Source organism: Diabrotica undecimpunctata, chromosome 4, assembly GCF_040954645.1.
Source record: "Diabrotica undecimpunctata isolate CICGRU chromosome 4, icDiaUnde3, whole genome shotgun sequence".
In the NCBI taxonomy this organism is placed as follows: Eukaryota; Metazoa; Arthropoda; class Insecta; order Coleoptera; family Chrysomelidae; genus Diabrotica; species Diabrotica undecimpunctata.
Window position 1 is genome coordinate 130,467,906 of NC_092806.1, and position 144,179 is coordinate 130,612,084.

At 33.7% G+C, this 144,179-nt stretch overlaps 4 protein-coding genes and 1 long non-coding RNA gene across 10 annotated transcripts in view; 3 read left to right on the top strand and 2 right to left on the bottom strand.

Annotated features, from left to right (window-relative positions):
- Positions 1-9,363: 9,363 nt before the first annotated feature.
- LOC140440013 (beta-galactosidase-1-like protein 3) lies at positions 9,364-31,112 on the top strand. The gene is made up of 6 exons (XM_072530244.1): positions 9,364-9,560; positions 16,670-17,075; positions 19,538-19,846; positions 19,976-20,157; positions 27,816-28,430; positions 30,685-31,112. Exons 1-6 carry the CDS (start codon positions 9,437-9,439, stop codon positions 31,056-31,058), a joined length of 2,010 nt encoding a protein of 669 aa, XP_072386345.1. The 5' UTR covers positions 9,364-9,436; the 3' UTR covers positions 31,059-31,112.
- Positions 31,113-31,248: 136 nt separating this feature from the next.
- Positions 31,249-51,397, bottom strand: LOC140440014 (leucine-rich melanocyte differentiation-associated protein-like). 5 transcript variants are annotated; one of them, XM_072530246.1, is made up of 6 exons: positions 51,270-51,397; positions 50,768-50,889; positions 44,909-45,083; positions 44,299-44,425; positions 34,743-34,876; positions 31,249-31,556 (listed from the first exon to the last, which is right to left on the bottom strand). In XM_072530246.1, the coding sequence occupies exons 2-6, from the start codon at positions 50,796-50,798 to the stop codon at positions 31,313-31,315; spliced, it is 711 nt and encodes a 236-aa protein (XP_072386347.1). In that variant the 5' UTR covers positions 50,799-50,889; positions 51,270-51,397; the 3' UTR covers positions 31,249-31,312. The 5 variants fall into 5 exon arrangements, with proteins under 5 accessions (XP_072386347.1, XP_072386350.1, XP_072386348.1 ...); XM_072530249.1 differs by having other exon boundaries at positions 51,291-51,390; XM_072530247.1 differs by having other exon boundaries at positions 51,170-51,308.
- Positions 51,398-56,399: 5,002 nt separating this feature from the next.
- Positions 56,400-80,242, bottom strand: Egm (acyl-CoA dehydrogenase family member enigma). Its single transcript, XM_072530251.1, has 9 exons — positions 79,641-80,242; positions 79,202-79,422; positions 73,684-73,903; positions 66,560-66,756; positions 64,952-65,056; positions 62,344-62,529; positions 62,009-62,178; positions 58,406-58,542; positions 56,400-56,673 (listed from the first exon to the last, which is right to left on the bottom strand). Exons 1-9 carry the CDS (start codon positions 80,110-80,112, stop codon positions 56,450-56,452), a joined length of 1,932 nt encoding a protein of 643 aa, XP_072386352.1. The 5' UTR covers positions 80,113-80,242; the 3' UTR covers positions 56,400-56,449.
- A 4,786-nt stretch (positions 80,243-85,028) lies between these two features.
- LOC140438400 (uncharacterized) lies at positions 85,029-86,364 on the top strand. Of its 2 annotated transcripts, XR_011950521.1 has the most exons (4): positions 85,029-85,166; positions 85,276-85,505; positions 85,617-85,683; positions 86,125-86,364. It is a non-coding gene; the product is annotated as an uncharacterized lncRNA (long non-coding RNA). The 2 variants fall into 2 exon arrangements; XR_011950520.1 differs by having other exon boundaries at positions 85,047-85,505.
- Positions 86,365-89,140: 2,776 nt separating this feature from the next.
- The window catches only part of tej (tejas), a 65,456-nt gene continuing 10,417 nt past the window's right edge, over positions 89,141-144,179 (top strand). Inside the window, exons 1-9 of the mRNA XM_072530252.1 lie at positions 89,141-89,389; positions 91,980-92,156; positions 98,007-98,122; positions 101,206-101,892; positions 116,713-116,953; positions 121,348-121,538; positions 124,396-124,534; positions 124,624-124,845; positions 128,406-128,507. Of these exons, the coding sequence (XP_072386353.1) occupies positions 91,983-92,156; positions 98,007-98,122; positions 101,206-101,892; positions 116,713-116,953; positions 121,348-121,538; positions 124,396-124,534; positions 124,624-124,845; positions 128,406-128,507 (1,872 nt within the window). The 5' untranslated portion in view covers positions 89,141-89,389; positions 91,980-91,982. The remainder of the gene's footprint in view (positions 89,390-91,979; positions 92,157-98,006; positions 98,123-101,205; positions 101,893-116,712; positions 116,954-121,347; positions 121,539-124,395; positions 124,535-124,623; positions 124,846-128,405; positions 128,508-144,179) is intronic.

The following is a 144,179-nucleotide window of genomic DNA, read 5'->3' on the forward strand; positions in this document are numbered from 1 at the left end:
ACATCAATGCTCAAACCCACATTTTCACTATGATATGTTCATGATACATTCGTCATTTGTCCCCACGGCAGGGATGCTTTGGTATCTTTTCAAACCTATCTAAATGGTATACATTCTAGTGTCCAGTTCAGGAGATGAAACCTACCGTTTCTCGAAGTTTTCAAATGGAAAAACCAACCATAAGGTTTTTATCACTATGTTTACCGAAAACCGACCCCCTAGCAAGTAGGTCGGCCTGATTTTTCGTTTCCTTCAATACCAGTATGTCCAGATACACGGAGTAAATTTACTTTGTTATTTTCCTATCCAAATCAGATTCTGAACAGTTTCATATTAACTTGGAGTCAAACCGATTCGATTCAAGTGCCTTAAATGCCGCCTGACTATCAGATATAATTTTTATGGATCTGGACCTGCAGTTCCTGTTTATTAGTCATCCCAGGCACATCTTTATAGCAGAATTTCCACTTGGAATATAGTAATATATAGTATAGAAAAAAAAGACAAAGAAGGTGGCTACTTCATCTACTTATTGAAGACGTTTCGCTTTCTAATCAGAAAGCATCATCAGTTCATCTAAAAAGAACAATATAAAAAACCAAACATCCATAGAAAACTTATTATAAGTGTGTTACCTCTAAAAGATATGTAGCAGTCAATGATATTAAATAATATGCAAAGAAGCTAACGACAATGGACACTATAAGTTTACGTTGTATAAACAATTAATTGGATATAAATACAGTTTACAAATTAACTCAAACTTAGCACAGCAAAAGACCATGTGGTAATTGTACATTTATATAAAAAATATGTAAAAAACTTAAGTAAAAAACATTAATTTGCAGAGAACTAAAAAGATCATAAGATGCTCTTCCAACAGTATATTATTAGTTAAATTTAATTTTAACTTTAAGTAACATTATTAAATTGATTAACCCTCCTTTCCACGGGTGACTTTCTTGTGACACAAATCCACGGGTGGGGTCTATCAGGACCAAATTTTAAACATTCTATTTCTCATTAAAAAAAATGTTTTTTTCAATATTTTTAAGGAAACTTACTGATATAACGTTGTACTATCTAAATGTACATATAATATGTGTATCAATATGTATTGGTATAGTTTACTGCGAAATAACTAACACCATTATTTTTTTACAAGAGTTTATTAGAAAAATTATGAACGGCAAAATACAAATGAAAAGTTAAAAAAAAGACAACATTATTACTATATATACTTACAGTAATACAAGTAAAAACTAAATATCCAAAATTAAAATTTGAAACAGAAAATAGAGGGGGTTAAATAATGTTAATTTTGTTTCTACACAATCAGCACAACACGCTTTTATATGTTCCATACATTACCAGTTTTTACACAATTGGAAAAAATATCTAGTTTTTCTTTTTTTACAATACTTACACATCCCCGTTTTCCTGGGGCTGGGTCATCCCCCGTCGTTTGCTCAATTCCAGAATATTTTGTAGCAAGTAACCGTGATGTTCTCGGTATACGCATGTTTGGTGCTCGTATTTTCATTTTTTTCTGGACTACCGCAATTCCTAAAGACTTCAGAAACAATCGACGAGAAGACCGAAATTCTGCATTCGCATTATTGGATCTTAGTATATAATAAATGCATTTATAAGCTGCAATGTTAGCCAAGCCATGGCACAAAAACAAGAAACGCCCACTCACGGGTGGGGTCTGTCAGGACACTTTTACAGGTAGCGATTGAAGGAATTCATACAATTTTACCAAATTATGCTAAAGTGTACTATTCATTGCCATTAAAGGTACACCGAGTGTAGGAAAAATATACAAAAAACAATTGAAAAAATTAAGCAATTTCATTAATAGTTGTCCTGGTGGACCCCACCCGTGGGAAGGAGGGTTAAGATTGAATTATAGTGATATTTAAAAAAAATATATAATGAGGATACCACTCTTAAGCTTCTTAGTTACTGCCGGTTAAATGAGAGCAACAAATAGAAACCACGCCAACCAACGAGAAAAGACAGTGGCCTTGAGGTCAAAATATGACAGAACAGCAAGGCGTATTTAAATAGTCTACGTTGTGGCTGAAAAGCCAGCCAACAGGTGAAGATTGATTCAACTTCCAACAGTCCAAGGTTCACAACATTTGTAACTGAGACTAATGAAGATTCTATGAATCAATTTTAATTACAAAATTTTATTAAACTATTTGATCAGAAACAATTATTTCACATGATATGTAAATATAACATTGACAAAATAATCAATAAAATGTAAGTTGAATGAATCTAAGTTAAATAAAGTAAGAAAATATTTTATTTTATTTTTATTTGAAATTATTTAATATGAAAATATGATAGAACATACACCTTAGGGGACAATTTTAAAGTAAACAACATATTAAGCCTAATTCTGCAATATTAATGCATGGTAAATTTGGCTCAAGTTACTAATGCCCGTTATCTTATTAAGAGCGTTATGGTGTTTAAGTATTGAACACATTTCCAAAAACTGCCTTTTAACGAGATTGCATTCATTGCCAAGAATCTTAACTTCATTAAAGTCCACTTTGTGTTTAGTGTTAATAGCATGCTGGGCAAGAGCACAAGTATGCTTAGATAACATACTTAGTATATATACTTATACTTAGTATCTTATCTAACTCAGATATGGGTTGTATAGGGCGATTAAAAAAATTCAAGAGAATATCGTTGGAGAAAGACCTAAGAGATAGAAGGTCGGAATTGTCAGCATGTGACAAAATATTTTCAACATCTGCTAAGATTCTATATATATATATATATATATATATATATATATATATATATATATATATATATATATATAAATATATATATATATATATATATATATATATATATATTATATATATATATATATATGTACATATAATATATATATATACATATATATATATAAATATATATATATAATATATATATATATATATATATACATGTATATATAATGGAGGGAGGTCAAATATGACCTCCATGGAGGCGGTTGGGGAGTCGACATCGCTGCTATTATGATTAATGATGCTTGTCGTTAAAGCTTATTTAGCTTCTCTCTGGTGGTCTTTTGTTGGCGGTTAGACCTTCATACTAGTGCGCCATACGTAATCCTAGGTCTGACTATAGTAATATATAACCAATACATCTATTTAGGTTTTATACCCCATGTTTTCCAACGTATCCCTCGACATATCCAAATAAAAAGCTTTGCTTTGTTGGTTATTTTTTTCATATGGCCGTTTCATGTGAGTCGCTTGTCTAGTATTACTCCTAGATATTTGATTTCATGATTTTTGTTAGGACGGGCAATAACATGGCCAATCCTTTTTGTAGTAGAGTAGAAAACATTCCATCCTCCCTGGAGATTTAAATAGAGCAAAGTGGACCACTTTACATTCTCCGGTTTGATGTTTCTGAGGTTATAAATGATATATATATATATATATATATATATATATATATATATATATATATATATATATATATATATATATATATAATTTATTTGTATCCTGTTCGGCCTGTTTAATTTTTCTTTCGATTGCTGATATTAATCTAATAATCTGTAAGTGTAAACAATCAAGTAACAATATTTGAAAGTGTTCAATGAGCAAAAAGTCCCTTTACGATATAAGTCATCACCTTATCTTTAAAAAGTTAAAAACAAAATTGTTAGGAAATGACAAAACAATATGATTAAGCAAATTTATCATTACGATTTGTATATTTAATATACACTTCACTAAACAGATTTATCGGTTCAGCTGACTGTTTTTAAAATTAACAGTTCAACTTTTTTCTTTTTATTTATTATTAAATTTCGGCAAAAATAAAGAAACAAAAAAAAAGAAAAAAAAAAGAAAAGAAAAAGACTGGCAAACAGTGTATTTTGTTCTTTACTTGTTATTTATTTTTAATTAGACATTTTATTTTATATTGTTTGCTGTACACTGGACAATAAGGAAGCAAGGTCTGAATATTGTGGATTAAATAGAGTTATCATTGAGGAATCACTTGTCACGAATTAACAAAGCTTGACTTAAAGGCACAAGAGATGCTTTGTTCGTCTTGAATGTGCTGCCCAGATATGCATGGATATAAATCAGGACATGTTCTTATGTTTTGGAGATTTTGAAAAGGCATTTGATAAGGTTCAACATAAAAAACTTGTAGATGTTTTAAAAATAAAAATTATTGGAATCAAACTGCCAAGGTAAGAGTTGACAATCAGAACATCCGAGATATCAAAATACAGAGAGGAGTCTACCAGGGTTGCGTGCTATTACCACTACTCTTCATTATCTACGGTGAAGCGATATTTAAAGAAGCGCTCTCAAATTCAATAGAAGGTATATCGATCAATGAAGTTTTGAATAACTTGCGTTTTGCAGACGATACAGTAATAATGACGGATAACAACAATGATTTACAGAACGTAATGCAACGACTTAATGAATGCTGTCATGAATGAGGACTAAGGATTAATTTGAAAAAAACTAAATGCATGACCATGACTAAATCAGTATATGCAAGCATCCAATTGATTTTTGATGATACTGTAATTGAGAGAGACCAAACCAAAGAAATTAAGACACAAGTATTAAAATATCACGTGCATAATTGGTTAAACTTAAAAAGTTTCTTTGTTGTCGGAATATAAGGTTAGCACTACGTCTAAGAATGCTTCGGTGTTACGTATTTACTCCTCTTCTTTATGTCTTGTAAACACGGACTTTAAAACAAGTGCATCTAAATAAGTTGGCCGCCTTTGAATTTTGGTGTTACAGAAGAATCCTATGAATATCAAACGCAGAAGTTACTAGAAGAATAGAAAATGAAGCTGAAATAATATTAACTATTAAAAGAAGAAAAATTGAGTACGTAGGCCATGTTATAAAAGGGCAAAGGTACTCATTGTTGTAGTTTATTATGCAAGGCAAAATTCGAAGAAAGCGAAATGTGGGACGACGAAGAATATCGTGACTTAAGAACTTTGGGGAATGGTGTAAATGCAGTAGTGCAGAACTATTTAGAGCGGCAGTCAACAGGGTCCAGATAGCCATGATGATTTCCAACCTTCGATAGAAGATGGAACTTAAAGAAGAAGAACTGAAAGTTCTGAAGGCTGAATTAAATAAAAGATCCACAAGGAAACTAAAGTCCTGTAGTTGGCTGTACACCATGTATCACAAAATTTTTTATTTAAAAAATTTTCCTTATAAAAGGTACAATAATAAAAAACCCTATTGGGCTACATCACAGAAAGATTTCGGAATAACTTTTCGATCATCAGTGCTATCCTAAAATAATTATAACATCTTTAATTAAAGCAAACGTGAAAGTTAACATTTTGACCAAGGTTATTACAAAAATATGGTTAATACTTACTGTAGATGTATAAGTTGTACATCCGATGTACAATTTGTACATCCGATGTACAATTTGTACATCCAGAATATGCAACAGGGATACACACTTTTGTAATAACCTTGGTCAGAATTTTAACTTTCACGTTTGCTTTAACTAAAGTGGTTATATTTATTTTAGGATAGCACTGATGATGAAATAGAAAACACCTTTTATAAAGGAATTTTTTTAAATAAAAATTAAATAGACGTTTCTTAGCATTTGCAGCATTCGGAAGATTACAAACAGTATTTAAATCAAACTTACCAAATACTTTAAAGACAAAACCTTTCAATCAATATGTGCTGCCGGCACTGACATATGGAACTGAAACATAGGCTTTTAACAACAACATAGTCCACAAATTCCAAGTGACTTAAAGGGCTATGAAACAGAGAATGCTCAATATTAAGGTCACCGATCGCAAGTCCAATGAAAAAATAAGAAGACGAACAAAAGTTACAGATGGAGTCTAAAACTGATGGATTCTTTATTTTATTGTTTTTCAACTTGTTTGTTAATGTTGATTTGGTCGTTTGAGTTTTCTAAAAGTGATTGTTTAGTAAAAAATTTTCGGTAATTTCCGTTTGCTTCATTACATTGTTTCGTGATGTGGCAAAGGGACAGAGATTTGATGATCAGTTGTCTTACAATACAAACAATTTACACCATCTATCTATTTTGACTCTTAGGAATGTTTTGTTTTAGTTAATAAAAATATTTTTTCTTGGCGGCTATATTGTAATATTACTACTTTGTTTTTCTATTTTTATTTGCTTTGTTTCTACTATATGAAGCAAACTACATTTTTTCATTTGCTTATCCTTCTTTTGTCGTTTTTCGGACACAATGCATTATTACTGCCTAAAAAGAACTATGATAATAGATTCGTACATAAAGAAGCATTCAAGGAAAAAAGTAATTTATTGTTTATAATTTTAAAAAATTGCAGATTTTTTTTAATAACGTATCTTCATAAGTTATTGACAAAATCACAATTATCTAAAAAGGGGGTTATTATAGATGATTTTACATATTTTTGTTTACTAGAACGTTTAAGTGATAATACCAATTTTTATTGTGTAGAAACACTTTTATCTCTTACAACACGGGGATAAATAAATTAAAGATAAGCAAACAAGTAACTTTATTAGAATAAACAAATCTTCAAATATTCTAAAAAAAACATTCTTTTATGTCCTTGATTTCTGTTTGTTACCGTTTCGTATATTTGTCATATCGTAAATATTATAAAATAAATATTTTCCTTATATTCTGATCGAAACAATAATATGCGACTTTGCCAACTCTAATCGTGTTTTGATCTCTGTACTATTACCATCCTTGCCGGTGTATTTTCCAAGAAGGAGGGGTTCTGAATTGAGTAGGGGCTCTTCAGTACTTCTTGGAAAACACACTTGGAGGGGGGTAGTTCTCAACCTCAACACGGCGCATCCCAATGGCTGATAGGGAAAGTCCTACAGATATGTGAGACAGGTGTGAATAAGGCTTTGCCAAATAAACACCCGCGGATTAACTGAGAGCGTGGCATAGGGCAGCAGCTATGTCATTACAGGATCGGAGCGGTAGAGAAAATCTCTTTACCGGTCTGATACTGAATAATCACAGGCGGTAATTATAATTTAACCGGTTGTGACACTGCGAAATTATCGAATGTTTGCAGGTATAAAATACCACTTACTGACCAACGGCTTCGGGCGGTTGAGTTATTAAGTGGGAGGGCACTCTTTTGTCCTGAGATTGAGAAATCGATCTCAAAGGTGGATGAACCAAGATCAACGGCATAAGGTTGCAGAAGGCAAGGAAAAACCAGGTAATTTTTCGATTTTTCAAGTGATTTTTCGGCTTCGTTTCATGCTATAATAAACTATAAACAACTTATAAATTTAATTTAATTTAATTATTTATTTCTTTGAATAAAAAAATCAAAAAAATAGTGTTAATTGTTGATGTAGATAACTGAATTAGTTGATTCATACAGTTGCATAATTGTTGTATTATTGTTTATTTAATATTTAGCTATATCTGCCAGAGAACGTCTTACCAGAGTCTTGCATGAAGAGTCATGCCAAGATATTTTATATATTCTCATTGCTATCTGGATGTTATTTATTCTGACTGGAACATATTATCTCATTCTATTAGTGAAATCAACATGAATCGATTAAATTTCATTAAGTTTAATTTTTCATGCTTTAGTCCAACTGCTTAATCCAATTTAGTCTTATCTTTAGATCTGATCTAAAGATTTATGCAAGTTATGCATCACTTCTTTATGATTATTTCCAACTGATAATTGCCATGTCATCAACAAATGTTGCAATAGTATCTTGATTTAGTTCAGATCTATCTTTGGTGTATAAAATGTAAAGAACTGTTCTAAGGACACTTCATTGTCGTACAACAGCTCTAATATGTCTCAAATCAGAGTATGCTTCCTCCTAATTGATTGTGAAGCATCTGTCTGAAATACGTATGATTCTAAATAGTACTGTTCTGGTAGGTAATAGCAAAATGTATATGTTAATACTTTATGCCCTATCTTGTCAAATACCTTTCCATTCCATTTCTATGATTTGTTTTGAAATTATTGTCAGGTTTGGATAACATAACCACTTTTGTGACTTTCCACAACTTCGGAAGATATTTAACTCTCTATAAGGCATTGGTTAATTGGTTAATTTCATAATACTTTTCTTCGGCAATGATTTATAATCTCACCAATAATGAGATAGAAACTTATTTTTTGCGTTCATAGTATTTTTTGTTTCCGCTTCTAGTTTTTTAGAAGGTTCTTCTTGGGTAAAATCAGAGGAAGACAGAGTGCTAAAGACAGTGTTTTTGGAGAGACCAGACGGTAGATCAGTAGGCCGTCTCAGAATAAGATAGAAGGATGATGTTGAAGCCGATTTATCTAAATAGGATTGAGATACAGCCATGGGAAGTAAAGCCAGTCAAGAAGAAAAAGAAGAAGTTCTTAAGGAGCGATATGGGTGATTCATTGATATTATTTCATCATTGGTTTCAATTTTGTTTTTGAAACTAGTTTTTTTTTTCGTCATGTGGTAGAAATATATTTTCTAGATTATTTACAACTTTTACTGCTTTTTTTCATTACCGTACGCCACTTCATGTCTTTTTGAGCCATTTAGTAACTTTCTAAGAAGAAAAAGAAGAAGTTCTTTAGGAGCGATATGGGTGATTCATTGATATTATTTCATCATTGGTTTAAATTTTGTTTTTGAATCTAGTTTTTTTTTGTCATGTGGTAGAAATATATTTTCTAGATTATTTACAACTCTTACCGCTTTTTTCCTTACCGTACACCACTTTATGTCTTTTTGAACCATTTAGTAACTTTCCTCGGGGACTAATCAGTAGTTTTCTTAAAGGTTAATTCACTGAGAAGAAATTCTCTATGGATTCTTGTTATATATGCATTATTTATCTCTTAAGTTTATGTGTGGCATTTTTGGGGATTTTTAATGAGCCAGAAATATCTGTCCAATCTAGTCCAATCGGTTCCTTATAAACTCACTGGGGATAAGGAGAATAGGGAATGATCCGAATTCATATCTCATTCTTTTTTCAAGTAAATAAAGTTAGACGTTTTTCTTTTTAGATGTCAATTAAGTTAGATATCTTAGTTGGGTTTATTAACCAATAGTTGGCCAAATTCAACGCAGATTCTGCTTCATTTATACTATACCATGAAAAGAATAAATATGATCTTGTTTATTTGTTCAAAATAATAAACTAGTGTGTATGTTATGTAAATTGATTATAAATTACACTATAGATAAATATTCAATTATTTATCACTTATACAGATAACATTACTATCCAAAGTTTGTGATAAAATAAATTCCAATATTCGACTTTTGTACCTTTCTGATAAAAATTTACCAAATAAAATAAAGCAAATGATCACTTACTTTTTTATTGTTACCTATATTAGAAAATAATTAAAACTATGGGTAATAGTAAAATGAAAATATTAAAATTTTTCCCAATTTTATTAACATTTCTGCCTTTTTGTTTGGCTCAAGATTTACCAACAAATTATGAATACTTCACAGAATCCGGAATTAAATCAGGTATGTAAATTTACTTGTAATGTATTTTTAAACATTTTTGTTTTGCTATACTAACGTGATGATAAATCAATAACGCAACCATTTTACACCTTAGTCTTATTAAATAGGATTACCAATAAACGTCAAAAAAATCCTTTTTGTTTCTGATAGGTAATTGTAATAGTTTGAACAAACCGCTCCATTTATTTTTTTATGCTGTTCTAGTCAAAAGTCCGCCCCCCCCCTCGTATCTTTTGAACGGTTATTGTTATAATAGTGAAATGTGGAGGGAGGTAATAAACAGACATGTGCTTCTCAACTGTCATAACAGGTGACGTAATAGTGACAGATGACGTTACAGCGTCACTGTGACAGACAATTTTAAATGGGATCTTACGACTAGTGATGCCTCGTTTGAAAGGTATTATAAATACCTCGCTTATCGATTTAAATACTGCCATAACCCCGAAAAACGCAATTTTACATGAGACGCGAAACAAAGTTTGCTATATTCTTTTAATTGTTAATTTCGCGCTCTCACAACTTACCAATGCTAATTTTTGCCTTCGGTTTTATTCAAGGCTATTATACATTGCTATATTGACAATGGGACAATGGCATTAAGGAATTTGCTAGAAAATATATTTGCGTGGGTTATTATGTCACTATTATCCAATGTATTTTCTCCTAAAAATTAGTATATGATATCAAGTTTATAATGTCAAATAAAAAATATTTTGCTTTTAATAGTGAAATTTATTCTTTTAATAACTACAAGGAACAAAGGACAAGATAAGAACGACTTAAGGAAACGACTATTTTACTTTTTCTTCTAAGTTTCAAACCGTGATTCGAAAACTGGCTCATAGGTCAATAGTATTGCACGTGCCTTAATTAAATCTCTTATATATTTTATCTTATTAGCATCAATAAATATTCTTTTTTTGTAGGCTGGCAGTAAATTGGGAATTTTCGAGGGGAGCTTATTGGCTCTTTGGCGGAAAGTAACTTCTTGCATTCCGTCTTCGTAGCTTGTGTTCAAGTAAAAAGAATTCGGTCGGGACTTCTCAAACCTCATCATTTTAATTTCAGTTATTTTGTGCTTTTGGCCTGATTGATCAATCTCAAAATTTGATCCCAGTTGCTTCTGAAGCCTTTCGAAATCTAGAAAGTCTTTGTAAGACAGTTCATTAATAGTAAACTCTTTTCCTCGTTTTGTTGATGTCCTTAAAATTGTAACATATTGTTGTATTATGAAGATGGGTCCACTTCTCAAGGTCTTCTTAATTTGCTTTTCAATGACAGTATGAGCGGCGTCCCCCTCATTTTGTGTGTGACCAACAATCAAAAAATTATGGTTGATTGCCTTAATCTTGAGAGTTCTTACTGCATAAGCATACATTGATATTATGTACCTGTTCTTTTTTTTTGGCCACAACAATTATCAGAGTACAAAGTAACTTCTAAATTATCATTATCTATCTCTTTTGACAACTTTATGAGATAATTAAAAATACAAGTTGCTATTTCGTTAGCACCTCGCATGCCCTCGTCTTGATGCCAAAAGTAACAAGTTATGTTTGAATTAATGATATTAGTTACAGTGAAATTGTAACAATTAAGTTTTGACTTATACTAAAAAAGAGAAACATTTCCAATGGGACATGGCATAACCTTTTCTAAATCAAAGCAGCAGACATAGTAAAGCGGATTTTCCTTCGCTTTGTTCTTGTTTAACTCTTTGGCAATCCTGCTCAGCACTTTTTCGTATTGATGGTTTTCATAATCTTCTTGAATCTCTTGGTCATTGGGGTCATTTTTGAGAGACACAGACCACATTGGTCTTTTTTTGGGATAAAGAGGGAAATGTTTAACTAATTGCGAAATATACGAGAAAAAGTAACCAAGGAGGCAGCTTCTTCCCCTTCTTTTTTTTTATTCATAGAATATACACGGTAAATGTCAGCTAAGGTTTTGCCACCATCTATAAATTCTCGGGTAGATTTTGCCCTGGTATAGTGACTCTCGATTCTTGGTATCTTCTTTATGAAATCACGTACAGAATCTTTAACTTTCGGGCTAAGAGTTTGATGTTTGCCATGTCTACCGCTTCCTTCTGGCTGCAGAAAACCCATATCGTTTGTGTTTCAACAACTGTTCGTATCGGGCGATCATTGATGCCTAGAGTATTCATGTAGAAGAGCTTACAAACTCTAATCTTTACAGAGCTACTTGAAAGTGAAAGGAATTGTTGGAACGCCTTGATTTTTCCTTGTTGGTTAAGCGAACTTTTGGGACAATTTGGTTCATGGAACTGGAAATATAGTTTCTTTGTGCTTGCAAAGACCCCATATCCCAGTAATTTTGAAAAATATTCTGTCTATAGTTATGGCTAATGCGAGATGGACAATTAAATTTGCAGTTTTCTGGACATGGATTCAGCATTTTTCTTGCTTGTACAACTTTTTTGCTAGTCAGAGAAGAATATGCCCTTCGTTTCTCAACTTCTTAACAACGCCCCTCTTAAGTGGAGTTTTTTGCCTCTTTTTTGAACATTTCACAGGAGAGTTAATTATTAAGTTGAATGAAGGGTCGGTGGTTGATCTTCTTTGACCAATCTATCTATCGAAATCAGACTTTTTAATACGATCGGCTTCAATTTGGGAAGTTGTTAGTACATCCTTTGAAATTACTACACTTCAAATTCCACTACGAAAATTCAATTTCCGAAGTGGAAATTGAAACGTCAATAAACGCACTTTAAGCTTTAATTGGGGCTTATTCCCATTTAAATAGTGTATGTTAACATAGGCCCAATTGCTGCTTTATAGATTCATGTTTTTGAGTCTTGTCTTAGGAGTTTGTTCTTAGTGGTAAAGTGGGCTTAACGAGTCACTCTGTCTAACTCCGATTTGTACTGATATACACTGTGTTCGTTTTCCATTTATCTTTGCCTGTATTCGATTATAGAAGTATATATTTTCGATGGTACGTATAATATTGATTGATATGTTTGTTTTATAGAGTAGATGTAAGACGTCTTCAACTTGGATGCGATCGAAAGCCTTTGTCAGGTCTATAAAACATAGATATGCGGTTTATTGTACTCAATGGCCTTTCTGTGATTTGTCTTAGAACAAATAGGGCGTCTACGCAGGATGTTCCGGATCTGAATCCTTGGTGTTCATCTGATAAACTTGTTAGTTTATTGATTTTGTTGGTTAGGACTTTTGTGGTAAGCTTAAGTGCGGTGTTCAGTAGATTTATACCTCTATAATTGTTGGGGTCTTCTTTATCTTCTTTCTTGAACATTGGTATCATTATGCTGTTTCTCCATGCGTCTGGTATCTTGCAGTGCAATATTAGTTTTTGCACAAGTTTTGTCATATTCTTCTTCTTCCTATGCCGTCCCCATTAACGGAGGTTGGCAACCACATTTTTAAAAGCTTCTCTGTCTTTTGCAACGTGGAATAATTCGTCTACAGTCATGTTTGTCCAGTCTCGAATATTTCGCAGCCATGACTTCCTCTTTCTACCTATTCCCTTTTTGCCGTCGACTCTACCCTGCATGATGACCTGCAGAAGACTATATTTATTATTTCTTAGTATGTGTCCAAGGTATGCAGTCTTGCGTACTTTTATCGTTCTCAACAATTTTTTGTCTCTACCCATCCTTCTCAGCACTTCCTCATTGGTGACCCTGGCAGTCCATGGAATTCTTAACATTCTCCGGTATATCCAAACTTCAAAGGCTTCAATCTTTTTAACTATTTGCGCTTTTAGTGCCCATGTTTCTACCCCGTACAATAGTTGCGACCAGACGTAACATTCAACAAACCTCAGTCTCAGCGCAGTATTCAGATTTTTGTCACAGAACAATTGTTTGATTTTTAAGAACGCTGCCCTTGCCATTTCTATTCGTACCCAGATCTCTTGGTCTGGATCTAATTCTGTGTTGATGTAAGCTCCCAGATATTTATATTTAGTCACTCTGTCTATTTGCTGTCTACCAAGAGTGAGTTGTTAATTATTTATTGGACTCCTTGATACTATCATAAATTTGGTCTTATCTGTGTTGATGTCAAGTCCCATTTGAATGCATTCACTATTTATTGCATCTAGTGAAGTTTGTAGTTCTTCTATACTCTCAGCCATAATTACCGTGTCATCTGCAAATCTCATGGTGTTTATGATTTCTCCACCAATTCTTATTCCCTCTTTTCTTTCCCATAAGGCTTTTCTGAATATGACCTGTGACTACACGTTGAAAAGCGTCGGAGACAAGACGCATCCTTGCCTAACCCCTCTCGCAATCGGTATATTATTTGTTTCTATATCGTTCACCTTTACTACTGCTTTCTGGTTCCAGTATATAGCCTTAATAAACTCAATGTCTTTTTTGTCTAAATTGATGTTTTTTAATTCATCTATTAACTGCATATGCTGCACTCGGTCAAAGGCCTTCCTAAAGTCTATGAAGCATACATATGCACTCTTGTTATATTCCCAACATTTCTGCAAGAGTACCGTCAACGCAAATAATGCTTCTCTTGTACCCATGCCTCCTCTGAAGCCAAACTGAGTTTCATCTATCTGCTCCTCACATTTCTTATAAATTCGGTTTTGAACAATTTTCAAGAGAATCTTTAAAAGGTGGCACATTAGGCTTATCAATCTATAGCCATTACATGATTTGGGATTGTTGTTTTTTGGTAGAGGTAAAAATATCGATTTAAGCCATTCTTCCGGGATGTTGCCCTCTACATATATGTGGTTGAGAATTCGGGTGAGTCTCTTTATATTACCGTCATCTAAGGCTTTTAACAGTTCACTGGAATTTGATCAGGACCCGGTGCTTTTCCTTGTTTTGCATTGTGTAGGGCATTCTTTACTTCTGAGGGTAAAATTTGTAGGTATTGTTTTTCTTCACCTATATCTTGTTCATTTTCTCTCTCGTCATGGAACAGATGGATTATATATTGTTCCCATACTTCCTTTATTTTGCTCTCTTCAGTAAGTATTTCTCCATTATTATCTCTTGTTATGAGTGTTCTTCTTTGCCTGGTGTTGCCTGTAAGTTCTTTCATTTTTTTATGTAAGTTTATTTGTCATATTAAGGGTTATATTTTCTCCTCCGTGTTTTTAAAGCTCGTTGGTTATTCCGTCTGGTCCTGGTGACTTTCTATTTTTGAGTGAATTTATGGCTATCTCTACCTCCTGAAAACTGATTTCTATTTCGTGTCTTAAATCAGGTACGTTATTGTGTTGATTATTAATTTCCTTTCCTTTAAACAGTTCCGTCAGATATCTTTCCCTATTGTTTGCTGGTATGTTATTGTATTCCTTTAATTCTGCCATTTCTTTCCGTTGGTTTCTTATGAATCTCCATATTTGTTTTTGTGTACTATAGAAGTCGCTTTCCATCCACTTTTAAACTGTTTCCAGTGTTCTTCTTACCAACTGCTTTGTTTGATCTCGTATTCTTCTATAGGTCTCTCGGGATTCTGGAGTATTTGATGTTTTGTACTTCGTGTAGGCCTGTAGCCAACAATATGTTAAATGAATATATTAAATTTTTTATTTATTATTAATTGTAACAGTAGTAAGCATACCCTAAACCTGAAAGTTATGTTAGAACATTGTAAAATAGTTGTATCGATGGAATAATTTACGAAAATATTTAAATTATAAGTAGGCAAGCATCAGTACATGAAACCAGGATAATCTGATATATTGATATGGCTCTATATGTTTTAAATCAACATTTGGTAGCTAAAAATTAGATGGTAGATATATGTATGATGCTGATCTACTTATTATTGAAGATGAAGGATTGAACTGTTTGGTATGCGGATTTGTAAATTAAAGAAACCTACCAAAAAAAAAGAAAAAGTTGTTAATGCCAGGTTAAAGTGTAATATATCCTAAAAGGTTATGTTAAAAAATTGTAGAACAATGGGATAGATGGAATCACTTTTAAAAAATATTTAAATTATAAGTAGGCAATTATCCATCCACATACCTAATGAATGAAGGATAATTAAAAGATTAATAAGGCTTTATTTGTTTTAAATTAAAATTTGGTAGGCATCTAAAAATTAGACGGTTGATATATGTAGGATGCTTAGTTGTTTATTATTCAGAACTATGAGTTAAACTATTTTATGTGTGGATTTAAAAAATATAGAAACCTAATAAAAAGTTGTAATTTAACCATCGAGCAAAAAGACAAAAGAGGGAATCTAATCGTTATGAAAAATAGACCAAAAAAGTGGCCTCTGATGGCGTACATATCCGGAAATGCGAATGCGCCAAATTAAATTTCATGACACTTCACAATAATCATACAGAGTGTAGGGGTTCTAATTTATCTATTTATTTGTTATATTAGATAATATTATTATTACATAATATTAATACATAATAAACTTAAAATACTTTTTTTAACACTAGAACACAATAAAGTTTTAATTAAATAATAACAATAATAGTCTAAAATGTGAAACAATTGTTAAAAAACTTACAATAACATCAGCAATAACATAACCCAACTAAATTTGATTTCTTAAACAAGGAAAGAGCCTCTCTTTCCTTGTTTAATGTGGCCTCTCAAGATAGCACTTCCTGTCTAACAATATTTTTGCCCCCACTACCTTTACATTCCCTCTTTTGTCTTTTTGCTCGATGAATTTAATGTAGATGTATGTACCTACTTATTAGTCAATATATGGGTAGGTAAGATGTTACTGTGCCTAATGTGTCTTCTGGATATTAGTTAAATTGTCTGATTAAACTTTAAATAGGTTCTGAAAAATGAGAGTATTAGTAACAAAGATAAATGAGAGATTAGGATATGAATGTAGGTGTCTTTTATAACACTATGTAGTGGGTTGTAGTTGTGAGAACTGGTTAGATAAGATAAGAACTAAGAGATACTCCTTGGGTTTACTTCAGCATGGTCCCTATGTATGTAACATATATGTATCTATCTATCTATCTACCTATCTATACATATATGTATATTACATCAAAAATATTTTATAGCCCTCGGCATCAATGCTGATTAAACAAATCATTTTAATGGACTTTTGGACACGTCATAAAATTGTTTTTAATTATTTGCTTTTTAGGTATAACAACCAATGAAACACACTTCTTTCTGAATGGAAAGCCCTTTTTTATATACAGTGGATCTATCCACTACTTCCGAATTCCAAGAGCTTACTGGAGAACCCGTCTACGTCAACTGAGAGCAGCTGGACTGAATACAGTCGAAACGTATTTGCCTTGGAACCTTCACGAGCCATACAATGGAATATTTAACTTTGGACAATACAGTGGCTCGGATATGCAAGACTTTTTAGACCTTGAATCGTTCCTTACATTGGCCAAAGAAGAAGATTTATTTGTTATTTTAAGACCTGGGCCATTTATAAGCGCAGAATATAATTTCGGCGGTTTCCCAAGCTGGTTGTTAAGGCAAAAACCTATGGGTTTTCGAACAGATGAAGATAATTATAACCGTCATATTTCTAGGTAAAGGTCTAGGTTTACTGATACATTGTAATAAATATTAATTGTTTGTAATTTTACTTTTTTTGCTAATTGGCCTTATTAGGGCCAGGGGTTCCAAAAAAGACCAATAAAAGAAAATACACTTCTTCCAATTATCTTGCTAGTAATAGTCATTCCAACGTCAGCAAGACGAAAGATTCTTGAAAGTTCAGTTTCTTGACCAGATGATAAAATCGTATTTCTACCTAATTTTCTAGTTGATATATTTGTTGTCAAATGATTTCGTAAGGTCCTCCTAGGTATGCGGAATTCGTTTGAAGCCTGATTGACAGACATTTCATTTGCAACAGCATTCAAGGCCTGCTCCATTTGCTCTTTGGTTCATTCAGCTTGCTTTTTCTTAACTGCATTCGGCTCCATCTTGTCTAAAACGTATGAACAAAAATTGTTAGTTCAGTGCAATTCAACATACAACAAACTTTCATTTATAAATAGAGGAATAGTTCTATATAATCACATTTAAAACATTTAAAATTTAATTAAGGGAATAAAATCTGTATTAAGCCATTTCCCTAATAAGGTCAGAGCTGGCCCTAATAAGGCCAGGCACTGTCTTGAACAACCATTCTTTGTCTTGTTTCTAACTAAGATCATTATTGCAAAATATATATTGCAAATGTCTTTATTTATATAATAATAATTTTAGTGACTGATAATCTTCGTTTTATTTATATGTCTGGATTTAGTTTGATCGTTATAACAGTTCCCAAATATATAACTTTGTGTACTTTTTCAACTTACGACTCCATTTAATTGCAGCTCTGTTGCTGGATATGGGTTACGACTAAATACTAAAAATTTGAATACACAATCTGCAATAATTTTACATACTGTACTTTACCGAATGCCTTTTCGAAGTTCACGAAGCATTCAAATACAGATTTTCCTTGATCACGGCATTTTTGTAATAGAATCGTTAGCGCAAAAAGTGCCTTCCTAGTTCCCATAGGATTTCTACGAGGGTGGATTGATATAAAACTAGCCTTTGATAGAAAAAACAAGTTTTTTGAAATTAAATCGATTTATTTCTCAACATAGTCACCTTTTAGCTTGATACGCTTAGTAAGACGATGTTCCAATTTTTTTATCCCATCCGAATAGTACTTTTGCTCGAGCTCTTCTAAATAGGCCGAAGTTTCAGCGACGATTTCATCATTTGTTGCGAAACGGCGTCCTCCGAGCCATTTTTTTAGGTTTGTAAACAGGAAAAAATAGCTAGCGGCAAGATCTGGGGAATACAGTGGGTGTTCAACCAATTTATAGCCCAATTCGTGTAATTTTGCCATGGAGACAGCCGATCGGTGAGCCGGTACATTGTCTTGGTGAAAGAGCACTTTTTTGCGTTCCAAACTGGGGCGTTTTCGACGCAATTCGGTATCGAATCGATCTAGTAATGCTGCGTAGTACTCAACATTGATTGTTTTTCCTTTTTCCAAGTAGTCGATGTGGATGATGCCCTTCGCATCCCAGAAAACAGTCGTTATCACTTTGCCGGCCAAATGTGCACTCTTTGCCGTCTTTGGCGGCCCTTCGCCGCGTTTGCGCCACTGTTTCGACTGTTCTTTGGTTTCCGGTGTATAATAATGCACCCAGGTTTCATCAACGGTGATAAATCGGTGAAAAAAATCCTTCGGATTGCGCCGTATCATCGCCAAAAGCTTCTCCGAAGTGGTCACACGTTTTTGCATTTGATCGATTGTCAGCAAACGTGGCACCCATCGCGGGTATAGCTTTTTCATGTCCAAATGATAGTGAATGATGTTGTGTACGCGTTCGTAGGAAATGTTTAGGACCTCTATTAACTCGCGACTTAATTCGACGATCTGCCATAATCATGTCATGGACTTTGTTGATCATTTCCGACTTTCCAAAATTTTACTGTTGCTAACGAAGGTTAGCAACCTCACCATAAACTTCGCCTAGGTCGGCTTTGATTGCACATTCGTTTTACCCTTTTTGTGGAGGAACTTAATCACCGAAGGATACTCGACTTTTTCCAGTTCTCCAAAAACACAAAATTTGCTTTCTTTTGACGGCTGTAAAAACAAAACTAATTGTTTTTAAAAACTTAAATTTTGACAGAAGTCATGTCATGAATGGCAAATGTCAACACCGAAACCAATTCGGTATCAAGTAGCGCCATCTATCAAAGGCTAGTTTAATATCAATCTATCCTCGTAAAACCAAATTGGGTATCTTCGATATCTTCTTTGCATTTGAATCTAATTCTGTTGTGGAGTATTCTTGGTAAAATCTTAAGACTGTGGCTCATTAGGCTAATTAATTGATATTCTGAGCACTGTGTTTTTTTAAGTATTGTAACAAAGATGAACAAGACAATTGCCATGATATATAATTTACGTACTATTTAAATACTTTAATTATTTTTAAAAACCATTAACGTTTGTTGCTTTAACTTCCAGATACTTCAATTATTTTTTAAAAAAACTGTTTCCTTACAAGTTTTCGAATGGTGGTCCTATAATAGCCTTCCAAGTTGAAAACGAATATGGATACACCAACTACAAAGATTTTAAACCTTCTAAAAGATACCTAGGGCTCCTTCAGCAGTTATATATAGACAATGATATGGCTGACTTTTTGGTAACATCCGATAACCCTATTGCAGAAGGAGATTCGGGAACTTTGCCAGGGATTTTATTTCAAACTACAAATTTTGGTGATTCTCCTGAAAATTATTTAAAGAGATTGTCAGAATTGCAACCTAATAAGTAAGTTTGTTTATTTTATTTATTTTTTTTTAAGAAAAACTGTTAGATTGGCTTATTGTAACAAAGATATTCAATATTCAGTTCTAATATTGTTTTGAAACTTACTTCATGACATAATATATTTTTAAGACCTCTAATGGTAATGGAATTTTGGATAGGCTGGTTTGACCACTGGACAGATAACCATCAAACGAGAGACCCAAAACAAATGAGAGATCTTTATGAACGGATTTTAAAGTATCCAGCTTCGGTAAATATATACATGTTTCATGGAGGAACTAACTTTGCATTTGGAAATGGAGCTCATTTAAGTAAGTATCACATAAGATTATTATATATATATATATATATATATATATATATATATATATATATATATATATATATATATAATATATATATATATATATATATATAAATATATATATATATATATATATATATATATATATATATATATATATCACATAAGATTATTTATATATTCTCTCTCTATATATAAAACTTTCTCTCTTTTTGTTTTTCTATATTATGTTTTATTAAGCTGTACAATTCATTAAAATCATTTACTGAGATATAAAAATTAATAAAAATCGTTCTGCATCTAAGAGTATTTCAGCAAAAGTGGTATTAAATTCTCCTGATCTTCTCGCTTGGAATTAAGTGCACACAGCATTTCCTTTTACTTTTTTCTCGGACGCATTCAGGCTTAACAAAAGTAATGCTTCTTCTTCGTCTAAGAAGAACTATTTGAGAACATGTTTCACGTTTAATATTGTTACGAACATACTTTTGGCATGGCCCAGGTAACGGTTGCATTGCATCTCTAATACTCTCGAAAGTTCGCGGCGTATCGAGTGCGAGAGAGAATAACCGGTCACGTAGGTGAATTAGAGGTGGGACAACGCCAGAATATTCTCGATACAGTAACTGTAGTATATATAGGTAACAATGTTAGAAGTAGAGTTAGTTGTTAAGATACTACCGAACTGTAAAGTTATAAATAAATATGTTTATATAAATTCGAACCGCTCGTTTTATTTAAAAACGCTACAGTTGGTGTTACGGTGTGAGTAAAAAGAAATAAATTCAGCAGTGACTTTTGAAAAAGACTTTTGAACTTTTGAAAAGTATTGTTCGTCGGGAATATCCGCGTAGTTCGGAAGTGTCCTTCGTACGAAAGAACATTTAAAAAGTACGTGTGTGCCTGACCAAAGATGTTGCTAGTACAACTTTCAGTAAAACAGTTGCGTGAGCAACTGGAAGAACGCGATGAAGACTGCAGCGGGTCCAAGAAGATACTCCAAGAACGACTAAAGACTGTTCTTAACAAGAATGGAGATGATCCAGAGACATTCCATTTTCAGTCAGCAGAAGAAGCAGTTTTAATGAAGATAGAAGAAACTTCTAAAAAAACTGATGATAAATTCGAGACTGTTTCCAAAAGATTCGATGAAACGTCTCAAATGATTGAAGAATCTTCTCGAAAGAATGATGAAAGATTCAATGAAACGTCTCAAATGATAGAAGAATCTTCTAAAAAAAATGATGATAAATTCGAGAACGTTTCCAAAAGATTCGATGAAACGTCTCAAATTATTAAAGAAGCAGCTAAACAAAATGAAGAGAAATTCGAAAATGTTGCTAGAAGATTCGACGAGACTTCTCAAATAATTAAAGAAGTATGTAATCAAAACAATGAGAAATTTGAAGAAGTCTCAAGAACATTTGATAAAGTAGAAGAGAAGATCAAACAATTAGAGAGCATGATAACCAATACAAAAGTGCTACCACCAGTTAATGCAGTAGCCTTAGATCCGGTAGTGAAAGAAGAATTACCTAGAGACGAAATGACACATCATATGAGATTCAAATTGCCACCATTTGATGGAAAGTCCTCTTGGTCCATATACCTTAGACAATTTGAAGCTATTGCGACAGCCAATCATTGGACAGAACAAGAAAAAGCTGTTTCCTTGACTGCTGCTTTACGAGGTGATGCTGCTGATATCCTAAGATCGATTCCTAAGGGTCAAGAAAAATGTTACCAGACCTTGTTCACTCGACTAGACAAACGTTACGGAGATGCCCATCTACAACAAGTCTACAAGGCGCAACTAAGAAGTAGAATTCAACGAGCAAGTGAAAATTTACAAGAGTTTGAAGCAGATGTTGCTCGTATAGTGCGGTTGGCTTATCCGGAAGTACCAGACAACATTTTGGAAGAAATTGCTGTAGATACCTTCGTCAATGGGTTAAAAGAAAGTGAATTACAGAAAGCTTTACGACTAGCAAGACCAAAAGTTCTAGATGAAGCGCTCGCTATTGCCTTGGAACATGAAACAGCTAGTCAAACTTCACGGAGCCATCGAGTAAGAACCATCGAAGAAGGCGACGAACCAAACGATGAACGTCTGGAAGAAATGGTACGAAAAGTAGTTCGTAACACGATGCCGAAGAGACGCGAGCCCAGATGTTGGAATTGCGGTGACGTAGGTCATATTCGCCGTAATTGCAAGAAAATGATACATCAGTCGGAAAACTAGAACGGGTCGACAACAAGGGGCAACTGCCGACCTCGAGAAACACAGCCCCCATAGTAACTGTGAACATTACGTCCTCAGGTGGAATTCATAGCTTGTACATAGAGGGTCGTATCAATAATAAATGTAGATCGTTTTTGGTAGATACAGGTGCAACGAGAACTATTGCACGGCCAGAAGTAGTACGAGGCCATCTTAAATTATTGCCTGCAACAGTAAAGCTTAGAACAGCAACTGGTGAGATAATTAATACATATGGCGAGGCTAATCTGTCAGTATCCATTGGCCAGACCACAGTGAGACATACAGTATTAATTGCAGAGATCTCCGATGAGTTCATATTGGGGATGGATTTACTAAGGAAAGTTGGGGCTGTATTGAATGTCAAAGATGGAGTCCTCGAGATCAGTGGTGAAGAGTTGCCGTTTCATGAAGACCAAGAAGATGTTATCAGCTTAATAACTACTTGTGACGTAACAATACCCGGTAATAGTGAGAAAATTTTAATGACCAGACCTGATGGTTACTGCCGAGAGGGAAGTTTAAGGATGGTCGAAGATGTGAATAATGCCGAGTTCCTAACGGCAAAAGCTTTGGTGAGAATTCGAGATTTCGTTCCTGTAAGAGTTATGAATTTAAAGGGAACTGCTATTAAGTTAAGTAAAAGAACTTTGATTGGACAGTGTGTTCCCGTGGCTTCGATTTGTTCCATGAATACTAATGAGAAACCGTCGAAATCTAAGTATCCAAAGGAGCTTGTCGAGACGATGATTAAAACGTGCCAAGATCTTGATGATGAACGAACTAAAAAAGTGAAGTCTATGCTGATAGAATTTCAAGATGTTTTTGCCATGGATAAGAAGGATAATGGCAAAACAAGCATAGTAAAGCATAAAATTAATACCGGAGACGCTCAGCCAATCAGACAACAACCTAGACGACTTCCATTTTCGAAAAGAGATGAAGCCGAAGACATCATCAAAGATATGAACAAACAAGGGGTAATTGAACCATCAAACAGTCCATGGACATCACCAGTAGTCCTAGTAAAGAAGAAAGATGGTTCAACACGTTTTTGTATTGACTACCGACAGCTCAATGCAGTAACTAAAAAAGATAGTTATCCTTTGCCCAGAATAGACGATACTTTGGATACACTTTCTGGTTCTCGTTGGTTCTCCACACTCGATCTGAAAAGTGGATATTGGCAAGTAGACATGGAGCCAGCTGATCGTGAAAAAACCGCATTCTCGATAGGATCAGGGCTTTGGCAGTTCACAGTTATGCCCTTTGGTTTATGTAATGCCCCGGCCACATTTGAAAGATTAATGGATGCAGTTTTAAGAGGTCTAACATGGAAAACATGCCTGGTTTATTTGGATGATGTAATTGTAGTTGGAAGATCCTTCGATGAACATGCCAATAATCTAACAGAAGTCTTTCAACGATTGCGGGCAGCGAATCTGAAGTTGAGTCCGAAGAAATGTCACTTGTTTCGACGAGAAGTGAAGTACTTGGGACATATTGTAGCAAGTAATGGTGTAACAGCTGATCCTGAAAAACTTGCAGCGATTAAGGATTGGCCAGTACCAAGAGATAAACACGAAATTAGAAGTTTTCTTGGCCTATGTACATATTACCGCCGTTTTGTCAAAGGATTTGCCAATATCTCCAAGCCATTAACAAAGTTGACAGAAGAAGGCAAAGAATATACATGGAGCGAAGAGTGTCAAAGAGCTTTTGAACACTTACAAATGGCTCTGATCAGCGCACCGATTTTAAGCTACCCTAGACAGGCAGGAAAATTTGTGTTGGACACCGATGCAAGCAACAGTGCAATAGGAGCTGTTCTTTCCCAAATCCAAGATGGACAGGAGAAAGTCATCTCTTACTTTAGCAAAGTCTTGTCAAAACCAGAAAGAAACTATTGCGTTACCAGAAGAGAATTGCTAGGCGTAGTGAAGGCTTGTGAGCATTTCCATAAATACTTGTATGGCAGAAAGTTTCTTCTTCGCACGGATCACGCTGCTCTAAAATGGCTCCTACAATTTCGTAATCCGGAGGGCCAGATGGCAAGATGGTTAGAACGATTACAAGAATATGATTACGAGATCGAACACAGGGCTGGCAGAGTTCATTCAAATGCTGATGCCCTTTCGAGACGGCCGTGCAGTGCAAATTGTAATCACTGTCTTAAATTAGAAGAACGACTTTGCCCCGTGAGACGAACCACCGTCATTAATGAGCAATGGCAGCCTCAACAGCTACAAGACGCTCAAGCAGATGATCCATGTATAAAAAGAGTATTGGATTGGATGCGTCGAAGTGAGAGACCTTCTTGGCAAGACATTAGTGCATGTAGTCCAGAAGTCAAGTGTTACTGGAGCCAATGGAATTGCCTAGTGCTGAAAGATGATCTTCTGTATAGAACCTTTGAGAACGATGATGGTACAGAAACTAAGCTTCAGTTGATTGTACCTAAAAGTAAAGTGTCAGAAGTATTGCGTCAGTTGCATGACGGTGCATCAGGTGGACACTTTGGTATCACGAAGACTCTGCAAAAGGTTAGAGAACGGTTCTATTGGGTGAACTGTAAAGATGATGTAAGAAGATGGTGCCGGAAATGTGAACTGTGTGCAACCAGTAATAGTCCAGCTGGTAAAAAGAGGGCACCCATGAGACAGTACAATGTTGGTAGTCCTATGGAAAGAGTAGCAATCGACATTGCAGGTCCACTTCCAGAGACAAATGATGGAAATAAATATATCCTGGTAGCCATGGATTATTTTACGAAATGGACTGAGGCCTATGCGATACCAAATCAAGAAGCTGCTACCGTTGCAGAGGTACTTGTTAAAGAATTCTTTAGCCGATTTGGTGTTCCTTTGGAGATCCACTCCGACCAAGGGCGAAATTTCGAGTCAACCCTTTTCCAAAACGTTTGTAAATTGATTGGTGTCAATAAGACCAGAACGACACCCCTGCATCCTCAATCAGATGGAATGGTCGAGAGAATGAACCGAACAATGGGTAAACACCTGTCCAAAGTTGTATCAGAACATCAAAGAGATTGGGACCAGCACATTCATTTATTCCTAATGGCCTACCGCTCGGCCGTGAATGAAACTACAGGCCAGACTCCAACCTGCCTGATGTTAGGTCGTGAAGTTCGTTTACCCTGCGACCTAGAGTTTGGCTGCAGACCTTCCGAAGAACATGTTGCAAGCGAAGATTATGTCGACCGCCTGAAGTTAAGAATGAACAACATTCATGAACTTGCCCGACAACACATCCAGATAGCCAGTGACAGAATGAAAGATCAATATGATTCTCGATGTAAGAGTGAAAACTATGAAGTAGGCGATCTTGTTTGGCTTTATAATCCACAACGTCGTCGAGGCTTGTCTCCCAAACTGCAAAGACAATGGGAAGGTCCATATGAAATTAAAAAGAAAATAAATGACGTAATATACCGAATTAAGAAGTTGCCGAAAGGTAAACCAAAAGTAGTTCACATAAATCGTCTTGCACCATATGCTGGCTCAAATGAAACAGAAGAAGCCCGAACCCTTCAACATGAGATCAAAGATGACCGGCGACCAAGCTTTAATGAATTTATGTCAAATTACGCAGAGAGAAAGAGTGCTAGATTCGGCGTGACCACAGAAGTTCAGCAGGATCTTTTTAGTGTTCCGCATAACGTCTCTCTAGCCCACTGTGTTGCCCAAGATCTTGAGATGACTAAAGGAATCTCATCCGTATTTTATAAGAAATTCGGTCGTTTGGACGAGTTAAAAAACCAGCAGCCTAAAGTTGGAAGAGTACTGAGATTAGAAGATGGTTCCCGATCTTTGCTGTATATGGTGACCAGGAAGTCTTATACAGACAGGGCAAGCTACGAGGATATATGGCGTGCTCTAACTAATTTGAAGAAAATTGTGTGCAATTACGACATCAAGAATTTGGCCTTACCCAAGATAGGCCATGCACTAGATAATCTGGACTGGAAGATTGTCAGAAGCATGCTTGAAGTGATCTTCCGAGACACCGGCGTACGAATTACTGTGTGTTGCATTAACCCGATGGGATCGTATCCTTCAAAGTCAGTAGACTGTTATTTCTTTCTAAAGGGTTCATGCAGAGCTGGAGAGTCCTGTAGATTCCGCCATGCTGTGCCTACCGGAGTTGCTGATCGGGACGATCAGATTTAAGAGGGGAGCAGTGTTACGAACATACTTTTGGCATGGCCCAGGTAACGGTTGCATTGCATCTCTAATACTCTCGAAAGTTCGCGGCGTATCGAGTGCGAGAGAGAATAACCGGTCACGTAGGTGAATTAGAGGTGGGACAACGCCAGAATATTCTCGATACAGTAACTGTAGTATATATAGGTAACAATGTTAGAAGTAGAGTTAGTTGTTAAGATACTACCGAACTGTAAAGTTATAAATAAATATGTTTATATAAATTCGAACCGCTCGTTTTATTTAAAAACGCTACAATATTGATAAAGAAACTGAAACGCTGTCATGTGTGCCCACGGAACTCCAAAATAAAAACAGAATGCCTGACCGGTGGTGGTGTATACGGTAATAATAATGTAAAAAAGCGATGTCTCATAGGAACTAAAGAAATGCTAGTAAAGAATTAAATACCCCATCAGCTGGCTTTAAAGAACAGGTTCAGTGTACCTACTATGTATATGGGACACTTATCAGTGACATTCGGAAAAGCTGTTAAATGATTACAGTTAACACTGTTCCCAAAAATTCCATGACAATTTATGAGAATAAAATATCAGTGATTTAGTCACCATTGACGAAATTCAGTAGCCATGGAAAATTTAGCAATACATCCAAAATGTTAAGATAATAAATTTCAGGAGAATAAAGATTAGGAGATCTTCTGGAGTTGATTTTAAAATTTATCCTACCTGAAAGTGCGTTCCTATGCCTACCTATTATATTTCCTATATTACATTTAATAATTGAACACCCAGTTTTTAATTAGTTGATTTTAAATTTAGTTTCATGAATTAACGGTTTACTTCTCATAGGCATAGATATTAATTTCTTCTTTTCTGAACACCTTTTTGATTTTCTTAGTCTGTACAATTTTCCTCAAAATTTATTTCGATAAAAAATATTCTGTGTTTCTTATTTTATATTTTTTTGGGAACTATAAACATTATTGTTAAAGGGAGTATCTTATTTATCATTAATTTATTGCTAATTATCTAGTATATTAAACACTTTTTTCCAGTGTCTTTTATATTTTTAAATTCTCTATAAAATTTTTGGTACCGAAATTTTCAACGCTTAAATTTTAATTAATATAAAGCTTTCATTAAATTAAGACCCACTCTTACTTTTACCCATGAATATTCTGTTAATAACATAAAGCACATTTACTTTGTACTTTTTTAGATAATGAACTGCTTGACAATTCTGCTTTTCTTCCAATTACTACGAGCTATGATTATGACTCACCACTGGACGAATCTGGCCAATACACTCAAAAGTACTACGATATTAAAGATCTACTTACCAAGTATAATCCAATCCGAACTAAAATTCCGTCCATGCCAGAACTTAAGCCTAAGATTGCGTATCCCTCTATTAAGATTGCACAACAACTTCCTCTGTATAACGTTATTACTGATCAACCACCAGTGGTTCTAAATAGTGAAAATGTTATTGCAATGGAAATGTTGGATATTAATAATGGATCGGGGCAGAGCTATGGATACATCGTTTACCGAAAAGATAATATAGACTTGGAAGCAAACACAGTTCTTAAAATTGAAGGACATGTTTGTGATACCGTCATGGTTCTGGTCAATGGTGTTTTAGTTTCTCCTGAATTTAAAACCAAGGCAGATTTGGATGGATTTGGATTTTGGAGATTGAAAGATTCCACATTGATACTAAACACCGAACCTGTTAAAAATGCTACTATAGATATCGTAGTAGAAGAGTGGGGTAGAATGCATGGTGGTACTATCTATCAGTATAACCAAACGTTTAAAGGATTATGGCAAGGTATGTAGATGTAATTTTTTCTTTTTAAGACGAATACTTTTGAAAATTATCAAAAAAAATTTACTAAGTTACCTAATAAAGCGAAATTATCTTCAAATTTTTCTTTTAAGTGGTGGTAAGTATTGCTACCAGTAGGTATCTAAGCATTTACGATCAGCTACAAATCACTGATAAAGATTTCTATCGCTAAACGCTAAAAGCTTTAATGTGCTTTTACACACTAAAACAAAAGTTGTAAAAAAAACGTTCTTTGCATAATGTTTCATCACATTTTTGGTAAATGAGATTGGTCTTACTTGTTAAACTGTTTGTTCGGGCTGTTAGGCCGTTGTCTTCTGAGATTAGTTCTCTCTGAGGCCTAACCGCCCGAAAAAACAGTTTAATAAGTTAGACGATGGCCGTGAAAGCCTAACGCAGTTTATGAGATTGGTCCTCTTTTGTTTCTTATTTGAACTGCAGTTAGTACTTTTACGGTAAGTTTGTATGTAGATTTTTGTCTTCTTAGTAGGCAGAATAATCTGGATCTAAAACTGAATCGTAAGAATATCTCATCACTGCTACCTGGAAAAATTTTGTTTGATGTTAAAGCAATATTTCAGCTCGAAACAGAAGCAATATTTGTGCTTGAATTAGATCTAGTGCTGCACTTAGCCAAAGACTGTAAAGTGCAATATTGCCTTCTGCATCAGAATCACCTCTATAGTTCGACAGGCAATAAGTATCATCATATGTATCAACCAGGTCTTTATTTAAAATCTCTTCAAGTTGTTCTGCTGTGAACAGCGATTACAATCAAGATTTATCCACAACATTTTTTCGCAAAAACTTACAAAAGATATCTAATCTTTATATGAAAGACTAGAAGGTGTACTAACATTCTTACAACATGGAATTTTTCAATTTGTTTTTGTATCCATGGAAAATAATTATCCAGTTTGTAAAAAAATAGGTCAATGTTGATTAGATTGAAATAACTTTTAGAAATCAATAATATTTACTCTTTATCCGAGCAAAATGTTTTTAACGCTTAATTTTACAATACTTTACTTTTTGCTATCATATATTTCAATAAATAAGCTAATGAAAAACTAGAATAAATTACTATAACAACAACACCGGTAAAGTACGCTACAGAAATGCTCACTGGTAGCTATATTTACCGCTCAACGACCTTCAGATTGTTGCAGGCATACGCGAGTGGTGTTTTGTCTAGTAGTCAACAGTACTGTTTCAGCTTGTGGTCTAGTTCTCATTACTACAGGTTAGAAAAATAACCTATAACAGCAGTGGTAAATATAGCTACCACTAACACTTAAAGGGTTAAATCGCCTTTAAAACGTGTTCGGTATATCTTAACTTAATTACTGATCTTCCGATGTATATCCGTGAACTGAAGATAGACTGCTGAAATTCGTATTGGAACGTAACCTTTACATAAATCATCTTCAAAAATCTAGCCAAACAAAACTAAAGCGATTTGTAAAGACCTTTAAAACTTGCATGAAATAAATAAAAAAATAATACATGGTTTATTATGGTAGGACGCTGTAGAAAGATTTCATAGTACACAAAATAAAGCATATGATAAATTAATCAACACATTCTTAACAGTGCTTATTGAAAAAAAGAGGGAGAGTTGAATGAAAAAACACAGCAAAATATAGACAAATTACTCAGGAAATATAAGAACAAATATGGAAAGATGTACGAAAATACAACACTGCAGTCATATTGGAAGTCATTTAAGAGTAAAAACTAACAAAAAATTTAGTAGAAAGTTGAATGAATGAATTCAATGAATAAGGCAAAATTTGATGAACTTCTTACAATGGGGACACCGTTAATTCAGAAAGAAAATACTCCGTTTTATAATTCCATAGGCACGAATACTTTTTAAAATGTTCCAAGAACAGGGGCATGTTCTCTTCCTTCCATTTGAAAACCATTGCGTAGATATGTAATAGGTATAAACGTATCGTCCAAATACGCCCTTCCTTGATAATGTGGCACGAACGACTGTCAGTAAAAGTGAATCGTTCAACGTTCAATTCTTGTGTTTATAAGGAAAGAATGTATCCTTGCCTTACCCCTCGTTTAATTTTAATGTTTTTTAATTTTGTGTTGTCTAGTTTTATATGTGATCTCTGGTTACTAAATACGTTTATACATACATCATTATGTAAAAATAAAATACATTGCCAACGAGAGCAATAAATATATTGTTATTATATTGAGTATTACTTTACTTTTTTAGGCAATGTATATCTAAATGACCAACAGCTCCTTGACTGGAAGATTGTGCCCTTGGAATTCAAGAAAGCATGGAATAATGTACTAACCTCTTGGCAGACAACAACCTCCAGTTCTGGTCCAGCTTTATATCTCGCTTCATTAATCCTAGACTCGGATATCAGAGACACTTACATAGACATGAGCAACTGGACAAAAGGTTTAGTAATAGTAAACGGTTTTCCAGTTGGAAAATATTTTAAATTAGGACCTCAACAAGCCATATATTTACCAGCGCCATTTTTACATTCTGGAGAAAATAAAATTATCATTTTTGAACATTTCAAAGCTAGTAACGAAATCAGTTTTGTAACTGATCCCATTTACGTTACACATTGATACCATTTGTTACTTTTGTAGTTGGTTTTTAATAAAGAATTATTTTTAAATTTCCTCCAATGACATTTATTAGCCTATAATAGTATCTGGCATATTTTTTTGTTAATTCGTAGAATTATAGTTTGCGTAACAAAACTAACAGTTATAAGATATAATAGACAAGCAAAAATCGAAATATAAAACACCACGATTAAAAATATTTGTACAAAAATGTTCTTTATTAAAATACTGAATAAAAAAATAATAAGTTATAGTTAAACAATAAAATTTTTGGTTTCCGAATTCGAGGTTCCGACGCATGATAACATAACTGACATTTGCTGCGACATCCTTTGTGACACTCTTCGCATATAATCCGGCATAGTTTGCTGTGCTTTGGTTGCAATAATTTCCAGAATATCTTTGTGGTAGAGTTTGTGCGACTTCTTCCGCTCGTCTTCAGTGACAGGTTTATCATCCAGGTGAACTAACTTTTCGAAAAGGGACAAAATAAATAATCTAAAATAAATCATTTAATTATTGTTAATTGTTACAGTTAAATACGTAAAAAATAGAAGGTAGGTCTCTATCTGTACTTATCTTAGAACGGATATAATTGCTAAAACGGTAGAATGTATGACTATCACGCAGAAGATTTCAAAAACATCTAGATATTTTTAAAAAATTTCAATGCCCCAGGTTGACTCAGCCTGTATAAAATACTTTTACCTTGGGTAGAACTGAGTGTAAAAATAAGCGGTTAACGCATAGTATTGGCCATGTTACCTTCCTTTTATATTTTAAAATGCACTGTCGGTATAAAGAAGACGCTATATTATTATTATGTATTTTATGATGGTTTTCCACTAAACGAACAATTGTGTTTATATTTTGTTTGTGTTTTTAGAACTTGAGAAACAAATTCCAAAACCGACACAAAACCAAAACTCTTTTTTCCATCAAACGGACTACATTTTGTTCGGGTTATGTTTTTGTTTTCAGTTCTTTTCCACTGGTTGTCATGAGGAAATTAAAACACAGTTTTTTCCTCAATAACCGTACAACATATTTAAAGAAAAAAATGCATATACTCATTGCAATATAAACAAATTACTTGGGTATAAAATTCTGAGGGATATTTCTTATAATTTTTTTATAGTCTCTTCGTTCATGTTGATAATTAAAAATTGTGTTTTAAATTTTTCTATCAATTTCTATCCCATTGGCATCAAGCAATTGTACAATTTCTTTGAAGGAATCCATATTTTTAATAATATTTATATAGTTGCCATTTTTTGGGTACCACAAATTTATATGTTCCCGAAAGATATCCCGAAAGATACATATTTGGCCAGTAGACCACTGCTTTTTGGCAACTTTGCCACCTTCAGACATATTGTTCTGTATTTTAAGAATGATTTTTGAAGTGGAAATCTAAACGTCAAATACACTTATTTTAAAGTCTAATTGTGGCTTTTTCCCAGTAAAAATAATAAATTTTACCTTCAGACATGATCTATTAAGTTTCAATAAAATGTGTGAGCGATTTGGAGAAATTCTCCAACAACTAATTTGGTATAAAATTCGTATTCACAATATTAACTCAAAAATAATAAACATAACATGACCTTTTCCACCAAACAGACTCAAGTTTTAAAATACGCCGAAACCCTTTGGTATTACCGCTTCCGAACGGGACCCGGCTCGTGGTTGAAAAATCCTCAGCGTGGATGACCTCAGCGGAGCTGTTTCGCAGAGCAGTCAACAAAACCATGATAGCCTTGATGATCGCCAACATCCGGACCGGATAAGGCACTGAAGAAGAAGAAGAACGGGACCCTCTTCTTCTTCTTCTTCTTTTTATATAGACATGACTCTATCTGTTTTTCAATGTGCCTCCAGTAAGTTGTCGTTCCATCGTTTTCGTTGTCTTCCTACTGATCGTCTTTCTATTGGGGAACTGTCTCTTGTCGTCTTTACTACTCTATTTATTGTCATTATCGTATCTTACCATCAATTTTTCTAAGTGTTTTCATCTCTGCTGTTTCTAGCATCCTTTTTGTCCTCTAGGTCTTGTTTCTGTCGCGTATGTCATTATTGGTCTGATGACTGATGACTTTTGTAAATTCTGCCTTTCGTTTGTTTCCCGATATTTTTATTTCACCATATTGTTTCATTTAGGCAGTCTGCGGCTCTGTTAGCTCTATTCACTTGATCTTCCACTTCAGTTTCGAGCTTTCCGTAGCTAGATAATGTGATGCTTAGATTTTTAAACTCCTTCACTTGTTCTATTATCTGACCTTCCAGCTCCAATTTACATCTTAGTAAATTTGCTGTTGTAACCATGCATTTTGTCTTTTTTGGGCAAATTAACATGTTAAATTTTCTGGCGGTTCTATTAAATTGGTGCAGCATACCTTGTAAATCATCTTCACTTTTCTCCCATTTGATATTCTTTTTTAGTTCCTATTTTTTTTTATTATTTCATTCACAATCAGGATGATCAATAGAAGACTCAGGGAGTCTCCCTGTCTTATCCCATTACCAGCTTCAATAGGGTCGGTTAATTCTTCTTCTACTTTTACTTACATTGTGTTGTTTTGGTAGATATTTTCGATCGTTTTGATTTGTCAGTTTTGTCGTGTTTGTTTTGTCAGTTTTGTGGAAAACCGCCATTAGAACGGTTAAACGGTCGGTCTGTCAGATAGCCAAGTGGGGCTATGTCGAAATGCTTTAGCGGAAGTTGGTTCGAATCCTGGTTCGGGACAGAACAGCAAAAAGACTAACGTAGTAGTTTCAAATTCTAAAATGAATCTGCTACTTAGACTAAAATACGCTAGTATCTGATCGGCCTATGGTGGAGCAGTACGGTAAGAGATAAGAGCTTGCTGCGTGGTGGTATTCCTTAATAGATTTATATACTAGTGATAATAAAGTTATCCATCTGGGCGTGATGCCGTAATCGATAATTTTTTTAAACAAGAGTAGATATACGAAATACATTTTACTGCTGTCAGAAAACAAAAAAATGGTTATTTAACAAATAAAAATTACTTTTCGCTTAAATTAAATGTTCAAATTGCCTCCCACCTGCTTCTTAGCAGGAACTGAACCTAGGACGACAATGTTCTTGAACATTGTGAGTCATTTCTGGAGTTATATTAATTAGGCCCTAATTTTGGGTACTATTAAAGCACGAAGTTTATAAATAAATGTTTAGTACTGCTGTTCTTTCCTTCTTCTTCATATTGTGTCGTTTTCTAACGAAGGTTGACGATCACTACTTTAAACACTTTCCTATCTCTTGCAACATGAAATATCTGTTCAACACTGAGGTTACCGCAATCTCTGACAAACATTAGCCAAGATTTCTTTTTTCTTTCAAAGCCTTTTCTCTCCTTTACTCTTCTTTGCATGATGACGTGTAGCATAGTGTACTTATCATTTCGAAGTATAAGTTTTGTCATTAATACATAAATAATGAGAATTAAAAATAACTACAGCAAAAAGTATAGTTTTTAAAGTTTAGTTAGCTTGAGTCGAATTTAACTTAGTTCACTTAAACTAAAATCAGTACAGAGCGCAGCAGTGGTCTGAATGAGTCGAAGTAGATATAAACAGTATATTGAAAAAAAATTATCTAATAGATTGACTTGTAATTATTTCGTATTCTTTAATGAAGGGGAAAATATATTTTTTACTTACCTGTATCTCATTTGCTCAAGATTTGACCCTCCGTTTGTATAAAATGGTATACCTGGGTTGCCCATAAGTGACAAATATTTCAAATTAGGACAAGAACTACTCAATCGATATACCCAACGATATAAATCCAAAATCTAAAACAATATATCAATACATGAATTAATAAAATAAATTTGATGTTTAATTTAACATTTATAATTATTTTATGTACATTGGAATTAGATACAATCGTCAAGAAACATTGAAGACAAACACTTTCCTTTAAGAAATACATTGGTTACTAGAAAAGCACTGTTTCTGCTAAACGGCCTGTTCCAAAAATAGCATGATAAGAGCAAATATAAAGTAACAGGTCAGAACACGTATAGGGAATATCAGATTCAATAGGTCTATCAATAAACACAAAAAAAAACTAAAATCCTAGTCAATCGGACAGAGCTAAGATACGAATCTACAATCCCATAATCTGACCAATAGTGTGTGTGTGTGTGTGTGTGTGTGTGTGTGTGTGTGTGTGTGTGTGTGTGTGTGTGTGTGTGTGTGTGTGTGTGTGTGTGTGTGGGTGCGTGTGTGTGTGTGTGCGTGTGTGTGTGTGCGTGTGTGCGTGTGTGCGTATGTGCGTGTGTGTGCGTGTGTGCGTGCGTGTGTGTGTGTGTGTGAGTGTGTGTGTGTGTGTGTGTGTGTGTGTGTGTGTGTGGGTGTGTGTGTGTGCGTGTGTGCGTGTGTGCGTGTGTGCGTGTGTGCGTGTGTGCGTGTGTGCGTGTGTGCGTGTGTGTGTGTGTGTGCGTGTGTGCGTGTGTGTGTGTGTGTGTGTGGGTGTGGGGTCATTGCGTTTCATCGCGTTTCTTTGGTTTTTTAGTCCGTGATAAGAAAGATATGCTTCCAGTAACGACTATAGTTCCGAAATTAGATGCTTTTAACTACAATTAAAATATCTAATAATTTTTTATGATCCTTCGTTTTTCACCCTGTAACCATGTTGTGTCTTGTTATTTATACCTATAGATTTAATCCAGTACGTATTCTTCCGCAGCCGGTACTTCTTCTTATAAATCCCATTTCTGCTGCATGTATCATCTGTTTCTCTACACCCTTTTATGATTTATCCAACCCAGGTATACTGTACGTTTGCTAATTACTTAAATAAAAATACGATACTTGCACTATTGGTCTATTGTCGATGATTATTTTCGAGCGTAGGGTTCTTGTGAACAGCTAATGAAGATCACAAAGAAAAGTGCTGTAAACATTATTATGGGAGATTTTAATGCCAAAGTAGGTGAAGGGCGGACCGAAAACGTAGTAGGAAACTTTGGTTTGGGCCAAAGAAATGATAAAGGAGAGTTACTGGTCCAATTTTGCCAAGAAGAAAATCTAATGATCGCAAACACCTGGCTTTAAACAACCAAAAAGAAGATTATATACATCGAAAGCACCTGGCGATAATCAAAACCGCATAATAAGAAACCAGATTGATTATATATTAATTGACAAACGTTATAGAAATGGAATCAGAGGAGTTAAAACATATCCCGGGGCGGACATCTGTTTCGACCACAATCCTGTTGTTGGTAAAATTTTAATTAAACTAAAGAAAGTCAAATACAGAGAAAAGATAAAACCTAGCCTCAAAAAACTTAAAGATCCAATAGTACAGGCAGAAATAGAGAAAACACTCAATGATACACTCAAAGAAAAGTTCAATGAAGCACCCGCGGAAGCAGAAGAAACAATAGAAAGTATTTGGCACACCTTCAAAACAAAAATCACAACTATTCAAAGAGAACAACTACAAGACAACATCAGAAAAAAAAGAATACATGGATGACAGAAGAAGTCCTAGAACTGATGGACATAAGGAGATCTTACAAAAATCGCAATGAAGAAAAATATAAAGAAACCCAGAAAATCATCCGAAACAAAATTAGGAAAGCCAAAAAAGAATGGATGAGCAGCAACTGTGAGGAACTTGGAGATTTGCTAAAAAAGCATGACTACTTTAATGTATACAAAAAGATTAAGGAAGTCACAAATATGAAAAAAAAATCACTTCAACAACTTTAGTAGATGATTTCAACCAAATAGTATCTAGTCCAGAAAATGTAGAAGATATCTGGGAAAAATACATCAAAAATCTGTTTGATGGCGAGGGAACAGAAGCACAAATGAATATAGTACAAGAAACAATACTTGATATATTAACATCGGAAGTTAAAAAAATAATCAATCCGGCAAAGCCACGAAAAGTCTCATATCCAGATAAAATATAAGTAGAGATGAAGAAAATCTTCAGGCGTTAACATTATTATTTAACAAAATATATACCACTGGAATCTTCCCAGAAGAGTGGCTTAGGTCGACATTTATACCTATACTCAAGAATAAAGCAAATAGATGCTCACAGTTCAGATTAATTAGCCTGATGAGCCATTTTCTGAAAATTTTACTCAAAATTATACATCAACGAATATACAGAGAATGCGAAAGAATCCTGAGCGACAATCAATTTGGATTTCGTATGGGGCTTGGTACAAGGGAGGCATTATTTGGCCTCCAGATATTACTACAAAAATGCCGAGATCAGCGAAAAGACATGTTTCTCTGTTTTATCGACTACGAAAAAGCGTTTGATTGAGTAAAACACACAGAACTCATAGAAACCCTAACACAACATGGTATTGACCATAAGACTGTAGCACTTATTAAAAAACTATATTCGGATCAAATGGCGTCGATCAAAATAGACAATCGTCTGACAGCAGAATTGCCAATAAAAACAGGAGTTCGTCAGGGCTGTGTACTTTCTCCATTGTTATTCAATATATATTCCGGAAAGATCTTTCAAAATGCAATCGAAAATATTGAAGAAGGAATAAAAATCAATGGAGAATACGTAAACAACTTAAGATACGCAGACGACACCGTCATTATTGCGGACAGTGCTGAGGGTTTACAACGACTTTTGAATGTCATAACCAGAGAGGGAGATAGCTTGGGACTAAATATAAACACAAATAAAACAAAAGTAATGGCTGTTACACGTGTACCAAATGTCGACATTAATATTTGTATCTATAACAAACATATAGAACCAGTACAAAGATTCCAGTATCTTGGTTGCTGGATAACAAACGATCTTGACCACGAGGTCGAAATACGTGCTCGTATAGAATATGCTAGGTCCGCTAGGTGGAAACATGGACTCTCGGAATTACAAGTATGAGGCGTATAGAAGCCTTTGAGATGTGGGTTTTTCGAAGGATGCTGAAGATCTCTTGGACAGAGCACGTGACCAACAACGAGGTGTTAAGAAGAATGTGTACTGAGAGGAGGAAAATAGAACTTTCTACGACTTATAATGAAAGGGATAGTGGAAGGAAGAAGAGGTCCAGGAAGAAGAAAATGCTCCTGGTTGAAGAATGTAAGAGACTGGGCAGGCATGGACACACATTCGATACTAAGAACAGCTCAAGATAGAGAGTAATTTGCTGTAGTTATAGCCAGCCTTCAGTAATGGAGAAGGCACCTTATGAAGAAGAAGGGTTCTTCTTTTTTTCCTAGGTCCTTTTTTCAACTCTATTCACCATTATTTGGCTGGTAGAATAAGCTGTGTTTTCAAAATGTCAAGTGTGACTGTTTCAGTCATTATTTCTCAGATCTTACTCGAGAGACTCAGTCAAAAGTTTTTTTGAATTTTTTCGAAGTTTTAAGGTTAAATCAAAGAACTAATTATAAATTTGTTATCACTGTATGCGCCTTTTTTCAAAATCCTTTAGCTTTTTGCGCAGATTGTATATATGCAATATTGTAATAAACTGATCCATCTGTGATTTTGATAGTTTGTTCCGGTACTTTTTGTTAATTTAGGAATGACTTTCAATATTTTCCATAGAAATGATTTTGAAGTTTTAAGCGACTGAAAGTGCCTGTAGATTTAATCAATTCTGTGTTTATCGCGTGTTCTGCATTTTTTTTATTTTTGTGTTGGTAATTGTTACTATTTTTGAGCTCTTCTTGTCTGTACCGAGTTTTTTCTATTCGTTCAGGTCGGTATATTTAGTTTTCTTCAATTTGTTATTTTAACTGTCTAACATAATTTTTCTTTTGGTGATGTATGTCCTTAAATTCCTGTGTATTTTTCTGTAGGAACTAGATGCGAAGTATATTTCTTTTCTGTAGCTATTCGTAATTCTTTGTTCCACAATCGCACTTTATTTTTGTTGTGTATTTTTCTATTGTTCTTCCGTTCTCTATTATTATGGTTGCTGGTTGAAGTCTTGATAAGTGTTATTTATTTTATTTTGGTGTAAATATCTTAAATTGGTCTTTCAGAGTAGATGCATGTTATACGTTTCTTGGTCTGAGGGTGTTTTCTTTGTATCTTTGTATCTTTGCTTCCATCTAGGTAGTCATGGTATTTATATATTTGTTAGAATAGTACTTAAGCTATACATTTTTTATATCCAATATGATTTTATGTTTAATCTTTTATTGCATTCTAGTGACTAATTATTATTAATGCTCTTACTAAAAAAACAACAGCATGGCAGACACTTACATTAATTTAAATTACGGCGTCATTGTTGAAAAGCTCTAATTACAACCAGAGTAATAATAGACGTAAAAATACTGTGCGCACTAGCAGATTTAAAATTACGGCACAGTGCGCTTGCACTATAGAAGCGATTCGCAACGTTGACAAGTTTTGTGTATTGCTTGTCAAATATGTTGATACTTATAGCTGATTTGAAATTAGGCTCCACCCACGATGCGCATTCGTTCACAACATAATTCGTCCTTATTATTTCTTGGCCCTTCGAAGTGCAAGGTACTTGTACAGTCTGCGACAACGTGTTTTTTTTTATTTTACGTTTGTCTTTTATTAGAGATTTATTGTTTCCAAATGGAGTTTCTAGAATTGCTTCATCTCTTCAAGAAAATCAAAATCACATTGTGCAGAAACGTGAAGTTTGAAAGTGTTACGTATGGAAGGATACAATTTCTTCTTCTTCAGTGCCTTATCCGGTCCGGATGTTGGCGATCATCAAGGCTATCATGGTTTTGTTGACTGCTCTGCGAAACAGCTCCGCTGAGGTCATCCCAAACCATTGTCGGAGATTTTTCAACCACGAGATACGACGGCGTCCCGGTCCTCTTCTGCCAAATACTTTACCCTGCATAACAAGTTGAAGAATTCGATATTTTTCTTCGTTCCGCATCACGTGGCCGAGGTACTCAAGCTTACGTTGTTTAATTAAATTAAGCACTTCTTTTTCTTTTGTCATGCGCTGTAGGACCTCAACGTTGGTGACATGGTCCACATAAGATATTTTTAGTATCCTTCTGTATATCCACATCTCGAAGGCTTCGATTCGTTTTTCAGTGGCTTGCGTCAGTGTCCAGGCTTCAACTCCATATAGTAACAGGATACATAAGGATACAATTTATGAATGTAATTTTTATCCAAACAAAGCAGGCTTTTGTTTAGACTGTTGTAAAATAGCTCATTTAAAAATATTGAAAAAAATGTTATTTTCTAATATTTTGCGTGAATTTTTATTTTGTTTTTTATCTAAGTATAAAACACATTGTGCATTAAACTTTTTTATTAATTTCCGTCTTTAGTCCAATACTATCACTTTTACTCTTACTACATTTACAGACGCTCTACTGCGTCATGCAGCATGTATGAATGTATACTATACTGCAGTGCCCACGACGGGCTAGTGCAGCGGTCGGGGAACCGGGGTAAATTACCCCAAATGGGGTAAAAATAAAATTTTTGGGGGTAAAAATGAAACTTTTGTAAGTAAAAAGTATATATTTTTAATTTTTTGCTATTTGATAAACCTGTTAGTATTTTTTTCAACTTAAACAATTTGGCTACATATGCAGGCCACGTCATCTTACTCCCCACCACTAGAGTGTTCTCGAGTTATATCCTTGCGCAGTAAAGCACAGCACAGCCCCGGGCACCAGCTATCTGCTCAGTCCGTGCCATGCCGTCAAGATACAAAGACATTGTCGAGTCAGAGAACGAGTTTTTACTAGTTAGTTGCTGACAAGACTACCATTTTATCATTAATCATCGATACATCGATCAAGGTAAGGCGCAATTTGAAAATTTAATTCAAATATTTTACAACTATTATTTTCTGTCTTCCTTAAGATGGCAGCAAATAGAAAAAAAAGCATACCAAGACGAATTCCTTAATTATGGTTTTACACAAATAGAAGACAATGGTACAATGAAACCACAATATGTTGTATGCATGAACGTACTGACTTCAGAATCTTTCAAAAAAAGTAAATTGAAGAAACATTTAGATAATTTGCATTCATACCTGTCTTCCAAACAGCGAGAATACTTTGCAAATGCAAATTTAGAAATATCTGTTAAAAGACAAAGATTGAATAGCAACTTGTTTGGTACATTTAATCATCGTTCAGCATCAAGATCTAGCTTTAAAGTAGCCTGGTTGATTGCTCGAAATAAGAAACCATTCACTATTGGTAAAGATTTGGTTAAACCAACTGCTGTAAAAATGGCAGAGATTATGTGTGCTCAAAAAGATGCGAAGAAACTGAATTCATTGCCCTTGTCAGCGAGAACTGTAAAAGAACGAATTTTTATATTAGCAGAAAATGTGAAGGAACAGGTTATTTTCGCAATAAAACAGGCTAAATATTTCGCTATTCAGCTTGATGATACAACTTGTTTTAGTAGCAATTCACAGCTAATGGTATATGTTCGCTACAAAGGTGCAGATAATTTTGAAGAGGAATTGCTGTTTTGTTCTCCTCTCAAATTGAGATCTCGTGGAATTGATGTCTAAAATAAAGTAAATGAATACTTCAATGCGCAAAGTTTAAAATGGGAAAACTGTATTTCTGTATCTTTGGATGGAGCTCCAGATATGCTGGGTCATATTAATGGTTATTCGGCTTTCGTAAAAAAACAAACCAAATATTGAAGTTACTCACTGTATGACCCACGCCAGGAACCAACATTATTATTAGAACCAACACTGGAAGCCGTCATGCATGATGTCATCAAGATTGTAAATTTTATCAAGAAACATGCACTAAACACGCATTATTTCGTGAAATATGTCAGGACGCTGAAGCTGAATATACGGACCTAGTTTATTATATAAAAGTAAGGTGGCTCTTTCGCGGAAATGTACTAAAAGTTTAAAAACTCTTCCTGGGTTGCATATTTCACATATTTAGCGGATATTTTTAAGAGTATAAATATGTTAAAGAAACAATTGCAAGGAAATAATATTAATATCATTTCAGCGAGAGAAATAGTGTCAGCGTTTGGATTAAAGCTGCAATATTGGAGACAGAAAGTGGAACAGAACAAGATAGCTTCTTTTTCAAGGTTAGTTTTGTTTTTGGAAAATTGCGAAAATATTACTTTTGCTGACATCAAGAATACAATTGTAAGACATCTTATCAAACTCAGAAGGTGGTTTTGAGATTACTTTCCAGATCTTGATACAGGTACTGCCAGTTGGATTGTAGATCCTTTTAAATGTGAAATTGATATGATACCAGAAGGACCTTTAGGTTTGCCAGAAACAATTCTTGAACTTCGATCTTATACCGAAGCACATATTCAGTTTGAGAGTAAACCAAATCTGTCTTTTTCTTTTGGACGTCAAATGCTTGCAGGACAGGCTTTTAAAATTGCACATGAAGAGACGGTTAAAAATTGTTGCCATTTGGAACAACATATTTGTACGAACAATTTTAAGCAATTGTATCGAACATGAAACAACGTTTCATTTGTGAATTGATTCAACGTGAATCATTTCTCTAAAACGTGTTTTCAATTATTCTTTTTTTTTTTTCTAATATTATCAATTCTAATCTCTATTTGTACCCTCGTTATTATAATTATCAAAATTTGTTACAGTACCCCAAATTGTAAACCCTCGATGTTAAGCCAATGGTTTTTAATTTGTTATATAGAGTTGAGGAAAAAAAAAAATTCGCCCCCACAGAAAACATAATTTTTCTTGTCTTATAGAGTCTAATATAAGAAAAATATATGAATTACAAAATAACAGGAAATTATCATCTTATATTTTCTGTGGGGGCGAATTTTTTTTCCTTAACTATATATTACATATAATACTATTATTACCGTTATGTATTACTAGGTATTACATTGATAAATTGAATAAATGATGTTTAACTTAAATTTTTAGTTATTGTTTTCTTTTCAAAATTATCATGGGGGCCATAATATGAAAGATGCTAAAAAGAGGTAATTTGTTTTTTTTTTGCTCTTCGCCATGGGGTAATATCAACTTACACAAAAATATTTTGGGGTAATGAGTAAAAAAGTTCCCCGACTGCTGGGCTAGTGCGTCTGATTTTTTCTTAATTTCAACAGGGGAAAATTTTATGTCTCGACATATAATTAACTATTTTTTTATGTAATTCAACTGATTTAATTGGGTTAAAAAACATTTTATATATTAGCATCACGTTACTGCTTGGAAATATTAAAGAGGTGCTGAAAGGTTTTAAAAAGTGTATACTTTAAGATAAACATAAGCACAGCTCTTATATCAGACGATAAAATGGTATTTATAGACATGGTTTATGTATTTTATGGTATTAGTTTTTTTTACAATTAAATGACATGTTTACGTGTTGTATAATGGACTCCCGTTGTCGAGTAAATTCACTATTCCAACGCCGTTTTAAGAGCTTCGCTTCAAAAATCAACTATGTGTGTTTTAATGTCCTCAGCAACTCATAAAACATTTAAAGGTTTCCACAAGGAAACTAAGATCCTGTAGCTGACTGTATACCATGTATCACAAAAAATTTAAGTAAAAATCTTTTATAAAAGGTATATAAATTAAAAACCCAAACGGGCTATGTCATGAAGACAAAACGTTTTCGGAAACCATGTTCCATCATCAGTGTCTAGGTGTACATGTTTTGAACTACTACATATCAGGGTAAAAACCCGTTAAAATTTATATAATACCAAATAATGTAAACCAAATTGTAACAGATAAATTTTAACGGGTTTTTACCCTGATATTCAGTGGCTCAAAACATGTACACCTAGACACTGATGATGGAACATGGTTTCAGAAAACGTTTTGTCTTCATGACATAGCCCGTTTGGGTTTTTAATTTATATACCTTTTATAAAGGATTTTTACTTAAATTTAAAGGTTTAGTGGTGTTTAGTGTAGAATGTTAAGTCCATTCACACCTTGAAAACTACCCTTACTGACGATAATTTTTTTTGACCAAAACGTTGCTGGAGTTACACAGACTCATCTTGAACTAAAATACATAAAAATTACTGTGGAAATCCTGTAATGTATGTAAGACACAAACGAATTCGGATACCTCCTCTGGTTTGGTCGCAGCTCACGTCCATTGCGGTCTTGGACGTATAAGAACTATAGTGCATTTTGGAATAAAGTTATTTGTATTAAATCTATAAAAAGTAACCTTTGTGGACCATATAACGAGCCCATTATTGAAGAGAGAAACTAAAAATTACAAAAATACTTACTTTACAATTATTCATCCATAGTAATTCGAGTTTTGGCAAAAACGGCAAATTTTGATTAGACGTAATATCATTGTGGTCACATATTAAAGTTGTTAGTTCATGAAACTTATCTAAAAAATCCAATTTTCTAAAACAATATATTAGTTACTAACAATATTAATATAATATACTTAAAAATACTAATAACTTTAAATGAGAATTAAGATTTGTAAAGATTTTTGCCAACAAACACAAATAACTTAAAGGTCAAGATTTTTATCTGTTATGGCAAGCGAAAGTTTGGTATAAATGGGTACGAAGAGTGTGACAGAAGTAAATATAATCTAAAAATAAATAAACAATATAAAATTAGAAGTAAGGTGTAACAAACACAGTCTGCAGTGAAAATGACAACTTTGATAATGAAAGATGAAAGAAAGAACTCTGATCACTGTGATAAGTAACTTCAACAAACACACAACAAACAACAATTTATACTAGCAGCTTTAAAAAAGGGTGGTCTGATAAGAATAATGTGGAATAAATAATAAGAATTAAATGTCTTGAAAACAGACATGTATAACTAATATACATCGTTGATTCAAAATAAAATCAAAAATGCAGAACTTACTCAAATTCATTATGGCTAATATCCAAAATTTTCACAGTTGGTGCTACTTCTTCGAGTAAAATTTTAGGCATTGAGTGCATTCGTTCATGAGCCAGGGACAGACGTTGCAAACTTTGATCGTTATCCTCTGCATTATGTTCTTGCGGAAATAACATCATTTGATTTAATGTTTTGTCTGAAAAATTAATCTATATTAAGCGTTAAATATAATAATATATTAAAGATTATTAACCTTCCTAATCCAGAACGGAGTGCAGGTGAACCCCAGACATCAATTTTTGGCCATACTTTCAAAAATATTTCTTTTTATTTAATTTTCTTTCAGTTACAGGGAAGTGTGGTGTTTTTTCGTGTTTATTGCAACAAGTTATAGTAAGCAACGATAGGTATACATTTTGCATATGTAGAAAACTAAGCGGGGTACAAATAAACCCAAATTGTTCAAGCGACGGGGATTCCCCGTATCTCGTCTTCAGCACTCTCTGAGATTACCAATTGATTTCATAGCTGCTACGCAGAAGTGTTTATTTCACTATCATAGTACAGTTTTAGTTCTAGTGTGTTTAGTTACGTTTGTAGTGATTGTCGAGTACGTGCTTTATAAAAATAAGTAAAACACCAAAGTTTCGAAGTCCAGAAAAGGTGATCCAACTGATGAAGAAATATTAGCGATATTAGAAACTGACAATTAAGTGACTAGAAAGTACTAGAAGATAGTTCAAGTGATAGTGACCGAAGTTGATGAGGTAGATGAAGTGTTGAAAGTTAGTTGTGGTGAGATTAGTAATCAATCAGTAAAGTACACTTAAAATCAAACTTATACATCTAAAGATGGTAGTGTGTGGGGAAAAGTTCCACTTGGTGCCTATCCGTTACGGATGTTGGCTACTAGCATGGCAATTCTAACTTTATTGACCGCAGCTCGAAATAGTCCTGAAGTGGTCAAGGAAAACCATTTTCGTAAGTTCTGGAGCCAAGATATTCTTCTTCTTCCTGGTCCCCTCTTTCCGTAGACCTTACTCTGTAATATAAGTTGCAGCAGGTCATATCTATGATCGTTTCGCATTATATGTCCAACATATTCTAGCTTGCGTTGTTTCACTGTGGATATAATTTCACATGTTTTATCCATCCAACGTAGAACCTCAATGGTTGTTATTCGGTCCACCCAGGAAATCCTCAGTATCCGTCTATAACACCACATCTCAAACGCCTCGAGTTTCCCCATGGATGCCTCGGTCCACCATAATATTGCAAGATATTATGAATGTGATTTTATTGGAGACTAATAGAAAATCCGAATTATACTATGCAAAAAATGGGAAATGTTTTTTCTTCTTTTGTGCAAGAAAAGCTGGAAGCATTTATTAGTTTGTTTATTATTTTTAGAGCCTAGTACGCTGCTAAAGCGCCAATATGTACATTATGATGCCAAGATTCATATATACTTTGGATGTTGAACAATCGAGATTAGAAAATTATTCGTTTAGATAGTAGATTGTTTTTAATAGAGTTGGGCGAATAATTAATTAGGAAAAATATAATTTGTAAGTAGCAAAATGACAAGTCATTACATTCCAATGTAAAACAATTCATGTTAACCATTTTGTCAGAATTAAACTTCGTTAATTTTTTCACTTCTTCCGGTCGTTTGCTCTCTCTCTCCAATTCTGCACTACTATACCATTTAAATCACCTTTAACTGCTTCTAACCACTTTTTCCGTGGTCTTCCTCTCTTTATTTTACCCCCGCCTCCACCAAAAAGCAACTTTTTACACGTTTCTTTGGCATTCGAGTGATGTGACCTAACCACCTGACTCTGTGCTTTGACTTTGTGTATTATTAGGGGTTTTCCGGGCAGGAGAGGACCGGGACGCCGTTGTATCTCGTGGTTAAAAAACCTTCGACAATGCTTTGGGATGACCTCCGCGGAACTGTTTCGCAGAGCAGTCAACAAAATCATGATAGCCTTGATGATCTCCAACATCCGGACCGGATACATACACTGCCACTGGCCAAATGATTGTTTCATATATTTAAATTTTTGCTGCCCTACATACATTTTTTATGTACATACAGATTACAATAACAGAAGAGAGACTAGAAAATTTTACAAGGAAACCAAGCAATACACCCAAAGATACATGACAAGATCAACAGTTTGCAAGGACAAAAATGGGGCAATTATCAGCGATAAAGAGGAAATAATGAAAAGGTGGAAGAAGCATTTTTAAGAGCTGTTAAACCCAGAAAAAGAAAAAAACGAAGATGAAGAAATAATTCACCACAGCAGAACAACTAGTTGAGCAACCAACATTGGAAGAAATGATAAACGTCATAAAACATCTAAAAAATAACAAAGCACCTGGCACAGATGGAATAACTGCAGAACTGATAAAGAATGGTGGTGATGGGTTATGGAGGCATATCCATAAACTAATCGACCGCATACGGACACTAGAAGCCATCCCAGAAGATTAGAAAGTAGGAATCATGCTTCCTATGTACAAAGGGGGAGACAAACGACTCTGCAAAAATTATAGGGGTATAACAGTTTTAAATGTCGTCTACAAGATATTATCAGGAATTATATACAGCCGCCTGGAATCGTTTTCGGAGGAGATGATTGGTGAATACCAATGTGGTTTCAGACCAAAGAGGTCAACTATAGACCAAATACATATCTTAAGAGGTATACATGAAAAATGTGTTGAATATAACATACCTATTTACAACTTGTATATCGATTTCAAACAGACGTTTGATGGAATAGATCGACAAAAGATGTTAAAGCAACTATCTATGTTAGGGATACCCAGTAAGTTGGTTAAACTTAAACGAATGACTCTGGAGGGTTCCAAAGCTTTGGTGAGAATAGATGGAGATATGACGCAGGCCTTTGATATTGAAAATGAAGTTAGACAAGGTGATGCCTTATCAACAACACTTTTTAATCTAACTTTAGAAGCTATTGTTAGAAAACTAGATATAAAACGGCTGTATTAATACAAGATCAATGCAAATATGCGCATATGCGGATGATGTTGCCATGATAAGCTGCAACAAAAGGTTAATAAGCGAAAAAGTTATAAAACTGAAACGAGAAGCTGCTACGTTTGGTCTATATATAAATGAAAGCAAAACAAAATATATGAAGTGCACAAAATCGAATCAACATAAAAATCTGAAGGTAGATAACCATACCTCCAAATATGCCTCCACTTTTCTCTACCTGGGCTCAATAATAAATGACAACAACAACATCAGTCAAGAAATACAAGCACGGATTCTTAGCGGTAATAAGTGCTTTTATGCATACAAAGACTTAATGAAAAGTAAGTTACTGAATCGTGAGTCTAAGCTTAGAATCTAAAAAACAGTAATTAGACCAGTGGTCACATATGGATGTGAAACGTGGACACTCTCAACCACTGATCAAAATCAACTGAGAATATTTGAGCGCAAAATACTAAGGAAGATATTTGGACTAACCCAATGCAGCGATGGTTCGTGGAGAACTAAAATGAACCACGAGCTGGATGAACTAATGCAGAGCGCAGATTAGATTTGTAAAATCACAAAGGCTAAACTGGCTTGGTCACCTAGAAAGAATGCCAGATAATCGAGCTGTAAAAGTAGTCCAGAGATGAAAGCCCCAAGGAAACAGAACAAGAGGAAGGCCCCGTAAAAGATGGATAGACACGTAGAGAGGGATCTTAAAACCATGAACATCAGGCAGTGGCGAAGGAAAGTATCCGACAGGGCAGATTGAAAGAACATTGTTAAGCAGGCCAAGACTCACAAAGGGTTGTAGCGCCATTAGAAGAAGAAGAAGGAGACATACATTTTTTGCTTTTAGAATATTGGTTAATGAGCCCATTGCTCTACTTCCTTTTAATAGTCCATTTTCTATTTCTTTTTCTTCTTCCCCTTTATTCGTTTTTGTTGCACCTAAATACTTGAACTGACTGACATTTTCAATTTTGTAATCCTTTCCTCCCGTTTTAAGAGTGACGAATTTATTGTGTTCTGTTATCTCACCACGCATTTCCATATACTTTGTTTTCGCTTCATTTATATACAACCCAAATTTTCTTGCTTTATTTTCAAAGGTCTTAAACATGTGTTCAAGTTGCATGTTTACATTGTTGTTTATCGTGGATAATAGTACCCGTAGTTTGGATCTTACTTTCTCTCATTATTGCCTCCAAGACAAAGTTAAACAGATCAGTAGAAAGTGGATCCCCTTGTCTTAGTCCTCTTGTAACCGAAAACAGATTAGACATACTTCCTTCTATGACCACTCTATTGTTTGTATTTGTTAGCGACATTTTCAATAATTTTATCAATTTTTTTGATATTTCTAAATTTTGTAGAGCTTTATACAACTTTTCCCGATCGACAGAGTCATACTCCTGTTTAAACTCAATGAAGAGAATGTGGAGTCCTGGGTATTGTTCGTAACTGATATTTTGTATCAATTTTAAGGTAAATATTTGATCCAATGTCAATCTTCCTGCTCTAAACCCTCCTTGGTATTCACCTACTTTGCCATTCTCGTATTTTTTCAATCTATTACGTATGATCTTTGCTAATATTTTGTACACAACATCCAGTAGCGCTATCCCTCTGTAATTTTCACAAAGGGTTCTGTCACCTTTCGTATGCTGGGTAAATTACAGTATTACTTCATCTACGTGGCATTTTCTCCTCTCTCCACACTCTCAGTATCAAATTTTTATAATTTTATAATTATTTCATATTATTTTTCAAATGTGTCTAATCGTTTATCAATGTTTACAGTATATAAAAAATATAAATTTTATTATAATCAGAATGTATTCCTTTTTAATATTCCTTAATTGTAATAAAAAAAATAAGCCAAACTGTTGGGGTATATTTGGCTGCCTAGAAAAAAATTGTACGAAAGAATGGAACGGGCAAGAAGATATGGTAAACGGTCAGGTCAGACGGTGGAAGACGCCAAAGTTCACTACGTGTATCACCGAGGATGATGATGATAAAGACAAGGAAACGCTATTTGTGCACATGATAGATATGTCAAATAGATGCATGGCTTTGGCTAGAGAAGATTTTTGAAATGGACTTTTGATCTCTTTGAGCAATTAAAACTGGGCCAAAAATTCAACCGGGCTAAGAAATCTGACAGGATTCTTAGTAAAAATAAGAGTAATAATAACCAGTAAAAACGTAGAAGTAAAGTAAAATAAAGAAATTAAAAGTACTGAAAACTTCACTGGCAGCAAATAAGAATTTATAACATTATGGTGCGCAATATAATAACATATGGAGCACAGAACTGGATAATAAACAGACGGAATAGGAATAGAATTATATCTGCCAATACCGATTTCATGAAAAGGGGCTGTACATTAAGATAATACTATATTAAAAAAAAAATAGAAAAGCGGATATTACTGGAGCTATCTTAAGCTACAAAGAGGAAAAATGTTTAAAGCAAAAATTTCGAAAGACGAAACCTAAGACCAAGAGAATAGCAATAAGTAGAGGCATCAAACTATTTGATTACGAAAATTATCAAGTAAAACAAGATAAGTACAAAATTGGAAAGTTATGAAAAACATAGAAAACTATAAGACTTAAAAGATATCTAGGAATGTATCCGAAAATAGGTACGATGTTGATGACAATATTACTTAAATATGGGACCAATACACTCCTTAAATGTAAGTAGGTAAATTGAATTTATAAAGTTCATGGCCATTTTAGACTCAGTTAAAGTTTTTAAACGTACAGAACCCCAGAAGTTTCAAGAATATGAAGAATAAACTTTATTACAATTATTTGAATATAATAAAAATATATTAATAACTTACCCAACAATATTAACGTTCTAATCGAAGTCATGTCTAAACCAACATCAATTTCATTTTCGTAATATTGGTCTCTTAAATATTTCAGCTCCACAACCTGAACATCTGGATGTTCATCATTATGTCTGTAAACAATTTTGTTACATATTATTGGAATATTAATAAATAAAATATAATTAAAACTCTTATCAGTCACCTACGTATCAAAATATTTCTCGGCCATAATTATATTATTTGAATCAATAAAAACTTAGATTAAAATAATTCGATGTCGGCTTTTAATGTTAAATATCAATGCAACAGGCATGGTGACCTATCAAAAAGTGAAATTAATGTTTTCTTATTATTTATAATGATAAACTTTGGACCTTCGGTTTTTTTGTTTTAATTTGTATACATACTTACTGATAGAAAAAAAAACGCTTTTTTATTTATAAAACATTAAAACTATTTATCATCATTGGATTTTAGTAAAACTAATTATTTAGTAGAAATAAGTAGGTACCTAATATCCTATATTTAGTACCTTGATTCAGTATCGACCCGAGATGGCGGAATTCATATCGTACCTTCTTTCAGATATCCGAATATTTCTAATGATAAACATAATATATTCATATTTGATCTCGCAAGGTCAGTATGATAAGACCAAACGACAGCCAACAGAGGTTTGGTAAGAAAACAAAGCATTTTGTTTACAATATTAACTTGATAAATAATATTTGTCTTTCAAATTCTTGGGTTGAGTTTTTGGTTGCATAAAATTAAGGAAGGTATAAAAATCTCAAAACTCATTTTGTTTATTTCTCTTAATTTTTAAATAACTGTAAGTCAGTACTTTGAAATACTAATTTTTCACATAAGTAAATTCAAAATAAAAGTACCTAACGAAACATCGAAAAAAATCGTTATTGAGATAGACCTTCTTTTGGATGGTTACTTACTCCCACAAAAGATATTTAAAACAAAAATAAATATAATCTGAGTTTTATACATATTTATTTAATTTCTTTAAAACAGATTGAAAGAAAATAAAGTACCTAATCTACAATACGTTTGTTATTTTTGTTACTTTTATTCAGGTTTTGTTAGGTCATTTAAAGTTAAATTTTATTGGTCCTTGTATTATATTAAGCATTTAGTTATATATATATATATATATATATATATATATATATATATATATATATATATATATATATATATATATATATATATTATATATAACTTTTTCACTGTATGAGAATCGTGCAAAATGTGTTCTTCTTCTTCTACTTCCGCTTTATAAACAATTCTGTTTGTGTATCGGCGGACTAACACATTTATGTGATTATTCCATTTTTTCGTTTAGGGTCCACTCGTGTATACTCCGTATGTTAACATTGTCTTGTGATGTCTTCACTCCTCTTTGAGTCTCTCAGAGTCTTTCCTGTAATTCTTCTCAGTATTCTCATTGCCGCCATTTCTAATAGCCATTGTGTTGTGACTGTGTCGGGTCTTGTTTCTCACACATACGTTATTATTGGTATTAAAATGATTATATAAATTCTTGATTTCATCTCAGTATTAATTATATAATTTTGTTAAGAAATCTTGCCAGTCTCTTTGCTTTTCGTTCTTGATCTCTCTCTCTCTCTCTCTCTCTCTCTCTCTCTCTCTCTCTCTCTCTCTCTCTCTCTCGCTCATAACTCGCCCATAACTCGATTCCGCTTTCTCCACTCCTGGAGAAAGCTCAAAGGAAGGCCCTGCTGAGGGTCGTCTGCTCATATACGATGACTTCAAGAGTTGCCATACAAGTAATAGCAGGTGTGCCACCAATACACCTACTAATGAAAGAAAGAGCAATCACGTACGGCATGAGTGAAAACGACAAAGCAGACGAGAGTGGTGTGACCAACGCGAAATGGCAAGAAGAGTGGAAAAACGAATATAGGGCTGAATGGACAAGAACACCTATAGCGGACGTGAGAGACTGGGTAGGACACGGCCATAGGGAGACTAACTACTTCTTCACACAGATCATTAAGGGGTACGGCTCTTTCAGAGCCTACCTGGTAAGGATATAGAAGCAAGAAGACGGCAACTGCGTTGACTGCGGGGTTAAAGACACGGCGGAACACTATGTGTTCGATTGCAAAAGGTTCACGAACAGCTAAGGGCGAATAACATAATGGAAATATCGGAAAGAGGAGAAAATTAACACAAAAAAAACCTGGGGACATTAACTAGAATAATAAAAAGTAAAGAGATCCTAGAAAGGAAGCGACAGCAGACATAAACGCTAAAGGGAAAAAACAGAAAAAAGCAAGCCGCGCATGCGTGTTAGGACGGTCTAAAAAATACTAGCCGCGCGTGTGAAGCTGAGGGTGGTTTTAGTTGGTAAATAGGACATCATGGACGCACCCGAGAGCACGACATTCAAGAGGTGAAATGCACTCGTGCGTATCCTTTTACTCTGAATCCTACTCACGTTTTTGGAAGATTTTTACACCCTCAACAAAAAAAAACTACTTGTTCAATGCTAACGTGATCGATTTCTATACAACTGGCCAATTCTTTACACAGATTTGTTTTGTTGTTTTTGTTCTATTGTTTTGATTTTCGGAGTTAAATTCCTCATTAACTTTTTTTGCTCTTGTGTTGAATTTGTAGACTTGTTTTTGTGGACTATCTTATGTTTAACATAAGAAATTAACTACTTTAGAATCCAGAAGTCTGGTTATGTCATTGTAATTAGTGTTTGTGGTGAAGCAGTAATTATAGACAATTTAGAGGCAATATTTTGGCCTTACTGAGGAGTTTTTTAGGTAATTTTTAACACAAGAAGTTATCGATAGCAATTCCTACTCCTTCCTGTGTTTTTGTGATTTTAACAATTTTGCTTTGTGTTGTCATACTTGATTGTAAGATATTTAGTGAGAATTATAGATATATAAAGAGTAATAAATATTATTTTGTAGCTATGTCGCTAAGTATTTTTATAGATTGCGTTATAACAACCCTTAAAATCACCAGATGTCGGCAGGTCCCAGTATTTTAGATACTGAAATCGTGTTACACTAAAAGCATTTTTTAATGTGATCTTCCTCACATGTAGGGTAGAAAGGGAAGATATAGGATTACATCTAACGAGGCAATGGGGCTTAATATCATTGTACTCGTGATTCCTTGACAATCCAGTATTTACTGTATTCTTAGCTAAATATAGAATACCTTTCCAAAGTAGTCCCATCAGCATCTAGCTCTAGGTGAATAATAGGAATATGAAGAGCAGGTCATACATAGATGGACAAGGATTCGCAATTTTAAAAACTTTTCTGCTTGAATTATCTTCCGTTGGTGATATCGGTCCTCTAACATTTCTGGATAACCATGGAGTCAACATCATCAAACATGGAGGCAAACATGCAGCGAATTCACAGACTAATAGTCAAGGTCTGGGAAGAAGAACAAATTATAGACGAATGGTGCATTGGAATCATATGTCCCTTGCACAAAAAGGGAGATTTGTTGGAATGTAAAAATTATAGGGGTATAACTCTTCTGAACACGATATACAAAATATTCGGCAACACCCTGTACAGCCGATTAAGTACGTAGGTGGAAGAACTCGTTGGTGAACATCAAAGCGGTTTTAGGCCAAGTATGTAACCATTGACCAGATTTTTGTGGTACGTCAAATCTTAAAAAAAAACCAATGAATTTAACATTCATACGTTTCATCTCTTTGTAGACTTTAAGTGAACAACTATGAGTAAAGTGATCTACAGAATGCAAATACAAAGCGATCAGTCACAAGACTTTGAAACGTATGCAGGGTTACGGCAGGGAGATGCGCTGGCGTGTCTTCTCTTTAATATAGCATTAGAAAAGACCAGTAAGAGATGCCAAATTACACAACAGATGAACAATATTTCATAACTAAACGCAGATTATGGCTTACGCTGATGATTTGGATTTGATCACACTCACCACATCAGGGCTTAAAGAGATGGTTTTCAACTACTTGACGGCCGCACAAAATTTGGGCCTTAAAATAAACGAGGAAAAAATCAAAATGTTGTCGATGCCAAATAACAGAGATAGAGCTAGAAACGCTGAATAAAAGTTTAGCATAGACCACTATAATTTTGAAGTAGTATATTTCTTCTTACAAGTATATTCTAAAAGCGTTGTGAATAGATTTGGAGAGACGGTGTCTCCTTGCCGTACTCCTGTATACAGAATTTATTTGTTTCTTATTCAGATAGTCTTACGCTAGCTGTGGCATTTTAGTAGATATATTTGATTATGTTAATGGCATTTTGTCAATGCTTTTAACATTTTCTGATGGCTTATGGTATCGAATGCTTTCTCATAGTCGACAAATATCAGTGTCAATGGTTTGTTGTATTTTGCAGGCTTCTCTACCAGGTTCTTTATCACTAGTAAGTGGTCGTTAGTGCTGTATCCCGATCTAAATCCAGCTTGTTCTCTAAGATAATAGAAGTCTAATTTAGCGTCCAGTCATCTTTGCCGTGCCGTTTGTTTTGATTTCGTATGGAGTTATTTCTGGCATTAATTCTGATCTCTGGTTTATGATTTTGGGCAGGGCTGATTTTGCCTTTCGTCGGTGCTCTCATACATTTCGCGATAAAAGGATTCGATAACCTCAAGGATTTTGGTTCTATCAGTAGTAATGTTTCCATCCTTGTTGTTCGGATTTCGCCTCAAAACCTTTGTTTTCTTGAATTATTTTAGTTATTTCTCTTGTATGGTTTTCTCTTGCGTCTTTTCGGATTGACCGGTGGATATCTTTATTTAATTTCTTTTTTGTTGTGTAGTTGGAGCCGTATTTTTCCACCAGCTGTCTTCTTACCTATTACCCCTTTGGTATTTTGGCTAGTTAGTTTTTCTTTGTGTCAGAACGGTCGGGCATCACTCCCTTTCCGTTTCTTTTAGAGCCTTCGAATAAATGTTATTTTGGAGTAAATAAGCAGCTAACACAGAAATTTAAGCCAAAAACCAAACTAACAATATATAGAAAACTCATCCTACCAGTGCTGACATATGGATCAGACACATGGACCGTCTCCAAAACAGACGCAAATCGTCTGCTCGTCTTCAAAAGGAAGATACTACACAGAATAATGGGCCCAATCTGTGAGAATTGTATGTGGAGAAGACGATAGAATTTTGAATTGTACGAGAAGTGTAAAGAAATAGCTAATGGTAGAGATGCAATATTTTTCATAAAAATAGGTAGGCTTAGATGGACTGGACATGTGTAAAGGGCACATTAAAATTACCCATCCAGACGAACCCTATTAATGACACCAGTAGGAAATAGGAGTAGAGGCATGTCAAGACTGAGATGGAGGGATAGTGTGGACGAGGACGTGAAGAAGATCGGCGCAGCAAACTGGCAACGGTTGGCGATGGACAGAAACGACTGACGAAATAGACTTATGAAGGTCGAGGCTCAACTAGATAGATACTAGCACCACTGATGATTACGAAAATTTCTGTAAATATCTTTTATACGTAAACTAAATATATTAATCAGAACTGTATTTTTATTTTGGTGTTTTTAGGGCTATTCGGAATGTATAATTGTTAGTCGTTAAACTATAAAATTGGCCAAATAAAAAAAACCTTAAACTTTAAAAAACTTTATTAGATACCTATTAACAAATTACATAACAGCTAAAAATTTCTAGTAAGGGGATGTTTGACAAAATATTCCTTAAACTTAAACATCTTTTTGGATATCAACCTGTGATTTTCATCGTTTGTATTATAGGGCCCTGAATATATTTTCAATACGTTTTCCTTTACTCTTTCTGTAGCAGAATTTGTAAACGTCGTAGCGAGCATCATTTCTACGTCTCCATGTTGCAAACCGATACAGTAAGATCTGGAAGCTCTGCCTAAAAACAAAATAAATCAGAAATATTAAATATATGGACAATTATGGATTGTCCATATATTTGTTCAAATGTTCCACAATCCAAGACAAATAATAAAGGTCCATACGTTATTCACAATAATTTAATTCACTATTTGTTTAAGGATAATTTATAATGTCGTGGAACTGGCGTAATCATTTAGTGACGTCGATCTACGGACGAAACAGTAATATCAGGCATTGCTAAAAACATGCAGTTCTCGTCAGTGCGTTATCGTAGCGAGACAGAGACGAACTAGTTTTTTGTGTTAGTGAAATAGCTTTAATATTTTTATTTTTTTGTGAACACTCGTTTTTAATATTTTATAGTGAGGTACTATTTATTTTCAGTGCGTCTCAAGTCGTTTTTAACATTTTACAGTAAGATCCTAAAAATGTAAGTTAAATTATGTTTATTTTAATATTTTTTTGTAAATAACTTGTATGTTTTGTACACTTATGATAAATTAATGAATTAAAAAGAACTTCACTAAAAGTGTGTAAAATCTAATAACTTTATTGTTTATTTTAATATTTTTTGCAAACGATTGATATGTTTTGTAAACGCTTATGATAAATTAATGAATTAAAATGAAAAGCTCTTTAAAAGTGTATAAAGTATTTAGTTACTAAAGTGTATAAAGCCAAAGTGGCTCAGCTAGAAATTAAATGCTTTACACACTTTTAAAGTACTTTTCTTTTCATTTTTTTGTAAATGTTTTTCTTAAACATAACACATAATATTTAACATTTTATCTATTATCTAAAACCTAGCGGTTTTACAGGGAAAGTAACAATGGAAAAGTGGTCCATGGACAAGGGATGCAAATTATTTTTAACATTGATTTATTTATGAAACGAGAAAAAGATTTGGGATATTGCACAACTCCTTTACCCGTAATAGAGCGAGTGGCTCAAGCAACTGGTACCTCAGAAAGTACAGTGAAGAGGATAATTAAGGAAATAGTTTCTGAACAGCTTCTGATACTCTAGTTTGGGCTTATTTGATTTTAAAACGTTGTTTTTAGTTGTTTGAGGCCCTTATCCCAACCTAAAAATGGATTTATACAAAACTGTTTAATAAATTAGGACAACTTTTTGTATGGGCGACCCCTTGAACATTACTCTGCGGTCTTTTGTCTTTTATGAAACATCGTATAAACATATTTTGCTGAATTTAAAACCAAAATCCTATTATTTTTCTATCATACATTAATGTGTTATTTTTTTATTTGTCCTCTAGATTTTTTCAGTTCTTAAAAGGTTCATTTACAAGCCAAATTAGTGCAATGTAAATATTTTACATTTACACAAATACACAGCAATTCTTATCGGCAGTGAAGACCAGAAGTCGTAAATTTTCATTACATCTTTCAATGTGAGATAAAATAAAAATGCGATGACTAACTGGAATGTTTAAAATTAGGGAAACATATATGTCATGTTTATTGAAAATACTCGACATCATTAGCACGTAAAAATCCTACCCTGTCGCCCAATTTCCTATGAAATTAAAATGGTGCATGTTTTTAGGATCCATTTATTTTTTTAGGGAATGCGTATTTACGATGTCCACGAGGTTTTGAAACATTTCTATTCTACTCTACTCACAGCCTGACGTCACATAGCCCGACCCACCTGTGCAAAGTCATATCTTCTTTTAATTGTATCATGGTTATAGATTTGAGTGTACTTTTAATATATGATCTACTTACTTAAACAAGCTGCTATCGCATAAGTATCTATAATTGAATCTGCTAATCTTCTGATGTCCATGTGGAAATTTAATACATCTGGACCGTACCTAGCAAGCAAGATTTCTGCAGCAAATTCTAATCTTTTAATACAATACCTACAAATTAGTTAACATAATTATAAAAACATAATATAATGCCCTACCGCCTGTAGTCCAGGAAACCAAGCTTAAAATGGGCCAAAGTTCAACTTAACTTCAAAATCTATATTGTGCCGACGGGCGCTTTTTATTTTTTAAGAGTGAAAACTACCCCTAATTGCCAAAATCTATAAAAAGCTTAAAAAGAATGAAATTTGGGGCAGATAAATTAAATAATGATTGTATTGTACTCTAACTATAATTGTTAACTATTTCAACACTTTAACAATTCATTTTTAAGAGTGAAAACTACCCCTAATTTCTCAAAATTATAAAAAAAGCTTAAGGACGATAAAATTTGCACCGAATGATTTGGGTAGTAATAGTTTGATATTTTTAATATAATTTCTGAGAATTTCCACCCTTGAAAATTTATTTTTTAATCGTAAAAACTACCGTTTTTCCGAATTCTACAAAAAAGTTTATAAACATTGAAATTTGGTTAAGATGAATTAAGTATTGATTTTTTGGTGCTCTAAGTATGATTATTAAATATTTCAACCCTTTGAAAATTCATTTTTAAGGGTTAAAAGTAGCCTCTCATTGCCAAAATGTATAAAAATCTTAAGATAACAAAGAGTGAGTCAGTTATGTAATGATAATCGAAATATTAAATTAATACAACTCTTTAATATATATATATATATATATATATATATATATAAATTCTGTAAGTGTTTTAAAATGTATTTGTACGCCATTTTTTGTAATGTTCAAATTGTTTTTAGTTTACTCCTGAGGAAGCTTTTAAATAAATAGCGAAATATTGAGTAATTTAGAAAAAAGAAAGATTTTTATTATAGACCACTATACCCAATAATTTGAACTTATTTATATATATAGATATATATATATATATATATATATATATATATATATATATATATATATATATATATATATATATTTACAATAATTACAGTATACTCCCTCTATAACGAACACAGTTATCACGAGATTTCTCTTATAACGAGGTAGGTACATTAGATGTTCCGTGAAATGTCTATTGGACTATAACCCTAGTAAATAAAAATAAAAATATAACCCTCTATAGCGAGGCAAATTTGGTTATACCGAGAGAAAATAAGATTTGTCTCTATATATATAATAAGATAAGGTCCGGCCGTGGCTATTAATAAATACCCTTTTTAACTGCCGCCCGCAATAAACTTCTGTTTAATCTACCGACCGATATTGTGCTGTTGGAATTTACAATTTATGATTCACAAGTGTCAGTGTAGGGGTTTGACCATTTGCACCTTCCAATTGCAGAAGCAATTGTTTATGATATCATTGAAAATATAGTTGGAAAAAATGTAAGTACAGATTTTTTGTTTTATATCATTGACAATAAAAGTAAACAACTCTTTTTTGTTTTAATGTATTTCATTGACAATAAAAGTAAACAAATTTTTTTCAAAAACGCCATTCAAACAATATTTAGCATCTTATATTGCTCCGAATAGCTTCACTATAGGAAGTTAATGTTTTAGAAAACTACATATTCATATGTATACACAGTATTATTGTTGTCTGATATAACGAGATCGGCTTATAACGAGGTAATTAGTCTGTCATTTCAGTTCTCGTTATAGAGGGAGTCTACTGTATAATAATACAATTACACATACAAATATTTGTAAATCATATAATTTTATAAATCAACTCTCACATACTCGTATATTATACATTATTAAATTTCAAACTTCATTTCCGAGATTCATGTCGCTTCTTTCACCTTCTTATCTTCTATTATTGGAGTACTATTACTGCAATTATCACCAGAACAATCAGAGCAAGTTGGGTTACAATATAACCCGTTTTTTTTTTCAGCTACATGAGACACCGCAGCCTTTTGTACTGACATAATATCATCAATTGCATCAGTTTTAATGGATGCAACAATCCATCTTTTGAAAACCACCCCAAGTCAGTTGGCTGAATATTGTAGTTTCCAAGCCACTGCTGAAACTGAAGGTAAGTCCTTTTTGAGTTCTCTCTCATATAAAGCATCTACAGTAGACCAGAGTGACTGGCAACTTGACTCGACGCTAATTTTCGTAGAAGCTTTGATAAATGACACATAGGGCATTCGCTCGAGTAAAACTTTTAATGTATTGAACTCTTTAGCAGTTCCATACAATAAATTTGCACAGTACCTGCCGGCTGTTAAATTTTTTTCAGTTTCTGTTCTCTTAAATCAAAGACCAAAAAAAATTTTGCCTTTATTGTAAAATGCCGAAGAAGTGTCATATCCAGTGAGTGCATGTGAAAAAGCTATTAATTTTGAACTGTTTGGGTAATCTACTTTAAAACTTTCACTAGAATATATTACTGATGGAGCATTTTGTTTCCCAAGTTTAAGGAAATAAATTACCTTGTCCTTTTTGGCTCTGGCAATGATTTTCTGCAAATCTGATTCTTCTTGCATCACTGGTTCAACTACTAGTAGATTTGTCCCACCTAAACTTTACGGATCCACGCATACACAAATATGTATACATACGTATTCGTATGTATTCTATGCTTCCATGAAGTCGAGTATAAGTATGCCAATTGAATTTCTTAATTTTTTTCAAAAAATTTATTGGTTTTTTAACCATGACTTTATTTTTTACCTTAGAAAGTTCTGTAAAAAAACATTTTGTAGGTTTTTACAAGAGCTACAAGGCTATTAATATTAAATCCTTTTATAACCCTTCAAAGTTTCAAAAAGGGGCGACTATGAAAGGGTTGGTAAAGGTAGTTTTTGCATGTTAGTACAAGTTTTAATTGTCAATATCTCACTCATTTTTTGCCTTACAAAAAATTTTCGCAAACCAAATTCTTGGATATTAAAAAAGCTACAATTTTCTATTTAACATTTTTCATATCTCTAATGCTAATCTTTCTATTTTGAAGAGTCATTTTTTCCAAACTACAAAAATTCGTTATTCGCTTTACACTCCATTTTTTTACCTAATCATTCAAAATCGGTCAACCTTCTAGAATTTATTAATAATACATAAATAAAGAAGTCCGAATAAGCCCAACGACTAATTTTAATTAAGGGGGCAATTAGGTGGTAATATTTATTTTTTCGATATAAAACTATGAATCGAAAACTATTTTATAAAAAAAAATTAAAGAACATTTTTTGCTTAGAATTAACTTTTCTACCAATTTTTGCGGTCAAAATATAATAAAAAATTTCCACCATTGAGATAGGGTGGCCACCACGACCAGGGTAAAAGTGCCTTTCGGCATCGTATAGATTTTGATCCTTGGACTATCCAGTACTTATTCTCAAATTTTCGAGTAAATCGATCTTTTCTGAAAAAATTGCCAGATCAAAACCTTCGTTTCCTGGACTATTGGTACTGAACAAAAAAGTAAGAAATGTAGAGCATTTAGTATTCTTAAAAAGATACAATTATTTACTTACTCTAACTGTTTGGAACTATTTTCCAATGATGGATGAAGATAATCACCCAATTCCAAATCCAATTTAGGGTTATCTTCGTTATTTCTTCTGTTTGTCCACGCTCTTCGTAGCCCAAAATGTATATGAAATAGTGGATTTCTAATCTTGGTCACTAAATCATTCAGATCTTTCTAAAAAATAAATATTATCGATGCATTAAAACTATTTTATATTTTTAATACAAATTTAATACTTCAAATATTGGGAGAATTTGTTATTAACTTTCTTAACACGGCTAATCCAAAATAGTGGCAAATTCATGAAATGTACTATAACACATTAAGCACACTACTTACCCCTGCATGTTGGAGACATAACAATGCCAAAATAATTTTTAAACTATCATCAGGTTCATTTAAGGTTTTAAAACGAAGTGCTTCTTGGAGTAAGGGATGGAGCCAATGTGAGTTAGACATACAATTTATGCCTGAGAGCTCCAGCGCAGCAGTTGCTAGTTTCAGAGTGCTGTATGAACTGAACACCTATAAAATAAAAACTTATATTAGGTGTATAAATTTATAGCACAATCTAGAAAAAGCTAAAACACAGTACCTATTCATCATCATAGTCATTAACATATTGGCAGATGTCTTGTGGTTCATCATTGAGCTTCAGCAGCTCGAATAGTCTGATTAATGATATTTCTCCACTGGCTATAAAATATATAAGAAATGGCTAACAAATAAAACATCTAGCAATAGAGTAACATATCAAAGGAAAAACGGACAAGTAGGTAATCAAATAAAAGAAGCAAAAAACAATTTCTGGGAACAAAAATGTGTCCTTGTTGAAAATTTAATTGGTGGTTCTCAGACTACGGAAGCATGGGAAACTATCACTAATCTAAAGAAAAACACCCATAACTCCTTAAGCAACTTAATTCCTATTGAAAAGTGTGGGAACTCCAACAACTAACTGAAAATATTGTCGGGGAATATCAAACCGGTTTCCGACAAGGAAGATCTACAACTGACCAAGTATTCACAGTGAAACAAATTTTAAACAAATCGTGGGAATACCACATTGACGTCCACAACATATTCATAGATTTCAAACAAGCCTACGACTCAATTAATAGGGACAAGTTATATCAAATATTGCAGAGCTTTAATATCCCCCAATATTTAGGCCACATTACCAGAGGTGCGAAATATGAGATATTAAGGCTCATAATGCAAGGTAAAATCAAGGGTAAGAGATCCATAGGAAGACGAAGAATTTCCTGGCTGAGAAACCTAAGAGAGTGGTATAGGTGCAGCTCAGTAGATCTTTTTAGAGCAGCCGCCCATAAGGTACGGATAGCTGTGATGATAGCCAACCTCTGATAGGAGAAGGAACTACAATAAGAAGAAGACTATCCCCCAAAAATACATCCGACTGGTAAAAACAACAATAGATTCGTCAATAGCAACTCTAAAATGAGCTTACTGAAAACTTACAATAGTGCAAGGATTCAAGCAAGGAGATGGGCTGGCACCGACACTATTCAACCTGACCTTTTAATATGTGATAAGACAGCTGAATATAGGAAGAGGTAATCTCCTAACAAATAAATCAATACAGATTGCCGCCTATGCCGATGATATCAGCATCATGTCTCGCAGAACAAAAGAGGCGGCAGAAATATATTCACAATTAAAAACAAAGGCAAAAGAGACCGGACTAGAAATAAATATTCAAAAGACAAAAAAGTTAACACAGACAAGAGCTAGGGGAAACATACGCACAGTTGAATTAGAGGACGATATTGAAACGGTAGAAAGTTTCACATATTTAGGAGTTGCATTAAACACGGATGGAACAGAAGAACCAGAAATCCAAAGAAGAATAGTAAAGGGAAACAAAGCTTATTTTTCACTCGATCATGTGTTCCGCTCCAAAAACACACACTGGAGATCGAAAATCAGGGTCTACAAAACTATTATCAAACCAATAGTATGTTATGCATGCGAGATATGGGTGATGACAGAAGAGACAAAAAGAAAACTGGAAGTCTTCGAAAGAAAAGTCCTAACAAAGATATTTGGACCTATTAACGAAAACGGAATATGGAGATCCAGGTACAACCATGAACTCTACCAACTGTTCAAAGAGACACCGATCTCAGAATTCATTAAACTTCGGAGACTTCGCTGGGCTGGTCATGTAGTAAGAATGGAGACAGAAAGATTGTCGAAAAGAGCCCTAGATAGTAAAATGCAGGGCACAAGACCAAAAAGAACGCCACGGAAAAGATGGGAGGATGAAGTGGAAATTGTCAAGAAGCGTAAAACGTCTTATCTTGGACACATATTTAGACACGACAGGTATAACTTCCTTCAGCTTATTATAGAAGGGAAAATAGAAGGCAGACGCGGCCCGGGTAGACGACAAATGACCTAGCTGCGCAACATCAAAAATTGGACAGGATTAGACTTTCAAAGTTTAATAAGGAAAGCCCAAAATAGGGAAGACTTTGCAGAGGTCATCGCCAACCTTCGCTAAGAAGACGGCACCTAAAGAAGAGAAGAAGTGGCAGCAAACGCGCAAAATTTGCTAGACGTGAGAACCTGGAGAAGATCGGCGCGGTACCGACAAGGTTGGAGGCATAGTTTGGAGGAGGCCAAGGCCCGATTTGGGATGTAGCGCCATTGGAGAGAGAGAGGGTTCACGAATGATTCGAAACTCAACGCAGCAATATACCGGATATAGCGGGAAACATCTAGGGGTTTGGGTTGCCTCCCAAAACCTGTCGAAAATTAAATCACATCAGAACTTAACACGAACGATACGCACGCCTTTAGAAATGGGACAAATTACCAATTTTAGGGATATTGTCCCCAAAATGGTCTTAGTAAGAGTAGAATATTCATGATTATCTATAAATATGTATCTTGAAATCAGTTAGCAATAAATAAAACTTACCTTAACGATCGAAGACTCCACTTCGATATCCTGATCTTTAAAATTATCGGTAAGTCCTGTTGTAAGGTACAACATACTTTCCATGGCATATAGGGACACTACCATCTGAAAAAAACTTAAGTTTTTTTTTGGCCTCTTGTGCCAACTGTAACTGGTGGTATACAAAACCACAAGTTTATTAGGGCTGCAGTCAGAAGGTTGGCCGAGATGTTAGAGAAACACTCTTTTGATTTTTTGTCGAGCTTTTGGAATGGTTTTATTCCTTTTTCAAGACACTGTAATCTCGGCCAACCTTCTGACTGCAGCCCTAATAAACTTGTGTTTTTGTTTATATCGACAGTCATTAATATCCTGTATTTCTTATATATATATATATATATATATATATATATATATATATATATATATATATATAAAGGAAAGTGGAAAATTACGGAATCAAATGAAACTAATCAAATCACCACATCTTAATACAAGAGAAGAGAAACATGGTATGCCAAACAACGAAAAAATGTAAAGAACATCTTAAGGACGCGGAAAAGGAAGTATATCGATGATACAATAAAACGAATTGAGAAAATTACAAGAAAAACGAAATAAAAAATTTCTACATAGATAAAATACAGTTAAAACTGGATACCTGGGAAGAACAATGAATGTAAAAGATAAGCAAGGAAACTTGATAGTGGACGAAGGCCAAATATGTGAAAGATGGAAAAAATATTTCGAAGAGTTGCTAAATGGCGGAGTGACTATCGAAGAAAATTATAATGTTCCTAAACCCCAGCAGAACAGTAGAAACTAAATAGCAGTAGAAGAAATACCAAAGTCCACAAGAGAAGAAATTGAAGCAATAATAAAATATATGAAAAATCAAAAAATCACCGGTAATTAGGTTGTTAGAGGTAATATACAAACTGCTTGCCATACTAATTAAAAACGATTAGAAATATATGTGGAGAAGAATCTAGGAGAATACCAGGGAGGATTTCGCAAGTGAAGATCAACAACCGATCACATTTTTATGTTAAAACAAATCCTGATCAATTGCTATGAATACAACATTTCAGCACAAGTACTTTTCATTGATTACAAAGCCGCCTACGATACAATAGTTAGAAACAAATTAATAGAAACGCTAAAAGAATTCCAAGTGCCAGAAAAAAATAGTAAGATTGGTAAAAATGACAATTAGAAGAACCATTTGTGCTATGTAAAAAAGGTAAAAAAAGGTGTTCTGAAACTGAAATCAACCTAAGACTGACCAAAAGCAACAGATGTGCTGGGACCATAAACAAAATAATTAAGGCTAAAGATATATCTCGTAATACAAAAATAAGAGTATACAAAACTAGGGAAAATTGGAGAGTACCTGAGGGAAAAAAGGGAGAAAGACCAAGAAAGAAATGGAGAAATGTAGTGATGGAAGATGTCAGAGAGGTGGGAATCAGAGATTGAAAGCTGACAGCTAAGAACAGAAAACAGAAATTATCCATTCAGCAATGGGCCTAAAAGGCCTGTTAACGTTCTACATACATACATATTCCGTAATTTATGTCCTGTTACATAATATATGCCATAATTAAAATCCAAATTTTTATACTATACCTGAGCAATGCTGTCTCTTATTGCGTCAGTTTCATGTAACAAATTTCTATCGTCAGATTTGTTTCTTATGTCTGTAACGACATTATTAAGAATTTTTTTCGAGACACTGATAGCCATGGGACCTACACTTAATCTGAGATCTGTTATTATTTTTGATAAAATAAACTGTGCTTTGTTAACTTCTCCAATTACGTTTTCTAAAAAATATATTATTTGGTTTTGGTATTTGGTAAATTTAAACGTCGTTATAATAGGTGAAATTTAACTTATATTTAAACGTGGTCATAATAAGATGTCTTGGAAAATAAGACCTTCATTTATTTAGCTGTGTCTTCCGAAAAAGTTTGCTTTCAGAATCCTAATTTAGAAAACTTGTAGAGCATTCAATTCTGTTTCTTATCACTTTATATTGCAGTGATATCAAGTTAGATTTATATTAAGTATGAATTAGATTTATTTAAGTACCTAGAATAAATATTATTTTAATTAGGTTTACATTTAATCTTTTTCTGTCAAGAACATGGCATTTATTCCCTTTATACATATTTTACATAAATACCTTACGTAAAGTATGTATCGTATAATGCTGCATTGTGCCCCTTTTTAAAGACTTATTTCTCGCTTGCCTTATATTTCTTTTAGCGACGAGAAATTCTACAATAACCTCCAGCCTCGCCGAAAGTGAGATTTTAAGATTTCATCTCGCCAAGATGAGATCATTCTTGATAGTTTTCATGATAGTAGATTCACATTGTGTTTTCTGATAGTCATGTAGTGGTCTGTATTGTATCGGCCCTCAGGAGCTGAAAAATTAAGAATGCTTTCCAAATACCCCCAAACTATCGATTAGCATATGCATCGGCGGGTTAGAGGGACTCTTAGATCAAGTAGAGTAGAAGATCCAGTAAAGAACTTAAAAGACTCGGAATTTTGAATTTTGTTATTTGTAGCTTTAGATTTGTTCCATCTTTGTAAAGAAGTTTTCCTGTTATCTGAGTACAGTTATCATTACATATCAGTCAAGTGGCTTCATCCAGCATCCATTGTATGGCTTCCGGCGCATTCAACATTCAAGACCAGGTCTTTACATCTCACTATTTGGAATCGAGAACCAACAATTATCTACAACGTTAAGTAACACTTTTTCCAATTTTATTTCCATCGATAATAAAAATAGACCTCGAACTAGTACTTTCAGCCTAGGTTGCGAGGTTCCTCTTATCCATTCCACTTACCTAAACTTAATAGACCAATAGTATGCGGCACTCTTATATACGTCGGCGGTTTAAGAAGTAGAAGAAAAAATGTATTTATTTTTCAACATTCTTTCGGCTCTATACACTTTCCGAGTGATGTTCAATTAGATCGATATTCTATTTATAATAAGAACTGTCTTGCTCCTCAAAATTGCCATTAACATTACTTCTTCATGGTTGGAAAATCTTTGACCACTGCGTCATTTTTTCAAGTTTGCCAACAGAAAATAATCCGAGGGGGCTAAATCTGGCGAATCGGGTGCATTAAGTAGCAGTTCAAACTTTAATACATGAATTTTGACCATTTCAATAACGGATCCGGGAGATGGTGCATAGTATTGATGAAACAATAGTTTTGTCTTAACCAAATGCGACGTTTTTACTTGATTTATTCACTCAAACGGTGCAATAAGTTCTCATAATACTCACTGTTGTTATTTTTTCCCTTTTTTTTTTAATATCCAATGAAAATTAAACTAAAAAACCGATGGCATGATCTTGCCTGCCGATGAAACGATCTCGGGTGTAAAGTGATGAACCCATGTTCCATCAGTGGTGATGAAACAGCACAAAAATTCTGCTTTGTTATTGTGAAACTTTGCTAAACACTCAATTGAAACATCTTCACAACATTGTTTTCACTCGAGTGTGAGTAAACAATGCGGCACATATCTTGCACATAGCTTCATGTCCACATTTTCGGTTAATATGTGATATGAACACATTTTTTGAAATGCCTATCAAGTATGCTAGCTCACGTACTTTCAAAATATTTTTCTGTTGTAAATAAAGGAGCAGACTCACCCAGAGTAGAATCCAGTTCAGCTTTTATATTGGTTGAGCTGAGCCCATTCAAATAGAAATATTGTATCACATAACGATGACCAATTTTCTCAAATTTTCCCAAATGCACCGAAAACATTCACTGTTGATGGCTGCCACATACTAAACAACGTGGCGTCTTAAAACTTGAAACATATACCTTATATATTGTGCACTTTCTCATACAGATATATGTATTTTCAAACAACTACCGCCATCTCTAGATAAGGCCGGATACTTCTGGGACCACTCAGATACCATAATCTCATAGGAATATGTTAATGTCATTTCTGCTGATATTACTTTTGTGATCTTCAGAGAGCCTTTGAGACCATAAACCGAAATATTTTACTAACAAAATTGTGGCAATATAGCATTAGGGGTGGAGTGTTTGAATGGCTTAAAAATTATCTATCAAATCGCAAGCAGAATGTTAAATTCAATAATTTAATGTCAGATGAACTTAACATTGATATAGGTGTACCTCAGGGCAGTGCCCTAGGACCATTACTTTTTATACTCTACTTAAATGATATTGATCTATTTGTTGATTGTGGGTTTGTTATTCTTTTTGCTGACGATACATTAATAGCTTGTAGTGATGTCTGCTTAGAAAATGCAGTGGTAAAAATGAATACGATTCTGGAAGCTGTTTATAATTTTTTAACATTATTAAATAAGTTGAAATTAAATGTATCAAAAACTAAAGCTTTAATTATAACCAGTAAATATAAGTATAGCAAAATAACTATGAATAACATTAATTTGCCCCTAAATGGTAAAAAAATTGAAATAACAACTAATAAATATGTACGTAGGATTTGAAACATTTTGTTTAAATACACAAAAAACTAAATACACAAGCAAGAAATTATAGTTTTTTACAAGAGTAGCAAAAAATTTATCATTATTATCATATCAGAAACTAGGCTTGCTATATATAATTCAATAATCCAATCTCATTTTGATTATATTTATATGTTCAACCTAAATAAAATGGGGCAACTTCAGAAATTACAAAATCGTGGTAAACATATAATATTAAGAATGGGCCGATTGACACCAATAAATTTAATGCTGAATAGATTGAAGTGTTTTCGGTATATCACAGATTTCACTATTTTGCATTGATTTTGGCTTATAAAATTAAAAATAATGTGGCGCCGGATTATTTTCAGCAATTTATCAATTTTCCTAATACACGCGGACATGATACGAGAAATAAAAATGGCATATACTTTTTTAAAATCAATTATAGCAACTCAATGAACTCTTATTAATATTTAAAGGCTTCAAAGAATTCAATGAATGGCCTAATGAATTAAAAGACTGTAGGACTGTTAAAAGTTTTAAAGATAAATTAAAGGTTTTCCTTAATTTTTTTTTTATTATGACACAATCTTTAGCAATCAAAACACAAATAAAGTTCTATAAGCTAATTTGCTGGCTGCGGAGCAAGGAGCTCGTATTCTCGTGGTCAGGTCTTCTCCAGTGACAAGACCACTTTAACCGTTTTTCAGGTCAGCTGGCCAGTTCCTTTTGAGTCTCCTATTGGCTTGGTGTTCTAGCAGAGGTTGGAGTAAGGGGTTACTATGTGATTCCAGTGCTTCATGGTGCTTCGTGCTGTATTTAGTGTTACATCCTGTACGAACGGGATTCTTAGTTCTTCATGAAGTGTTAGGTTTGACACATACCAAAGTACATCAGCCATCGTTCGGAGTATTTTTGATTAGCATCTTTGAATTATAGCTGTGTTTGACTTTCTCGCACATCCCCGGAGTTGGATTCCATACGTCCAGATAGGTTTTATGACGGTTTTGTATACAATAATTTTGTTTTCAAGGCTGTTTCGATTTCCTGCCTACTAACCAGTTTAGATCTTTCATTCTTAGGTCAATTTGTTTCCGCTTCTTAAGAATATGTTCTTTCCAGGTGAGTTTTGAGTCAAGATGTATTCCTAGGTATTTATGTGCTAGAATATTGGGGAAGTTGGATATTGTTAAGTTAAACTGGGGGAGACGTGTCTCTTCTCAAGGTATAAGTCACTTGGACTGATTTTGTTTCATTCATTTTAATTCTCCACTTTTAAGACCATGTCTCGATTTCATTCAGTTGTACCTGTAGAATGTTAGATGCTGTAATTGGATTTTCGTCGGCTGCAAGGATGACAGCATCATCTGCAAACGTGCCAGTGATGGTTTCATTAGTGGAGGGTAGATCTGCTGTGTATAGCACATATAATATTGGTCCAAAAACGCTGCCCTGTGGAACACCAGACTTTATAGGAAAATTATTGGAATTACTTTCATTCACTCTTGTTCGGAATTCTCTCCCACTCAGATAGGATTTTAACAGTTTCGGACACAATACGGAGGCTCCTCCGTATTGGGGTCTGAGTTAATTTTTTGTAACAGTAACCTTTCAAGTATTTTGGATACGACTGGTAGTAGGCTTATTGGCCTATATGATGAAACCTCGTTTGGATTTTTTCCTGCTTTTGGGATTAGTATTATTTCAGCGGTTTTAAAGAGCTTTGGCCAGTAGTTTAATCGTACAATAGCATTGAAGATAAGAGTAATCAGTATGATTCCTTTATCTGGTAGTTCCTTCAACATCTTGGGTGTTATTTTGTCCAGCCCAGGAGCATTTCTAATGTTTAAATATTGGATTTCTTGTTGAACTTCATTTTTGGCTAGTGGTCTGATGAGTGGTATGTTCTCTGGAATGTTATTTATGTCCCTTTCAATTTCAATATCTGAAGCGTCGTTGTTGGGAGTAAATACTTGAGCTAGGTGCTCGGCAAATAGCGTTGTTTTTCTTCATCACTTCTGGCCCACTGTAGTGTTGGTGCCTATTCGTTTCTAATTGGAGATACCGGAGTCTTGGGTTTTTTGGAGTTTTTGATCGGTTTCCATATTGAGTTATTGTACCGGTTTAGATTTGTTACGTAGTTTGCAAATGACAGTTCTTGTGTCTCTTTAAGTTTGGATTGTAGTTGATTGCTTAGCAATCATGTTTCAATAGAAACAGACATACTAACATATATAGAACAAAAAAGATTAAAGTGGTATGGACATGTAAGAAGAACTAGCGACAGCAGATGGATAAAGAGAATAACCGAATGGAGCCCCATAGGAAGGAGGAAAAGAGGACGACCCCGAAAATCCTGGAGGAACGAAGTAGACGACGCCATGAGTAAGAGAGGCCTAAACGATGGAGAATGGAACAACAGAGAGAGATGGAAACGGTTGAGCGAGGGAAGGCAGTGAATACTGTAGAATCCCTAAATATATATATATGATTGCTTAGCCTGTTTAATGTAGTCTTGTCTGCTGGGGCATGTTTTTGGTGCCATTTGGTCCTAGCTTTCTTTTTTGAGCTACCAACTTTTTAATTTCAGCTGGGATGTATTGGGCTTTGCTACCTGTATTGTTCGCAGGTGTAGCATTTTGTACGACCTGTATAAGAGTGTTGCTTGAAGCCGTTCATGTTTCGTCTATCTCTCTTGTTGTTTTGAGGCTTACTTGTAGACTTATATCTTTTTCTAATTTACTGCGATATTTTTCCCAGTGTGTAGCCTTCGTGTGGCCGTTTTGTAGACTATAAAGCTGCTGATGGTTGCTATAATTGGGAAGTGGTCAGATGAGAGATCATAGTTCGGCATGACCTCCATGTAACCCTGAGTGATAAATAGATCCAGCAGATCAGGTGTTTTGTTTGGATCCGTTGGCCAGTATGTAGGAGAGCATGTTGGCAAAGGGTGGTAGTTGTTTTCATGTATTAGGCTTACTAGTTCTCTGCCTTTAGTTGTTGTGAGACGAGATCCAAATAATATATGTTTGCTGTTGAAGTCTCCTCCTGTAATCTAGAGTTTCGAAGAAGTTTTTAAAGTCTTCTTTCTTTAAGTTGTATCAGGGTGGACAGTAGACTGCTGCGACTGTTAGTTCGTAAGACCTCATACTGACTTTGATAACTGTAGGTTGCAAGCAATTTTCAGCATACTTTGGCAAACTTTTATGTTTAATAGTATTTTTTATCAGAATAGCTGATCCAGCGTGGGCTGTATTGTCTGGGTGGTTTGAGGAATAGGTTGTGTGGTGGGATATCTTGAAGTAAGTTTGACTTGTGAAATGACTTTCACTTATTAACAGAATCAATTTCGGTGTGTAGTAGAAATAACTCGACCTCATTTTTGTGCTTTGGAAGTCCATTGGCATTCCACTCTGCTATTTTAATGAAGCTATTGAGTTTTAGATATAAGCGTTGTCAGCATGTTTAGGACCACGCTGTTTTGTTGTAATAATTGTTGGAACATGTTTTTGAATTCCTCTAAGAATTTGTTCATCATGCCATTAACGTTTGATTGTTATTCAGTATTTCTTACTGCATTAGCATAGCTGCCTTGCGATTGTTTTGGGTAATGGGTTAGAGGCACTGATGTTGCTGTACGCATTGTAGGTCTAGTTGTTGTATTGTTAGCGTTTTGTTGAATATTCATACGATTGTTGACATTGTTTGGCTTGAGTAAATTATGATAGAATTGGCATCCTTTGTAGTTGACTGGAATTGGCAGAGAATGTGCACAATATTTTTTTTTTATTTTTATCGACTTTTTTTAGTTTTGGAATTTGCTGAATTTATTGCAATTTGTTATTGATTTTGGGAATCAATTAAAGGTTTTCCTTAGGAATATAAAGTGGTATTGGAAATGACAGTGAACATACACAATATTCTTGTATATTTTTATTAACTTTTTTTTATTTCAATTGGTTATTGATTGATTCTCTTTAGTTTATATGTAAAAAAAATATTTAAGTTGGAACTTTTTTTGAATATTAGGAAAAATGTTTGCTTATTGGAATCTGAACATCCATAAATTTGATATCTGCAAGTTCTAAAACACTACTGTTAACTGCGTGACAACTAATTTCTAGAAAATCTTTATCAACTGCAAAAACGGTTAATGTTGTTTCTACTAGAACATGTCATTTTACAACTTTTGTGATTCGCGATATTGTTGATAGTTCTATCGATAAAAATGCTTACCTACTGGAATCTGAACATCAGTAAAAGTTATATCTGCAAGTTCTAAACCACTGTTACTAACTTCACGACAACTAATTCCCGGCACATCTTTATCAATTGCAAAAACGGTTAATGCCGTTTCCACTAGATTATCCCGCTTTACAACTTGTGATACTGCATAAACAAAGAGAATATTCGCAGATATTCCATTTACCACAGCAGATTTCATGCCATTTAAAACCTAGAAAATAAAAAAAAGTCATTAGATTAATAACAATCTTATAAAACCATATAACTAAAATACTTTAACTAATTTTTGTATGTACCTGTTCAGCGAGAACCACTATAGGTATAATACAATATCACAACCATCACAATCTTCATATACAATTCTTCTTCCTGATAAAATGCTATTTATTGCATTTTTATTTTCACATATTTTTCAACACAATCTTTTGTTCCTATCAGGAAAACATGCAGGTTATATAATAATCAGTCTTCCACTCAAAATACAATTGTATGATCTATAATTTTTTAAGGAATTACTGTACACAGTCATAACAGTCAATATTCAGTGAGAAAGAGGGAGAGGGGGAGGCTACCAAAGGGCTTATCTTTTAGGACTAAATATATAATAACAATAAAGCGGAGAACACATCTAAGCGACCACTCCACGATGGCGATCTTGGTTTCTGTAGCAAACCGTTACAGAACAAATAGCACAGTAGTTGGAAATTTAGTTAATAAAATGTACAATTTACAAGAAGAAGAAGCATTGCAAAAATTTAATAAAAGGTATGCGTAGGCGTTTTATTTTTTCCATTTACAAATGCAGATATTTATGCAGCTTATTTTGCAGAAAAAGAAGAGATGTTTGGGTACATGACATTAACCTGAAGCGCAAGCAACAAGGAGAATTTAATAAATTGTACCCAGAACTTCACAGAGATGAGAACCGTTTCTATACATATTTTAGAATGAATTTTGAAAGTTTTGACGAAAGTTTAGATCAGACAAAAAATCATCAAACAACAAACAAATTTTAGGGAACCAGTTGATGCTAGAGAACGATTTTATTTTTAATAGAGTAGAGTAGAGTAGAGTAGAGTAAATTTTTATTTGCATAATTTTTTTTGAAATGTAATACATAATAATATGAATACAGGGACCGGCATTAAACTGGATAAAATCATTTCTCACAGATAGGTCGCAAAATGTATGCCTGGAGAAAAGGGGATGTAAGGTTTACTCTGATCCTATCAATTTAAAATTAGGCATACCACAGGGGAGTGTCCTGGGGCCTTTCCTCTTTTTGGTCTACATAAACGACCTTCCAAATGCGGTGGTTAGTAGTTCCTCAAACCTTGTAAATTTCGCTGATGACTCAAATGTGCTTTTCTGGGAAAAAACTTTAGAAACACTCCTCACAGTGGCAGAGCAAATTCTAAGCAAGGCTGAACAGTGGTTCAGTGGAAATCGGTTGTTGCTTAATACTGATAAGACAGTTTTTGTCTACTTTAGAACCAGCCAATCACGAGAGCAGTTTCCAGATACAATTAATTTCCTATCACAAAACACGGAACCTGCTAGATCAGTTAAATTTCTTGGTATTCATATTGACCAGAATCTGAATTGGGGGGAACAAATACAAAATACGACAAAAAAACTGAATAGAGCCTGCTACTCATTAAGGGTGTTAAAGAGCTATCTAGACCAGGGGATTTTACTATCAGTATATTATGCAAACTTTTATTCTATTATGCGATATGGGGTAATCTTCTGGGGTGCTGCAGTAGATAGCTCAACTGTCTTTATAGTCCAAAAAAAGGCAGTCCGTGTGATCTTAGGATTGAAGGCGGGAGAATCCTGTAGAGGCCGATTCAAATCACTCAATATACTCACTTTCTCAGCCATCTATATATTTGAATGTATTATGTTCCTTTTTAAAAATTTTTCTTTGGATTGTCACCTGCTTCCCAATCATGAATATAATACAAGAAGCCTTAATTTGAATTTGCCACTTCACAGATTGTCTATAACAGAGAGAAGTCCTTTGTATGCGTGTGTTAAATTTTATAATAGTCTACCATCTGACATTCAACAGGAAACGCACTATAGAGCTTTTAAAAGAAAGGTTTTTCAACACCTAGTTGACATTGAGCCCTACACTGTGGCGGAGTACCTGGCCTATCCTTCTCCTTGATCAGCATATTTAATTTGTAATGTTAATATATTTTAAATGTGTAATGTCAATATATATATATATATATATATATATATATATATTTTAATCTGTAATGAATAATGTGACGTTATTTGCTCAATTATGTTTAAAAATTTATGCAAATAAAAATTTACTCTACTCTCTCTATGTAATACATACATTCTTGTAATCTGGGTGGGACAGGTCGAACAATATATCATATTTTTTACAATTTCAATAAGTTTTTCGATTTCCATTTTTATTTACAACGACGCGACTAGTGATAAATTTAAACTGCTGTGTTCTGAACGCTAAACTACTTATATCGCCGCGATTGCCATCAGAACGCTGTATAAATTCCTTTGATTGCCAGCAGATCATGACCAGTATATGCTGATTCACTTGTTTGTTTCAGACGAGTCAAATGCGGTCTACATCGTGACGCCATCGTGTCATGATCGCTTAGGTGTGTTTTCCGCTTAAATAAAAAAATAGTGTTAATTACAATATAGTCATACTATTAAGTTTTAACCATAAAAGGACAGAAACTAAAAGAAAATTGTTTATGGTATTATATATTATATTGCTGATATGTAGATAATTTATTCAAATAGAGTTCTCACTGGATATCTACGGTGGGTGTTTTTGGGTATCTTCGTAATGTGAGACTCAATCATTTGCATCTTTCAGTTAATTTTAAATTTACACCTAATAAGGTGGACAAGTCACCAGGAGACATCTCTCTTATATGGGCAGGTGTGGGCCAGGACTCGCCGAACGCGTACTCTTGTATTAACGATAACTCTGGGCATTCACATAGGACATGCTCTACAGTTTCGTCTTCTCGTTCACACTTCCTATATAGAGGTGTGTCTGCTAGCCCCAGTGTGTGGAGGTCTTTGCTTGGTTGACAATGACCAGTTAAAAAACCAACTGTCAAACGTAGGTTTTTCCTGGTCATTCCCAAGTACTTCTTTGATGCTGACTCTTCAAGGTTACTTAGTGTTACCCTGGCAGGTTTACATCCTTGCCCTTCGCCCATCTTTTTACGGTTTGCGTACGGGAGTGACATTTGACAATTTCCGCGATTGTTGTAGTTGACCAACCAAAAAGATCCCCAGGTCCTAAAAGTCTTAGGCCTGCCGCCTTCCTAGATAATTGGTCAGCAATACGGTTGCCTTTATTCTTATTGTGTCCTTTAACTTTATAGTTTTCTCTGCTATACCTTTTTGGGTTATCTCTTTTGCGGCTATAGAGATACCAGTCAGTTCTGTCTGAACTAAGCTGGCATTTTTGCCCATACCCCACTTTATTCTTCAGTTCAGTGATCTGGAGTATATCCCGCATCCTGAGCCTTCTTTCATTTTGGAGCCATCAGTGTATATGCAATAGGCATTTGCCACATTTGTCTCCCTATACTGACTTGTTTCGATTTTGTAGGGTTTGGTTTAGAAATTATAAAGCAGTTTAATATTGAGACATTTTAAAAGATCGACTTACAAAGTGTGAGGAACACAATTTTCTGTGATAATTGTTACAGCTGTATATTATATAGTGTACTTATTCTAACTTCACTACAGTATAATTATCAAAACCAATAATACAAAAATACATATTTGTGAACAGAAACATATACAGATGATAAATAATGATTTGAGGATTAACTGTTAAAAGTAAATTAACAGCAACCAGAAATAAACAAAATAATAAATAAAATGTAGACATGATTGGAAGAAAATATATTAAATTAATAAAATATATATGAAAAATAAGTAAATGAAGAAATCCGATTTGAGCATCAAGGTATTAATGACAATGTAATAAATAAAGCTAGGAATAACAAAGGAAAACTGTAGAAAAAATGGCTAATTATGGTTTTTCGGCAATGAGCATAACCTAGAGATATAATTGACATTCAATGTAAGCTTAATATATGTATGTGTTGCCATATGGTCAATTATTTCATACTCACATCTAAAAATATGGGCAAGAGCACTTAATATAATTATATGAAATGAAAATTGAAAACAAACAAAAACATGAAATATCTGGTTAAATGTTAGTTAGCTCCCTGGGGCAACAATAAATGTAGCCCTGATAATAAAATATTTTATTTTCTCACAATATAACCACTGCCAATGCACTCTGAAAGTACACTGCATCTGCAAGTACTAACAAATACCTAACAAAAAGCAGGTCCATTTTTCCAAAAAAGATTTAAAAAATTGTCATCTGCTAACCATCTGTAGCAATCTAGCAATTCCTTTTTTGAGGTTTCTGGCTCCATTGCCAAATAATATCAGTTTACAAAATAATTGACAAATATATCAATTTACAAAATAATGTACGAGGCGACTGCGTTCGAAATATTTCGAACCTTCAAATGAAAATGTTAAGGGGTATCTTGCCTTGTGGAATAAAAATTGTTTTGAATAGAATAGAATTGAATAGAATAAATTAACAATCTCCATATGCTTATTCTACTATAACAAAATAAACAATCTTGGACAGTTAATATCAAAGTCATCAATATACATTAGATTAATGTGATTTTCTTTCTTATTACTCAAAGTAGAAGTTATTTATTCTCTATAGTAATGAATGTAACAACTATGTACCTGTAGAAATAAATATTTTAAAATTTCCGATTTTTATGCCTTTGTTTAAAAATCGTTTTATAAATTTGTTCAGATTTTTTTAGGTTGGAGATTGTCACTTTTGATGTCATTTCAAAGATTGCACATGCTCAGTTGATGGATCGGGTCCCTGTAATTAATCGCTTCTTATAATTCAGATGCTAAGGTTATGTCCATTGCATGAAATTCCTATATGACCGAAAAAAGTAACTGGTGAGATACAAACAAAAAAGAATAAAGAACTGGTTTGACAGTGAATGTAACCAGGTTTTACAAAATACGAACAGAGTAAAATTAACACCATTAAGAGATGACAACAGAAAATTATAAAAAAAAATAAGAATAACAAAAGAGCAATGTAAAGGTAATGTTACAGTGCTACATAACAGTTCCTATTAATATCTATCATGAAAAACAAGCAGTAAAGTGAAACTACAGTTGATGCTTAAAGCATACAAGTAATTTTTTACTAAATTTTTAGTGAATTTAGCTGAAAAAGTAGAAAATAAATTCAAATTTTAATGTTTTCTTAAAACACTTTTCTTCAATAATAAGCAATGATCATTGTTCACTAACTGAAACAGAATCCATTGATATAAATTTCAGGTTCATAGAGGTGTTATCCTCATACTACACTGGTATTCTGTCTATAAATTGCCCCTTCAATTTTTAAACTCTATATTAAATACAGTACACTTACCCAATACTTCCCATCTGAGGATAGTTGAGCTTTTGTCTTAAAAGAATTGAAATCTACTGCATGAGGCTCAGATATACATGTTGCGGATAACATATCACCATTCATTAGCTTTGTTAAATATTTTCCTTTTTGTTGATCATTTCCAAAACTATTTAGAGTCTGTATCCCCAACTGTTCATTGTTGACTATAGAATTTCTCAAGTTATGTTCAGATAAAGCCTCTACAAGCATTGAAAACTTAAGTAATTTAAAAATAATTGGCATTGGTGGATTTAATTTACAAGAAGATGTATAAATGAGTAGATAATAAATTATTCATCATGAAATTGATTTTAGAGCAAAATAGAAAACAACTACAATTAACATAAATGACAATCATGAGTACAAAAATGGATAGATGCAATGTTATGGATTATGAGTATTCATACTATAAGCTTACCTAAAAATACAGAAGCTTCAGTAACATTACATTCCCTTCCATTCATTAATTGGGCAGCTTGCAGTCCTAGAGCTTTAAAATCAGACAGATTCTGACGAAATTTCCTTGTCATTGAAGTAGAGTCTACCATATGATTTTGCTTCATTAAATTCCTAACTAAACTTACATCCTGTTCGAGGAGTTTAGTATCTTCTTTATTTAGCTCAGGAAAAGCGAGGAGATCAGTGTCAAATTTGCCTAGAAGGAAATTTTTAACAAAGGGAGGTTTCTGTGGTTTTTTAGTTCGTACTTTCTTCGTCACATTAGTTATGGTTTGGAAGTCTTTTAACTGCTTTTCGTACTTATCATCATGTGTGTCTTTTACAGCAGGTACTTGTTGATGGATGATATGTGTGGTTCCAAAATAACTTATGTCTGTATTAATTATTCTTTTTAAATGAATTCTATTCTTTAAAGACTTTCGTGTCCACATAATATCGAAATAATTTAAGCTGTAGCTATTATACTATTTATTAAAATAATAGGCACAGTATGTTATTTATACTGTGTAATAGGTCTCAGAATGACAGTTAAATGTAAGGTTAGGTTCAAAAACTGCAGGCAGTAAGGTGACAACTGACAAAGTTTGCACACAACACATTTTTTGACGCACAATCATAGAACCAGACAGATTTCAAAGATATAACAACTAATATTTTTACCATCCAGGATTTTAACAAATTTTTTCTAATATTTTTACACTATAAGTAAATTTATATCAAATATTTAATATATATTAAAATATTTATAATAATAAATATATTAAAATAGTGGTGGGTCAATTTTCTTTAAGTGAATCCAAAACGTCCGTTGATTCTGAATATGCCAAACAATGCAATTGATGCGATTCCAAAAGTTAAAATAAACATCACAACAAGTAGACGTTTATAAATTACAGGTTTTTCATAAACATGTCGGACTTGAGGAAAGGCAGGTACTACAACTTCATTGGGATTACTCTGTGTATGGCTTTGACGTTGCTGGATAGTTAATTTAAACATTTGTGAACTTTCAGGCTCATTCGTCATCCTAATTACTCATATAAAAATAATGACTCGTATTTCAGATTTAAAAGCACAGTATTATGCTATGTTTGAAAGTTGCTATCAAAAACTGACAGTGTGCAATCAGTCGTGTATAAAAAAATAACAGGAATATTAAAGGGTATTTTAACAAAATAGCCAAATATCCTACTGCAGGATCACTACTTTCATAACGTAGTAATTCAAACTCACATTTGTACATACATTTAAAAATAGGAGAATATATTGATAATAGGTTGCCAATCAAAAAGTGACCTCAAATATTTTTAATTCAATTAATAGTAATTAATTTGTGACAAAAATTTTTCGTTAATTTATTTCTTTAATAATATACGCTTCTCATAATGTATATGCATTAATATGATAATATAAGTTTACCTGATAAGATCGAAAATGAGTGTTTCCAGCTGTTAAAAACGCGAAGTGTCAAAGATAAAAGACAGCTAACGCGCAACGCTACTGGTTTGAAGTGTCAGTTATGTGAATTTTCAAAGCATGCGTCGATAGATATATAATAATATACATAATGAGTGATTCAGAGAGGGATCGGTTTTCTGTGATTTCCCGATCCCATTGCACAATGATACCTGTCTATTGCAGAAGATACAGCTACAGCTGCCCTCACGCAATTTACAACTCATATACTTATTAATTAAATTCAGTCAATTTATAACCATATATTTTTCACTAATAAAATTCTGAAAAGGACCGTTTTAGCTCAACAACCCTTTCGCCTCTGATTATTCAGGATGCTCCTCAGCAAGACTCATCCAACGAAGCGAACCACCACTAGAACCAATGCAGCGACAAAAGCCAGCCCAAAAAACAAACCACGTCCTGAAGAGGTGGACAACCTAAACAGGACAACAAAACATAAACAAAGACAAAATCCAACCAAAAGCAAAAACCATCGAGACAATGAACTAAAGTGGTCCATTTTAGAGGTTCGTTAAAGTAGCTTTACATCTAGGCCATGCAAGTCTCATGCTGTTTTGAATGGCATATCTCTCGCCTAGCATGATCTGTTTATAACAGAGCTATTTTAGTGCAATTTTGGGACACCACTTACTGTTGCCAATAAAAGAATATATCAAAACATTAGCTATAGATATTTCACTTAGAAATTTCAGTCCAGCATTAAATATATTAAAATGTAAATCCAATAATTAACATTTACACTTACACAATAAGGTTAAATTTTATTCTAAACTATAAATTTTGTTATATTGGCAACATGATGGGACATATATTGCATGGAAATATCGTCATAAACTGTCTTGAATAGTATAAAGTCGACTTTAGAGGTACTTTTTCAAGAAAAAAAAACATTAAAAAAAATGAATTATAATGAAAAAGACAGCAAAGATTTGATTTCACGTTCAAAGCGTCTATGTATCTGTTGATACGTATTTCGACTTAATAAGTCTCATCAGAACAGTTATTCATAGCCGTTCTAGAACGGCTTGACGGCATTATGTAGCTTGAACATCCACAACCAGAGCATACTTTTCTCCCTTCAACGCTTTTTACTTGTCTTCTTCCTTTTCTTTTCTGGTCCTATCCTTTTTTTCCAAATGATTCTTGTAGTCTGCTTCATTTATGCTATTGTTTTCGAAAGAGCAGCATACGTCGCATCTGTCTTTTTTGGCTTGTATAAAGATAGGTTCATTTGCCTAAATATGTCATCAAATATTGGAAAGCTTAAGACATATTTCTGCTTATTGTGATATTTACAATAATTTTCATAAGTCCGGAAAAAATCCATTTTAGTAGAAAAAATTTGTTCAAGATATAGCTTTTGGGTATTTTTTCTACAGTAATGCGAGCTCAGTTTTGGCAACGATTCTAGCCAATTTCTCAACCACTTTTTCTTATTAGTTTTTGAGGCATGATCTTGATCTTGCAGACGTAACCCCTTCTGGGTTATTAATTCTCAGTCCATGTTCTGTGTTAGCCACCTAATTGTGAACCATATCTTCCTTAATTCCTAAAGTTCCTAAAAACATTTTTTTGCATACCCTTTTTCTGTTATTCTCTTTTGTTCTTAGGTAGTAAAAATAAGTTCCCTTCCTACGGGAAGGACCTTCTCATTTTGCCACATACTCCACATTCCCGGTAACGTAGACCTTTTTCTCCTCCCACGAGTCCAAATCCACCCAGAATTTTTCAAAATCGAGGATTTGTCTTCTTTTGAAAACGTTTGGCAGAAGCGTTTCTTTGACTTTAAACATGCAGTAGATTTGCATGCGTTGGTTATTTTTCTTGCAGGTCTGGGTACCCCTTGTGTAAGAACGCCATTTTTATTCCTTTGATAACCTTTATACGCTTTACCAGTTAATCTTAGTTTCTTAATTTTATTTCTCGGCCATTCAGACTCAAGTGCTTTTCTCCCAGAACTTTCTTCTTCAGCGGAATAATTGTCAACAAACTCTATTATTAGAATATCTTTAGCCAGCCTCGAGATCAGTAATAGGAACAGATTGTTCTAGGTTCTCGAGCACCTCGTCGCATAATACTAGGAGCTGATCGTCATTTTGAATAGAAGTGAAAGCCAAATCGTCCGGAATATCGCTCTCTATATCATTGAGGGTCTGGTCTATTTGATCTTGATTATGTTTAGCATTCTTGTCGTCAATAGAAGTGGCACAGGAAGCTAGGTCCTCTGAATTATTATTTGTTATTTCATCAGCCATCTGATATACTTGATTCTGAATTTGTATCACTTGGTTCATATCCGGTTCTTCAGTACTACTTAAAGACTGATTGTCTGCAGCTACATTTGATTTTTCAGTGCAATTAGCATTAAGCCATCGATATACATTATAAAACATGCCAACACTGCTAAGCCAAAATTTTTTGTTCCATGTTTGACATTTGCCGCTATGATCAGCTTGTACTTTCGGAAAACTCAACCCTTTAGGCAAGAATCAGACTGCTCGACCAGACCGACCGTCCACGATCGACCAACATCGAGTCTATTAAAATGTATACGCAGAGTCAGACTGGTGGACCGTCCATCACTTACAGCGGCCGATCGCGATCGTCCAGTTTTGAAATTCGGACTTGTTGGAATTTTTGATCGTTTGGTCGATGAATATGGAACATTTCACATTCATTTAAACTGTTATGAGCAATGAAATTGACCATTGACATTTCAAACTTTGTAATTAATCTACAAGATTTGGACTTGCTCATGCGATAATAATTTTGAAATTTAATAGAATCATTTAATAGAATGGGATATAACACAAAGAATTCTCCTTGTTGTTGTCTTTTTAAAAAAATGTCACGCACCCAAACTGTCCTACGCCTACGAAGACATCTCCACATCAAATAAGTGATGAACAATTTATCAGTAGAATTATCGCTGCTAATTTTATATAAATTTTAATTTTGTACAAAAAGCCCTTAAAATAATATTACAAAAATGTGGTTATGTTGCTACACTTTCCTGGCATTTTGACGGTCGGTCGATGGAACACGAACCAGTAATGTGAGTTTAAAAATAAAAATACAAAAGTTATTTGTTCGCCGTTGGACGGTTGGTCGTGGTCGGTCGAACAGTCTGATGCCTACCTTAGGTTGTCTTCCTAGCAACACGACACACGAGTTGCAGCCTATGGACAAATCAATATTTAAAATCTTTGAGACATTTTAGGACCAAGAAGTCTTACAGTTTTTAACAACAAACCCTGGCAAGGCGATTACCACAATGAGGTTTGGAAAAAATTTTACTCCAGTTTGGATAAAAGTAATGACATCATCAAACATTATATCAGGTTTTGCAGCCACCGGCATTTATCGGTTTAGATCAGACGCTATACCTGAAGCTGCCTTTGCAAATATAAAAACGAGGCGAGTACAAGCGGATATCAAGTGCCAGAAAAAACTAATGACAAAAATAGCGTTTGATTACTGTCTTAAGTAGCGAATCATTATTAAAAATAGATTTTAAGACGGCTGCACAATTGCTCGGGAACGGGTGTGAGAACGGAAACGGGAAAAAAGTGAGTGACCATTTTATAACCTAACCCTCTTGTTTAAAAATATGTGAATGATATGCTTTTTATCTTTATGCTTTATAAAAAACGAAAATATTAAAAGCTCGTCCTCATTAAATACATATTTTCAGAGTTACCAGACAACCTCTTTTAATAAAATTAAAAAAAGATTGTTGCACAAAATTTATTTTGAGAAAAAAATAATTTATAGCACACGTAACAGTGACACAAAACATTTGAATATTCGTAGCACAAAACACCTTGTTTACCCTTAATTGTGAATTGTGCTGATGTTTTCAGTTTCCGTTCTCGTTCCCGTTTCCGGTCAATTGTGCAGCCGCCTTAAGTCTTTATACAGGCTTTACACCAACAATAAATTCACGAAGAAATTCATGAATTTATTCATCAATTTCTGTGTCAATAAATTCGTGAATTTCTTGGATGTAAAAGTTTCTTTGACTTCAAATAAATTTTTACATTAAATGTCATTATTTCAGTAGTACCAATGGTTTTATTATTGGATGTTATTTATTGTTGTTTGTTTGAATAAAGATATTTTGGATTTGGAAATATAATCAGAAAACAATATCGTTTTAAAAAGAAAATAGTGATTAAGATTGTACAAAAAATTATGCTGAATTTGGTAAAGAGTAAGAGCTTGAACAAAAGGTAAAAATTAGTGGAAATTACATGTAATTAATGAAAACTGTTGATTTTGGACACAGAAGATAATTTCAAATAACTTTAATAAGGACAACATAGCTAAAGAAACAGAAAAAGCGGTAATTTTATTTTTTTTTTTGTATGATAGAACAAGAAAATCTAGCATTCATTACATAATAAAAATTAACTGCTGTTAGCAGAAATGTTAATCAATTCATTGTGACTTTTAGAATGATGAAAGCCTTTATTTAAATACAATACCTGCCTGCACCAAGTCGAAGTAAAGAAGAAAGAAAGGTACAATACTTTTTATAATCTTTTAACCACTATTCATAATATTTTCTCAAGAGATACCTAATAAAAATAAATGGGTATGTTTATTGTTAGAATATTGAGATGTGTACAATTCTAATCAAAAAGAGAAGTTGTAAAGAAATGAATACTTAAAAACAAATAAAAAATGGAAATAACCAGTAATACTTTACCACTAGTTTGTGAGCTGATTCTTTACAATTTTAATAATTTGTCTAACATATTACAATTTGCTTTATTGAATAGTAGGGTAGGGTAGGACTAAACTAAATATATAAAAATACAATCATTTTTAAATATAATATAATTTAAATGGTAAATGAAGAATGATAATAACAGGAATAAAAGCTAGTTTTAATATTTGTTATACACAAACAACCAATTTTTTCTTAAAATAAAATTCGTATTTACCTATTTTATTCGTAGGATATGGAATTCTGCATTTTTAAAGAAAGATAGTCAACTTTGGAAGGAAACTATGAATAATAAAGTATAAGAGTAAGAAGAATTAATAGGAAAGAACAAAATTAGTAGCAGGCCAAAGTCTTCATGTAGAAAAAGCGGAGAAGAGAACACAACAGAAACATGTCAGAGAAATGAAACTGGCAGAAGACATGAATTGAAAAGAAATAGATTTATTACGTTTAAAAATTAGATTATGCAAAGAAAAATTTAATAAAAAATTTAAAAAAAAATTATATGTATATTAATGATCCTTCTGAGGTTTTCCCATAACAACAATATTTTATAGGGCTCTCAAACATCTTCAACTTAAGTTCAATAATGTCTTTATTTAGCAATTCATCTTCAAAATTGTCTCCACTTTGATTTTTCAATTAAATCATTTCAACTGTACAGCCACTTCCATTGACTAAAATGGGAAACTTTCTTCTTCCATACACATTTTGTTACATATCTGGAATTCATTATACAAAATTTCAGGATGTCTCAGTGAATTGTTTCAGTGGACTTCTGAATGTGAATTTAAAATTTTATCAATAATATAGAATAATCCATATCTGGTTCTAAAAAATAGATCAATGGACTCGATGCAAAGTTAATTTAACAATCCTATCAATAATACAGAATTATCCATACCAGTTCCATCCAATACTGGTTCAAAAAGAAAATATATCCAGCGAGTATCAGAATTTAAAATCAATCTTTGATGTATTTAAAGCATTTATTGTAAATTTTTAGAATTCCATGATACATCCTTGATATTATTTGGATAATTAATGATTAACAACTCTTTTTTGCAAGTTGCTGTTTTTGAGAATCATGAGCCGAATATGAAAACCTAGCTACTATCTCCATACTTTTCATTTTGAAATCTTATAATACTTGGCATTTCAAAGAAAACCATCCTTTCCTGTTTCTGAAATCAATAGCACCCATATCTCTTGGAAAACGTTGTTTAATCAATTTTTAAACTTTCAAGATGATAAAAACATTTACCTAATGACTAGACCAAGTAAAAGATAGGAGTGAAGAAAAAGGTAGAATTATATAATCTTTTATTAACAAATATTTAGGTACTATATATAATATATTCTCAAAGCATTAAATAAATAATATTTGAAAAAAAGATGTAAGAAAGGGAAAAGTAAACAATTTTTTAATAAAACTAGAGTTTTCTGTCTCGAAATTGTATGTTTTTCCTAAAAAAAAATACATAATATTATTTTCTGTCTTTTATTATAGAATATTAAACTTACCTCTTTTCCATAACTATTACTTGACACGACTTAAAAATGCAAAGTTCAATTTGGTTCAATCACAGTATTCTGTGGTTCAATAATCAAAAGCAAAATAATTATTATCCCTACTTCGCGCCAAATCAACACAGGTTGGTGACACTGAATTCACGTCCAATAAATGTGAAAAATAGAACATGTTCTATTTCGTCAATTTCTTCACGAATTTATTCATGAAGTTATTCACGGCAAAATTGGATGTCAAATTGGGCTTTACACACGTCAAATTTGACCTTGAAGCGACTTCATGAATTTCTTCATGAATTTATTGTTGGTGTAAAGCCCGTATTTTAGTCTTCGCGATAACTCACTTGACGATGTCTCTAGTGAAGATGAACCTATGAAGATGCCGCCTTTGAAGTGTGTCAGCACGCGATCGCCATATTTTAAACGGAAACATAGACTCGGATTGAGAAATTTGTGACAAGCTACGACAGAACTGTAATTTAAATTTTAAGAGATTAATAATGTAGTAAATTTGAAATAATTCAATCTATTCTTCAACTAAAAGTACGAATAAAATAGTGCATAATATGTCGATGGTTGCCGTAAATAAATTAAACCGGGTTAATTTTCCTATTCACATCAGATAAAATTTCACTGAACAGCACTGGTTCCGTCTAAAACATGGCTGATTTGGTTTGCGCGTATTTATCTTGACAAGCAGAGTGAAAATTCTGATTGTTTATTATTCTGTGCCTATGACAAGATCTAAGAGAGGAGCAGTAGCTCTAAAGATGACAGTCCACTAATTGAATTAAATTATAAACAGAAAGGCAGTACGGTTACAAAAGAAACTGTAATCTGGGGTCTAATCAAATAACAACTTCTGACTTTAAATGCTGAACATAAATACTCACTTAAAATGTTAAAATCAGGTTAAGAAAAACATTTGAAAAGTGAAACAAAATTAAAAGAGGTTTTTTTTAACTACAAATATTTAATTTATATATATACCCGGTATTTAGGCGTTCCACGCCCTTCCGGTAGGGATCTATGGAGGAGTATCACCTAGCCGCAAGCCCTTATCTCTTGCCGTACTGCTCCACCATAGGCCGATCAGATACCAGCATATTCTAAGCAAATATTTAATTTACTTAAATTAATAAAATTTAAAATTCGTAAACTCATTTTCGAAACCAAATTCAGATTTTTGCTTTTATCTGTGCCTTCTAAGAATTGCAAAGCAAAACAGACGTTCTAGTACTCGTACTCGTACAGAGTATATCGGAATAAAAGGAAAAAGACAGTTAAGATTTGATTTCACGTATAGTGAGTCTATGTATCCGCTTATACGTATTTCGCCCCAAAAGAGCTCTTCAGAACGGATATTCACAGTCGCTCTGAACGTGAAAATAAATCTCTTCTGTCTTAGGAAGCAACTCTAACATGACTTCGTATAGACGCAAATAGCATCTGATACTAAAATCCGTAAACTAATTTTCTATCTAATTATTTCTATCCGTAAACTAAATTACTATCTTATAATTAAGCTTAAGCTTTTAATCATTCCGTTATTAATAATTTAAAATAAATAGTTTTAATTTAAAAATTTATAATTCTATTATAAAAACATACTGCAATTGCCGTTAAACAAGAGGCCCGGAAAATATAGGAAAAGAAGAACGGTGACAACAACTATCTTCATATTGGAATCACAGTTTTTTTTTTATTATTCTCGTTGACTTAAATCTGAAATCTACCAGCCAGCAATTACAAAATCTGATCTACGATCTAGGACGCCGGTACAACGTGTTCTGTGATTTTATTTAACTGAAGTGTTGAAACTCAAAATGATTGTTTTTCTTTATATTAATATTAAAAATAGTTAAACAAGTAAGGCGCAACAAGTGATGTATATTAAAACATTACGTTTTTGTTAACTTTGTTGAAAAGTTTTTATATATATATTAAGAGGTAGTTGACTAATTTAAGTAAGTAATATCATTTGCATTTTTAAAACTCATAAATATTGTTTACCTTATAATTTAGGTCATCCTGCATTGCACTTTAATAAAGCAGTTTAGTGGTAACTAGTAAGGGTTTGCCTTTTTGAGCGTGTCCAAAGAATATAGAAGCTTCTGATGTAACACTGTCTGGAACTGATGTTACAGACAGTGTTATCATTTAACTATTTATACATATTTATAAATAATCCTTAGTTCTTGTTAGAGGTTAAGTTGTAAATTACCAGTAAATCTCTGATGTAAGATGTAACTGAACTGAAACTACTTTTCACTTAACTGTCATAGTATTGGTCACAACTGTGTTTTAGCAAAGACATTGATATTGATAGAAGATCAAACCAATCAAATACAAAAATAGCAATAAAATTAGTTTCCTTGGATTCATATTTCATAGGACTTTGTTTTTGCAGAGAAGGTATGCTAATTTGATCAACATGTCTATACCTTCCCATTGTGCTCATGAGAAAGCAACCTATAAGTATAATAAAGTACATATAAGGGTACTTAAATCTTGAATTTGTCATTTGCAATGTAGTGCAAACTCGCCACCAGAGGCGGAAGGTGATTGGTATAAACAACCAGTTAAAAATTAATAGGGTTTATTTTCTATTTTAACCCTTTTCAGGCAAATCTGATACTCTACTACAAATGTCTTGATAACTGAAAAATTAATATTATCTTTAATAAAAATTATAACACCCCCGGTATTTCGACTTGCAGAATAACATTCCACAATATAATATCCATCAATGTTAATATCGGAATCATGAATATCTTTTTGTGTTTTTTTTTTGGAGAATAAAATAAAAGCCCTGATTTGATCTGAACCATTTTTGGCAATAGACTTTGTGTGTTTAGTTAGATAAAGGATGTCTGTATTAACTTTAATATTAGAATTTATTATTAGTTTTTATTTGTCTGTTGTTTATCTGTTTATTAACAATATTTTGAGTTTGTTATTAAAATATTTAATACTTCTTGAATCATCTCCCACTTCTTGCAATGCTTATAACTCAGCTTTTACTTTTTTATAATAATCTTGTTAAACTTTATGTTTGATCAGATGCTATTTTAATACCAGGAATGTAAGTGGATCAATTTTTTAAAATACTTTTTACATCTTCAGGGAGATTTCAACAAACCTTTAATTGAGCAACTATTACCCATAGATAGGCTTACTTTACATCCTGATTTAACCGGGATTGTCTCGGCTCTGGCGTCCCGGCCGGTTTTGTATTTTGTCCCATTTGTACAAACCAGAAACCACAAATTCAGTAGTGGTCATTTTTCGTTAGTGCAAACCTGTTGTAAAATGAGAGGTACAGCACCTTGTTTTTCTATTTCTTGAGCTTTGCTCACTGTCAACTTAGTACATAGCTCTCAGTTTACTTTAATCACTTGCAGTTCAATTACGTTTCGTTTTTTTTTGTGAAAGGTGAACTGCGAAAAGATTATCCTTTTATAAAAAATCTTTATAGTGACGATAGCAGAGTGAACTGTCAGCAATGGTTTTCTTTTCTGAATTTTCAATTGCACACAGTGGCTGATCAGATATTAAAGATTACTTAAATAGTGCAAAAAACTCAAGGATGATGTAACAGCAACAGCAAGTACTTCATCCATTGAACATTTTTTTACAAATGATTTTTACAAATGATGATCCCATTCAAAATGATGTATTGTTGCAACAAAAGAGGTCACATTCATTTATCACACAGCAATGAACTATACAAGTTTTATGTTCTTATTGATCAGTTAGGTTAGATGTCTATAAACCTAGCAAATTAGAAAGAGATGCAGTGACTGATTTGTGTCAGTTTTTTCTGCCACACTGGGGGAACACCACTGTATTGCAGCAGTCATTATATCTTGTATTATATGTCTATACTATTACCATCATATTTAAATAACCTATAAAGCTCGAAGAGCTTTGGTATTTAATGATTATTTATGCTTTCTGATTTTGTTATTCTATTAGGTTCATTGACATTAAAAATTATAATAGAAGCTCTAGCTTTTGTATCCATTATTTCCAAAATGATATTCTCCATACTGGAATTGCTATTATTATTGACCTGGTTAATTAATTGCCACTACATTAGGATATTTCAGTGTATCAGATGAATTCTGCAACACATCAGATCCTACAGAGCATGTAGAAAGTTTCATAAATTATTGGTAATTATAATATAATAATTATAGTACCTATAATTATTAATAACTAGTAGTACTAATATGATTTCGACAACAAACTGAGTTAAAAACAGAAATGGCACACCTTGTGATTTTCGAAAGTTTAACCACATGTATGATATTTCTTTCATTATTCATCTTTAAACTGTAATAAAGTTTTTATTCATTGACTAGCATGAAATATGACACTTAGACTAATTTAAAGGTATAATCTGCAAGAAAAATATCTGCACCACATATTTACACACCAATAGATTTTAGAATCCTAACTGGTGTTACCCTAAAATTTGCAAAATTACATGGGATTCACAAAAATTGGATTTATATACATATGATAACACTCATTTATTTTTCTATTTTTCAGATTATGGATTCGGTTAAAACTATGGTAAGAAGTGTACTGACTTCTAGTCCAACATCATTATCAGTTGATCGGCTATGTAAAGAATATAGGGATATTTTAGGTGAAAATATTCCTTTTCAAAAATTAGGTTATAATTCAGTGGAACATTTTTTAAGGGATATTCCAGACACTGTACAAGTAAGTAGCTATTTTAATAAAAAACCTAATAGCTAATGAATTCAACTAAAACTTAATGATAACCCTTTATAAATAAAAACCTGAAGAAAATTACTGCATTATAAATTTTCCCATAAATTGTTAACAAACTAAACTACATCTGTATAAGACTTGATCCATCTCATGTAAAATATTTCAGCATGTGTACTATTATTTATGTTTTATTGATGAACATATTTAGGAAGCAAGAAATATGTGGCAAGACTCAAATTTTAGATCCTGAATTGTTGGGAAATTTCATACAAAAATCCTTTTTGTAACAAAAAGAAAATAATATTATGGCGACGTAATTATCTACACACAATTAGGGAATATCATGCAACAAAAGAAGTTTTTTTTACCTTGACTTGTGTTAGTTAGTTATTTATTCATGTAAATATATAATAAAATTTTTATATTCGTCAAACAATAGTATAAAATATTGGTTCACAAAAAAATATGAGTAGAAAGTATAACATCCCTAACATATTATAAACATAAGGCATACTATAAAATGCACACATTAGTTAAGACAAACATCCTCTGGATTCCCAGATATAACCGGAAATTCATCAATCCACAACCCAGTTCCAAACATTAAATTTAAAAATCCGTTACTGGTATAAAATGCCTGACTGATGAAAAAATTCTTGATCATTTTTGTAAACTGTAAATTTGGTAATTCAGTAATTGCAGAAGGCAGCTTGTTGTAAAATGTTATACCCTAAGAGTTGAGTCCATCTCTACTTATTTGGAGCCTGGTGTAGAACAGCATTAAAGCATGCTTATTCCTGGTTTCAAATTATTGTACATTCTTATGTCTGTGATGACGATCTATATTTTGTTTTACATGAACAATACTCTCTAGAATAAATAGTGAAGGTATAGTTGGTATATGCAGTGCAACAAATGCTTGCAGACATTATTTCTGGCTTCAGCAGTGTGACCCATGCCAAAATTGCATAGCTGATATCTGAATGACAGTGCAAAATATGCCAATTTTAGAGTTAATTAAGATACACATTCAGAGAGTCTTCTCATCAGAAAAGTTGCAAGTCCTAATTTATCAACAAGGGACCTTGTCTGAGCTTTCCAGCTCAGTCCTGCATCAAAATCTCTCTCTTTTCAATACTGACCCCCCGAAGGGAGTGTAGTGCTCCAAAGATCTCTGTCTCTGGTCATTTCTTTTTTACTCATGCATAGGTCTTTTGCATATGCTTGTAATTTGATTGATCCATCTTGTTGGAGATCTTCCTTGTAATGCCTTCTACCTCTCCTTGGATAATGAGTCTTTCCATGTTTTCTATATCCGCTCTCATAAGTATCCTCATGCATCCAAGTAAACCCCCAAAAATTTTATTTGTTTGTCTGCATCCCGGGAAGGAAGCTCCCTTATTGAAAAATCTAATTTTGGGTTTTATTGAGGTTTAGAAGCAATTTATTTGCTGCAAATGCCTGCAGAAGGCCTCTTGAATCTTCATCAGTAGACCCATTATGGCCTTTGTTGTATTTAGATCTCTTCTAAAACCAAACTGACTATTTGTAAACAAATTTTTGGATTCAAAATACTTAACAATCATTGCTGACATACATTTCTCAAATACCTTTGATATTATAGGAAAGAGTGGTATTGGCCTATAATTGGATGGGTCATCATTGTCACCCTTCCTATTGATCCATCTTGTTGGAGATCTTCCTTGTGATGCCTTCTACCTCTCCTTGGATAATGAGTCTTTCCATGTTTTCTATATCCGCTCTTATAAGTATCCTAATGCATTCAAGTAAACCCCCAAAAATTGTATTTGTTTGTCTGCATCCCAGGAAGGAAGCTGCCTTGTTGAAAAATCTAAGTTTGGGTTTTATTGAGGTTTGGTACCACCACTGTTTTTTGAGGAGATCAGGAAAGATGATTTCTTTAAAACAGTTATTTATAAGCGTTGTTGAGGACTATCAATGAGATGTATTAATGGAGGTCATACAGTTGGCAACATTTGGCAAGGTAAAACAGTAACAAATGTTCAGCCAGCCTTTGTTAATAGCTTATCAACAGGATTACGAGCACCATCAGGTAAGGACCAGCATCTAATTGCCATGCATATTGGCAGCAATACTGGTTTTGTGCAAAATGGTGCCCGTGTTTTTATATAGAAGAAATCAGGGGACTACCATGAAGAAATGCTTTAAGAACATTCTCCAGCATATTGATATTAATTCTGTCATGCAGTTTTGGATCATGCATCTTGTCACAGCTTCCTTGTTAAACGCATTTCAATGATGATACTTTTTGTATCTATTATTATCTATTTGTATAACTAGAGATTTAAAACAAAAGTAAAAATGTCAATTATTGTTTGTGTATTTAATTTAAAATATTCAGCTTCACAGAGTAGAACACTATAATTTATGACCATATAATAATATGTATATATGGTATGTTATTCTGGTAGATTCTACAACTGTCTGTGTTTAACTGATTTATTGACTGCATACAATTGAGTCATCACAATTAAAAATCTGTCCATTTACTATCAGATATTGGTATTCTAATTATTACAGTAAACTAAGCTTATAATGATATGGCATCGCCTAGTTATTTGTATCTAACACTGCAATAATTATTCCTCCAAGTTTTGTATCCATATCCAAATCTAAAAGTAGATATAGTATTATTTTGATTCAAAATTTAATAAATTAAATTATTCTGTCTCCAGTAGCTTTATTTTTTTTATTTTGGTCCTTCAGATAATTATTTTTTGCCTAAATAATTACTTTTTTAAAACCTTGCTTATTTCAGGAATTATGGAATTTTTCTGCATTTTATTTTAATTAATTTTATTTGGTGTATCTGAACTGAAAAGGTTCAAGTATTTTTTTATACTGTCACCTATGTCTGAAGACAACCGTTTCTCTGACTAGCTTTAATTCATGAAGGTGCATTTTTTATTAATCATACCTTATAAGTGATTCTTTTATCATAGTCTGTTTTGGTTTAGTCTTATGGAGAAATGTTTCAAATTGTTGGTTCCCACTGTTTCATTGTAAGTATTTTTAGCACACAGTATTGTGACCTACTGCTTTTTGATTTTCTTCTAGCATCATATTGCTATTGATCTCAGAAAAGAATCCATCTTTGATGAAGAGTGTTGCTGCCTTTTTTTGGCTAGCATATCTTGGAGTTGTCCTATATTTTCTTGTGTAGAGTTGTCATTGCTTACTTTAGCCTGTTTTTCATAAATGTATGTTATCGATTTTAACAATTTGAAAATATTAAGGGTTTGGTCAAACTTCCTGAGTTGGTTGGTAGGTTTTAGTCACATTATAATATTGTTATAGTTACAAGTAGAACATAATGTACACCCTTTTAAATTGTTCTATTCGTAAAGCCAAAAAAAGGGCCTGCAACTCTACTTCCAGGTTTCCAAATTGGTTCTCTCAAGATTTGATCCATAAAATTAAAAAGAAAAATAGTCTGCATCGTTTGTGTTTAAAATAAAGCCTCAGGGAGCCCAAATAGTGTTGAATTTCAGCTTTTAAGAACTGATATTAAAAACCAAACCAAATATGAGCATAACTTACAACATACAAATGTTCACTTGAAAACCATCTACGTGCTGACCCAAACAAATTTTGGACTTTCTTTACCTAAGTCAAAATATAAGAATAGTGGAATTCCCATAGAAATGACATTAAACAACTCCAAGTTTAATACACCTTTTGATATTGCGAGTGCCTTTGCTAAATATTTTGCATCAATGTATGATAGATCTGACTGCACACATTGTCATTCTCAAAGTACTGGGTGGGGTTCTTTTACCTTTAAATATATCACAGAATTAGATGTAAATCGTATTAAAAAACTTAAACCCAAAAAATTTACAGGCCCTGATGAAATACCACCCTATATCTATAAGGGAATAGCCGAATCCTTGGCTAAACCTCTGGCGTTTTTGTTTAATATGTCGATTGAACAGGAATATTTTCCAGATATTTTAAAAGTGGCAACAATTTCTCCAATACATAAAAAAGATAAAAAAAATGACATTCAAAACTACAGGCCTATCAGCGCGTTAAATAGTATTGCTAAGATTTTTGAAAGTATTCTTTATGATGATATTTGATGATTGATGGATTCGACCGTTACTTGATGGAAATTCATTTTGTGTAACAATAAAACACTGAAAACTTTGTTTTCAAACTTCCACAAAATTTATTTTAAATTCTTATCACTACAGCTGTTTCGGCTGATTGCCTTTCTCAAGTGACCATACCAAAAACAGATCACTTGAGAAAGGCAATCAGCCGAAACAGCTGTAGTGATAAGAATTTAAAATAAATTTTGTGCAAGTTTGAAAACAAAGTTTTCAGTGTTTTATTGTTACATTTATGATGATATATATGAGAATGTTAAGAGTAAAATCAGCAAATTCCAGCATGGTTTTGTAAGAGACAAATCAATGGTAACTAATCTCTGCATGCTCTCTGAACATATTGCTAAGGCTATTGAGGCAGGGGAACAGTTGGATGTTCTGTATACTGATTGCGAAAAAGCATTTGATAAGGTAAATCACTGTATTCTTTTAAATAAACTGGTACAGTTTGGTTTCTCAAGAAAAGCCTTTAATTTATTAAAATCTTATTTGTCAGATAGAAAGAATACAGTAAAAGTAGGTAATTGCTTTTCTCACCAATATGTGTCATCCTCAGGAGTCACACAGGGGAGCAAACTAGGACCATTGCTCTTTATTTTATTTATTAACGACTTGCCAGACTGTATTAAATCTTGTAACAGCTTAATGTATGCCGATGATTTTAAACCTTTTAAAACAATCTGTAATAAGAAAGATGCAGTCAAATTGTAAGATGATCTAAGATCAGTTATTCAATGGTTTAACGATTTAAAAATGACTCAATGTTAAAAAGTGTGCAGTAGTTTCATATACGCGAAAACTCAATAGTGTTATTGAAGATTATTATATTAATGATGATTGAGTTGAGAGAGTGAGTGTTATGAAGGATCTTGGAGTTAAATTCCAAATCAACATGAAGTTCAATATACACTTTTATGAAATAACTAACAGAGCTTATTGTGCTTTGGGTTTTGTCAGTAGAAGTAGCAAAAATTTCAGAATAAGCACAATTATAAAACTCGATAATGCCCTGGTGAGACCACATATGGAATATGCTTCAATCATCTGGTCTCCTACTACATTTTCAAACTCAGAAATCATTGAAAAAGTGCTAAACCGATTTTTTAGAATTCTATATGTAAGGAAAAATAAGAAATATCCATATGTGGTCTCATATAGGGCAATGTTAGACTCATTTCAGTTGCAGTCACTTGCCACTAGAAGAAACAGTCAGGCCATTATGTTCATATAATTGATTGTTAACAGTATTAAGTACACAAACTGTGGTTTAATTGAGTTCATTTACTTTAGAGTACCCAGGAGGAGGTTAAGAATATATATCCTTTATAAATTACTATAGAAACATATCACCAATAAACAATATGTTAAAAATTTGTGATGAAGTATTTAATAGACTGACTCATGTGGATATATTTAATGTAAAAAGCTGTGAACATTGCTTGCTCATCAGCCCTAGGTTTAAGGGGTTTATTGTATTTTTTCTTATTGTATTATTATTTTTCGTTTCTTTCATTCATTTATTGTATTTTTTTTTGTCTTAAACACTTTACATGTAATTACTATTAGTCTATAGGGTTTGTAAGGTGTCTAAATAAATAAATAAATAATTATATACTGTTATATTAATATTGTAAATTGTATTTTTTGTACTCAATATTGTACATTCTTTTATTTTTATTAACAGTTAGTTGGTAGCGGACGATTTGCTACAGTCAACTTGGTCTTTTCTGAAAAATCAGCCCATATTGCACAAATGGTGTCAAAACAAAAGTTAACCAAAAAGAAAAGGCAGCCCTACCAGTAAGTATAACAGTTCTTAATAGCGTAGAATTTTTAAATTTGCATTAATTGTAGTCATAGAAGTTGTGAATATAGACATATTTCTTAACCTACCTCCAAAGTCGGTCGTGGTTATTGACGATGCGGCTTATGAACATGTTCAAAAAGATAAATACCGAAATCTAAAGGCGGCTACAGACACACATGCAAGATTGTCCAAAATGCTTGTCCAATCTTTTTGTACAAGCACGCTGGAGTGACTGTAGGGAAATGTGGTGCAAGCTTTGTGATTGTACAAGCGGCTTGAAGATTAAAAGGATCTTAATTATGCATGCTTGAATTAATCGTGCTTGCTCAAGCAAAACGGTACGTGTTTACCCAAGGTTTTCAAGCTTGAACAAGACAACGGACAAGCGTCCGTTGTGTTGCTTTGTGAGGTAGCATTTGAGTAATTTTCGTCATGACTAGTGATCTCGAAAAGGTTAACCGTGAATTATTGGAGAGTTACAGCATACAAAATATTATTAGAAAAATCTAGGTTAATTGACGTTAATCCCGACAAGAATGCAGTTGTTAAAAAAATAAACTCCTTATGGACTAATTATAGAAGAGAAAAGAAAAAAGTTGAAGATGCTGACCACTCTGGAATGGGTGCAGATAAACGTTATGAGCTCACACTTTCTAGTTTTAAGGTCTAAGTCTAGTAAGCTAATGTGAGAATATGTTTTCCTTTTCATCAACCATTGTTTACACCACACCGCATGCGTTTTTATCCGGGTTTTTTTTTCACAAGAACAAAAGCGGCCAAAGCGAGCGTATCATCGTCCGAGCCCGACATATTTGATTAAACTACCTCTATTTTTATCAAGCATGCTTGTACGTGTGGTGCCAAAGGCAAATTGTGCATACTTGTACAAAAAGATTGAACAAGCTTGCAGTTGTGTCTGTAGCCGCCGTAACAGTAGAAAACAAAATATTAAAACCTGATTTTTACATTATTAAACTACATAAGCCAAAATTTAAAATGTTCGAGATATATGCAATTTTAACTTAACATGAGCACAGTGTCTTACGATTACCTCCCTACCATCCAGATGTAAATCTCCTCGAATTAGTTTGGGCATCACTGAAGCAATACCAGCATCAAATATTGTCGTTAATAAAAACCATACACCGCCACAATAATTCATAATCAATTCACAGCCAATAACACAAATTGACAGCAATGTTTAGTTTGGTACTAATATATTTGCTATCCGTGTGTCTTCATCATTTTGCTTCGTTCTTAATTTTGCATTAAAATCTCCGATGATCATTGTTCTCTTCTTCTTCCGCTTTATAAGCAATTATTTTTGTGCGGTCCTCCGATACTTCTGTCGATTGGTGACTTATCTCTTGCTATTTTGACGACACGGGTCTCCTCCATTTTGCTTATGTGGTTATTCCATTCGTTTTTTTCTATTTTTTGTCCATTCATTTATAAACTGTAGGTTACATTTTCTTCTAATGTCTTTACTTCTCTTTCGATCTCTCAGCGTATTTCTTGTAATTTTTCTCAGTACTCCCATCTCTGCCGTTTCCAGTAGGCTTTGCGGTGTCGCTGTATCGGGTCTTGTTTCTGAGGCATATGTCATTATTGGTCTTATACTGGCTTTATAAATTCTTTACTTCATCTCAGTGTTAATGTGTCTGTTTCGCCATATAGTGTTATTAAGCATCCTGTCAGTCTATTTGCTTTTTGTACTTGATCTCTCACTTCTTTGTCCAGGTCTCCATTGCTAGACAGTGTAATTCCCAGGTATTTTATTTCCATTACTCGTTCAACACTGTTGCTATCAATTTCTATTTTACATCTGGTTGGTTCTTTGCTGACTACTACTGTTTTAGTTTTCTGAGATGAGATTGTCATATTTAATTATTTTGCTCTTATGTTAAATCTTTGGACCACTCTTTGCAGACTATTCATCTTGGGCTATCAATATTGCGTCGTCTGCGTAACAAAGTATTTTGATTTCTTTGTTTCCCATTCTGCATCCTCTTCCTTTGTTAACGGTTTTGATGATTTCATCCATCATCAAATTGAAGAGCATGGGGCTCAATGAATCCCTTTGTTTTATTTCGCTGCGTATTTCTATAGTTTCTGTAAGTTGTCCATCTATTCTGACTGTCATTTGGTTGTTTTCGTAGATGTTTTCGATAGGTTTTATAATATTTAGGGGAACTTCTCTATTATACAGAAGATGGATTACATCTTTTAGTCTTATTCTGTCAAACGCTTTCTTTAGGTGAATCAGATACAGAAATGCTGGTCTATTATATTCTAGTGATTTCTCAGTAATTTGCTTTATAACGAATATTGCATCTGTACACGATCTTCCACTACGAAAACCCTGTTGTTCAACTGCTAAACTTATCCTCTGATTTATGAGCACTTGTAAAATTTTAGTTGTAAGTTTTAGCGTAGTATTTAACAAGTTTATACCTTTGTAGTTTTCTGGCCGTTTTTTATATTCTTTTTTGAATAGTAGAATTAGTTCGCTCGTTCTCCATTATTCCGATATTTTATTGTGTTTTATAATTTTATTAATTAATGTTGTTAATTGTTCTGTCATTGCTGCTCCACAATATTTCAGTAACTCGTTTGGTATCCCGTCTTTACCTGCTGCTTTTCTGTTCTTCAGTTTTTCAAGTATTTTCCGAACTTCCTGTACATTTATATTAAGTTCTTCAATTGTGGGAATTTATGGCGTCTCCCGTTCTAACGTCGTTTGTTCTTCCTCTGCATATAGCTTTTTTATTTAATCAATCCACGTATCCTTTTCTATGTGTTTTGGTTCTATTAGTTCCTTTACCCCCGTTCTTTGACCTCTTATGAAGCGCCATATTTCCTTTTGCAGACCGTAAAAATCATGTTACATTTCTTTCGAAAAGCGTTCCAGATGATCATTTTTTATTTATTATTTTATGATCATTGTTGTAAGAATATATTATCCATATTCTAGGATCCTTATATGTGAATATTACAATACCTCCTTTTATAAAATTTGTGTTTGTTTCAATTACTCAAGAGTTTATCTAAAAGTACTTATATTTATTATTTGCAGAAGAAGAACAGTAGTAGTTCCACCACAGCGTTCAGCGAACAATGTCGATAGTATCAGACCGGTTGAAAGACAAAAAATGGTATATCCACCAATTAAACCTTTATTTCCACCTACACAGAATATGGTAAATGCACCAATTAAACCTTTATTTCCACCTACACAGAATATGGTAAATCCACCAATTAAACCTTTATTTCCACCTAAACAGAATATGGTATATCCACCAACTAAACCGTCACATACACCTACACAGAATAATTTTGGAACAAATTCTTCTAATTACAAAAAAACTATCTATGGACCTTCTTCACCTTCAACTTCAGGACATTCAACTGCTGGCACAAGTAGTCCAGAACAGAATGAATCACCTGTCAAGCCATTTGAATATAAAAATAATTGCGTGAATACTGATCTTATTTCAAATGTACAAAATTTGTCAATTTCAAAAAGCAGTTTAAATCCGGTGAGAAGAACGAATAAAAGTTTATCGCAAAATAATTTTGGTACATTACAAAAATCTCAAGATAACCATACAAATATCGACAAACATACTTTAACTAAAAATAACCTATTTTCCGTAAAGGACGAAGAAGATAATGTGCCTGCCAATATAAAAAATAATCTAAGGCTATTAATACAACAACACCCTGAAGGTATGTGGTGTACAGAACTTCCTAATGCTTACAGGTAAGTTTGTTTAATTTTTACTAATAATAAAGTATTTTGCTGATGTTTATTAAAGATTTATTCATCATAAGATTATTCGATTCATATTCACTTCTTAATATTGTTCTGAAGCTATTTTCTTGTGGTCCTTTAATATTATTTACTATCTTCAATGTGAATTAACCACAATTTTAATTTAAAATACGTTTATTTTGACGTTTCCATTTTCACTTCGGAAATTTTCAGCACGATTTCCGAAGTGGAAGTCTAAGCATCAAAATAAACATATTTTAACTGAAGTTGTGGTTAATTCACATTAAATATAGTAAATATATTAATATCATTTCACTAATGTTAAAAATCGTCAATCGACAAAAAATCAAGTAGTACATTACATGTCAGCTATATAGAAAGAACCTGCATATATTTTTGTACCACTTCACCCCGAACGGTTGAATCTGTTCGTTGGCACATGAATAATCATTTAATTAATACGAATTAAATCAAAACTCGCAAGGGGAAAAAACGCAAAAAAAATCGATTTAGAAAATGTTTCAAAATCTCCTGGACCTCGTAAATACGCATGCCCGAAAAAATAAATGGATCCTAAAAACATGCACCATTTTAATTTCATAGGAAATTGGGCGACAGGGTAGGATTTGCACGTGCTAATGATGTCCAGTATTTCCAATAAACATGACATATTATGTTTCTCTAATCTTAAACATTCTACTTAGTCATCGCATTTTTATTTTATCTCACATTGAAAGATGTAATAACAATTAACGACTTCCCGTCTTCGGAATTGCTGTGTAAAAATGTAAAATATTTACATTGCACGAATTTGGCTTGTAAATAAACCTTTTAAGAACTGAAAAAAATCTAGAGGATAAATAAATAAATAACAAATTAATGTATGATAGAAAAATAATAGGATTTTGGTTTTAAATTCAGCAAAATATGTTTATACGAGACGAAAACCTCGAATTCATTGGGAAAAATATTCGCATGAGATTTTTTGCTTAATCACTTTCATAAAAGACCGCAGAATAATGTTCAAGAGGTCATACAAAAAGTGGTCCTAATTTATTAAACAGTTTTGTATAAATCCATTTTTAGGTTGGGATAAGGGCCTCAAACAACTAAAAACAATGTTTTAAAATCAAATCTTCTTCTTCTTCTTCTAATGGCGCTACAACCCTGTGTGAGTCTTGGCCTGCTTAACAATGTTCTTCCATTCTGCCCTGTCGGATACTTTCCTTCGCCACTGCCTGATGTTCATGGTTTTAAGATCCCTCTCTACGTCGTCTATCCATCTTTTACGGGGCCTTCCTCTTGTTCTGTTTCCTTGGGGCTTCCATCTCTGGACTACTTTTACAGCTCGATTATCTGACATTCTTTCTAGGTGACCAAGCCAGTTTAGTCTTTGTGATTTTACAAATCTGACAATATCTGCGCTCTGCATTAGTTCATCCAGCTCGTGGTTCATTTTAATTCTCCACGAACTATCGCTGCATTGGGTTGGTCCAAATATCTTCCTTAGTATTTTGCGCTCAAATATTCTCAGTTGATTTTCATCAGTGGTTGAGAGGGTCCACGTTTCACATCCATATGTGGCCACTGGTCTAATTACTGTTTTGTAGATTCTCAGCGTAGACTCACGATTCAGTAACTTACTTTTCATTAAGTCTTTGTATGCATAAAAACACTTATTACCGCTAAGAATCCGTGCTTGTATTTCTTGACTGATGTTGTTGTTGTCATTTATTATTGAGCCTAGGTAGGGAAAAGTGGAGGCATATTTGTAGGTATGGTTGTCTACCTTCAGATTCTCATGTTCATTCGATTCTGTGCCCTCCATATATTTTGTTTTGCTTTCATTTATATATAGACCAAACGTAGCAGCTTCTCGTTTCAGTTCTATGACTTTTTCGCTCAATACCCTTTTGTTGCGGCTTATTATGGCAACATCATCCGCATATGCGCATATTTGCATAGATCTTGTATTAATACAGCCGTTTACATCCAGTTTTCTAACAACAGCTTCTAAAGTTAGATTAAAAAGTGAACAAATTCCCTTCGTTGGCTCAGTGAAGATGTTCGTTCTGTTGTAATGGAAACACCAAATAATAGTAGCAGAGTTTATTGTTGAGACGTACACTATGGGTGTAGACCCGGGATTACTTTGAGTAGAGACTGATGAAGTTGATCGTTGAAGACTATATGTTCGTTGAGTGAATATTGATTGAATGCTTCTCTAGTCAAGAGATATTAGTTTTATATAAATTCTATTTGGGTCAATATTTTTCGCGTACCTAGCGTGATATGTGTATTTAATTTATGTAAATTGTTTAACTTTGTCAGTACTTTTGACTGATGTCCAAATTATTATTTATAATTGACCAAATGTGTATGTAACCTAATTAACTACGTGTGTGTATTTAATAACAAATAGATTCATTCGGTCTACTGGGTGATAAAATTATACTGTCCAATTTCGGATATGAATTATGAAGATTTGATATTGGACATACTGCGGAATCGGGCAATCTGGCCCAAGTGTCAATACTCAAAGTTTACATATAAGTATTACATAACATAGTAAAATTCAAACATGATAAATTATAAATAGTTTAAGAATAATCAATAATCTTCCAACCGTACCCTAGCTATCAATGTCCGACTCTATCTCTAGATTAAAATTAGGGCAATTGGATGAAAATGTGGAAAGTGGGATGTCAACTTGGGAAGTCGACCGTACATTGTTGTGCCGATTACTAACTAATACAGGTACTTCCTGTTCGTTAGTCTGAGTTTGTGGATTCCCTGAACGACATAGTCGTGCAACAGGACGGTACTTCCATAACGTGAGTATCCCAATTATTACCATTATAGTAATGATCCCGGTGGCCACAAAATAATGCCAATTAGATTCGTGAATCGATCGCCACTGCGTATGCGTCATTTCTTGTTCCAGACTCTCCTCCTCAAGTAACACATGACGTAGCTCTCCTCCTGGTATGTCAAGGTAGGTGTTTAGAGGCGTGTTAAACTTGCGGGGTGTCCTCGCCACCAGTTGGGCCACGGGAGTGATTGGCGACTTCAGGTAACTCGTCACTGCTCTGTCCACCCCACTGCTAGTGGGGAGTAATGTAATATTTTTCGTTTGGGCGATACATTTGGGTGAAAGCTTCAAGAATGTGACTCGTTCCAGTACTCTTTCGCTCCGATTTCCATCGCAAATAATGGATATGTGTATCGTGACTGGCGTGATAACTAGCCAGAGGTTGGGAGTACCCATCTTACTCCATTGAGCTGTCTGTATTGTCCTGGCTACCACTGGACATGTGCTATTCTTAGATCGCTCATAAATTTCTTCTAGTATGCAGTTTGGTTGGGTATCCATGTTTCTTATAGCCGTTGGTGAGCACGCTATCTGCGCCTTTGTCAACAGTAAGCACCTTTCTCTATCTTCCGTGGTCAATTCGAAGTAGTGCAGTGTGTTATAATCTACGACCAGTAGATTCCTTGGGGCGACAAATGTGCGCAACACCGACCCCTCAACGTTAAGTGGTATGGCCGTGACTTTGAGCATGCTGTACTTATTTTTCTCTGTCACTATGAAGTAGCCGATGACTGTTATATATCTGTCGTCATGACTGACTTCTGTTTCTATAATGGGTTGTCGTCGTATTTCGACCCCTTGAGGCAGTATCTGCCCTGCTTTCCCTATTAATTTGGTTATTTCACCCGGTTTCACTATATCAATGAAGTGTCCGTGGTTATAGTGAAGGTTTAATATTCCCTCGTAAAATTGAGTATATTCGTTTATGAAGTCCATAACTTGTAATGCTATCGTTTGTATTCGTAACGTGCTATATTCGGTTTCTAGTTTTTGTGCTTTGTCTTCTACTTCGTTAAGTCCTTTAGATATTTCTTGTAGACCTGTGATTAGTGCTTTGTTAAACTTGTTCATTTGCTCGTTTATCCTGTTCTCTGTGTGATTGATTGATGTTATTGTTTCTAACATTATCTTCGCCTGGTGCTGTGATCCCTTTATTAGCTCCTTTTGGTTATTATCTAATGCTTCAATGTTACTGTAGGCTTCGTCATTGACTCCAAATACTGAGGTTAATATTGTTCCTAATATTCCTCCAATTTCTCTATTATATCCTTACAATTCACGATTTTTATCTCATGACACAGTTCTCGTACGCCTTGTATCATATTTCCTATTAGTTGGTGCTCTGTTCGAATTCTTCCTTTTTTGAGTAACACCTTTATTCGAAATGTTCCCCGGTCTATGACGACCTCTCCAAGGTCTTCTGTGAAAAATCCTGGTACCGGATTATATATTTTATACGGTTCTGCCTTTATGGGTTTTAACATCGTTAAAAACATTATAGCTACTAGTATTTTCTTCCATCTTAGTGCTGCTGCCTTTTTCGGCTTTTCCTGTTTCTCTTCTTCCAGTCGTATTAGCTTATGTATGGGTCTTTTAGTCAGTTTCCCGTTTGCCTTTCTCACTGTTACTACTCTGGTTAATCCCTCCGCTCCAGGGTGTGTTTCTGTTACCCTCGCTAATGGCCATCTGCCTGGAGGTGTATCCTCTTCTTTAATTATAACTATTTCTTCTTCTTTTATGTTAGGGTGCGCCTTATGCCATCTATTTCTCTGTTGTAATTGGTGCAGGTATTCCTGTTTCCAAATTTTCCAGAAGTCTCTTTTTATTTTCTCCACTAATCTCCACCTCGTCGGCATCTTCAAATAAGTCGTAAGCTCTTCTTCCCGATTTGGTGATATAATTTCTCTCCCTATAAGGAAGTGAGCTGGTGTCAGGGCTATTTTCCCTTCAGGGTCTTCTGATGACCCACATAGTGGTCTCGAGTTCATACATGCTTCTATTTGTGCCAGCACCGTACTCAATTCTTCATATGTTAGAACTGTTTCCCCGATGATTCTTTTCAAGTGATATTTCATTATTCGCACTGCGCTCTCCCATAATCCTCCGAAATGTGGTGCATATGCAGGTATGACATGCCACTGGGTACCTAGTGCCAGTAATCCTTGTTTTATCTCGTCATCTATTTTTTGATTTTCTTTTTTCAACAAATTTGCTGTTCCTACGAATGTGGTTCCGTTATCGCTGTATACGTTGTTGCACTGTCCTCTGCGTGCCGTAAATCTCTTGAACGCTGCGATGAAAGCATCCGTAGACATATCGCTTACTACCTCAAGGTGTACTGCCTTCGTTGACAGACACACAAATACTGAGATGTAGCCCTTATAGCTCCTCTGTCCTCTGCCTCTCGTGGTACTTATTTTTATTGGCCCGGCATAATCTATCCCTGTGTTAGTAAAGGGATGACTCGGGTTCACTCTGTCTTTCGGTAGATCTCCCATTAATTGTTGTGCTGCTTGGCTTTTATACCTCCTGCACCTTAAACATTTTGCTAGATGATCTTTCACGGTTCTTCTGCCGTTGATTATCCAGTATTTCCTTTTTATGTACTGTAGTGTTTGTTGTAATCCGCTATGTAGATTTCTTGCGTGACTATCTGTTATAAGTAACTTTGTTAATGCACTATCCTTTGGCAAAATTATCGGATGTTTTTCTCCGTACTTTAGATTCGTGTGTCTCAGTCTTCCGGTGACTCTTAGAATTCCTTGTCTATCCAGGAATGGTACCAATGACGCTAATTTATTTTTCTTGTCTAATTGCTGTTTCTTCTCCAGCTTATTTATTTCTTGTTTGAAGTAGGCGTGCTGTGTGCTTTATCACCTTTAATAGCGTTTCCTCTAATTCTTGGACTGTAAGCTGACTTTGTCCATTGTCCTTCTTTTTTCTGCATTTGTCTGCAAATCTCCTACAATATGAAAGTACTCTTCTCATTCTTTCTAAATTTGAGAATCTCTCGCATATGTCCTCCTTTATCGTTGTCGTGTGCACCGTTATTTTCGTTTTGACTTCCTCCTCATTTGTCTCTGGTATTTCTTCTGATTCCTGAGTTAAAGTTTTGTTACTAGTCAGCCAAGTTGGTCCCTTCCACCATAGCTCTGCTTCTAATAATTCTGATGCGGTACTTCCACGTGAGAGGATGTCCGCTGGATTTTCCTTTGTATCTACCTTATGCCAATTTTTCGGTCCTATAACGCGTCTTATTTCCTCTACTCTGTTGGCGACGAACATTTTCCACCTTTTTGATGATCCCCTTATCCAAGCCAGGGTTATCGTTGAGTCCGACCATGCATATACCTCAATGTTTTCCCTGTTCAATGCTTGTAGGGTTTTCTTCATTAAATTTGCTAGTAGTACCGCGGCACACAGCTCGAGCCTCGGTAACGTCGTTTTCCCTTTCAATGGTGCGACTTTCGATTTTGCTATCATTAGATTCGTTTTAATTTCTGGGCCTAATACCCTTGAGTAGATTACCGCTCCATATCCTTTCATAGACGCATCTGCAAATCCATGCAGTTCTACTCTGTTTATCTTGCTTAAGTTGTTCCACCTGGGCAATGTTATTTTCTCCAGATTTACTAATTGCGCCTGGTATGTATTCCACCTGTTTGTTGGTTGCTAGTTAATTCTTTATCCCAACTGGTCTTTTGCTCCCATAATTCCTGTATGAACATTTTCGCCTGAATTACTACAGGTGCTATCCATCCCAGTGGGTCGTATAGTTTTGCTACTTCTGACAGTACGTGTCTTTTCGTTATTTTCTTTGCCGTCGTTATCCCTATTTTGAATGTGATTATATCCTCTTTAGGTGACCAGTGTATTCCTAACGTTTTCCGTACTTCTTCTTGTTTGAATGCCTTCGAGTCTACGTTCCTCATATCCTCCGGTACGTTCTCCATTATTTTTTCTTCGTTGCTCAACCATTTTCTAAGAGTGAAACCTCCTTTTCTGAACAGTTGTATTAATTCCTTTTGGGCTGTTTCTGCTTCCTGCACTGTCTCAGCTCCTCCTAGTATATCGTCTACATACATGTTTTCTTTTACAATTTTCGATGCCAACGGGAACCTCGCTCCTTCGTCTTCTTGTAATTGTTGTATTGTTCTTAACGCTAAAAAGGGTGCTGCGGCCGTGCCGTATGTCACCGTCGTTAAGTTATACTCTTGTATGTGGTCCTTTGTGTCCTTTCTCCACAAAATTTTTTGATATTTTTGGTCTTCTTCTGCCATTCTGATTTGTCTAAACATTTTTTCCAGATCCGCTGAGTATGCTACCTTATTGGATCTCCATCGTAATAGTATATTTGTCAAGTCTTGTTGTAATTTCGGCCCTGTGTGCATAACATCATTCAGGCTTACTGCCGATGAGCTTTTGCTTGATGCGTCAAACACGGCTCTTATTTTCGTTGTAGTACTGTCCTCTTTTCTCACTGGATGATGAGGTAAGTAGTACCCATCTCCCTGGTTTTCTGCTATTACCATATGACCTTGGTTTTCATAATCTTCCATGAATTGTCTGTAATTCGCTTCTAACTGTTTGTCTTTTGCAAACTTCCTTTCTAGTTGCATCAATCTGGCGAATGCTTGCTGTTTAGATTCTCCTAACTTTGCGACGTCTTCCCTAAACGGAATTTTTACTTCGTATCTCCCTTCTTCATTCCTTTTTACAGTCTGTCGATACAGTTCTTCACATTCTTGTTCTTCCACTGAGAAACTTGTATCCTGATTTACTTCTTCTAATTCCCAGAAGTTCTTTATTTGTACGTCCATTTCTTGTCTTGATATCATACAGCATACTTCTGCTTTTATATTCTCCCTTTCTCGTGCTATTCCCGAAACTATCCATCCTAGTTTGGTGTTTTGACTCAGGAGTCCATTACTTATTCTGTGCATCCCTTCTGTCAATATGTAACTGTATTCTTTTACTCCTAGTAGTAAGTCTATCTTCCCTACCTTGTAATATCTTGGATCTGCCAGTATTGCATTTTTCTCGTTATAGTCCGGTAGAATTATATCCTTTTCCGGTAAATTCCTTGTTATCTTCGGTAGTACTAGTGCTTCTATTTCCATCTCGAAGTCACTTTCGTAATGAGTTTCGATTAAAAGTTTCATACTCCAGTTGGCTGTTTTTTCTCCTGACGAGCCTATCCCGGATATGGTCGCCTGTATGGGCTTCCTTGTTGTTCCTAGCGTCGTCGCAGCTTGTTCCGTTATAAATGCGCATTGTGACCCTTGGCCGATTAGTGCTCTCATTATGTGTGAATCTCCTTTCGCATCTCTTATGCGTACCACAGCTGTCGCTAGTAATGCTTCACCTTCCTTATGGCTTGCACAGTTTACTGAATTCTGCCCTCTTTGCTGGTCGTTGCTATTCCTAGGCCCATTGGTATCTTGTGTATTTTCTCGCCTTCCGTAATTTTGTTCTCTGGCGTTGTATGGATTATTATTTCCTCCTCTGTACCTATCAGCTTGGTACCCGTTTATTCTATTGTTTGAATCTCTTCCATTTCTTTCTTGTGTTTGTTCTCGTTTCGTTTCATTGGAGTTTCTTTTGTTGCTTGTGTTTCCTTTTTCATAATGCAACATATGGTGGTGGTCTCCGCCACAGTGTCTGCACCTATATTGTGAATAACATTGTTTTTCTTTTTTATGTGCTAGGCAGTTTGTACACAATCCTTTTTCTTTTATCATCCTGTTCCGGTCTCTTACATTGAGTTCCTGAAATTCTCTGCAGTTCGGTACTCCGTGATCTCCGTTGCATATCACGCAATGTGTTCTTGGTTTCCTAAGAGATCCTCCTTGCTTCTCTTGTCTTTTTTCTGACTCCAGCAGTTCCAGTGTCTGAAATCTTCGCTGTAGGAATGTTTGTGTCGATTTGTACGTCGGTATCTCTCTACTGTCTCCAATGTGGTTTTCGTACAGCCTCCTAGTTTCATTGTCCCATTTCGTTATGATAATTCGGGCTATCAATGGGCTCCACGCTTCCGTGTCTGTTCCTAACCCTCCTATGGCTTCCAGACTTTCGTGGAAGGTGTCATGTAGTGATTTCAATGCTCTAGCAGAAGATTCCTTTACTTCCTGCGCTAGTAGCATCCTGTCTATTAATTTAAACAATATCATCCTTGGGTTCTCATACCTATCTTTTAGCATGTTCCAGGCCACTTCGTAGTTGGCCTCGGATATGTTTAAGTGTTGTATCATTCTGTTGGCTTCCCCTCTTACTTGAGTTTTTAGGTACTGCATTTTTTCTGCGTTTGATAACTGGTCGTTTTCATGTATTACTTTAGTAAACAGATCGTGGAAAGTTCTCCACGTTTCATATCTGCCTTCATACACAGGGATTTTTACCTGCGGCAATGTCACACCGTCCCTCCTCTGTGTGCTTTCTGGCCGTTGCATTCCTGGCCTTATTTTCTTTAAAACTTCCCTACTTTCCTCTTTAGATGATTTATTCTCTCTACTTCTCCAATATCTGTAGCGTCCAGTTCCTCATTTACTGCTGCTTCAATCATTAGTGTATTCACCTTTTCCATGTATTCTCTTAACTCTGACTGCAATTCTTCATCCTCCTGCAAGTCTTGTTCATTTTCTGGCCGTAATAATTCCTCGATTCTTTGTTTTCTTATCTGTATCTCCTTTACTTTCGGTGCTTTTCCTCTTTTCAGCACCCTTCCATATTCTTCCAACAGGGTTTTCCCCTCAATGTATGTCTTAAATACCTGATCATAGTATTTTGTTTCAAAATATTTTTCTTTCGTTATGCCCCCTTCTAGCAGCTTTTCGTGGTTATTTAAAAATTTTGCCCAATATTCTTCTAATTTTTCCTGTCTATCCCGGATGTATTGTTGATTTTTCCGAGATTGGGAATCCTTTTTTGTATTTGAAACGAGTTTCACTATTTCTGTTCCTATTTCCGCTTGCTTAACGTATAGACTCTCCATGATTATTTTAAAATTTTTTACATTCAGCGGTAAATATATTAGACAATACTAAATGTACGTTATGTATTAAATAAGTATACCTGTATTATAACACTTTCTTTTCTATCGGAATGTGCAATTTAGCGAAATATGAGTTTGACCTTGCCTGCTGTGCTATTCTTTGCATTGAGGTAGGTCAAGATGTAATCCACACACTCTTATAATGATATATATACATATATATATATATATTGTTATCAAAATAAATGAAATTATTTGCTACGTAATTATTTTAATTTTTCGAAATAAAATATTTAATTGTAATTAAAAGCAAGCTATATGTATGCACGTTTCTTTTTTCAAATTGTCATACAAAATTACTGTTTAGTTAATTATAGTTGTGAATGACGTTTATTTTTGTTTTATCAATTCTCTGTATTATTTAAATGGTATGCATTCTAAAGTACATTATTATACGATTGATAGAGTGGAGATTGTTGTTCTAAATTGTTAAATTGTAAGATTGTAAAAGTTGGAAGATTTTGTAATTATTCAAAAACTTACGGTTTTTTGTGTTCTTAGACGTTGAGGATCCCTCGCTTCTGGTGGGTTCTGCAATCGGTCCTGTCCTTTGGCTGCTCTGCGGCTCTAGTATGGCTCTCGGCTTTGGTACTGCTCTCGGCTCTAATATGGCTCTCGGCTTTGGTACTGCTCTCGGCTCTAGTATGGCTCTCGGCTTTGGTACTGCTCTCGGCTCTAGTATGGCTCTCGGCTTTGGTACTGCTCTCGGCTCTAGTCTGGCTCTCGGCTTTGGTACTGCTCTCGTTCTCCCGGTCTAGTGGTCTCTCTCTGCTACTGAGGGTGTTGCTGGCGTGGACTGTATAGGCTCTCTCAAACTTCCTTGAAGTATTCTGTTTCTCGATAGGACCATGAACAATTTCCCTTCGTTGGCTCAGTGAAGATGTTCGTTCTGTTGTAATGGAAACACCAAATAATAGTAGCAGAGTTTATTGTTGAGACGTACACTATGGGTGTAGACCCGGGATTACTTTGAGTAGAGACTGATGAAGTTGATCGTTGAAGACTATATGTTCGTTGAGTGAATATTGATTGAATGCTTCTCTAGTCAAGAGATATTAGTTTTATATAAATTCTATTTGGGTCAATATTTTTCGCGTACCTAGCGTGATATGTGTATTTAATTTATGTAAATTGTTTAACTTTGTCAGTACTTTTGACTGATGTCCAAATTATTATTTATAATTGACCAAATGTGTATGTAACCTAATTAACTACGTGTGTGTATTTAATAACAAATAGATTCATTCGGTCTACTGGGTGATAAAATTATACTGTCCAATTTCGGATATGAATTATGAAGATTTGATATTGGACAAAAAGTGTTGTTGATAAGGCATCCCCTTGTCTAACTCCATTTTCAATATCAAAGGCCTGCGTCATATCTCCATCTATTCTCACCATAGCTTTGGAACCCTCCAGAGTCATTCGTATAAGTTTAACCAACTTATTGGGTATCCCTAACATAGATAGTTGCTTTAAAATCTTTTGTCGATCTACTCCATCAAACGCCTGTTTGAAATCGATATACAAGTTGTAAATAGGTATGTTATATTCAACACATTTTTCATGTATACCTCTTAACATATGTATTTGGTCTGTAGTTGACCTCTTTGGTCTGAAGCCACATTGGTATTCACCAATAATCTCCTCCGAAAACGATTCCAGGCGGCTATATATAATTCCTGATAATATCTTGTAGATGACATTTAAAACTGTTATGCCCCTATAATTTTTGCAGAGTCGTTCGTCTCCCCCTTTGTACATAGGAAGTATGATTCCCACTTTCCAATCTTCTGGGATGACTTCTAGTGTCCATATGCGGTCGATTAGTTTGTGGATACGTCTCCATAGCGCATGTCCACCATTCTTTATCAGTTCTTCAGTTATCCCATCTGTGCCAGGTGCTTTGTTATTTTTTAGATGTTTTATGACGTTTATCGTTTCTTCCAATGTTGGTTGCTCAACTAGTTGTTCTGCTGTGTGGTGAATTATCTCTTCATCTTCGTTTTGTTCTTTTTCTGGGTTTAACAGCTCTTGAAAATGCTCCTTCCACCTTTCCATTATTTCCTCTTTCTCGCTGATAATTGCCCCATTTTTGTCCTTGCAAACTGTTGATCTTGTTATGTATCCTTGGGTGCATTGCTTGATTTCCTTGTAAAATTTTCTAGCCTCTCTTCTGTTATTATAATCTGTAATTTGTTGTATTTTTATATTCAATATCTTGATCCTAAAAACACGCACCATTTTAATTTCATGGGAAATTGGGCGACAGGGTAGGATTTGCACGTGCTAATGATGTCCAGTACTTCCAATAAACATGACATATTATGTTTCTCTAATCTTAAACATTCCACTTAGTCATCGCAGTGCTAATGATGTCCAGTATTTCCAATAAACATGGCATATTATGTTTCTCTAATCTTAAACATTCTACTTAGTCATCGCATTTTTATTTTATCTCACATTGAAAGATGTAATAACAATTAACGACTTCCCGTCTTCGGAATTGCTGTGTAAAAATGTAAAATATTTACATTGCACGAATTTGGCTTGTAAATAAACCTTTTAAGAACTGAAAAAAAACTAGAGGATAAATAAATAAATAACAAATTAATGTATGATAGAAAAATAATAGGATTTTGGTTTTAAATTCAGCAAAATATGTTTATACGAGACGAAAACCTCTAATTCATTGGGAAAAATATTCGCATGAGATTTTTTGCTTAATCACTTTCATAAAAGACCGCAGAATAATGTTCAAGAGGTCATACAAAAAGTGGTCCTAATTTATTAAACAGTTTTGTATAAATCCATTTTTAGGTTGGGATAAGGGCCTCAAACAACTAAAAACAATGTTTTAAAATCAAATAGGCGAAACTAAAGTATCAGAAACTGATAGAACAAGGTTTGGTGAATTCAAAAATAATAAATAATAAATAATTGTGTGTTTTTGAGCCTTAAAATTCATCATTATCGTTTTTTGTCAGCTTTAAATTGTATAAGTTGAAAACGATCAACTTTAGAGAAAAATTACAATAAACCTTTTTTTATTCAGAATGATCTAAAAAGACCGAAAATAAATTTGTGCGGGCAGATGAAATTGATTTATAGAATTTATTTTTTAATTATTAATTAATTAAATAATAATTAATTTAAGAATTAATTTTATTTATAGAGTGGCCGTGCTGTGCTAATAATTGGTCTACATCATATACTGGATTTTTAGGTTAAGCAATGAGTACCTTACTGTAGAGCTCCGGTTTTGTTTCGCTTTCATCGAAAAATATGTTTCTTTCTGTCAACCATTTTTTCATGATGTCTTTTTTCGAAGCCGATGTAGGACATTTTTCAAGAGTCACATTATGATATGAGGCGTTGTCTATTACTAAAACTGAATTGGAAGGTAAATTGGGAAGAAGTTTGTCTTTAAATCACTTCATATAATTCTGGTATAATCACCAGTTTTTTGTCCGGATTTGTTGTCTGTCCGGATTGATGTTTCTTTCTGTCAACCATTTTTTCATGATGTCTTTTTTCGAAGCCGATGTAGGACATTTTTCAAGAGTCACATTATGATATGAGGCGTTGTCTATTACTAAAACTGAATTGGAAGGTAAATTGGGAAGAAGTTTGTCTTTAAATCACTTCATATAATTCTGGTATAATCACCAGTTTTTTGTCCGGATTTGAAAATGAAAGCAGCATTTTCGACAAATCCATTTTTACCACCACAATATAAGATGATCGACAGTCGTTGTCCTTTATATACCGGAGATTTTATGCACTTGTTTCGTCCATCATCCCAACCTTTTGGAACTGTGTGGGAACTATGTATATAATCACTTCATCACTATATACAATATTTGTATCTACAAAAATATTGTGAATTACTTTAAAATTAGTTATAATGTAAATAAATAAATATCTTACTTTCAGATTTGTACTTTTTTACCATATGTTTTTGGAGTCACATGTCTTTGTTCATCTGTCGTTGTTTGATGCATTCGGAAAAGTGGCTGAATTTCATAGTTTTAGGCTTCTTAACTCGAAAATACACGACGCATGGCATCGTTTCTTTCTAGCCGGTGATTTTATTTGACGATTTATCTAAAAATTTACACTTTCGTCATAATTATTCTCTTTGTAATGTTTAAAAATATTCAATGTTAATGTTTAAACATTCTTCACTTGCCATTTATAATTACCGTTTAATGTATTATCAAGTAGTGTAGGCTTTCACGCCGGTGTTTTGTAATGATACAAATATATTTTTTGGGAGGTCTGTAAGTTGTGCTCTGGAAATATTTATTTTTGTCGTTTAATCTGTAAGGCCGGTAGATATTCACCGGCCCATCAGAAAGTAACTCTTCCACTTCCGCGATACTCAAAATGAATCCGCGACTGACTCATAGGTCGCAGAAAGTTGCGAGGGTAATTTCTTACAAAAAAAAAAAAAAGATTTCCGCTGAAATATGCCAGAAATGGATATTACGAAGAGAAGAGCTGTGTGCTATTCTTATTGGAGAAACATGATGAAGATGAGACATAGAATAATGCTGAAAATTAAAAAAAAAATTAATGGTGTTTATTTGTACTTATATCAATCGCAGAAAATTTGCAGTTTAAAGCGAAGGATGGTGTTTGAACAAATCAGCTTCGGTACATGCAAATTTTTGACCTATCTCTTTGAATTTGAAACACGCACGCTCGGTGGTAATTTTTACTACTAAATTATATTTCGGTTTAGAGCGGAAACTGAAAAGTTGTTGGAATTGTCCGTCACCAACTGCAGCTGAGCTTAGACAACTACCACTATATAATTATTCGCCGAAGTCGGCTACATTCGGTTTCCATTTATTTTAGTTAATCCATTTTTTTTTTGTAGGAAAATGTTTAAAACGGAGTTGAAATTTTTTGAGTTGGGTTTCCGAAATCTCATAGAGCTTTGTGTGTATTTAAAATCAGTATTTCATTGGGTAAGGCCGGGTCAAGGTGATTTTAAGTTATATGACAGAAGTAAACCATTACCTAACAATGCAGAAAAAAATTTCACTGTAGCTAGTTATACCAAACCAATAGAAACTATTAGTAAAACTCAAGTTGAAGGTGCCGTACCTCCTCTTGGCGTAAGTATTTGTATTGTAGTATATTGTTGCAATGTTATTTTTAATTTTCATGATTTATTTTTCATTATTGAAACTATTCTGTATATTCATTTTATTTTAATCATACCAGGGTTTAAAATATATCACATAAAAATAAACTACGAATTTTCAATACTCACGGGGACCAAGAAAAAAGGATACGGAACTGAAGAAGTAGGAAATTACATGCATATTTATAGCGGTGTTAATAAATATGTCAGGGCTAAGAGAGGTGTGTCTATAGCAATCCGGAAAAGTCTATAGAAATAACATCAGTACTTGGAGAACGGTCGAGGAGCAAATAATTATAGTAGAAATAAAGAAAAATGAGCACAATCTTGTAATTGTTGAAGTATATGCTCTGTAGTTCAGGCAAGTTGGGTGTCAAGCATATAAAAGCAAGTCAAGTATGTCAAGCATTATCATTAAAAAAATACTAAAAACAAACAGTTAATAAAAGGTTTTTGGTTAAGGTTTTATTATATTTAAAATCAAACTTAGGACCTTCATATTCAGAGAAAGAACACTTTTTAATAAATATGTTTAATCATCACATAATATGTCGATAGAATTGATTCAATAGTTTTTACAATCTAAATTTAAAAAAAATTGAATAATTTTGAAAATTGTTCAGGTCAAAAACTAAAACTTCTAGATACTTGAATTTTTTTACATATAGAAGAACATTCAAGCTTTCAAACCCATTTTGAAAAAATAAAATCTGTCGATTAGAAGAGCCTAGGGAATTAAAAAAAAAAATTTCAAGTATATAGAAGTTTTAGTTTTTAACCTGCATAGTTTTGAAAATTAATAATTTTTTTAAAATTTAGATTGCAAAATTATATTGTAAAAACTATTGAATCTATTGTATTTTGTGTGGATTAAACATATTAAAAAGTTTTCTTTCTCGGAATATTCTAAGGTCCTAAGTTTTATTTTAGTTTGAGAACTAAACTCGCAAAAAAAACCTTTTTTTAACTGTTTTTAGGATTTTTTTTAATAATAATTTTTAAGGTTTGAAACTAGCATTTTTTTTTAGCAAAATTGTTCTAAAACCAATAGTTCTTGAGATATATGCGAAAAAAGTATCACGTATAGTGAAATTATCATTTGTAGTGATATTTTGGAGGATTTATGCAAAAAAAACTGTTTATATGCTTCACACCAAAACATGGATATTTTAAACAGATACGAAAGAACAGATGTTAAAAGAACAAAGAAATTTATATATTAGATTTAAATGCACGAGTAAAGAGTAGAAAATGATTCTGTGGTAGGCAAATATGTACGCAAACAAATGCTATTTTGGACTGAGTAGACATATGAGAAGCAGAAACTTAAGCCAAAAAACAAAAATAACCATATACAAAACCCTTATACAACCAGTGTTGACATATGGGTCGGAGGCATGGACCATTTCCAAGGCAGATGAAAATCTCCTGCTTATATTTGAACGTAGGATCCTGAGAAGAATATTTGGTGGCATCTGTGAAAATGGTGTTTGAAGAAGGAGGTACAACTACGAGATGTATCACAGATATAAACATATATTTGGTGGTAAGGACGTAGTATCCTTTATAAAAATAGGAAGACTAAGATGGGCAGGACATCTGGCAAGATCACAGCAGAACAACCCTCCTAGAAGAATCCTTATGTCACAACCTGTGGGAAGTAGAAAAAGGGGTAGACCAAAACTCAGATGGAGGGATGGTGTAGATGAGGATGGTAGACAAATAGGCGCAGCAAACTGGCAACAGATGGCAATGGATAGAACTGACTGGCGTAATAGACTTGGGAAGGTCGAGGCTCTTTTATAGGGCTGTAGCACCAATGATGATGATGATGATTTAAATGCACGAGTAAAGAGTAGAAAATGATTCTGTGGTAGGCAAATATGTACGAAGTGATGAATGGAAATAGAATGCGCCTCAGAGATTTTTGCCCAAGCATGTCCCCAAAATAATAAATGAGTTTGTTGCTCAGAGGACATTCACGAATTTACGTCAATACAATCAACAAAAAATCTATGCTCAATTATTGGCTGTGATACAACGCCAAATGATAGATAAAAAGGATTGGGAAAATCATTACAAAACATTACTGACAGAGAATATGCACAAATTTCGAGTGGAATTGGTGTGCAAACAATAACCCAAGTAGAAGAAATAACTATGAAAGAATTGAAGAAAGTACCGAAGGAATGTAAAAATGGTAAAGCCTCGGACTCGGAAATATCTCCATTGGCCTAAAAGAAGATATCCCAGACAGGCATTTACTACGCTTACATATTACACGCGGACAATAATGGTTAAAATCTATGCTTGAAAGGCATACATTTCTAGTTACATTGACTGTTTGTTCACATTCGCACATCTGTCCTACAATATTTTGATTTTTTGCTACCTAAGGTCCTTTAGAGACTACACTCCGGACCAGTAACCCTCGTTGGGAGTTTAAGTTGTCATGAAGTGAATCTACTTAAAATTTTAACATCCAACATAATTATCAACAACCATGTAATATAATACCAATTAAATAACATTTACCACTAAACCCACTAAATACATGTGTTTTCATCCATGTACACTCGCGATCATAAAATCCGGGTCATCTTGAAAATTTCAAACTTCTTAAATATTTTTGCCTGTGGTGCAGTAATAACCTTTTTTTGGCTAATGTATTTTTTATTTGTCATCAATGTTTGCTTTGAAAGAAAAAAAAATGGTTTTTTGTTTTTATTGAAAAAAAAAAACAGAAAACAAATCAAATTGTTGATAAAACAGACATACGAAAAAAAATTGAAAATGCAGAACGTGGTAAAAAATCAGTGAAATTTCAATGACCAATATCGTGTATTGCCTCCCCTTGCTCTAATAACCTTTTGCAGACGACCGGGCATACTCTAAATTTTTCTCCGGATTACATGTTGTATGTTATTCCACTCTCTCACTAACAGATCCTTAAGCTCTTGTCCGTTGTTAGGAGGAGGTGTATGGGTTTGAATACATTTTTTTAAATCGTCCCAGAGATGTTCGATGGGATTCAGGTCCGGAGACCTAGCTGGCCAGGGTACCCTCGTAATTCCAACTTCGTCCAAGTATTACATACTGATCCTGGCAACGTGTGGTCGCACGTTGTCCTGCATAAAAACGGCGTTTTCTCCAAGCCCTTCCATGTTGGGCATAACATGGTCTTCCGGAATCTCCGTAATATACCTTCGTGCAGTTAGGGACCCATTTTCGATGAAGGGTAATTCTGTGTGGAAGTCGGAAGATATACCTCCCCAAGCCATGACCGAGCCTCCACCAAATGGCATTCTTGGAGCAATGCAAGCTTGTGAACATCGTTCACCGGTTCTCCTCCAAACTCTTACACGTCCATCGGATCCAGTTAGGCAGAAACGGGATTCATCTGAGAATAACACTTTGCTACAATCGTTAATTCCCCAATGCGCGTATTGTCGAGCAAAAGCTAGTTGTGCAACTCGAGGCACCCGGCGAAGTGGCGGTCCTCTAGCCATTACCCGAGAAAATAGTTAAGAAGAACGAAGTCTTCTTCTGACTGTTGCAACACTAAAATTGCGGTTTCGTACTTCCTCTAGTCGATTTTCATGCATAACCGCGGTTGAAGTCCGGTTTCGTAAAGCCTGAAACACAAGGAAACGGTCATCTACTGCCTTGGTCGTTCTTCTTCGTCCAGAGCCAGGTCGCCTGGTTAGCAAACTTACCTCCTGAAAGCATTGAAGCACTCGTTGAACCGTAGAAAGGCTTACGCCAACAATTCTTGCGACTTGCCGTTGAGTGTGACCGTCTTCCACAAGTGCAACAATTTGTGCCGTTTCAACAACAGTCAAAGGCATTTTTGTCAAAAAATAAACACTAATAATGGCACTAATAAACACTAATGGTGGCAATAATAAACGTTTGTCCGTTGCATTTGAACAGAAAGTCGAAGTACAAACGAGACATTTAAAACAAGCTGAGTTACAGGTAGCGTTCATTTTGGGAAGTGTGCACTTTACCGCGAAATCGGCACTATTGGAATTCTTTGTTAAAAAGGAAACTGCAACAATTCTCAGAAACATGCATTAGTTTGTATTTGTGTTATTATTATTTACGATAAAGCTCGTTAAAAATGAAATATCGGAGATTTTCAAGGTGACCCGGATTTTATGATCGCGAGTGTATTTAGTGGCTTTAAACATGATGCTACATTCAGTAGCAACACTGAAGATGAAATATTTATTCCGAAAACGTTCTGTAATTTAGCCCGAAAGGGATCTTTTAAATACATCTAACTTTTATAAGGGATTTTTTAATAAAAAAGTTTGTTTTTTAAAAAGCTAAAACAATTTTCTATTAATGTTCGTTTTGTAGTGGGACGACGTGTTATGCTTCCTACCGCAGAATATATTAGAACTAGGTGACGAAATTCCTCGTTATTTTGTGCCCTCCGAGACAACGGAAAATGACATTTTAGATGTAGTAGTCTGTGAAATATGCGATGCTTCCAAATTTTGGGTTTATGTCAATGATGGAAAGCTGGATAAACTTATGGATGATATGCAGTAAGTAAATGTAGTGTGCTTTTCACAACCTTCTTTCAATTGTGACATATTGTTATGTTTGGGACCTGTCGAGAACTATTGAATACAATTCGAGACAAATTTGTTTTCATAACATTGCAATGTATTGAAAAATTTTAGTGTTTGTGATTTTGAGTTTATTAATACCAGAAGGACGGAATGAAATGTCAGGGGTAGATATTTGTAAATAGATATTATGTATTTATTTTGTTCTTTTACCAATTAGAAACGTATACAGTGAATCGGATGTTTTTTGATAAATAAAATTAAAAAATGTAACTTTTAATCAACGAAACAGTCATTTTTAAGCAGCGTCGAGCTTCAATGTCTAACATACAACACGTTTCTGTTAATTCCAGTCGAAGGTAATCATTCCAAAATATGTATAAAAACAAAATACAAGAAATATTTAACCACCTCCAGGTTTTGTAGTAGTAAATTAGGAACAAAATAATAATAAAAACGGGTGTGGCAGTCCAGTGGGACTGCCGGTAGAAGTTATACTTCTATACACGCGTTCGCCGTTAAAAATTTATATAGGAGTCAATCTGCACAATCATTACATATGTAATGCTATAGATAAGAGAGAGCAGAAAGAGAAAAATAATTAGTTATATAGGTATATGGTGCATCGTTTGCTGTGTATAAACATTTGACATGTAAAAGGAGTATAGTAAATGAAGGATTGTATCAGTATTTTAATGAAAATATATATTTTTATTTTTATATATGTATAAAAGGAGTTGAATGCAAAAAAAAATTTTACACATACTCTGCAGTAAAATTCATTGTTTATTTTGTTATTAATATAAAAATTACAATACAATAAATACACTGCAACATAATTCAATATAATAATACAATATAAATTAAAATGTAATATTCACAAGTATTTAAAACTGCCAATATACAACAACTTACTTTACGAAGATAAAAATAGAAAACCAACAACTCGGATTATGTTGTACATTTTCATTTTATTTTAAGTGAGGTTTTTAAATATTTCAAAAATAAAAAAAGAAATTCATAATTGGGATTCGAACTCACAACCACCAGGGTATGAACCAAACACGTAGAGGATTTGCCCATTAGACATGACACCAACGGATTTCAAAATTGACAGTTCTCGGTAAAACAGTGATTATTTTGAAATAGAAAAGCCTAAAATAATTATACACGTTTAATTTTAAATAATACAAAACATATCACATAAATTATAATATTAATACATATTAATAATATACAATATTATATATATATATATATATATATATATATATATATATATATATATATATATATATATATATATATATATATATATATATATATATATATTCTAAAGTATTCAACTAGTGAATTCAGAGGTTTAATCGGTCATTCAGGTTGGCAAATAAAAAAAGAAGTCAACTACTTCATAAGTTTATCGAAGACGTTTCGCTTTATATTTCTAAAGCTTCATCAGTTCTAACTCAATATGTAGTATATTATCGATGTTATCATATATCTACTGTACACTTTACTCATTATTTAAAACTAACTTAACCAAAAAAGAAAAAACAAAAAACAACACACAAACTTTGCCGAAAATAATGTTCATATTCGTAGATATGAATATTTAAAAAATTTTAAACGAACATTTGGCTTCATTTAGATGGTTCTCCGCTGAAGACCAACAAAGTTCCTATATATATATATATATATATATATATATATATATATATATATATATATATATATATATATATATATATATATATATATATATATATATATAATATTAAATAAATATACAAAAGGAACATTTTTATTCTCGAGAGAGGAAGAGAGAGAAAATATATTTTCTGTCTCTCTCTTACTCATTATCTTACATATGTAATGGTTTCACAGATTCACTCTCATGCACATTTCCAACGCCGACCGTGCATATAGAAGTATAACTTCAAAAATAAATTAATTAACAAAGTGAAATAAATTTATTGTACGTGAAGTCAAGAGGTTCTTTTTGGAGTGATTTGATAATATTCGATATCAGTTTTCACTATTTTGAGATTCTCCTCAATTCAAGTCACGGACTGTATCCCCGATGATGAATACTTACCAAAGTACATAGTATATTATATAAAAATTACATTACAAATATACAGTAGTTATTGGTCAGGTCACTCATTTAAATTACTAATTAATATTCACAGGATATATATATATATATATATATATATATATATATATATATATATATATATATATATATATATATATATATATATATATATATATATAATTCGTGTAAAATTGTCAGCTCAGATAAGAAAATATATTTCGACTACAAGTAATAGTTTAAAAGTTAGTCTAATTGTTTATATGTTAAAAATAACAATAACTTTGCAAAACGATTTTTGGTTAATAAAATGATTCTTTTAACTTTGTTGTATATTAAAAGTAAAAGCCGTACCTTCCACACAGTACCCGTAGAATTGCCATACCTTCATTATTTATGTCATTTTATTACAAAAAATTATCTCCGGGATAAGCAATTTGAATAACTTTAACTAATTAATGGATCTAGATGAAATTTTTGAGGGTTTGTTAAGCACTGCAAGATACCCTTTTCAGAGCAATTACAAAAATGTTAGTTTTAAGTAATTAACAACGAACGATTTTGCTGTTTTGGAGCAACAAATTAATATACATTATTTTGAAAGTTTTTCTTTCTCATATAAAATGTTTATTTTTAAGAATAAATATAGATACCTTTTTAATGGTAAACGAGAGTTCGAAAAAATCACATTTTTCACACTAAATTATGAATAATTACAAAATATTTTCTGAATTGCAGGCAGTTTTACCACAAACATGGAGATAAATACAAAGTACCCAAAGAACTTATACGCAAAGGACTATATTGTGCAAGTATAATTTTTGGGGAGTATCACCGAGGTTTGGTTACAGAGATCATGAATAATGGTAAAAACAAAGTATGTATTTTTTTCCTATTTTAGGGCTTTCTTTTCCAAAATATCAATTAATCTTTTCACAAAAAATAATTATATTTTTATTTTTGTAGATATTTTACATCGATTATGGCACCATAAGAGTAGACAGTAATGAGTTATACTTCCTCCACAATCGGTTTTCAGAATTACCGGCCCAGACACTCAGATGTAGATTGACAGGCATCCATCCCGTTATCAAAGGAGCAGCGTGGTCTCCAGAATGTACAATTGAGTTTAAATCGTTAACTAAGAAAGGAAAATTTGTGGCTAAAATATCAAGGATTAAATGGGAGGTAAATATTGTAATATAATGTATTCTAAAAAGCAAAAATGTGACATCAGTTCTACAACTCACCGATGGAAACGTAACCTCCCCCATGTCGCGTGTAACTAGTAGCTCTGTTAGACACCAGACTCTGTAAAACACACGTTTAATTTAAATAAATTACCTAAACATCAAGGAGAAAGAATAATCACTACTTACTCTGGGTTAGAGGTGGTCGAATCAATCACTACTCGATCCAGACGAGGAACGGAAAGCGACCAATCAGTACTTGGTCGCGGGACGGGTGGCCGAATTGATCAATACTCGATCCGGCAAGAGACTGGAAGTGACCAATCAACAGTTGGTCACCGGCGGGTCGCTTTGGCCTTCGGTCAATACCCAAGGGCCCGATGAAGTTCTTATCAGATCAATACTCTGGTAGAACTCGCAGGACGGTCGGCATTTGGTCAATACCCAAAGGCCCGGTGGAGTTTCCAACAGATCAGTACTCTGGCGGAACTCGATTCTCTCTTGTGGTGGACTTCGTTTTATACCGTTACCGGTGATCCATCTCCAGCGCGCATCGATGAAAGTGAAAGGTAGCGGTGGAAGTGCGTGCGCACAGAGCAGTGGCAAGGCGGCGGTGAGAGAGCTGTCAATACTATTTTTAGACGCGTTTTAGTCGGTGAGCTGTAGTTGTTTAATCTTAGGCCACTTTTCCACGAAACGGACAGTTGAGTTTATGTTTTCTTTGTGTTTTTTAGAACTTGAAAAACAAAACTCAAACATAACCAAAAGTCTTATTTCCATCCAGCGGACTATATTTACATAGTTCGAATTTTGTTTTGGTTTTTGGATCTATTCCACTAGTTGTCACGAGGAAGTCAAAGTACAGTTTGTTTTTAATAACCGATCAACATTTTTAAAAAAACTCATTCTGTATCTGCCTGAATTTTCATGATTTTCTTCTTGAATTTCGTTAGGTCCACTTTCCTTCAAAATACCCTTGATAGCTTCGCGAAGATTGGTAAAGTTGGCCAAGCCAATCTTTCCGTCGTATATGAGTGACAAAGCTAAAGTTTTTAAGTAGAGCCGCCTCTGCGATACACTCGTCTTTTCTCTTGCTTCTGAACCCTTTAGCAGAATAAGCGTATTAACTCACACAATAGTCCTTAAAACATGCAGAGACCAACGACGGGTTCTCCTTGATACGGAGTATTGCTGACAAAGCTTTTCCATACTATCAACTCCCCCTTTTGTACTATTTTAAAACTGTATTATGTCGGGCAATTGAACACTGTTATCTTTATCCGCTTCCTCATGCATGCTGGATAGCAATATAACAGTTTTTTTAGTCTTAGATTTTGTAGGGCAATAAGAAACGAAAGCTAGATCTTCGCTAAATGCAAACATAGCGGTATTTCTATTTCTATGCTTTTTATTTATAAAGCTCGGTAATATTTCAGCTTTATTTACTTTCATAGCACCTACAATTGTTACCTGATGTTCTGTTAATAACTTTTGTTCCATCGGAATAGCAGTGAACCAATTATCAAATGAACAGTTTCTGTTTGTGCCATGGATCGGGTTGGTCATTTCAACTGAATAATATTCTGCAACGGGTATGCCTCCAGAAGTTAAACCTTTTCCAGTGTAAACCTTGGCATTTATCATATAAAATGTTTTTGCGTCACACATCAATATGATTTTAAAGCCATATCTATCAGGCTTTTGACGGAATGTACACCTTAAATGGACATTTTCCTCTGAATGCAAGTAGCTGCTCGTCTACAGTGCAATATTCGGATGGGACGTATAAATCCTGGCTTCTTTGAATTATATGATCAAACGGCTTTAATAGAGACTAAGCGATCTAGTTTCTTTCTTTTTTCTCTTGTATTGCGATCGTCAAATCTTAAGCAATTAGTCAGGTACTCAAATCGGGCTTGAGTCATGGTACAGCGAAAATACACTTGAATACCGATCAAATAATTCTTTTACTGTGATATGATTCATGTTCAGGACTTCTGCCTATATGTAGAGCCCAAGTGTGCCTTTAATTCAATTATGGTAGTATTTTTGGAAACAGTCTGTCTTACGGCAGCATTCGCAAACTCCGCTTGGTCTTCCACACTCACACGGTCACTTTTATACTGAGGACGCTGTCTATCTATTTCTTTGTTTGTGTAATCCTCTATCTGTTTCATGATGTCGTCAGTAAAAAATAAATAGAATGCTTCATACCCCGACTTGACATATCGGGCTTCATTTTTATTCTCTGGTAGATGAACTGCAGCGCGTCGAGTACGATTGATGGATCTCACTCTACTTCATTTAAATTTATATTTACCGCAAAGTCTCTTAGATACATTAACAACGTTTACCATGTTGCCAGAATTTCTCACTCGAATTTGATTTTGACCATCATTTTCCGCTTTATCGGTGCCTTCCATTTCTTTACTATGTTCGTTCTGAATATCTGTGTTTTCATCTATATCGAAAGGTTTTATTACTTCATCTTGTCCACTTTCTGAATTATCTTTTGGCTCTTGGTCACTTTCTTCAACAGATTTCTTTATTATTTCTTCCAACTCATGTTGTTTCAAATACTTTCGTTGCCACTTCTGTTCTTAGCACCTACTAGTACTGGGCTCTGGAGCATCCATAATTTTATTCTATAACAATACAAAATACGTCTAATTATGTATCTAAAACAGAAATTTTTTATGAACATATAACTAGGATTATGAAATAATATAACTTACAAAAAACACTTATTCAAACGTCTAAATAATAATGAAGATTTGTTACACTTTTCCTACCCAGATGTACTATTGTACCCCAACACGTCTATGGAGCGTAGAGTATCGGGAGCAACTGAACGAAACATACACTGTGCCGAGCCTAATAGCATTTTTGCTTGGGAGACTCCAGGACCCTGGGTAGGGTTTAAAGATCTTAATATATCCCTCCTGTTTGGAAAAAAGTATGCGTTTTTATATAATTCAACAAGGTCAGTTTACATAACATTACAACGCGGGAACATATGTTTAAAACTATTATGAATGCATTACAATATGCGTTATACTGACCTACTTTCAGTTACAACGAAAGTAAACATCTAGTTTTAAACTATGTTATAAATTACTTATTAATTTAAGGGCAATGCTACAAGTAGTCCGCTGCTTTTTGGAAACTTTGCCACCTTCAGACATGATCTATTAAGTTTCACTAAAACGTGCGAGTGATTTGGAGAAATTCTCCGAGCAACAACTAATTTGGTTCAAAATTCGTATTCAGAATAGTAAGGGAACAATAATAAAAACAACGTGACCATTTCCACTAAAGAGACTCGAGTTTCACAAAACACGCCGAAACCCTTTGATGTTACTGCTTCTGAGCGAGACCCGAAAAACAAAACTCCAACTGTTACAAAACACGTCAGCCTTCAAAAAGTTTGCGGAAAGTTTCAGTTTTGTTTTATTCCACACGAGTTTTTGTTTTGTTTTTGTTTTGTCCGTTTAGTGTAAAACCGCCATTATGTTCTGATGAAAATATGTACTTTTATTGACCCATTTTATATTTTAGGATCAAATATTGGAAGTTTTTTTAGCTGATGTAACGAGCTCGCCTGTTTTCTACATAAATGATCGTTTAGTGAAACGTGGTCATGCTGTATACGTTGATCAAGTAAGTACAGAGAAGAGAGTAAGCTTCAGAAGTGAGTTATTAAAACTGGCTAAAGAAGTTAAAGCAGAAAAAGATTAATTATACAGTTATTATCATGATACTATAAATGACAAGATATGATCTTCCCGTAGCGCAATTCGGTCGTGGTCGCGCATGGCGTCATTGGAGAGTAGAATTTGAATTCTTGTTAAAGTTAAATGAGATTTGTATCCATTCTGTGAGCAAATTATTCAATTAGCAAAATACTATTAAACGACTTTTTTCTGTTATTTGTTTATAAAAGACAAGTTCAATATGATATTAAAAAGACTATAAGAAGAAACTAGACGAAAAGAAGTTTTAAGAGGTTTAATAATTACAATAATCGTACACATAAGGATATCCCCAAACTATTTATTAAAGATTATTTTTATTGATACATAAAAAAAATAAACATTTTCAAAAATGTGCAATATACAAATTAAACTTCTATGTAGCTATTTGAAAACATTTTAGTGTTTGTTATATTACAGATAATTAATCACTATAAAATAATATATAAAGGTAATTTCAATACAGGCATTGTGGAAAAGGTCGAAGTTTCTGAAAAAAATATATTTCTCTTTCCATGGCCGACCCAGGAGGCAATACCTTTATGACAATGGACATAAAAATATTGGAGGAAATAAGGCCTCGTTAAGGTTTTCGGTTAAAAAGTAGAATATACAAAGGCGTATTAAAATATTTAAGCGGCCTACTTTACAAATACAATATTTGGAACCAATTTAGAAAATGTCTTAGCACCATTTCCCATTTAAGAATTAGAATGTTTTGATCATCTCACAACTCAATATGACCATATTTTCAAATGGTTAAAATGAATGAAGAATTAATTCTTGATCACGTCTAATCGGGGATGAAACTACAGAGAAACAGATTAAAATTAACTGCCCAACAAAATTACTGTAATCCGAATAGAAAATACCGGCCACTGGTGTTTTTGTAATCATTGAATTATTTTATTTAATTTTCGTTTGCGTGTCCTGGCACCCTCTTTCAACTCAATATTTCATGCACACTTTGCATGTAGATTGACATTTTCAGCAAGTTCGTATATTTTTTTTTTATATGAAATTTAGATATTTTCAACGAATTTTCATTTACTGCCAAAAATATATTTTCTAATTCATTTAATTTTGTCATCATCTCGCCTGATGGCTTCGATAATCCCCCTTCTGATAGTTGGTCTACCCATGTAAAACCATCTTCTGACCATTCTACATTTTTAATTTTTAATTTATGGCATATATATCCACCAACTTTTCCAAGCCATCATAATTAAATTTTTCCAATTCCTGACTTAGTTTGTCGTTTAAATCATGATTTTGGACTGTTTTTTTTTTCAATTTTTTAAAACACGAATCGCTTAGGTTGATATCAACTGTTGGCAACTCAGGAGTTGCATCTTCTTCGGTGTTTCCAGCCGTTGACAAATTGCCTTTATTTCTGCCTATAACATAGTTTTTTGAAAAGATATTTAAATTCTAACACATCAAGAACATCATAAAGTTCACCTTTGGCACGTTATTACTCCAAAAAAGTTTTCCAAAATGTCTTATTCAACCTATACGTCAAAATATATTTAAATCCAAATCGTTGTTGTATGTCAAAATATATTTAAATCCAAATCGTTGTTGTATGTCTGTAAAAAGCATTTTCAATGCATTATTTGACATGATAATAATTTTATTCAAACTAGGCAGTTTTAATATATTCGCTAACCATTTTGGAACGGCATAAGTGATTTCCTTTTTCCAACTCTACACGTCATTCATTCTATCTAAAATGGCAATGTGTTCATCTAATGCTAACCCAAAAGCCTGCATTCTGGGCCTACTGTCTTGTGCTGGTACCTTCTGATTAAACAAATCAAACCAATCATTAACCTGAAATAATGGCATTATTAAAATGTTAAAATTTTAATACAAAATAATGAAGTACTTACCAATTTAAAAAACTGTGAACATTCTATATAATTTATGTTGTCGATATAACCAAGACTTCCACATCTTAAAATGGCTTTAGAAATGGTGTGCGAAAATAGTTTTGCTGCATATTTCACCTTTTGTCGTTGAATTCCTTGAACATTCACCAAACTTTTCGTCATTTTATGTGTTATCGATAAAGAATGTTAAGAATTCTTTGTTTGTTTTAAAACTTCTATGTAGGCAAGCGCTTATTTCCTGGTCCCAGATCACTAACTATACCAACAATTGAAAATCCGGATGATTCAGCGAATTCAATAATCTGAAAAAGAATTTCTTTGGTCATGCGGCAATCATAATTATTAAAAATTGGTTGTTTCCACTTTCCAGATACACCACGTATCATTGCTACTTGTACATAATTAAAGGCTCTCAATGTTTTCATCATTACGTCTATCATAGGAATGACCTTTTCTCAATTTCATTTCGTCAAACGAAAGAATTGAAACTAATTTTTTTTATAACGTTAAAAACATTTTTTTAAATTCCTGGATTCGAGTCAATTTTTTTAACCCAGTTTTTTAACGTTGAAACTGCCGGAAAGGGATATCCTTTCTCCAATAACGGTCTGTACGCTCTTGGTCCAGCTGAAAGAATTACGATACCCTTTGATAACTCTTCTACAGACCAAGTAATTCTTTTTTTTTGGCTCGTAGTTTAGTAATTTGCTTGTTACTAAAAATATTTTTTATTGCTTCATTTTGCTGTTCAAGTAACCTGTTCTTTTGTTCAACTTGATGAAGTTTATTTTGAGGCTTTCCAATTCCTCATTAACATTTCTGAAAATTCTAAAAAACAAAAGAATTATGTATGATACATATTGGTGCTAGTAATAGTATGCGGTCTACCCCGAGGATACGGTCTACCTGAGCATATCTTGCAGAATAAGCGAATTTTGTTGTTTATTCCCTACTAAAATAGTAAATTGATATGAAAAAGTGTTAATTTGTAAAATTAAAATAATAATTCTTCTAATTTATGCGTTTTATTCAGTTTGTTATGATTTTATTACCGGCACTGTAACACAGGTTATACACCGCATACCTCGATAGGCAGCAAGCTATAGCAGAAACGCGACGGTAGACCACATACTATGTATAGAAGCACCTACATATTTCATTTCATGATCTAGAAGCTAATAAAAACATCCCAAATACCTACCCAGCACCATTATTAATACCACCATTCGTATTAGAAATTACTAATTGGGAATTATTTCCAGACTTTTCATCTTCTACTGTTCCTCTAAAAATAGTAATAAAAGTTATAAACAGTAAATGGAAGCTAAGAAAAGTATCCCAAACACCTACCCATCATCATTATCAATAATAGCATTAGGATTACAAATTACTAGTTGGGAATTATTTCCTGACATTTCACATTCTACAGTTCCCCTAAAAACATTAAGAAAAAATTAAGAAACACAAAATACAACATTATGAAAACAAGTTATGGTTATACTTACGTTGTTTCCTTCTCTAACATCTGCCAACACTGATTTTTAACATTTCTCTCCACTAATCTAGCATTACGTAATTTTTTACAGGGTTCCTGTAATCTGTTTACTAAAAGGGAAGGTACTGAATACTTTTTCAAAAGTTTTCTACACTTTTATAAAATATGCAGAAGACATTCTTGCAGTGAGCACATTGAATTTGTTAGACCGGCGACAAAAATGAACCCATTTCTTACATAAAACATTATCTTTAGGAATCCGAAAAAATCTAATTTCACCAGCAAAACCTTTATTTTGATTATCGTTATCACAATTGAAAACAGCACACCTCATTTTTATACTTTTTAGTAAGGCAAATCACACTTTTACTCAGATAAAATATAAAATATACCTAGCTAACAATCGCGAACCATTCAAACTAAATGGACATTACGAAATCGTAACTCTCCAATTACGTCACGACTTCAGTCTCCCCTCTCTTCAGTATGCGTAATATCTTATCTTGTTAGTCATAGTATTATGGTTATTATTACATTATGGCAGTTTATTCCTAGATTGTACAGTAAATTGTGAAATATAGCTAAAACAAACGTAAGTTTATAATAGTTCGCCTGGCAAAACTTCAGTCTTTCTTAAGGCATGTTTTACTGAAGGTTGCTTTAATAGCGACAAATAAATTGTTCTTTATACGATGCTGTACTAAGTAGGGAGTGTTTGTGTTCATGTTCGTCCATTTCATAAGTTCTATAGCTTGAGCATCTCGTCGTTCCTGATTCTCCTTTGCTTTTAAGACCTAACATGTGGTAGTTATCGATTTTTAACAAGTGTTTGATTATTTGTGAAAATTTTAAAAAAACTCATAACTCCATTAAAATGTAGACGTTTAACTTATAAAATTCATTATGAGGACATCGTGTCATTCAGTATCAAATATTGATATTCGAGAATCATTTACACCTACATACAAATTTGATGTATGTTCACCACATAATATCTTATTAAAATATAGATTTAATGGTTATTATGGTTATTAACGATTTTGATATTTAATTTACAATTTGTGAAATAGATAAAGAACAGGTACCACCGATAAGATGCCCTCACTACCAGAATTCTTTTTTTTTTTAATTTTTTTACGTTCTATGTGATTAATTGGGTGGCGCAATTTTAAGCCGCCACCCCCTACTCTCAAAAACGTATTTTTGTCCCGTATAGACCCGTATGTTGAGTGTACATAACATAAAAATTAATTTTTTTTGTTTTTTTTTTTTTCGAAAAAAGCGTTTTAACTTTATTTGGAGATGGCCCCGGACCTATTTTTTTTCTATTTTATATGTTTATTAAAAAAATATATTTGATTTTTCCAGATTTTTTCGTCATGTGCCTCACTTTTAAACACCCAAAAAGTGGTTTTTTAGGGTTTTTTTTTGGGGATTTTATTCATTTTATAGACTTCAAAATAGATCAAATCAAGGTTTTTTTATAGGTTATATATTATAATTTGATGTAATTGATTCTTTTCAGTCATTCAAAAATGAAGCAAAATACCTTTAAACCCCTAGAAAACTTTTTTTTTCAAGGTTTTTAAGGGCGTTGCGGGATCAATCATATTTTTGAGATCTATACCATCTAAATAAATTTTTTCATTTTTTTTACGTTTTATGTGATTAAAAAATAAAACTTAGATTAATTTTGGTGCAGAATATGTTGTAAATCGTCTTAACTTTGAGAGAATAGTATTGCGTCATCTGCATAGCAGATTATTGTATGTTGTTTTTCTCCCATTTGGTATCCTTTTTTAGTTCTTACTTTTTTTATTTCATCCATAAGGTTGAACAATAGAGTAGTTGAACAATAGAGTACTCAGGGAATTTCTCTGTCTTATTCCATTGTCAGATATGGCAAGTTAGTGCTTCTACTTTTATTGTGTTGTTTTGGTAGATATTTTCGATCGTTTTCATTATTCCTAGAGATATCTCTCTTGCAAAAAATAAATGGATAACTTCCTTTAATTTGCAGATCAAATGCCTTCTTAAGGTCCACGAAACATGTTTGTTATATTCTAATGATTTCTCTTGCACTTGCCTCATTATAAATATAGCGTCGGTGCATGATCTTCCTGATCTAAAACCTTTTTGTTCTTCTGCTAGTGTTATAATTTCATTCAGTTTATTTGTTATCACTTTGGTTGTTAGTGTTGTGTTTAATCCATTAATTCCTCTGTAATTTTGCTGTTCCGATTTGTCTCCCTTTTTGAAGAGAGGTATTAGGTTGTTTGATCTCCATTCTTGATTAGTTGTTTGGTCATACCCTCCGTACTTTAGGAGTTCATTTGTTTTCTGTCCTATCCTGGTGATTTTCTATTTTTTAATTTCCTTAATGCTTTTTTTACCTCTTCATCCTCAATATTTAATTCTTCGTTTGCCGTCGACTTCTGTGTTGGTGCGCCTTTAGCAAATAGGGATCGAAAATAGTCTGCCCATGTTTTCTTCTGAATGTGTTTCGTTTTTATTAGATCGTTCATTTCTTTTTTTTTTTTTTTTCTCTCTGATCATTCCCCATATTTCTGTTCGCGTTCCGTAGAAGTCGTGTTCCATCTGTTTTGAGAAGCTCTGCCAGTGTTCTCTTTTCATTTGTCTAACCAAAGTATTCCTTTTGGAGTTTTCTTTTTTGCTATGTTGTCACAATCTCTCCAAGTGATTCTGTTGCTGCGTTCATTATTTCTAATATTTTATTTCTAATACATATTTCATTCCTAGCGATCTTCTCTGATATTCTTTTTCTATAGAAGTATTCTGTGGATTCCGTTTTTAGTCCTTCGACTTTGATTTTTGTTTGCGATAATTAGCGTACTATTTTAAAATTCGGTTCCGTTTCCTATCATTTGATTACCATTTATTTATTTATTTTATTTCGGTTTATTTCGGTATCACTCATTGTGTAAATATAATTTTGTAAATATAATTTTATAAATATAATTTTGTAAATTTACTTTTTATTAGTTAAAAGTCTACATTTTATTATTGTACTGTTAAAACTTTTGTATTGGTATAGATTTCGAATATATTAAACCACTTATATTAAATATTTGCCTCCCGAACTATTGTGGCCTATATTTGTACAGTTCCCGTCATATAAAACTGGTACACTTTTTTTTCCCAACGTAAACCTGTGTTCAGACTTGATACAATGGTTCGTGAATCAATTCGTTGTTGCCATCACAGATAACGAAATTGCACTAAATCTAAATAAAAAAATAACGTTCAAAAATGTTTAAAGCTTTTATATAGGTATTATTATTATCAATAACAACAAAAAACCCTATCTAATAAAGTTAATAACCAGAGAGGGGGTTGAGTTAATGCCCAAAATGTTTAAAGGATCTTTAAACGTAGGCTATTGGCACAGGGAACATTGGAATGCATCTACTGTAATTTTATAATGTGTCTGTCGCAAAGCCCTCCTTTTAGCTGATTTGATACAATATTTTCGTTGAACTGACAAAGTTTCCCTAGAAATTAGAATGACATATGTGACAAGATCAACTTACACAACTTGAAAAACACGATTTTCGATAATAAGAGTTGTACCAGTTTTTTATGACGCGAACGGTACCATCTGCAGGCTTTACTATCTTCTATTCTTTTTATTTGCTGTGAGTTGAAAATCACTTCTTTAAGCGGAAGTTTTTGAGGTACCGATTTTTACACGTGTTAAATAGGTAAGATGAAAGGCAAATATTTATCAAAAGGCTGGAAATGATTAAAAACCACGTATATATATATATATATATATATATATATATATATATATATATATATATATATATATATATATATAGTAAACTCTTAAATATTGGGGAAATCTGCAAGAAAGACTCTAATGTGTATCAATTGTTTCGCCGAACGTTTTCGCCAAAGAGAATTAATTTGGCTTCTTCAGGGCTGAAAGAGAATAAATTATAATTAGCTACCATATATTATCTATTAAAACATTATTGATCTTACCGTAACTTAGAATTGTAGAGTTAGAATATTAAAAAACTTAGCTAGTAACATAGTGGTGTTTTTTGTTACTATGTGCAAAAAAGTTTTTTGTAAGGTTTGAAATGTATGGTAGCTTTGAACTTGACACGTAAAGGCTTACCCAAGGTTAATCGAAAAACCTTGGTAAGCCTTTACGTGTCAAGTTCAAAGCTACCATACATTTCAAACCTTACAAAAAACTTTTTTTGCACATAGTAACAAAAAACACCACTATGTTACTAGCTAAGTTTTTTAATATTCTAACTCTACAATTCTAAGTTACGGTAAGATCAATAATGTTTTAATAGATAATATATGGTAGCTAATTATAATTTGTTCTCTTTCAGCCCTGAAGAAGCCAAATTAATTCTCTTTGGCGAAAACGTTCGGCGAAACAATTGATACACATTAGAGTCTTTCTTGCAGATTTCCCCAATATTTAAGAGTTTACTATTTAACTAATCTGCAAAGATTAAATTTCTTTTATATATATATATATATATATATATATATATATATATATATATATATACCATATCGATCTTACTAAAGCTTTTTATCTAATGAACTGGAGGAAGGTGTGACAGATCCTCTTCTAAATGAAAGTGCCTCACCATCTGATCCCACGATCAGTTGTACATTACAGTGCCAATTTGTACAATAATAAGTCAGAGCGAAAGGAAAACTAATTGGAAGTTTCCATATTATTAAAGTATCAAGATAAAGTATTAGATAACCAAAGAAATATTTGTCACAACACTAAACAACGTAACATCTGGTAGTGATCATCGCATACTTAGGACGATAATAAATATTTACGAAAGAAGAGAGAAAAGATCTTTAAAAAACCAACGCGAAAATATACTTTCAAAGTAAAAACATACAAAAAAAATTTTATTTCAAAATTTTTAGTAAAAGGTATAAATAAAACACCCAAACGGGCTATAACACAAATACAGAACGTTTTCGGAATGTAAATTCCATCATCAGTGTAACAAGGTGCGCATTCTTTGAGCCACTAAAATATATGGGTAAAAACCCTTTAAATGATATAAATTTACAAATATGTTACATTTGGAGACACTTTTTCAAGATCAAAGAACGGATTATAGGCATCCATTTTCAGAGAGGATGACGGGCCCGGACATACTTAAATCCGAGGTAGAAGAAGCAATAAAACGGATGAAAAGCAGGAAAGCTGCAGGGCCTGATAATATCGAAGCTGAATTTTTAAAACTCTTGGAGGAAGAAGGAATAAATTGGATCACAGCTGTCTTCAATAAAATATACAATACAGGAATCATCCCTGATAAATGGCTAGAATCAGAATTCATAGCGATACCTAAAAAACAGGGGGCTAAAAAGTGCGAAGAATATCGAACAATCAGCCTAATGAGCCACATGTTGAAACTGTTTCTTAGAGTCATCCATGGAAGAATATATAAGAAGTGCGAGGAACAAATATCGGACAGACGGATCGGCTTCATTAACGCAGTGGGTGCCAGAGAGGCACTTTTCGGAGTACAGGTACTGATTCAAAGATGCAGGGACGTTAACTGCGACGTATACGCGTGCTTGATCGACTATGAAAAGGCATTTGACAGAGTTCAGCATCAAAAGATGATAAACATTTTAAAAGAAGCAGGCCTGGATGACAAAGACCTCAGAATAATTTCAGAACTATACTGGAATCAGACCGCATACATGAAAATTAACGGAGAAGAAACAGATCACATAAAAATACTACGTGGAGTTAGACAGGGATGTATCCTATCGCCGTTGATATTTAATATGTACTCAGAGAAAATTTTTAACGAGGCTCTTTACGGAATAGACGAAGGCATCCTTCTAAATGGTGAAAGAGTAAACAATGTTAGATATGGCGACGACACCATGGTGATAGCAGATAGTTTAGAGGGACTTCAGAGGCTAATGGAGAGAATAAACGAGTACAGTCAACAGTACGGACTAAACATTAAAACCCACAAAACCAAACAAATGATTATCAGCAAGGAGAATATAAATGGGGCTCATCTATACATTAATGGGACGCAGATAGAGCGAGTAAAACAGTATTGCTACCTGGGAACTATTATTATAAACGAACAGTGGAGCAATGTACAGGAAATAAAGTGCCGCATAGGAAAGGCAAGAACGGTCTTTAACAAAATGAGCGCCATCTTCAAAAGTCACAACATATCCCTAGATACAAAAATGAGACATTTGAGATGCTATGTTTTCTCTGTGTTGTTGTACGGGGCGGAGGCATGGACGCTTACAGACACCACTATTAAAAAACTTGAAGCATTTGAGATGTGGCTTTATAGAAGAATGCTGAGAATATCATGGACAGCAAGGATCACGAACAAAGAAGTTCTAGAAAAAATGAAGGGACCAGAGATTGTGTTTACGATCAAACGCATAAAATTGCAATATCTGGGACACGTTATGAGAAATCAGCACCGTTACTCCCTGCTGCAGTCTATATTGCAAAGTAAAGTCAAAGGTAAGCGAGGACCCGGTAGAAGGAGAATATCATGGCTGCGGAATTTAAGAACATGGTTTAAGAAAATCTCAACGGAGCTGTTTCGAGCCGCAGCGAGCAAGGTCATGATTGCCAATATGATTTCCAACATCCGAAACGGATAGGAACCAGAAGAAGAAGAATGTTACATTATGTACTATTAAAAATTAAGATGTCTAAGTTACTGTTGGAATTGGTAACATGGCAACGTAGGGCTCTACATCTCAGGATGTCGTAATCGTAATATTTAAAGTGTAGAATCTACTGTTTCCTTTTTGTAAATTTCGAATACATTTAGGGATTCGAAATGGAAAGAGCTTTAAAAGATCTAAAAAATAATGAAGCTGCAGGATACGTCGATATAATTGGCGAGCTTTTGAAAACAAGCAAGATAATAACAATCTCAATATTAACAGAGCTATTTAATAGAAGTTTCCATAATGGCAAAATTGTACTAAAGACTGAAATCAGAGTTTAGTAATACTCCTACACAAAAAGGGGACAAATGTGACCTAAATAGTTATAGATCTATATCGTTGCTCAGTCAAGTGTACAAACTGTTTATGGGAATTATTAATAATCAGTTGACTTACAAAATGGATAATTACCAACCGGTAGAACGGGCTGGTTTCCGCAAAGAATATAGTACATCAGACCATCTGCGGACAATGAGAACTTTGATAGAGAAGGGAAATGAATATCCGTATTTCTTGTCTTCGTAGACTATGAAAAAGCATTTGGCAGTATCAAGATGTGGACAATCGAACAAGATGTCAATAATTATAGAAATATTCGAGATATAGGCAACTAATACATAATATACATATATGACAACGCTACTGTGATATTACAATTAGACGAAAATACAAATCCCATCACCATTAAGAGAGGAGTTCGACAAGGCGACGTAATATCGCTAAAGCTGTTTAATATAGTCCTAGAAGGTGTCTTCAAAACTATAAATTAGTCAACATATGGCATCAGCATTAATTGCAACAAGTTAAACCACCTCAGATTCGCTGATACCTTCATTATGAGCACATTAGAGGAATTACAAATTATGGTGAATGAGTTCCCAATACGTAAGCCTAAAAATGAATATGACAATAGCAAAAATAATGACAAACACAGACGACCCCCAATATATAACTATAAATGGCAATGAGATAGAACAAGACCAAGAATATATCCACCTAGGCCAAACTATGAAATTTGAAAAAGAGAAACAAAGTGCGGAAATCACTAGAAGAGCAAGACTGGCGTGAGCGTAAATTTGGAAAACTGAGTTGGATACTTAAGAACCGTAAAATACCTCAATACTTGAGGAGCAAATTGTTCATCCAGTGCATCCCTCCAATCATGACGTACGGATATCAAACCCGAACTCTAACTAAGGCAAATATGAGCAAACTAGCCACAATGGAAAGGGCAGTGTTAGGTATACGACTGTCAGATAGAAAGAGGAACGACCGGGTAAGATCAAAAACACTCGAGGATATCTCAACAAAAATTGCCAAACTCAAATGGAGACATTTGCTAGACGCTACTAGACAAAAAAGCAACATTGGAACGCCACAAGACAATATTGGAGACCTTAAAAAGGAGATGACCAAGGAAAGACCACAGATTAAAAAAATAGCTGGAACAAATTGGAAGTATGTTGTAGACTAGAAATCGATGGAATGAATTGGCAGAGGCCTATGTCCAAAAATGGACGATAGCAGGATTTCTGTAATTTCAAATTGTACATGGTCACTTAGATGTAGAAACAATAAATTCGAGTTGGATTTCACACAAATTAACTGAAGATCAAAAACAAGCTTGTCACGTGTTGCAAAGAAATAGTTAAAGTCGAGGACATCAAATTTGAATACATTTTAGTGGCATGAAAGTTGGATTTATGCATAACCCGAAAACTAAACCACAGTCAACGTTTTGAGTATTCCAGGAAGCAAAACCAACAAAAATCAGGCCCGTCACAGAGTTTTCGAGTTTTGAAGAAAATGAGAGGCCGTTTTGTACCGAAAACTGAACATGTGGCTCCTATTTCATGAGAAGATAGAGGAACTCTAAATGCGAAGTGATATACAACAATTTTTTTTTCTCAGAAATGCGAAATAGAAATAAAAATCATTCGACACCAGGACGATAAAAGCTCCCATAAAGGATAACGAACTGGAAACCACTGAAATTTTTGACCACTGAAACGTAAAATCGATGTCACATTCTCTTTACAGTTCTAACTTTAGTTCTAATAATATATGTACGTTTTTAAAAGAATGAATTGCGTGTTCAACCCTTCAGCCCGACACGAAGCCGTTGAAGTATTTAAAAACGAATTTTTGCTTATTTCATCTTCTGAAAAAACGTTTTGACAATTGGTTTACTCGCATGCAAAAAAGTGTAGAACGAACCAGCGAATATTTATTCACCGTTGACGCTGGAATCTAAATGTTTTTGTTTTTTTCTGTCCCAAAATTAAAGGACTGATCTTCACCATTTTATAAATCCAAGTGGTTTTTAACCCCACATTTTTGCATGAGTGCGTCTGGCTACCATTACGGTAGTTATCGCTCTTTTGTTTTACTCGTTCTATCGGCTGGTTCCATGTAAGCTGCGAGTTCTTTACTCAGTAATTTACTACCCACTACTGTAATATTACTTGAAGTTACTTTACTTTGCTCCTCAAATTTAGACTTGTACTACTCAGCTTTAGAGGACCTAATCTCTATTCCTCCTTTTGGTACATTTCATGATCTTTGACTTCTAGGGGCTTATGTTCAGTCATACATTTGAGATACATTCTCTAAATACCGCAAAACCTTGTAAATATCCACCTTCAGCTTGTTTCCTCTATTCCTTTCAGCCGAATCTATATTTTTGTGTCTTCGTATGGTTTGAAGTTTGGTAGGTAATCTTAATTTGTACAACAGTCTTGTTATTTGATATTGCAAACTGTCAAAATGAAATTTTCAAATATTGATTTCATATATTAGTTTTTAGCAAATTTATTAGTGAACTCCTTTTACGAACAATTTAAATATAAAATTACAAAACCAATACATGAGACTATTGTTAAACATAATAATTTCAAGATAAAATGATTATTGAAAAAGTCATTTGAATGTCAAACTTTGTAATGTGATCACAGTTACGCCACATTCGGACAAATGGAGAGTTTTGAGTTTTTGCTATCGCTCCCACCATCATTTTACAGTGAATATTTAAACATGCGAATCTTTGGTCTGTAAAGCATGGAAATAAGAACTTATAAAATTTTTAGCAATCTCGTCCATTTTAAAATAAGTCTGTAAATAATAATAACTTAAATGACTTAAAATAAGTAATTTTAATTACTTAAATGTAATAAGTAATTAAAATTAAGATCCACAATAGAATTCAGCATATTTAATTTTATTATGTTATTTTTATCGATTACATGACTTTATTGTACATCTAACGAAAGATATTTGTATAATAGTTTAAGATTTATTGTTGCTTTTTGTTTATTAGAACATATTGATTTTGCTTTGAGTTGTAATTTATTGTACATATTTCTATAATGTAAATAAACGTTATTTTTAGAGCAGTGATATATTTTTGTATTTATTATATAATAATTTACATGTTACCAGATTACCTTTAGATTTTATTGATATAAATTCTAACACACGCATACACACTATATCAACATCATCAGGGTGCTACAGGTTGAGCCCTGAAAGGACCTCGACCTTCTCAAGTCATTGCTTGGATTTTCCAGTTGGCAACAGCGATCTTCTCAGCATCCTGTGTTACCCCGATTCAGGAGCACGAGCTATATGTCCTTTAACATTTAACTTAATCGAAAAACAATTTTTATTTGATTAATAATTTTTTTCAGTTTTCTGGCAGCAGTAAAATGTATTTTGTATTATTATGTATAAATATATAAAAAAATTATATATGTTTTGACCACCCTGTATAAATCTTTATGTTTATTTAACTGGATCGAGAATTCAGTAAACTATCAATTGAGCTAACAGACCACCCCTATTCTCGTTAAAAAAAAATCATCCATTACGTCATTATGATCACATGGATAACGTCACTAGTATGATATAATGCCAAAAAACAAAAAAATAAGTTTTTATCCGGAGAAAAATGCAAACAAAATAATGCTTAATGTTAGGTAAATAAGGTTATTTTACTCTAAACTTAAATGCTAATTTAAATTGCTTAGACAAGTCTTTTTAACTGAAACAAGTGCATGATCAGTAACCAGTATTACCCTCCCCCTAGCTCTTATTACTGCTTACATCTTTCCCGGCATGCTTGCGAGTAAATTTTGGACACACGCTTAAGGAATTGCATTCCTTTCGTCCTGTGTTATATACCACCATATATCCGTATCTTATTTCCTAATCCCACATGTGCTCTATTGCATTTAAATCCGAGCTATATGGTGGCCAATCCAATCTTCGAATTTGGACCTCATCAAGATAATTATTCACTATGGCAGAGGCATGTGGTCGAGCATTATCGTGCATTTACCTGAATCTGTCATATCCAATGTAATCTAATATCTGGCAAAATATGATCTTGCAGGATGCTATAAACGTAAGAGTTACTAGTCGTCTGTCCAGTCACTTCCACAAGTACGGTGTGTCCCTCCGAACAAATACCTCTCCAAAGCACTATGCCACCACCGCCAAAACTAGCGGTATGGGCGAGATTGCAGGTGGCAAATCGTTGTCTAACTCTTCTGTAGACGTGGTTTCAACCATCTGACTTCCATAATGGGAGTCTGATCTTATCAGTGAAAAGAATATTTTTCCAGTTTTCAATATTCCACTAAATATGTGTTCTTGCACATTTTTAAACGACAAGATTTTAGAGAAGACGTGGAACTTTGTCAGAGCGTCTAGTCTTTAAGTTTGCTTCTTTTGATCTATGTCTAACTGTTTTTGAACTCACATTAACTTATGTAACATTTAGTAGATCATTTCTGAGGTGCATCAATGTCAATGAGCGATTTCGTGTAGAATTAAGAACCAAAAAATGGTCATCAATTGCGGTTTCGCGCGCCTTGAGCATCCTGGACCAGGCTTTCGTACAAAATTTCCTGTCTCGTGGTACCTTTTTAACGTATTTGAAACTGTAGATTGACTTCTTAGACGACATGAGGTATATTTTTGTGTATATCCTTCTTTGTACATTACAATCTGTGCTGCTTGAGCTTCATTGCCGTTTCGAATTGGTGGCATACTTGTTTTAACCTTAGTTAAATCAAAGCAATATTTAATTAAACCTGATAAATTAAACTAAAAATAACCTAATTACTCTGGTATTACCTTTACGTGAAGGTTTTTTATGATAAAATGCACGAATGACACTAAACTCTGAATAAACTTCAAAATAGTGCAAACTAATTGATTACATCAGCCTACTATATGACTACCTCAGTAATCTAAAATTATTTTGAAATAATGGTGACTACATAAAAAATTTAAAAATTCCAAACGATTCGATATTTTTGTGATTCGATATTTTTGTGATATATATATATATATATATATATATATATATATATATATATATATATATATATATATATATATATATATATATATATATATATATATACAAAATCAGCCAATAAAC

What these genes read in the sequence shown, in the direction of transcription:
- LOC140440013 (XM_072530244.1), top strand. Translation starts at nt 9,437, where the DNA reads ATGGGTAATAGTAAAATGAAAATATTAAAATTTTTCCCAATTTTATTA. An exon ending in AGAATCCGGAATTAAATCAG is followed by an intron (nt 9,561 to 16,669) that starts GTATGTAAATTT and finishes TTTGCTTTTTAG; the next exon opens with GTATAACAACCAATGAAACA. An exon ending in TGGAAATGGAGCTCATTTAA is followed by an intron (nt 20,158 to 27,815) that starts GTAAGTATCACA and finishes GTACTTTTTTAG; the next exon opens with ATAATGAACTGCTTGACAAT.
- LOC140440014 (XM_072530245.1), bottom strand. Translation starts at nt 50,987, where the DNA reads ATGGCCGAGAAATATTTTGATAC. An exon ending in GCCGAGAAATATTTTGATAC is followed by an intron (nt 50,890 to 50,964) that starts GTAGGTGACTGA and finishes AATTGTTTACAG; the next exon opens with ACATAATGATGAACATCCAG. An exon ending in ATTAGCCATAATGAATTTGA is followed by an intron (nt 44,426 to 44,908) that starts GTAAGTTCTGCA and finishes ATATTGTTTTAG; the next exon opens with AAAATTGGATTTTTTAGATA.
- Egm (XM_072530251.1), bottom strand. Translation starts at nt 80,112, where the DNA reads ATGTGGACACGAAAGTCTTTAAAGAATAGAATTCATTTAAAAAGAATA. An exon ending in AATAGTTCCAAACAGTTAGA is followed by an intron (nt 58,543 to 62,008) that starts GTAAGTAAATAA and finishes ACTAATTTGTAG; the next exon opens with GTATTGTATTAAAAGATTAG. An exon ending in TGCGATAGCAGCTTGTTTAA is followed by an intron (nt 56,674 to 58,405) that starts GTAAGTAGATCA and finishes TTTTGTTTTTAG; the next exon opens with GCAGAGCTTCCAGATCTTAC.